The 117,500-nt window shown below is 38.8% G+C and overlaps 4 protein-coding genes across 4 annotated transcripts; 3 read left to right on the top strand and 1 right to left on the bottom strand.

Annotated features, from left to right (window-relative positions):
- Positions 1–21,291: 21,291 nt before the first annotated feature.
- Positions 21,292–61,639, top strand: LOC144650895 (nuclear pore membrane glycoprotein 210-like). The gene is made up of 41 exons (XM_078510680.1): positions 21,292–21,482; positions 21,599–21,663; positions 22,637–22,735; positions 24,255–24,386; positions 25,031–25,124; positions 25,543–25,606; positions 26,331–26,417; positions 27,537–27,669; positions 28,317–28,445; positions 29,390–29,458; positions 32,507–32,613; positions 33,159–33,293; positions 34,861–35,025; positions 35,870–36,025; positions 36,490–36,598; positions 37,577–37,672; positions 38,517–38,662; positions 39,240–39,351; positions 40,239–40,304; positions 40,570–40,628; positions 41,184–41,257; positions 42,826–42,934; positions 43,283–43,484; positions 44,209–44,315; positions 44,887–44,991; positions 45,126–45,224; positions 45,942–46,070; positions 46,546–46,673; positions 47,420–47,564; positions 48,874–48,936; positions 49,178–49,357; positions 50,756–50,836; positions 51,577–51,705; positions 52,052–52,207; positions 52,796–52,881; positions 53,458–53,656; positions 54,276–54,448; positions 55,192–55,276; positions 56,611–56,740; positions 57,400–58,088; positions 60,687–61,639. Exons 1-41 carry the CDS (start codon positions 21,307–21,309, stop codon positions 61,464–61,466), a joined length of 6,048 nt encoding a protein of 2,015 aa, XP_078366806.1. The 5' UTR covers positions 21,292–21,306; the 3' UTR covers positions 61,467–61,639.
- Positions 61,640–64,518: 2,879 nt separating this feature from the next.
- Positions 64,519–72,502, bottom strand: LOC144650873 (F-box only protein 30-like). The gene is made up of 2 exons (XM_078510637.1): positions 70,939–72,502; positions 64,519–66,725 (listed from the first exon to the last, which is right to left on the bottom strand). The coding sequence occupies exons 1-2, from the start codon at positions 72,358–72,360 to the stop codon at positions 66,378–66,380; spliced, it is 1,770 nt and encodes a 589-aa protein (XP_078366763.1). The 5' UTR covers positions 72,361–72,502; the 3' UTR covers positions 64,519–66,377.
- Positions 72,503–72,566: 64 nt separating this feature from the next.
- LOC144650872 (gamma-secretase subunit Aph-1-like) lies at positions 72,567–81,191 on the top strand. Its single transcript, XM_078510634.1, has 6 exons — positions 72,567–72,781; positions 74,333–74,476; positions 74,678–74,748; positions 75,734–75,856; positions 76,790–76,917; positions 79,236–81,191. The coding sequence occupies exons 1-6, from the start codon at positions 72,669–72,671 to the stop codon at positions 79,386–79,388; spliced, it is 732 nt and encodes a 243-aa protein (XP_078366760.1). The 5' UTR covers positions 72,567–72,668; the 3' UTR covers positions 79,389–81,191.
- Positions 81,192–82,649: 1,458 nt separating this feature from the next.
- LOC144650896 (uncharacterized) lies at positions 82,650–110,078 on the top strand. Its single transcript, XM_078510681.1, has 7 exons — positions 82,650–82,767; positions 91,913–91,985; positions 92,733–92,803; positions 93,032–93,171; positions 98,794–99,466; positions 102,047–102,544; positions 103,088–110,078. The coding sequence occupies exons 5-7, from the start codon at positions 98,848–98,850 to the stop codon at positions 107,500–107,502; spliced, it is 5,532 nt and encodes a 1,843-aa protein (XP_078366807.1). The 5' UTR covers positions 82,650–82,767; positions 91,913–91,985; positions 92,733–92,803; positions 93,032–93,171; positions 98,794–98,847; the 3' UTR covers positions 107,503–110,078.
- Positions 110,079–117,500: the final 7,422 nt, after the last annotated feature.

Raw genomic sequence — 117,500 nt, 5'->3', positions numbered from 1 at the left:
CGCGCGGTGTTCCGCCCAACGGTCGCTCATCCCATGACACAGGACACATGCAGCACGTGTTGGTGACGTTGCTTCGTACCACCATGGATATCACTCAAATAGCGATCTCTGCTGTTGCTGCTAGGTGCAGGTGCGTACCGAACGGCCATGGCGGTTTTCTCAATGGTTCGGGGCACATGTGTTCATGTGTTATTGTTTCTTACGGGTTCACGCATCAGCATTGAGGATGTGGGATTGGTCCGTGCCACATGACGCAGGAAGCGTGTTACAAACAAATGATGACCGCCAACAGCATGGCTAGCGGACGAACAACGTAGTTGCTAATTGCGCCGGTGCTGCATTTCTTCAGAAAGATTGGGAATCAAGCAATCATGATACGGAAGCGGGTGGAATAGTTTGCAGTCATCTTTTTCTGAAATATAAAAGAATATATAATTTTTAAATATACTTCTCCTTAGCTGGCAGAACCACAAACCTCCCCCCCCCCCCCCCCCCCCCCCCCCCGCTGCGTCAAGATATGCACCTGCTAGCCATCATGGATGTATCGCAAATCTCTTATTATTTTTTCACGGTTTTACAGCAAGAAGTCGAAATTTCGAATATTTGGCATTCAGAAAACTTCTGAGTTAATGTAAGAATAGGATTAATTATACAGCAATGACATTCCTTTCTATTCAGTCTCAGTAAACAGGCATGTACGAAAAAGGAGAGATTCCATTTAGCTTGTAACTTTCGGCTCAGTTTTCACCTAGAGCCTCGATTTGAAAAACGAAAAAGAAAATAACTCGGACCCGCAAATAATAATAAGAGGCACTGTGAGGAAAGTAGTTCTGGCATTTCATACTTTTTTCTCATTTGAATCATCTGTTCATTACTCTATAAACGTCAGCAGAACATCTGTAGCTTACCCACATTTCGTATAATGTGTATTCGTCACCGCAACGAGATTAACCTTAAAGAACTATCGTTTCCTTTAAGCAAGCAAGCAAGGTTTGTACGCAACTATTTTAACGGGCACGTTCTGTTGTCCATTTCATATGCCTGATTTATTCGGCTTTCAACCCATGCCATTTTTTTTTTCGGGCAACAAGGTCTCCGCCCCCCAGGTCCGAAGGTGCCCGTACAGCCATGTTGTGGTTTAAAAAAAGAGACATTCAGAAACTATGCTATACAGTAGTGCTTGAAAGGCTTTTCACTGTAATTAGAATGTCGTATGAAAACGTTATAAACTTACCTGCCAAAGAAACGTTTTTATGTTTTTAGGAGCGCGAGAAGTTTTGTGCTAAATCAGTTGATAAACAGTTTCTTGTTGGGTATACCGGGCGTTTAGACCAGACCATATGCACGAAAAGGATAATTTGATATATCTGTATATCTTTTTTTAATCCTTACTTTAATCCTTATTGACTAACGGCTTCGATTTGAAGATCTATTCGTACATAATTTTTGGATTCGTTTTTGCGTCCTTTGACGTTTATTGTCTCGAATCGTCGTTCAGCGATCAAATAAGCTTGCATCGCGAAAATGCATCCTTTAGTTTACTGACAAAACCTCGTCTGATTTATTGTTTATAATTTTAATATTGCACATCAAATGGAAGGGAATGAAAATGTGTACAACCCATATTATAGAAAGCAAAAAAAAACATAAAATGTTGGTGTAAGAAGAGACCTAATTCGTTAATGTATGACAGCTGCTAACAATGACCAACAGGCAGTTATTTTCTCACAACTGCTTTTGAAATTACCGCTTCTAGAAACGAACTGACGACACTCTTTAAGCCCCATTCTGCCTCGTTATAATTTAAAGAAATAACAAACGAAAATATCAAAAAAAAACTGTTTTTGGTTGATCAAGAGGTCCTGTTCCTGTTGTTTAATCGGTCGATCGCCTACGATATAAACTAATTGATAAGAAGTAAATGAACACGAAAGTTTCACTGACAAGTATCGCAGTGATAACATCCGTTTAGTAGGATTCATTGAGAATGCCCCGGACTATACTTGTAAAATAAAGGCAGGCGAAGACACCATACTTCTGTATGTTTACAGAAAGCAATCTGACTGTTGCTAATATTTAAATTTTCGCAGATCTACAAATCAAAATATATCAAAATTAACAAGCCTTATCAACCTTTGAAGGAACACTTAACCTCTGAATAATATTAATATTTTGTTGCGTTTGGTGGTTTTTGAGCGGCGAGCTCGTCAACTTATGCAATTTTTCGTTCTGGTCACGCCCAAACTGAGGCTTTGTGAGCTCTAAAAAATATTTTTAAACGTAATTCCAAAACCTAAAGTCATTACATTTACTTACAACCTAACATAGTTCACTGGGCAAAGTTTGAGGGAAATTTTTTTTCCGACCCGAAATGCGATGGACCGCTTTTATAGAAAGCTATTGATTGTTTTGTAAATATATTTTTAACATTTTTAACACTTACAGCACCATGAGCATTTAGGCGCTATACAAATAAAGTTATTCATATTGTTATTATTACAGACATTGCCACTTAATAGGAAGAGTTGCTTCATTTCAGATCAGAGTCTCGGTTATTATAAATTACAACTGGAAAATTTTAAAACTTTTTTCGGTATTTTCAAATACCTTACTTGTCACTAGGCTGGTGTAGTGTAAATTTTGACAAGAGATCTCAACATTTCTGATGTTGAATTATTAATTACGCACCAAACCTTGGTTAAATTCGAAATATAAACCCACCCTTATTCTTAAAAGCAGCCAGAATGAATGTATGAATTAAGGGAAGCCGGAATCAGTACTCCAGGTTGTGTAAAAAGCAAAGTTGGCTCCCAATCAAGGATAAGAAAAACCTTGACATTTTAACTAATCGCCAAATAACATTAATTTCTCTACAAGTGGTTTAAATAATAGGAAAAAAAAAACAGGAAAAATTGCTTTATTTCTCTACATTGAATATCGCAAAAAGTGTTTTTTTATTTCTTATAGTTCGTTTGGGTTTTTTTTATTTCATATATTTTTTATCCTAACACTGAAAAACAGGACAAAAATACGGACGGTCAAACGTACGGAATACGGACCCAAACTTAGTGGAAAAAAAGAGTGGAAACTGCGTTTGAAATAACCAAAGTTGCCTCCATTAAGGAGATTGATAAGAAAAAACCTTACCATTTCAGGTAAGCGCTAAATGCGATAAGTTATACTCTCAATCAGTTTTTTGTCGTTTGAATCAGCTGTTCATTACTTTTCAAACGTCGGCTGAACATTTTGTAGTTTACATTCATTTCATAACATTTGTATTTTATTGACTAAACTCTAAACGAATTCTTACTTTAACTCGTAAGGAAACAATTAGATTTGTTCTATGGTAACGGACAGCGTTACGTCGTCCCTATTCAAAATTCACCTCTGCTACATTGAATGAGGCCGAAGGTAACCAGTGAGATTAAGGACAACATGCTTGATCATTAGATTTTGTGCTTTATAGAAAGCGTCATTTCGAAACTACACAGCAGTGCTAAAAGGACTTTTTTTTCTATTAGGATTTCGTATGAAAACGTTATAAACTTACCTGCCTAAGGAACGTTTGTCTGTTTTAAGTAGTGCGAGACGTTTTGTGTTGATTTAATTGATAAATAACTTCTAGCTGGGTATGGCCGGCGTTTATTAGACCATATACACGAAATTAATAACTTGATATACGTATATATTTTCTACTAATCCTTACTTAAGTTCACTGACTGTCGACCTCGATTTGTTGATTCGAAATTAACTTTTGAATTCGTTTTTTGGTGTATTGATCTTTTATTGTGTTGAATATAATCGTCGTCCAGCGATCAGAGAAGCTTGAATATGAAAAAACATCCTAACCAAAACCTCGTTTGATTTGATGCTTGTTATTTAATATAACGCATTAAGTTGAAGAGAATAAAAACATGTTTAACACACATTATAAAAAGCATCAACAAAACAAAAAAAAGTTGGTGCAAAAAAAGAGATATCACTGTATTCATTAACGCATGACAGCCGCTAACAATTAGCTATTTCTCACCACTGCTTTTGAAATACCCGCTTTCAGAAACAAACTAACCGACACCCTTAAACCAACATTAAGCCACATTTTGCTTCGCTATAATTAACAGGAATCTCAAACAAAAATATCTAAAACTGTTGTTAGTTGATAAAAACGTCCTGAAGATTTATCAGTCGGCTCGACTTTAACAAAAACAAGAAGCTTGAGAAGCTTAAAATCGGGCGCTTAATAATTAGCTATCTGTTTTAACTGGAAAGACAGGGTACAGTACAATAAAAATCACTGTAAAAACAGTCACTTAAACCTATTCAGGCCGGGGTCGGTGGGGGGGGGGGGCGATTTTGGGGGATGTCTGGGAGGCGATAGTTTTTCTCAAAGGATTAGTAAAATTTAGACAAATAAGAAATGTTTGAGATTTAATGTGATTTTAAAATTTGAATTTAAGGTTAAACATTGGTGGACGGACACAAACAGTCTCCTGACAACCCGGAGTGCTCTTGCGAGGGGGTCAACTGTTTGAAGGTGTTTCCATTCTTTTCTTCAATCCCTTCTTTAAATCTCTTAAAGTTCCATTCAAATTCAGGTAGAACCCCACCTTAAGTTTTGTTCTTGTGAGAAAAAAAGAAGTCAAAGGTTGCGTGATATAAAAGATGATTTTAATTCTCCCTCCCTTTCCATCTCCTTAGCCTTTCACTCCCACCTGTCCCTCTCTTTCTACTCTCATTCAATTTAATTTTATCTAACATAATCTGGCGCTCAAAGAATTCCTTAATTTTTTCCCATGAAAGGGCAAAAAAAGAATTCGTTTTATATCATCAAATTTTACTAGGTCTGACCTTTGACCTCGCCCGGTCTTCTCCCTGCACTGCAGTCTCTATTTATATTTTTTTTTTTTATCTCTTTCTCCTATAAACTCAGTGTATTTTTAGCGTGTTTGTCTTAGCAGTGATGAACCTTTCCTAAATTCTCTTTGCTTTTTTTATGCCTTTTTTCCTTCATTTTCTTTAAAATTGTCTTTTTTCATAAAATCCTATTTTAAGTATTCTATTAATATTCCCTTACCCTAATCTTCTTGTTCTACTCACTATAAATTAAACCAATTTCTCTACGCGACTTTGACGCCCACTCGAAATCGAATTCCTAGGATCCTCATCTAACACGAGGGGGTTGGGAGAATTCGAGACAGTTATCAGAGAGCAGTCGAGGGTTTGCATTCGGTTCTCCAACACCCAGTGTTTAGTAGTCTTGTAAAACGAAAAAAGTCCTCTATTTTTTATAAAAATTTTTTCAAAAATAATTCGACAAATGAAGGGGATTTTGGTTTATTTACATCTTGATTGAGATAGATTTTCTAAAACGCGCATTTGACAAAATGGACAATAAAATCGTGTTAAGTTCACTAAAATTTGTGGCAAGTAGCGCCGTGTCGACGAAAGCGATTCCACGTAAATCTTGCAGAAAATACGGAAAGTTTGACAAGAACTAAAAGAAATGCTAAAAAATACGGCTCTGTAAGGAAAGAACTTCGAGATGAGGAGTTTATTTAAGCTGGAAATGAATTTCACTGTGCTTGATCGCTCTTGAAAGTGAAGTGAACTTGCCTGAATGATTTGGCAGCCCGATAACACGGTTGAAAAGTCTCGCCATGCCTTGTGAAGTTTTGCAGGATAATTGGGAATCATAACACAAGGAGCGGATCTAGCGAGGCCGGTAGCAATGGTATGCATTTGTTGTACGGTAAATTGTTAAGATAGTGATCTAAACGAGTCCGGTTTCTTCTACTGTCGTTTCCTCCGTCTTTGTAATGTTCTTCAAGCGTAGAATAAACCTCAAATTGAGAACAAATTCTGCTTTGGGTTTTCTGACAAATATCTCCATTCTTTCCTCTTCCCCAAGCCCATTTTGAATGAAAGAAGTTCACTACTATTATTGCCAATGTAACAGTAGAATTTTTACGCTAAGAAAGGCTCAGAGAAAATACATTTTAAGCGTCATTTTAAGCAGATGACGGCAAAAAGACGGCAACCGATCGGCCGTGCAAAGTTTGAATTTAAGATCAATTTGTGGCATATAGCTTCGTTTGCTTTGACCTATAATTTTTCTCTACTAAAGAATGTCTTTTAGGAAAAATTTTTGTAGTATTAAATGCAATATGTATTTGAAAAATGTTTACTGCGTATTTTGTTGCATATTTTGTCGTTCGCTTGAGCTCCCTCCACGAGCTCGTCTAGCGCTCACGATCATCGAAGCAGGCAAAGCGCTGTGGTTCTTTTTTCTTTTGCTTGTTTTCCTCGGGCTAACGTAGGAAGAGAAGCCGGAACACATACAAAATTTGGTATTGTTTTCCATTTCTTTAATATTTATACTTGACATTACTTTACAAGTCTTTTTGGCAGTTTTATGTTTTTAAATTGTGCCGGGAAACAAGAAACCGTGACGTAAACCGTGTTTACATACTCTCATCTAAACACACCTATCGACCAATGAGAGCGCGCGTAGTATCTCAATTATTTTATAAATAAAAAATAGTTTTAAAGTGGAGTCCGCCTCAAAAAAATGTACCGCAGATCACACTGCTATTTGTAGAAACCAGCAAAGCGTCTAGTTTCAAAGTTTCCCACAAAAACATTGCGTGACATGAATGACGTTACCCCTTTTATTTACAAAAATAGCTTTAACTTGTCAAATATATTTCACTGGTGATTATATTAGTAGTATTTACCCCTTAAGCTTTTTCTCTGTCCTCCGCGAAGAAAGAAGAGAAAGATTAAGATTAGCCAAAGTCGACCAGTGTTCCTAAACGATTTACTGTCAAAACTGAAATGAAACCGATTGGCCCAGGCTATCCTCGTCATTTTTTAGCCGACAGGAGACTATCGTCTAGGACGACCAAAGGGTAAACTATAAATCGGCCACGCCCGATTAACTAATTGATAAGAAGTAAATGAGCACGAAAGCTTCACAAGAATCGTCTGCTGATGTTGCGAGACAGAGCTACTAATATTTATACATCCGAGTAACCTGAGTTGAGCATTCTCAAGTATGGCACTGAGATAAAATAAGATAACCATTCAAAGTGGCTATGAGCCACTAAACTCGGAAAAGTTATTATGAAACAAGAATCAAAAACAACAAACTGACAAGGAGAGAATTGCTAAAACAAATGATGTTAAACTTTCCACAATTTAGTTCATTTCACTTAGTTTCATTGTCATCTAGCTGCTCATCGAGAGCAGGCCGAAAGGGCATGTGATAGAGTTCCCATCGGTTGCAAATTGTTTTCTTTCTTTTTATTTTTCCTTTTTGTTTTTTGAAGGTTAGGCAAAATAATAATATCATTAGAAAAACTAAATTGTGGTCTATTTCAAGAAAACTGACATTAATACAATATTTCGGCTGGTAGTTAAGCATGCATGTACTGTATTTATTCGGCTATAAGCCGAGACCCTAGACTTTTAATTTTTGGAACCAGTTAGACTCTGACAAAAAATAAACCCAAATCACTCGGCTATAAGCGGAGACCCGATTTTTCCTTCAAACTATAAAACAATCCACGTGCAGCGAATCAACATCTTCGTTAAATCACAACTATGTAATTGAAAAACAATTAATCACTGATAAAGAATGAATTCATTAATAGAACCGTACACAAGCGTGACAAAACATTCACCTGAGCTCAGAATCCCATCTCAAACAATCACGCATTCTTCCGAAAAGCAGTTATCGATCATCATGCCAAAAGCTACTGGTTTTCAAATTGAAAGTTGTTGCCGAGGTAGAGACAGTTCAGAACAACTGCAAAATGCCAGAAACGGGATGATTCCTAATGATTCAGTGAATCTCCAGTTCGTCGCAATTCGCCAAGATGCTAGCGAAAAGATCAAGCAGATCAAGCGGGTGAACTTTAAATGTCATCAAAACGAAACATGTGCTGTTACCAGTATTTGTCGAGTATCCTCAATCCAATCAAACTGTTCTGAAGTGGTTTCTTTTATCAGAGAAGTCGTGCTATTTTAAGTTCTCGCTTTTGAACAAAAATATTACATGCAGCCGATTTCTGTCAGATCGGGTGTTACAATGTTTACCAAGCGCGTGGGAACGAACGCTTCTGATTGTCCAGTTTCTGGTGTCGCGACAACAAGTCAAATAGCTCGATTCCTTCTTGACCCTTCTTCTCTTGAAAAGTCACGTTAGCAGTGATTCTGCTAGACTACGTGCAGTCCCTATTTTTTCGCAGAGTCCGTCGAGCTGCTGTTGTTGTTGTTGTTGCTGCTGTTGTTGTTGTTGTTGTTGTTGTTGTTGTTGTTGTTGCTGCTGCTGTTGTTGCTGTTGTTGTTGCTGCTGCTGCTGCTGTTGTTGTTGTTGCTGCTGCTGCTGCTGCTGTTGTTGTTGTTGCTGCTGCTGCTGCTGCTGCTGCTGCTGCTGCTGTTGTTGTTGTTGTTGCTGCTGCTGCTGTTGTTGTTGTTGCTGTTGTTGTTGTTGTTGTTGTTGTTGTTGTTGTTGTTGTTGTTGTTGTTGTTGTTGTTGTGGACCACATGCTCCTGATGCTTGCTGTACTTGGTTGGAACATCTCAATAAGACTCTAAGTGCTCTGCGCATGTCCTTGCTTCGTCCAAAATTCAACAAAGGATTCAAAACTGTATTCATCGTGAAAAGAAAACTATAAAAGGGACTATAAGGTTGAAAATTTGCAATTCCTTTTATTGTCAAAACTAAAGGCCAAAGAAGAGCTGATATGAAAGTTAATAACAGTGCCAAGAGGATCAATTTGGCAGTGGTAGCCATTCTTTTTTTCTCTTTTTATTACGCCTTGTATCTGCTGCACTTCTATAGTTGGGGGATTCTCTAAAAATGTGCCAAGATAACAACCAAAAATTGCAATAACACAAATGCCATAGTACAAAACTGATAGCATACGTGCAAAAAGCATTAATGCGCCATCAAACTTGAATGCTACATAAAGCACAAGTGTAACAAGTACACTGATGCACCATACTACACATGCCATCCTAATAGCACGTAATTTAGTCACGTGGATTCGATACCACCATGGTTTTGTCACAGCCAAGTAACGATCTCTGCTGACTGTTGCCAAGGTTCCAAGAGTTGCTAGCTCACACAGAATGCCCATGGCAGTTATCTCAAGGTTCAATCTGGCGCACATGTATTGGTGTGTTAATGTTTCTATATTCGTGAAAAGAGATAACAGTGAATACGTTAAATCAGTGATAGCTAAGCTACACAGCATCAGCATTGAAGGATATTGAAGAGATCTGGTCCGTGCTACAGTGATGCAGACAAGCGTGTTACAAACAAATGATATGACGGCCAACAGCATGTCCAGCGGTCGTACAACGTAGTTGGTGATGTCTCGCACCTGGTGTTGGGTTTCTTCAGGAAGACTGGGCACCAAACAAGCTTTATACGGAAACTGAGATGAATTGTTTGCAGTCATGTTTTTTTTTTCTGAAATATAGAATAATTAGATTTGTTTTATGATAACAAATAGCGTTAAATCAGCTTTTTAAGCATTTTGTTCCTCGATAAGTTACTCTCTCTAACGTTATATCGCAGACCATTATTTTAAAAATAAATATTTTACATATATCCTGTGAACTTTTTTTCGCGTTAATTAATATCCCAAGAAACCCAGTGAAAATATTTCGACACTAGTTTCTCGTTGATCCAAACAGTCGTCCCTGATTTAAATTCCTATTTAACACAGATCAAATGGTAGCAATAGACCAGCCAAACTAACGAAAGTTGTCACTGTCGATGCAATCGTTGTAAGGGTGTTCTTGTTTTTTTTTAAGATTTTTCAGTTTTGGTGCGAACTAGCGGTAGTTTCATGCAACGTAACACTTCCATCCGAGGTATTCGAATAAGTGAATTCAGATTGTCGGCCTTGTTAGGCATCACACAATTCTAGGTAAATTTACAATACAGAGATAGCTGGTTACTAGGCTTATTCACCAAAAATCCACGGGGGAACAACCGCTGTTGAAACAGTTACACACGACCCACGACCCACGACCCAAGACCCACAACCCACGACCCGAGACCCACTCCAATTAGACAATCTCTTTCAAAACTACACAGTAGTGCTAAAAAAAGACTTTTTAATCTAATTAGAATGTCATATGAAAACGTTATAAACTTACCTGCCTAAGAAACGTTTCTCTATTTTAAGTAGTGCGACACGTTTTGTGTTGATTCAGTTAATAAACAGCTTTCTAGCTGGGTATGGCAGGCGTTTATATTACACCATGTGCACGGAATGGATTAACTTAATTTATGTATTTATTTCTTAGTATTCCCTACTAAAGTCCATTTACTGTCGGCTTCGATTTGAAGATTCGAAATTAATTTTTGGATTCGTTTTTAGGTGTATTGACCGTATATTGTCTAGAATCGTCGTTCAGCAATCAGATAGAATAGAATTGAAATTTAATTGAACACTCCTAAAAAACAGGAGTGTTAATTTCTCACCACTGCGAACCGCTTTTAGAAACGAAGTAACCAACACCACATTCTGCCAAGCTATAATTAACACAAATTTTGAAAGAAAATATATATATAAGAAAACATTCTTCAATAGGCTTCTTTCGATATATTAAAATTCAGCTTGGTAGCGAGTCCTATTAAGTTTACTGACCAAACCCCGTTTGAGATTTGTTTTTAATTTTATATTGCATACTTTCGGAGGTAGTTTTTTTTTCTTTCTTTTTCTTTTTCGTTCAAAAATGAAAAAAAAAAGTTGGTGCGAAAAAAAGAGATATCACTGTATTCGTTAACGTATGACGGCCGCTAACTGTTAGTTTATATCGCACCAGTGCGTTTGAAATAACCGCTTACATATACAGAAACGAGCCGACCGACACTAATTAACCAATCTTAAGCCACATTCTGCCTCGCTATTATTAATAGAAATCTCAAACGAAAATATCTAAAACTGCCATTGGTTGATGAAAAAGTTCTAGAGATTTTTCAGTCGGCTTGACTTCAACAAAAACTAATTGGAAGGAAAAGAAAAACACGAAAGCTTCACTTACAAGAATCCCATGTTACGAGACATACCTGCTAATAATTATTCATCTGAGTTACCTGTGTTAAACATTTTCAAGTGTTGTAATGAGATAAAATAAGAAACTTATGATTATATCTCGATAAGGTAAACTTTTTATGGAAATCACTTTAAATTAATGGCATCGAAAATGACTTTATTGAAAGTTCTGAGGATTAAAGTCACACTTTGGCAAAAATTAAGTCAATAAAATACAATTTTTTTTTAAATGTAATTAACCTAGAAAATTTTCAGCCGATATTTGGAAAATAATGAACAGATAATCCAACGAAAACATTAATGCCAGAACCTATTATTCCACAGTGGCTTCGGATGGATGGATGTTAACTGAAACACTATAAATAGGTTATCATGGCTATATTTTGTTTAACTAGCCTCGAAGGCAAATCAAAGGAAGCGGCAAAAGTAATATGAAAAGGACAAATAAACCTCTTAGCCTTTCTGAGAGATTTTGATCGTCGAAGCCAAGAAAGTATTACTAAACATCATCTTGATTTGAAAAAAAAAAACTAAATTACATTTACTTTCTGTGTAGAAAGTAAATGTAAATTAGGTTATTTAAAGTTTTCTTTCCAAATCAAGATAACCCTTCAGCCATGAAGTACTTTTTTAACAATACTTGCGTTCAGTCCTGTATAATGTGTTAACATTCACCAAATGTAAGAAAAACGCACATTTGTGTAGTATAAGAAATGGGAATCAACGGCCCCCGCAAGACAATCATGGTGTCCTTTGAATAATGGTGTCCAATTCAGTTCGGGGGGGGGGGGGGGGCATGTAATATTTAACAATTATCCACCGAAGTGGAGGTGAATAGTGGCGGATATTTACCGAGCCGGTAAGCTCCACCACATTCACCGACATTGAGGTGAATAATTGTTTTAGTATATACCACACAAGTTGAATAACTAGCAAACCAAAACATCACTACTTTCGGTAAACAAAGCGACGCGGGAGGCAGTTTGTTTCTCTTTAGCTGCTCGGAGGTGAATAGTACTTTGCTAATCACCTCCGAGTTTACCACACAGAGCGCGCGAAAAGCACTATTCACTTGTGTGGTATATACTAAGTAAAAGTAATTGGACCGAGTAGAGTATAGACTGTCCACAGCCTCTCGATTTTTCAACGCAAAAAAAGCCGTCGAACAGATCGAAGCGAGCGCAAAGCGCGAGCGCGCGAGAGGAGGGAGCGGAACCACCCCTTGCTTCCTCCGTTTTGCGCTGGCGTCCAGTTCTCTCCCCGTTCTCACCGCGCGCTCATCGATCGAAAAAACACGAAAAATAGAGGGCTGTGAACAGTCTAAGAGGAGTACAATTCAGGGAGTATTCAGGCGAGCACGATTACTCTCTGAATTGTACGACACGAGGTCCAATTACTAATTAATCGTGTCAATAACAAAATTCGAGGTTAGGAAGTCTTTTCTTTTTGCAAGAAAAAGTGAAAGGTAAATCCAATTGGTTGTACAAAAAGTTAAACAACAGCAGAAAACCCCATTCAAATGCGCAGGATTGACGCGCGAATGGTGTAGGTGTCCAATTACAGGTATCCAAGTTGTTCAAATTGCATACCTGTAATTGGACACCCACGTGATCGCGCGCCGATTACGCGACAAGTAGGCGCGCGCAGAACCAATCAAAATCGAGAATTTTGTTATAGATACGATTACAGTTAATATCAGTTGCTTGAGATGGGATCAGAAATTATGCTTTTGTTTCATACTGACCCCCCCCCCCCCCCTCTCCCCCCAACGCCGCCATATGGATAAATAATGACAATACTAAAAGCCAAAAACTGTAATCTCGTGAATTTAAGGGTGTTCGTGACTATGACAGCTTGTAGTTGATGACCTATTGTGGTTGTATTTTTGCTACTCCTTTTGTGTAACTGAACACACACACATGATACCGTTTTAGGAATGGTTATTCCGGGAAAAGATTTAAAAATACAGAAAAGCTGTTATCTAGACCTCTTTAATTATTTCTTTATTTTGTCTAAATGCTGTAGCATTTATTGCTATTCTCGTGTTAAATATTATTTTACAGCGAAGTGTTTATCTTTAATGTCTTCCTATACATATGCTCTTAACTACGGCATCTGCAAACAACGTCGCTGTCTAATTATGGAACATTAATTCTGTATCGTAGACACGTTAATTACATCAGAAATCTAAATGTACAACTGTGTATTCTTGTGATACTTTGATTAAATTAATATTTTGTTGACAATATTTCGTATTCTGGTCTAACTTTCACTTAGAGCCAATTTTAAAACAAGACACTTACAGTACTTACATTTTTTAACATGACATTATATTATAACTTTCGTTACAATTGTTTCCAATTTTTAAAGCAATTTCATTTTACTACAACAAAAGATAAATCACACCTCAGTTAGCTGCTGTACAAAAGACTGAAACATGCGAAAAAGACTTCTTTCCTGAAGTTTTATTTGTTCGTCTACTAACATAACTAATTGTTTACATTCAATTTCTAAGTCACATACATATAATAAATTCCTCAAATGAAACGATACCTTGCACTTGAAGGTTTCGAAGTAGTTGTGTTCTTCCTCTCTTTTAGCAGAATAGAAGGTAATACTTGGCAATTATTAAGCAGAAGTTGATATCAAGTTGTTAATTAAAATTTTTTGTACAGCCATAAATTTTGGTTTTAAAGTTGAAGCCTGGTTCAGGTTATTGCTGTTGGCATTTTTGATGATGATGATTCCGCTGCTGCTGTTGTTGTTACTGCCGTTGTTGTTGCTGCTGTTCAAGTAATTGCTGTTGTTGTTGCTACTGTCGTTGTTGTCGCTGTCGCTGCTTTTTTTGCTGTTGTTCTTCTTGAAATTCTTGGTGTTGCTGCGTTGCAGTTGTTGTTGTTGCTGTTACTGTTTTTGTTGTTGTTGTTGTTGTTGTTGTAGTTAGTGATGATTTTGATGTTGATGATGCCCGGGGGGGGGGGGTACTCCCTATAACGGCCTATACGGGGAGGCTCCGCCCGAAAGGGGTACCTTTTTCAGGCTTCAGGTATATAAAAGGGTAGGGATTTCACGCGTTTAAGTATATGAAAGGGTATGGAAATATGTCATTTGGCTATTTAAAAGGGCCTTTAATTAAAATATTTCAAACAGACGAATTTATGGCTGTATTATTTTAATTTATTAAGCGCTACATAAAAAGACAAGAAAACGTCCTATTTTAAGGCCATGTTATGTCTCTTAGGTATATGAAAGGGGTACCTTATTTCAGTTAAAGGTATACGAAAGGGGTACAATTTCTGTCAAAAATGGTATATAAAAGGGTAAGGGGTTAGAACTTGGGGCGGAGCCTCCCCGTACAAAACATTTTGGAGTACCCCCCCGGGTGATGATGATGATGACGATTATGATGATCGTGATGATAAAGATAATGTTACTATTATATTATTAGTGCTGCTGCAAGTGTGGTTGTCTTTGCTGCTGCTGTTGTAGTCGTTCTTGCTGCTTTTGTTGTTGTTGTTGCTGTTCAAGTTGTTGGTGTTATTGTCGTTGTTTTCGCTGCCACTGCTTTGCTATTGCTATTAATGTTACTGTTATTCTTGGTGTTTCTGCGTTGCAGTTGTTGATGTTGTTGTTGCTGCTCCTGTTACTGCTTTTTGTAAGTGGTAAAGAATTTGATGATGATGATGATGATGATGATGATGATGATGAAGACTGCGATTGTGATTATAAAGATGATGTTGCTGTTATTATTGTTGCTGCTTCTGAAGCTTTTAGTGTTGTTAAATGCTGTTGTCGTTGTTGTTGTTGTTGATCTTGCTGTTGTCGTTGTTGTTGTTGATCTTGCTGTTGTTGTTGTTGCTCCTGCTGTTGTTGTTGTTGTGAAGCATATGCTCCTGATGCTTGCTGTACTTGGTTGGAACATCTCAATAAGACTCTAAGTGCTCTGCGCATGTCCTTGCTTCGCCCAAAATTTAACAATGGATTCAAAACTGTATTCATCGTGAAAAGAAAATCATAAAAGGGAATATAAGGTTGAAAATTTGCAATTCCTTTTATTGTCAAAACTAAAGGCCAAAGAAGAGCTGGTAGAAAAGTTAATAACAGTGCCAAGAGAATCAATTTGACAGTGGTAGCTATTCTTTTTTCTCTTTTTATTGCGGCTTGTGTCTGCTGTACTTCCATAACTGAAAGATTCTTTAAAAATATGCAAAGGTGACAACCAAAAATAGCAATAAAACAAATGCCATAGTACAAACCTAAAGGCATAAGTGCAAGAGGCATGTATGCAGCTTCAAACTTGAATGCTATATAAATAACAAGTGTAATAGCTGCACTGATGCACCATACTACAAATGCCACCTTAATAGCACGTGATTTTGTCACGTGGTCTCGATACCACCATGGTTTTGTCACAGCCAAATAACGATCTTTGCTGATTGCTGCCAAGGTTCCAAGAGTTGCTAGCTTACACAGAATGCCCAAGGCTGTTATCTCATGGTTCACACTGGCGCACATGTATTGGTGTGTTAATGTTTCTGTATTCTTGAAAAGGGATAGCAGTGAATATGTTAAATCAGTAATGGCCAAGCTGCATAGCATCAGCATTGAAGGATGTTGAAGAGATTTGGTCCGTGCTACAGTGATACAGACAAGCGTGTTACAAACAAATGATATGACGGCCAACAACATGTCCAGCGGTCGTACGACGTAGTTGGTGATGTCTCGCACCTGGTGCTGGGTTTCTTCAGGAAGACTGGGCACCAAACAAGCTTAATACGGAAAGTGAGTGGAATTGTTTCCAGTCATGTTTTTTCCTAACATAAAGAAAAATTACTTTCCCTGAGCTTGTACAATATCAAACCTCCCCCATCCCCCGCCAACCTCGAGACATGCACTTGCCAACCTTCACGATTGCATCTCGAATCTCGTAATGTCTGTGTTTTCCACTGCCTTACAACAAAGAATCGGTGTTTCGACAATTTAATATTCTTAGCTGATTGAAGAATGAGATGAATTATGGGGCCTAATATTCCTTGTATTTAGTCTCAGGAGACTGGCATTCGCAAAAGTAAGGAGCGATTGTATTTGAGTTGTCGACTTGTCTGTTTCGAATCAATTTTCACAATTTAGCTTTTGTTTTGAACAACGAAGAAAGAAAATATTCCACTGACTCCGTGAAAAAATGAATCACAGCTCGCAAATTTTAAAAATTAATCTTGTATTTTAAAATATCACAATGGTCGTTCTAAGCTAGTGTAGTAAAAACTCCGACATAACATTTCAACATTTTTAAAGAAAGAATGAGACATAAACTACGTCCATTAAGTATTTCCATTTCTCCGCATTGAATATCGCATTAAGTCAATTTTTAAAATTCTTTTACGGTATAGTTATCTTTTACCTATATGTATGCAATTCGATGTCATTTAATACATTTGCATGCAAGGATTACATTTTCCAGGAATAACAACGATTTTCTACATGTGCCCTACCTGAAAATATTCAAGTCCTAAGACACATATATATGTGACAATTTTTTTTTCATAACAATCGTTTGCAGTCTGCTTTAGGTTAATACTTGCAATGAAAATGTCGAATTCTGGGTCAATGAAGTGAACTCAACTTAACAGCCAATTGATAACAGATGGACAAAATTATAGAATAATATATTAAAACTCTATTCCTGTCGACATGCTTAGCAAAATTTCTTGTGAAACTAAAAATATGTGAAATTAAACAGACCAATCCTACGAAATGTCCGTTACATTAATACAACGATTGATTATTTGACTTCGATCTTGAAAACTGTCCCGAATGGATTGTAAAATAGACACCAAAAGTGTATATTAAACCTCAACGAAGTCGTTTGCTGCCTCCTTGATTCGCCTTCAAAGCTAGTTTGACAAAATAGCTGTGAAACTGTGGGAAAGAAAGCATTTCTTTTATTACAATTTTTGTGTTTGAATAATCTGTTCATTGTTTTTAAAAATGTCGGAAGAGCATTTTGTTGCTTACAAAAATTCATAAAATTTGTATTTTATTTAATTTAACCCGAAACAAAGTGTTACTTTAATCCTCCAACCTTTCAATAAAGTTTCGATTCCATTAATTCAAAGTAATTTCCATAAAAGCATTACCTAAACTACACATAATCATAAGCTTTTTGTTATATTTCCGGGCCAAACTCGAAAATCTTTAACATGAACACAGGTTACTCAGATAAATAAATATTAGCAGTTTGTCTCGCAACATTGCAAACGTGCTTTCGTGCTCATTCACTGCTTATCAATTAGTTTAACTTTTTGGTCGTAGTCGAGCCGACTGATAAATCTGTAGGACGTTTTCATCAACCAATAATCATTTCAGATATTTTTGTTTGAGATGTCAATTAATTATAGCGATGCAGAAGTTTTAAAAAAGAGGCTTTAGATTGGTTAAACAGTGTCAGTTAGTTCGCTTCACAAAGCGGTAATTTCAAACGTAGTAGTGTGAAAGTAACTGATGGTGCACGGCTGTCATAGGTTAATAAAGGTAGCGGTACCTTTTTTTGCACCGATTTTTTTTGTTTGATTTTTGTTTTGTTTCTGTTTTCTGATAATATGCGATGTACATGTATTCATTCTCTTCAACTTGATGAGTAATCGCTAAATTATAAACAATAATCAAGCGACATTTTGGCTAGAAACGTTTATTTAAGTGCGTTTATTTTTATTCACGTTTATCTGATCGTTGAACAACGATTCGAGACGATAATCGGTCAATATGCGTAATATGCGAATCCAAAAATTAATTGCGAGTGTTCAAATCGAAGCCGCCAGTCAATGGATTTTAGTAAGGATTATTAAAATGAAACTTATATTATCCATTTCGTGCACATGGTCTTATAAAAACGCCTGCCATACCCAGCTAGAAAGCTATTCATCAATCGAATCAGCACTAATATCTTGCGCTGCCTAAAAAGTACAAACGTTTTGTAGGCCAGGTAAGCTTACAACGTTTCTTACAACTGATCGTAAGGTCTTTCAACAGCACTTCTATGTAGTCTCAAAATTACACTTTATACAGACCACAATATCTACTAGCGATCGAGCGTGTTATTCTCGATATTGCCTGTTATCTTTGGCCTTACTGCAATGTATCAGAGGGAAGATTTTGAATGGGGATGGCACACAGAATGCTTTACCATGAGAAACTATTTACTTTGAATTTCATGTTGTCCGTTATCATGAGACATCTACCAAATCTAATTGTTTCCTTTCTGGAAGAATAATAAGAAAATTTGCGTCTATTAAGCAGAGCCAACTTCGTTACCAAATGTGAAAGTTTTGACATTATGCCATGAACAATATCATGACTATCATGCAACAACCGACACTCGAGGCCGTCACACCCAATCGCTCACCTTAAATGGCCAGCCAACGATTGAATTGCGCCTCCTTTCAATAAGACCCTATATTTATGAAATATTAACTATTGAGGCTAAAATTAACTATCTACAAAACGAAACGATACGATATACTGATTTTTTTTTCAGAAGGGTGAAGTTTGAAACAGGATAAAAGGTCTCTCTGAATTCTTAACAAAAAAATTAGTCATTGAGATCTGAAATAAATTTTCATTTCTTTGCTACTTCAGTGAAAAGATGATCTCTGGCAACAACAGCGTTTTTCCTTATCAAGCATGTCTGATCCCCAACCTTCCAGAAGACATCCAGCACCAGATGCGAGACATTACCAACTATGTTGTACGACCAGTGGGCATGTTGCTGGCCGTCGTATCATTTGTTTCTAACACGTTTGCCTGCATCACTGTGGCACGTACCAAATCGCTCCAAAAGCCTGCGTTGCTGATGCTGTGTAGCTTATCGATAACTGATGTAATTTATTCACCATATTCTCTTCTTAGGGAAATAGAGATATTAAGACTCGAACACATGTGCCCCAAACGAACAAGCCACGAAATAGTGTTGTTTTCCTCTCTTTGCCTGCTATCAACTCTTGGAAATTTGGCAATAATCAGCAGAGATCGTTACTTGGCAGTAACAAAACCATGGTGGTATCGAAATCACGTGACTAAATCACGTGCTTTTAAGCTAATATGTGCGCAATGGCTGATGAGTGCTGTACTGGCATTTGGTATTTACTTATCAAAGAAGTTAGAAAGCGGGTTCAGTCGAATTGGGCAAATTCTGCCTCTTTTCTACTATACTGTTTGTTTCATTGTTATTATTTTTTGTTATTTCGGCTTGTTTTGTAAGAAAAGTTTGCACGAGAATTTAGGGCATGACATTCGCGCCATATTGAAAAGGGAAAAGCGATTAGCTAACACTGTGGGATTAATTCTCTTGGTGTTGTTGTTAACATTCCTGCCCGCTCTTCTTTGCCCTTTAGCTTTGCTCGCGGCAGGAATTAAACGCTTTCAAGCTTTTAGGCCTTTTTATACGTTCCTTTTCCAGCTTAATGGAGTTTTGAATCCTCTGTTAAACTTTGGTCGAAGCAAGGACATGCGCAGAGCACTGAAACACGTAATAAAATGTTTTGCGCAGCAAGTACAACCATCAACATCCGGGGATGCTTTGCGTAACGATGGCAACCTGGACCAGTGTGAATCTAAAAGCATACCACTAGAAGACGTTTCCCATGCTACTTGAAACAAAGGCCCGAATCAACTGCCAATGATTAACTGAAGAAGGAAAATAAATTAATTGACACTGAGTCTGCAGCTTTAGCAACAAAATAGAGAGAATATAAGAACAGTTCAAAATGTTTTAGAGTAAACTTTGTTTAATTATCAAGTTGTAAATGTATCATCGTTTAATACTCCTTTTTGCAAGAAGTTGTGTTAATTGTTGATGCGCAGTGAGTTGTATTTATGTAATAATTTACATTAATGTAAATTTTATGCAATTGTATAAATGTAAAAATTAAAAGGTAACATAAGTAAGCGTTCCTACTTTTCAGGCCCAGCTCTGGGGAATAATTTCCCTTGATCATTGTTAAGATTTGTATGCCTTGGATCACTTCAACAATACCTCAAGAAAAGCACGCACTCCCGAATCCCTAACGCGGAATTTTATTTTTAGGATTTCCAACCGACAAAGAATTGATAACGAATTATCAGCCTGTTTAAATACGGAATGTGTGCAGTTGAAAAATCCAAGCGAGCCACGTTAAGGCTGGTTCTCATATTATCGCCCCGATCGTTTCTATCGCATCGAACGTTTGCAAATACTGAGACGATCGTAGGCGATCAAAGTGATTGGAAGCGATCAGGGGTTCTCATATGATCGCCCCGATCGTCTGGTATATGCAACGTTCCCGGTCAAAGCCTAGGTCCGAAACAACTATTTTGGCGCTAAACTCATAGTTAGTAGACTACTAACTATGCTAAACTCAACAAAATGAAACAAGTTACAAAAACCACGTGCCTGCGTCTTAGTCTAAAACTCTTTTGGAAAGTTAGGAAAACAAAGAAATGGTGTGAACAAAGCGTTGCAGTCCCAAAGGCCCTTTATAACTTAGTACTTTTTATATTATGCATAATGTATGGAGCTAAGCGGACATCCTGTCATCCGACATTTCACCACAAGAATGGCCGTCAATTTTCCTTCTTTCTCGACCATGGAAAGCACAAGCCGAATGTTTTCCTTCTCGAGTAAAATATTGGCGAACAGGCAAGATAGCGAGCGAAATGGTTTTGTGTATGGACTTCGTATTGGAACACACAAAAAAGGATTACAAGTAGACCACAGGCCGCCAATTGGGCAGAATAAGACAAAGGATATACAAAGAACTTTTCTGCCCAGTCTAAGAAGGGGTAGTATTCAGAGAGCTGTTTGGAACTGGCTTGGTAAGACTCTTTCCCCAGGGGACCTTTCAATCGCATCAAATTTTCTATGCCTAACTTTTTTCCCGCAGTTTCGCGTTTTTCCTCACCCCCACTAAGCCACTAACTGCCCCTGGGTCTCCGAGGATGCAGATGCAGATGAGTCAGTCGCGATCAGTAAACGTATATAACCCCAAACTTCAAAAATTTTAAGCATGGATGAAGTCAATGTGGAGCATTCCCAATACTATGAAATTTTTTTCTCACCATTTCTGACTAACTATTTCTTTTTGGATCTGACAGCCAGATATGACATGGAACGGCAACGTTATATGTCTCCATACACAACGTACTTATTGACCACCACACAGAAGCCGCTGACCTAAGGGGAGTGCACGTGGTTTTGATGTCCAAGATGGCGTCGGTTGGCCTCTTTCTTGTCATCTGCCTTCTGCAAGGTTTTGTACTCGGAGAGCACCAGCAAAATACGCTCAACGTTGCAAACGTGCTATTACCTTATGTTCCTAGAGGTTCTGTGCATACGAATTTCACTTTGAAAGCTCTACACGGGTGCTTTTTGTGGTATGTTTTATCAAATGATTTTCGTGCGCGAGGAGCGGACTCGCTTCCCGCCATTTTGCATATTTTTTTGCAGTGGAAAAGCGGCGGCTGGTTTAATTTTTATTAATTTTTCCCAGGACGTCACACAGACCCGAGGTTGCCTCTATTCAGCCTTTGTACACCAGCGAGGAAGAACAATCTGGTAGGAAATTTTCATGAAAAAAAAAAACTTGCGCGATCTCTTGTGCTGTTGGTGATAAACAGAGTCTAAACTATAGGCGAGCTGAATTTCAGCTTAGTTCGTAACTTGTAGATGTGGATGTCTGTTTACATCATGTAGTAATAAGCTTAAATGCAATCTATAACTTGAATGTCCACTGTAGCCCGCTCTCGAGTCTGTGCAACTCGGAAACAGCTTTCATGTTTTCTGCACAATGTACATTGTGTACATATATTTTATCATTTGTGTATGTTGAGGTTATTGATTTAATCTTATCTTTGGTTTGAAATTTTTAAAACCAGTTTATTTTTTTTTCATTGTCTTATAATCTGAAACAGAAGGAAATAAAAATCAAACTTGGTTGGAAAAATTTTAAACCAAAGATAAATTTAAACCACAACATGTACATGTACCTGATTGTGGGCTTCTCCTTCGTTTACCAGACACAGAAGACTTAAAATAATGGAAATAAAAGATAACAGACAATGCTGACCAAAATATAATGACTCGCAAAACAATGTGGTTAAAATATGTTCTCATTTGTTTTTATTTGGTACTGGAAGGAGCCCGAGTCTTGAGAGTGGTAAAGAGGGATTCTGGAATCAAGAAAATACCCTTAACCATCCTCAGTCTTGCACTTCAAGGCTCAGGGTTACTTTCATAATATATTTCTATCTAACGTTTATGCATCAGTCAATTGTCCATTTGTTTTACCTTTGTAATATTCTCAAGGGCAGAGCTGTCATTAAGTTTTTAAGCAGCCTTTTAAGGCTGCATAAAAACATTGAAGTTCTCATCCATAGAATTTTGCTTTGTACACAACTGTAACATAACACCAATCAACATCTTCACCCTTAACATTTAGTGAAATCTGTTATAACAGGTGTTGCGGGTTATGACCCTTGATGACAGCTCTGTAGGGGTATCATTAATGTAACTGTGTTTTATATTGCAGTAAAACAGCTTGGTAGAAAATGTTCAGAACAAGCCATTGTAACAGCACAGGCAAGGCTTGCAGAGAAACAGATGACAGAAATATTGGCAGAGGAAGAAGGTACATGGATTGCAAACATGTTACGTGAAACATTTTATGTCAAGCAAGAGTGATAACTTTGGTTTTGGTTTTATGACCCTCAACCAAAAAGCTTTCTAAACCTTTGACAAGTAGTTAATGCAAATAACTCGAATCACCTTAATGTTTTATAGCCGAGAAAAACTTTTCAAAAAAGCGATAATTTATTGTGTAATTTCTGTATGTTGTGCAGTTTTTTTTTTTACCAATTCTGTAATTTGTGGTTGATTATGTGAAATAGAACTAATATTGTGTAATATTAGGAGCCCTGAGTCGTGCGTCGCTGGGATGCATAGATGCAAAAAAGCTTGCGTCCTTTTAGAATTTTGTGTGTAATGTATGCAACCTGTGCGTTAATGGGAACTCTGTATTGTATATATGCCACAAGGATACAGTGTATGCTACCTACCATCAGCAGACACCTCTGGGACCATAAAAAGTGTCTGTTTAAGAGAGGTGTCTGCTAATGGGTCTGGTGAAGTTTAAAATTGTATAAGTGTCTGTATGTTACTGGGTCCATGACTGAGTGACTGCTTAATTGGCATGTAATCTACCTACAAGAGGTGTTCATTAAGGGAACACTAACTGTTTGCAGAAGTCTAAAAAAAAACATTATTAGTATTAAGAACCACTTTTTCCAGGAAATCTGGGCAGTTATGTTATTAGGCAGTCACGCAACTGCACTTTGATCAATAAACATGACAAAACAATGACAAAACAAACTCAATCCACGGGTTTGCTGTCTGCCCTTTTTGCTTTGCTCCAAGCTATAAACTTACATGTAGCTTTAGTGAACAGCAATTCACAGAATGGTACCCAGATGGTAAAATTCTGTGGTACAGGTCAGGGTAATATTATTCCTTTAAATAAATTTGTTCTTGAGAAAGACACTTTACTCTCAGTGCTTCTCAACATGCAAAAGAATAAATAGGAACTAGCTGGAGAGCTATTTAGGTGACCTGATAGTACAAAAATTAATGCTGAAGGGTGACCTGCAATCCCTAAATGAACATCCTATGACCAGTTGAGTGGGCAATTTTGGCCCAGTTCAGATTTTTAATTACTGTATTTACTCGAATAAGCGCCACGGCGCTTATTAAATTTTTAGCGCCTCGAGTGCGGCGCTTACTCGAGGGCGGTGCTTATTTAAAATGTGGACCCACAAAGAATCTAATCTTTTACAGTACAATCGTCTCTTGTTGAAGAGAGAAGTGAAGCTAGCTGTCCTGGCAAAGTTTGCGGCCTTCGCAACATCACAGAACTACGTATTGTAAGAATGTTGGATAGAAAAGATGGGCGAGCAGTAAAACATCGCTTTTGATGGAAAGAAATGTCCAAGTTTGTTTTAGAGTTGCTTTGTAGTGCTGCTTTTGGTTAAACGGAATTCCTTGAATTGCGGCGCTTATTCGAGGGCAGCGCTTATTCGGGGGCGGCGCTTATTCGATTAAATACGGTAACCATTGTCTGATTATTTTGTTGTGCATTTATCTTTGTCCTTTAGTTACTGGTGTGATATTGCGAAGTGATGTGTTTGTAGACATCATTGCCCACATTGAAATTGTTACCACCACACGAGAACTGTTGTTTGGGGAATCCCCTGAAGTTTGCCATATCCAGGCCTTTGACTCAAAAGGTAAAAACAATGTTACAAACTGCAGTTATTTGACAATTATCCTGTGAAATGTTAATCACACCTGCAAATGTAATATCACGCGATACATAACCAACAATTGTGCAGGATTAGTTGGCTACAATCAGATGATATTCTGCAAGGTTGAGCAGGATTATTGTTTTATTATTCAACAAAAAGGCCTTATGTGCCACGAGGCACAAAGAAGCTAGGTAGGTAACATTCAACAAAAAATACAAATTGGCAGTGAAAAATATCTTACAGCATAACTTACTGTGCAGTGCTTTGCAAGACTTTGTAAGACCTCGGGTGAATCTTAGCAAGCTACACACATCGCAGGATATGTACTGATGACGGATAACAGTGAAACAGTCTTACATGTACATGTTACCTTAGCTTAGAATAGTTTCTTTCATAACAGCTCAAGTTGTGCTTGTACTTTTGAAATGCCTTTACTTTCAATATATGCCAACAACTGTACAATTTTATGGCTTCTACTCAAAGGTCATTACCTTTGGGCTTGTTACTTTCAGATAGCAAAGGTCCTCTACAAGATGTCACTGATATAATTCAGTTGTTCGAACGTTCTAATCGTACATACATGTACTGTACCTTCTTGTTATACATTTTTTGTTTGTTAATTTCAGGTAACATGTTTTCCAGTTTGGAAGGTCTTGAAGTTATTTGGGAGCTCAAAACAGTGGAAGGCGTTGGATCAGTCAGTGCACAGTCAGTCTTAAAGTAAGAAAAAGTTGCTTTTTTATACAATTTTTACACTTAAGACATTCCATCAATGCAGCCCAAAGCATCTTTCAATGTTTCCTTATTCTAGAAAATAAATGACCAACCTGCTGAACATGGGTGGAGGGAGGGGGCTTCTGTCAGAAATGCACAGGAAAGAAGCAGTGGTGGAAATTGCAAATTTGTTTGGTTAATTTTTTCTCTTGATTTTCCAAATATGGACATGTAATTAACACAATTGAATATTGGGAAACTTGTTAAAATTAAATGTACAAATAACAGTATATTGGCATGTATTCCTGGCTGGCTGGTTTTTCTCCATGTTTTGAGGGATGATTCAGTTACAAAGTATAAGTAATTCCAAATGGTTATTAATAATAACTAAGCATGTTGTTTATTACTGTTTGGTATATTGTAGATTTATGCAGTTTGAGTTTTCAAGTTATGAAACTTCACCGGAGATATATTCTTTGGAAGAAAAGGTATGAAACCTTGCAATAATAATATAGTTTATTATAAGACTGTGGTAGGGAGCTGTTGATGAGCAGTGTTTTGGGTCAAACTTAGCATTAGTTCCATTTAGCCACACTGAAAATACCAAAATGATGGAGTTTATAGTTTAAAGGAACCCTGGTAGTTCCTTGTATAATGAACAACCTTATGGGGGCCCAGGGTTTTCAAAACAAGCCGGCGACTGCCGGAGATTTGCTGGCTACTTGATTATATGTCACCGGTTACTCTGATCATAGCAATCAGCTAACGATAAACAAGCTTGCTTGTCATAGCCGCCTACTCCTCCAGTTGCTGACTGCTACTTCAAAACATTTTGAAACCCGGGCTGAGTGGGGACAGGGAGGTCTGAACCTCCCGCCTCCCATACCTTTTACTCCAGCTTCACATACTTTTTACTCCCGCTTCCCGCCCCATTCTGTAGTGGTTCCCATCTCTTTGTCCCATATTTATTGCAAAATATAACACAATGTTGCAAGATTTACTCATTTTCTCCTGGATCCCGCCACCTTAGGAACCTGTCTTCCCGCCCTCTCTTCTCCTTCCTTCTTCGCATCCGTTTTCTCCCAGGCTACCGCCCCCTGTCCCCCTCCACAATATTCTTCTACCTGACAAGTTACTGACAGTAAAATAGAATCGCAGCATAATGAACACATTTTCACTGTCACTATAAATAATTGTTGTTATTTTTAACAGGGTTCACGTGGAAGCAGCATTGTTGTTGAACCAATTAACACAGGAACAGCTATTGTCAAAGCAACACTGAAGGACAAAGCTTTTGTGGTGAGTAATTAATGAGTATAATTACTGTATAAATACATGCACAGTCCATTTTTCTTCCAATTTGTAAATGTGATGGCAAAAGTTGTCACAAAATAGTGTTCATAGCATTGGTCAGTTTGCCAATCAGTCCAAAGAGGTTGTTTAAAAATCTTGATGATTTGGTAAGTGCAGAATGCAATATGGAACAATTGAAAGTATGATGTTTTATATATGTTCGTGTTTATTTGCTTTATTTTACTTTCGGAAAAACTGTTCACAGGCTACTTGTATTCTTTCCCAGGTGTTCCTTACGCTAATCTTTGCAAACGTAACACGACACTTTTGTTCGTTTGTAACAAAATACTTTTGTCTTCCTTGAAAATGCGATAACAGGAAACTTTTGTTTTTTGTTTGTTTTACGGCGGCATCGACGGCATTTGTTTAATTTAATTAAGTTACGGTTTAGACTGCACGAAAGACGATTCTCAAAAACTAAAGAAACAAATCTAATCAAAAAACATATTTTTCGACAGGTTTTTTAAAACGCAGTACAGCTAGGATATTTGTTTCCTGGTTATCAGGTGTTCACGCCGAAAACCCCGGTGCAAGTTTTTGCATACCTAATTACGAAACCGCTGTGAAAGTCTCAAAATCTAATTTAATTAATTTGAGGTTTTTACTTGGGGCCAAGAAGTCTGCAGGAAGCCTACCGCAAACACGCAATACAAGCGATGTTCATGATAGTTCCAGAAAACAACGTAGACTAATCTGCGCATGCGTTTGGTGTAAATTACGTTGAGTAGTACCACAAGGAGAGCAAAGGTTTTACTGAAATAAATATATACCTTTGAGATCCTCATATAAAAGTAACGTAGATGTGCTCCACGTTTTACTTGGGGGGTATGGTCAGGTGCTCCCACCCCAACCCCCTCCACAGGAATAATTAATTAATATTAATTGATATTAATTAATTAATTAATTGACTATTAAAGTTTACACGTTAGCGCACTAGCGGGTTAGCGGAGGACAGCCCCAACAAACCATCACAATAGTGCATTCTGCACTAAAAATGGTGTGTCCTTTTATTTAATTTCAACATGACCTACAAGTAACAAAATGATTGTTATTTTAAACCTTTAGAATGTTCCTCCGGCTGAAGTGAAGATTGTAGTACGGGATAACGTGATGTTGGTACCAGGACATGATGTGTACATTCTAGTGAACACATCAATCAAATACAGCGTCATCAGACTGCATAGAGGAAAGCCTGCAGGTTTGTTTTATTCTTAACATCATTTAATTGTTTTTTTTTTTGTTTTGTTTTTGTTTTTTTGCTTTCTTATATTCAACAGACGGGCATTATTTTTATTTTTTGAGACACCTGTCAGTGGACATCATAAAAAGAGGCCTTCTAAGGGGTTTTGGCTACAGGCCACAGTGCTCCAAAATACAGTGGAACCTCAATATAACGAAGGGCCAAGGGACTGGCAAAAAATAATGTGTTCGTTATTTCGAGGTTTTGTTATATCGAGGTTCTTTTACATATACTTTATTATTACTGGGACGAAAAAAAATTGTTCGTTATATCAAGGACTTTGTTATAATATATAGAGGCTTGTTAAATCGGGCATCAAAACTCTCTGAACATGGTGAGGTGATATGAAATGCTAAACAACCTCCATCCCATTAATTTTATTGTCCTTCAAGAGCTAAGAAAAGTAATTTATAAGGTATAAGCCCATGGACTTATGGCATTATGGGAAACTATTATTAAGGGCTTTTGTGTTTTGAGATCTGAGTGGCTTTTTTATGGGTTTGGAGGGCTGGAGTGCATAGGCTTAGTTTTGGAAGTATTGACAGTACCTTGCACACATTAAAATAACATGATCTTTGACCTGTTTGTAATAATTGTCTTTCTAGTTGTATCCATGCCATCCTCACAGTTTGAGTTTAAGCTAAGCAATACCACAGTGGCTCAGCTGGACGTGAGGAAATCAAGTGTGTTAGGTGTCAATATAGGTTACACCAGAGTCACCCTTGTTGACAAGAGTATCCTTTTGTATAAAAATCACTGTTTAGGGCAGTTTTCAATTGAGTTTCTTAAAACCAAAACCAAAGTAATTACTCTGGCCAATCACAAAGGACACAGACAATCCAGTGAACCAATCAAAACTCCAAGCAAATACATGTAGCCGGTACGAAGCGTGGGAAAAGGTGCGCGAGCGAGTCACGATTGGTTTTGGTTTTACTTCTGATTGGCTAAGAAAGTGGCGCGAGATTTTTAAGCCAATCAGTAAGCATAGTAATTCAAAACCAAAGCAAACGCAATTTACTTTCGACACTCAAGTGAAAACCGCTCTATTGTTGTAATGGAATCCTGATTTCTTTAACCTCCAGGGGAAGTAAAGCAGTTAAAAAATCGGGGATGAAATTGCATTGGTTAACATAAAAAAATAAAAAAATGTTGTTTATAGTGGTCAGACACTAATCATTAATCTCTACGAGATAGCTAGTTTATAGGCATGCCACTGAAAAAGAGGAACCAAATATTTTTAAATTAACATAACAAGGTTAAAAATCCCAACTGGCAGGGGGCAGACCAGTTGGCTATATACAAAGCGTGGTTGAGGATTTGAACTGGGGACAACCAAGAAACCAATCCAGCTAGTGGCAAGGGCAGGTCTTGAACCCAGGGACTTCTGGATTACAACACTAGTTCCCCTAACCACTCACCCACGCATGAGTGAAACAACTTTAAAAGACGTCATTTTCAAGTAATCCGGATTGCACTGCACTATCTAGAGAATGGGGGAGTAATGTACCATGTACATCTCCTGGATTGGATGCAAGTCAATGGCCAGTGAGCACTTGAAACTTTGTCAGTATTTTAACAAATTTCTGTTAAAATGTGTTACCGGTACCCTAAAGTACAATAAAGTGACCCCATCCATGTGTATAAATGTATGTGATGACAAGAACCTTGACCTGTGCAGATATGTTACATGTTCATGTTGTCCACCAACCCAATGCTGGAGTTTACGTTGTGGAAGCAGCATTCCTAGGTTTGTATTAATAATTGAGCTCCAAAAAGTGACCAAAGTTTAGTTTCTTTTTATTAATTAAAATTTCGAGCCAAGTACAGTAGTATTTGTTGTCCTGATGTAATGCCAAATTCTCAGAACTAGAAGTTAATGCAAGAAATGAGAATTTAATATTTTGATCTTGGGACTGGTCTGCCACCTTGCCCCAGGGCTCAAAATTAAAAAAATCCTTGAGTCACCATTTGGCCTCGCGACAACATGTAAGTGCTAAAAAATAGTCGCCAAATGCGTATTTTTAGTCGCCAGGTTGTAAAATCAAATAGGTAGGACCTAGTTCAAAAGTGTGTTAAATCTTTTGTAGGAATTTTTATCAAAAAAAGGACTGAATATATAAACATTTGAAAAGAAAAACAAAGCAATCTTTTAAAAAGGTTTGAAAGAAACACAATATACAAGATTTTGTGGCCCCTATAAACTCTGTAGCTGATGTAAAGACAAAGGAATCAACATGATGGGGAGCCATTGATTACAAGAGACACAATCATAGGCATATGTTGCAGTTAATTTTTGATCTCAGTTAATTTTTTATTTTAACTAGTTAGTTGTTTTTTTCTAACTAGTTTTTTTTTATTATTATTCTAGGTTAAATAAGTAGAAAAAGTAGAACACCTCCCCTCTCTTGATATCTCATACCCCCCCCCCCCCATCCTTACTAACCTTCCTCTACTATCTGCTATTATCCACCTCCCCTTAGTACTATCATAATTTCTTTTTTTTTTTTTTTTACTAACCTGCACTGGATTTGAACTCTCAACCTCTGGATTTGCTGTCCAACCCCTTACCACTTTGCCACGTAGGAAACATTGGGTGAACCACTATTTTTTTAAAAATATATGATACCCTAACCCTAACCCCATTATTTAAGGTATTAGAACTGCTATAAGGTCAAAAATAAACCATACCTAAAAACTCGCTCTTTTCAAAGATATTAATAAAGTTAACACAAATACAAGAGATGGGGGCTTCTTTTAGCTTAGAAGTGGAGAAAAAAAAGGCGAAAGTTGGTTGCTATAAGCGCCATTTTGCAATGTTAATGATTAGCGCTCTGCCATCCGAGTCGATATGACCTCGCGTTGACAGCAATATTACATGAATCGGCTTTACAACATGCGATCGTATCTACGCAGTTCGAGGGAAATTTTAGTAAAAGACGGCAAAATTCTTTCGTATTTCATCTTCAAATATAATTCGAAAGCATCCACTAAATCTGTGCCTCTTTTTAAGCCTTCTAAAGCTCACAAAGAAGCTGTCCCTCGCAGAGCCCAGAGAAGACGCAGCATGAGTTCTGTAACGCAATTGCGAAATTTGGCGTTGCTATGTGTATCATATTTGTTTACGCCGCCATGTTTTCTCCGACAGTAATCGGAAAAATCCGTATTTTTTCGTGCTTGTTCGTGTAGCAATCGTAACAATGCGGCCTTAAACACACTGAACAGCGGTCTACCTCTGAGAATTCAATATGGCGTCGAAAAAAACAGAGCGTCGAACGCACATTTCGCTGCTTACATTCGCTAATTTCGCCGCTGTAACAGACCGCCTCGAAAGGTACTTGCAATTTAAAGGTGTAGAATTGTCAGATCTCGGTGAAATTTGCACTGTTTATTTGTGTAATGTCGAGGAAACTGTGTGTGAATACCCGGAGCGGCCCAGACATTTTTCACAAAATTATGGCTGTTCAAAGTTGAGGCACACATAAAAATAACTAGAATGCTCTATCTCCAGAAGTAAATGCTGGCATACTCCGGGTATTTGTAGGTAATTAAACGTTTCTATCATAAATCGGCTCCAGTTGAAATTATCTTCGTAAATCGGCAATCTTTAATTTTATGAGCCTGCGATTTAACCGCAAATTCACACCTAAGGTGTGAAAATTGACACCTCCTATATCATTTTCCTGAATGTCCAGGTCTTGTTTAATAAGCCTATGTAACTTTTATTTTGAAAAATGATTTAATGTTTGAGTTATTAATTTTCAAATTGGACATGTTTATAGCAGTTCTACTACCTTAACTAGTTTAAAAAAATCAACTAGTTAGAAAAAACTAACTAGTTAAAATAAAAAATTAACTGAGATCAAAAATTAACTGCAACACATATATTATGTCGTTTTCAAGGTTTGCATGCATTATAGGGTGACTTCAAAATGTGCAAGTTTTCCCGATGGGAGAGAATCTTTTAGGGCAAAGCAAAAGGATGGATTGGAGCAATATGACTTTTCTTGCATGTTTTGAATGTTTTAGAGGCAAAGATCTTCCATAATGTTCTAAGGCACAATACCTAAGAAAATGGCAGTAATTTTTTTTAACACAGAGAAATGTAGTTGCCACATTAGTGACTGAACCAGATTTTTTTGTTGCCAGGGATGAAATTTTGGTTGCTTTGGGTCCAGTGAGTCGCAATTTTGAGCCCTGTGACCCCTCGCCACACAGCCTCCTCCAAAATAAAAATAAATTTAGCCTGTCTTAAACATGCTTTTACTTTGCTGTAGTTGCAATAGCAGTGGTAAATTATATACATGAAGAGGTGGTGAATTTAGTTTTTGCTTGAAAGCCTGAATTCTATCATGCTTCTTTGCAAACAAGTCACTCTCTATCAGTATTTCAAATAAACATGCAGGCCTGACCAAAAATACAGTCAGTTTATAAAGTAATGTAAAAAAAATGTAATTTATTTACCCACGTGACACAGAAGAGCTCAGGAGCTCGTTAAGACGTGAACGTGTATCCAAGATCGAATTGGAATTTGGAGTGTTGGTTTTTGTGGAGGGAGGGAAACTGGAGAACCCTGAGAAAAACCCTCGGAACAGGAACGAGAACCAACAACAAACTCAACCCACATATATATGGCACCGGGCCGGAATCGAACCAGGGCCACATTGGTGGGAGGCGAGTGCTCTCGCCACTGCGCCACCCCTGCTCCCCTAGTTACAGGTATCCATATTACGGACAATGGTTGACTGTACCTAATCTGTCATTATTTATTTAATAATAATTATTTGTTTGTTTTCAGGTTTTAGTATTGTCCCTCATCCTGACTGGGTGCTACAAGTGGGAGTTGAGTATGATGTCTCTGTGCAGATCTACAGTCAAGACAATCACAAAGTTTACATCACTGATGTAAGCATATGTATTATATCCCCAGAGAGAAGGAGGGTCCCTTAGTTTCTTACTGTAATGACCAGTATTCATGTATGCATTGCAGACCTATCTTGTTATTAGAATCAAATAATGAAAAATTCCGATGAGGGTTTTTACTGCCTCTAATAGGGGCTTTTTGGAAAGGATCAGATCACCACTGACTATTGTAAAATCCCTTTTTAGTTAGAGCTTCAGAGAGGTAATTAAGATGTTCACATAGAGGAGTTGTAGAAAATTCATGGATTAAGTGTGAAGCCAATTTCATTACCTTTAATGTATGTATGTGTATAGATCTGTGTTGTAACCGGATGTACTTCATCTTTAGACTTGAGATACAATGTACCCCTGAAGGCATACATGTATGGTAACATTAATCCATTCTTAGTACATTTGACCCTTGACAGATTTCTCTGAGGTTGATCATGTCTGTTGTGACAGAAGAACGTCTTTCCTATAATGGTAGTCAATCACATGTCTTATGCCAGAGTTGAGATTGATTTGTTTGACTTGTTCTTTTTTAATAGAATATAGAAATTGAAGCAAAGTTTGATCCGGATTACTTTAAAGTTCTGTGGTCTTCAAGGAATGGTTCATTTCATCATGTCAGAACTCTTCAGAAAGGGAAGACTCTATTAACAGCTGTCTACACAAGTATCAAGGTGGAACAAATTTTTTCTTGTTACTGTATTTGTTAAGTCTGTGTTCAAGCCTAGAGGCCCATCAGGCCGTAGCTTATCCCAGTTTCTGTAGCATGAAGTGACCAGGAGTATTTCTACTCCCCCTTGGATGGGATGCTAGTCCATCGCAGGATTATCCCCAGCATTAAATTTGCCAGTACTCATTTATACACTTGGGTTGAGAGAGGCACTATGAGAGTAAAGGGTCTCAAGGGCACAATGCAGCGCCCTGGCCAGGGCTCAAACCTAGATCACTTGACTTGGAGTCCAGCTCACTAACTATTAGGCCACGGTGGCTCCCACTGTTATGGCATTATCCATATACAGTCGAAGCTCTCATTAGCTCACCCTCGGGATGCGAAAAAAAAAGTGTTGGTAACTGGAGCTGGCCGCTTACGAGAATGGTTCTCGTAAGCAGCCACTAGAGGTGTAGGGAACAAATGGCCGCTTAAGAGAGCTTGCCCTGCTAACAATAACTGGACGGACGTGGATGATGACAAAACAAGCACTGAACTATGGTACTGTAATTACTTTAAAACCATTGTGACGAACGGCGATGTGAAGTTGATTGATTAACACAAGATGCAGAGGTTGGTAATAGGATTTTCTTCCGGATGTCTGCTTACGGAAAAAGTCTAAGTCGTAATCTTTGAAAGTGTCCGCAGCTGCTTACAGGAATGTCTGCTTACGAGAATGTAAAAATACAGAGTTTGTATGGGAGTTAAAACGGGGTTTCAAACAAGGTGGTCGTAAGTAGAGCTGTCCGCTTACGAGAGTCTGTTAAGAGAGCTTTGAGTGTAGAATTTCTGTTTGTGTTAACAATAATAATGCATTATACACAGGTGATAAGAATTAAGAAATTCGTCAGCTAGGGACATTTTTCTTGATGTACATGTAGCACCAAGTTCTCAAGTTAGCATATTAAAAATATAGGGGGATTAGAAAAGAGAATTTATTTTTTGAGACTGGAGCTTGAGGGTTAATAAAAAAATACTCAAAAATATAGTGTAGCCAAACAAAAAAACATGGTTAAAAAATAGTATAATCAATACGCATAAAATTCCAAAAATCCCCCCCCCCCCCCGCTGGATAATAAGCCCACCCCTACCCCCAAAAAACACAAGCTCACCAAATCTCAGGCACAAACATTGTGGGCCCTGTTTTGTATTTTGTTGTAATGTTATAGGGTACTATGTGTTTGTATGCTAAGAGAACTGTTAATGTTTGGTTAACAACTGAAGGACTTGTTTAATTTTGAGCTTTCATTACAGTATGTTTGCAGAGCTGTTCAGCTTTACAGTTTGCAGAGCTTTTGGGATACTTGTGTGCACCAAAAAAAATCCAGATACATTATCCCATCATCTTAATTAATTAAGACCCAAAGTTTTTGAAATGCAATTTTACATCAGAAAATCGGCTCCCCCCACCCCCCAATATGTAAGCCCTCCCAAAAAATACGCTTACCTGAACGTGTTAGGGACATTGAGCAAAGATAAGCCCAGGCCAGCTAAGTATTGTAATTTTATGATGACTTGTCTTTCTATTGCAGATTCTTGGTACAGATGTTGTTTATAAATTTGAGAATCCCATCTCAGGGCAGCAAGAAGCAGAAATTTTTGACCCGGTGGTTGTCAACCCTGAAATAATCCTTTTCCCTTGGTATCCAGTAGCACAGAATATGGCAGCTCAGAACCAGTTTCAATATTTACTGGAGGTAATTAAATTATTATGTCCTGCATGGGAATCCAGGTGCCAGTCAACTCCAGGGGAGGGGAATTCTATTTGAAAGGGGTGGGAATGCACGTTGGAAATTTTGAAAGAACCCCTAAAAGAGACCAGTCTGAGTGTAGCCAAAGCTACCAAAAAACTAAGAGTAGAATTATTTATATTTGTATATTTCTTTGTGTGCAGCGCTAAACGAGACCGCGTTTTTTTTTTTATTTAATTTTTTTTAATACTTGTAAATAGAGCCCAGTTTGTTACTTTATGGCAAAAAATTTTGACCAAAAATTCCTAAACTTACACCCCTAAGCGAGACGACGCGCATTCCCTCCCCCGGGAGTCAACTTTAGTAAGAGCTGTCTTTTGGTTTGGAAATGATTTGACTGCTTAGTAAGAAAGTGTAACGCTGATCTCAGTTGTGGTTACTGTTGTTCTGTATTGGCCACAAGTGTTGCAGCATCATACGTATTTCATGCTAATAAATATCATATTGCATGCAATTTACGTGCACTTTACACTGATGTAAAAAACTATTACACTCAAATTCATGGGGGTGAAAAAAACACATGCAAATTCTCTGGGGGTGTGTGTAAAATGTCCTGTAAGTACTGTAAACTCGTTGTGTTTCAGGATGATTAGTATCGTGCATGGCGGGCACCGGAAGGGGAGGGTGAGGGAGGAAAAGGGAGAGGGAGAAAAGGAAGGGGGGGGGGACTGGGGAGTCCCCTTCATCTTGCTTCTCCAGCCACACAGGCTTGTTGATTAGGACTTTTGTCTGTCATGAATAAGCCTAGTTTACTTGGTTGCCAATGTTTCCTGTTCTGCATTCTTTACAGCCATCTGGCGGCAGTGGCATGTACGTCTGGACATCCTCTAACACCTCTGTAGCGACAGTTAGCACCAAGGGCATTGTCATGACAAACACTGCAGTGGGACACACCCAGGTGCGTGCTGCAGACATGAGGAACTTAGCAAACTTTGGAACAGCAGAGGTAGGTATTGTCTGTTTGTTATTTGAACCTTTTGTGAGTAAATATTGCAGGTTTTCATGTACTCTGTGCTAGAGACTTAAAAACCCTGCTCTTTTTTGTCAAATTAAATCAAAATGTTGATAATATCATTATTGTGCAGTTTGTCTAGATTTATACAGGTGTGGCATGCTACACTTGCATCTTGTTAATTGGAAGAATACAATTTGATTCATAATTATAATTAACAGTTTTAATACGTAGATCTTACGCTTTTTATAGCTGTTTTTTAACATTTTTTATCTTTTTGTCTAGTTTTAATTTGTACATGACCCCACAAGCTTGTAGCTTTTATCTTTCATCGTGTATAAATAAAGATTGTATGTATGTTAATTTTATTACTATTCCATGTAAATAGACATAGTTACTTATCAAGAATTTCACTATTATTTTCACTATATATCAAAAAAAATTATTCTCTTTGTCAGGTTTATGTTCTTCAGCCAAAGAAGATGGAGTTCATTCCCTCAGTTGTTGAAGCAGAAGTTGGCGTTTCACTCTCTCTTCCACTAGCTGTGGCTTCTTGCATTTATACAGGTACAGGGCAGGTCTTAAAAACACAGAAATGAATAGAGTTATTAGTTTCTGAACAAACTGTTGTGCTGCGTCAGTGCGCAGGTGAACAAACTGTTGTGCTGCGTCAGTGCTCAGGTGAACAAACTGTTGTGCTGCGTCAGTGCTCAGGTGAACAAACTGTTGTGCTGCGTCAGTGCGCAGGTGAACAAACTGTTGTGCTGCGTCAGTGCTCAGGTGAACAAACTGTTGTGCTGCGTCAGTGCTCAGGTGAACAAACTGTTGTGCTGCGTCAGTGCGCAGGTGAACAAACTGTTGTGCTGCGTCAGTGCTCAGGTGAACAAACTGTTGTGCTGCATCAGTGCTCAGGTGAACAAACTGTTGTGCTGCGTCAGTGCGCAGGTGAACAAACTGTTGTGCTGCGTCAGTGCGCAGGTGAACAAACTGTTGTGCTGCATCAGTGCGCAGGTGAACAAACTGTTGTGCTGCGTCAGTGCGCAGGTGAACAAACTGTTGTGCTGCGTCAGTGCGCAGGTGAACAAACTGTTGTGCTGCGTCAGTGCGCAGGTGAACAAACGGTTGTGCTGCGTCAGTGTGCAGGTGAACAAACTGTTGTGCTGCGTCAGTGCGCAGGTGAACAAACTGTTGTGCTGCGTCAGTGTGCAGGTGAACAAACTGTTGTGCTGCGTCAGTGCGCAGGTGAACAAACTGTTGTCCTGCGTCAGTGCGCAGGTGAACAAACTGTTGTGCTGCGTCAATGCGCAGGTGAACAAACTGTTGTGCTGCGTCAGTGCGCAGGTGAAACACTTAATAGTTGATGAAGGTAATTTAACTGCCACTGATAATGAATTGGGAAAGACGGATGTTTCAAGTGTAAGCCTTTCTTTTGAGTTTTTTTTACGCTCGCCTTCAGTGTAACTTTTGCACAGTGGATATGTGCATGTTGTTAGCTTTTTGATGTCATAAAAAATCCAGATAATGCGTTTGACTTTTTTTCCTCAGAGTGCCAAGAGTTCCATGTGTTTACTGACTGCCGCACCCTTCCTGTGACGTACACATTTTCAGACCCGTCAATCTTCAAGCTAGTAGAAGATCATAGTAAGTCTGAAGAAGAAAATTGTTTTTAGCAATATTGACAGTCATTAGTCTTTATCAGGGTTCGCACAGTCTTCAAAAGTCCTTGAATTTTAGGGGGAGTCCATTTCCTTTTTTTTTATTTTTTTATTTTTTATTGATAGTCACACATATATAGTTATATTACAATGCAATTAATGGTTAAACTACGTAATAATAGATTACAGTGGAGAATTAAAGAGAAAGAAAAAAGACCTGAGAAGGAGTATGGATACTCCGTATACAAGTTTTAACCTAAGTTTTCTAGCATGTACTTACTTAAAATTCTACTTACAAAAGTCCTTAAATTTGTGTGCAAGTCCTTGAAAAGTCCTTGCATGTTTTTTCAACTTTGAATGTAGTGTGGTCAAAAGAGAATTGCTTTACATAGACTTTGGTCTTTTCCTGTGTAAAGCAGCTTCAAACACTGAAAAAGCTGGGTGTACTTAGAGCTACTTTTTTGTAAAACACAGGTTTAGAAACACTTTTATTATTAACCATAGTTTTAATTATAAATAGTTTGTAATATTTTATCTTGTATAATATGATTATCATTGTAAAGTAGTTCATAATTCAGCCGCTACAAGTTTACTTATAAAATCTATCTATCTATCTAACTCATGATTTCACTTGAATGGCAACCCTTTAAAATCACATCCCTGATGGTAAGATGGTGGCAGGGATTTTGGGACATTTGCTGTCAATCTTGCCCAAATCCTGATTATTTTCTAAATTGACGTCATCATGTGCAAAGGTTTGCATCTTAAGCTGCCTATTACCAGTAGACAGTGTAACTCTTTTTGAACTGTCTTGTTCCTGTTTATTTCAGGGAATTATGAAATAACTGCTGGTAGTTGCATGTCTGTGAAACTTGTAGCCCTCCGTCCTGGCTTCACTACTCTAACTGTCACATACCAATACAAGGAGATAATTCTGAGAGCTACTGTGACTGTTGGTGCCTACCATCCCTTGAAGGTCAGTCATAACTCAGAATCACTTCAAGCAAGTCATGAACCTGGATACATGTACTTTCTGAAGCTCTTTTGGGTATTCTGTGTGAATCCCTGTTTAAAATTCAAGAAGCTCCCTAAAAGGGGGAGTTTTCCTAGAATGATTCCTACAGATTCCTACCCCAGGAGGGGTACTACGTAAATGACGGGGATGATCGAATGGAGGCAAAACTCAGGACCCAAAAAAATCCTTAAGTCTTCTGACATTACCCAAAAAAGTCCCTGGACCAAAAGTAACCCCCCCCCCCCCTAAAATCCCTTGTCAAATTACCCCTAAATTGCCAGGAGGGGTAATAATATAACACAACGAAAACCATAAAAAATTGAACGCTCGTGTTTGTTTATTCATCATACCATAAATACGCCAAGGCCGCGCCAAGGCACTTAAGTTTGTTTTTAATACCCAAAAAAATCCCCTATTTAAATCAAGTCACCCAAAAAAATACTTGCCAAATTTTCCAACCCAAAAAATCCAGGAATCGGGTACAACTGATGTATAAATTGTTTTTAATTATTTCAAATAATTGTTATCAAAATTTTAGGTTCTTGATCCTGTGGACATTGGTGTGGTTTCTTTGTGTGCTACAAAGAATGTCATGCTGGAGGGTGGGCCTCTTCCATGGATTGTTGATACATCTGGGCACTATAAAGAACGTAAGATATACTGTAGGCTGTTTTTGTTATCATTTTTTGGAATTCTCTGAAATTGGAGATGAAATCTAGCAAAATTTCAGTAGGTTGTACTTGTATTTTTAATCCTAGCTACTCATCACTGATCCGGAAGAGTATTAATTTTATTCTGGTTTCTATACACTGAATAAAATTATTAACTACTGGAACAATTTATGATGTTATGATACAGAGCAACCAAAGATGCTTTATGACAGCCTAGAAGTCCAGTGGAGTAACTTACTTTGCTAGGTTAATCAGAGGCTGCTTAACAGCAAGCATCCCTATTTGATTTTTTTCAAAAAAAAGTAGCACATTCAAGAGAACTAACAGCAGATAAATTTTGGGCTAATTTCCCAGAGCTCCAGGCTGGTGGACTAACATAACAGCTTTCTTAAAAGGCACCCTGAATTTTTTCATTTTTATGTCATCCTGATATGAGGAGTGTTGACATTTCAGAGGTGGAAAGAGTTGAGTATCTTGTATTCCAAGAACTGAACCCAAAAGCAAGAGCCAGTTTCATGGTTCCTTTTGTGATTACACCTCCACAGACCAACACAAAAGTGCTTTCTCCAATTTTTCTCTCTGTTTGCCAGTTTGCAACCCTCCAAGTTAAAACCATTTTAGTCGCCATGGCAACTAAAAGTTTGGAGCTGACGACTTTATTGGAACCGCAATGTTGCCAGCCTTGCGACTAAAATTGAGATAAAGGATTGAAAGCGTGAGCTTAATTTAGCGACTACATTTTTCACGGGCAACCAAACTTGAGCAGTTGGTGGCCAAATGGCCACTAAGGAAAAAAAAAAATGAACTTGGAGGGTTGGTATGTCAGTTAGATTAACTGTCAAAATTTAATGTCTTTCTTTAAACAGTTATTCCAGATCCACTGAAAGCTGAATATGTCTCCATTGGTGATTATCCTACAGCAGATTATCTTGGTAAGTAAAAAAAAAAAAGATTATGTAATTAATAAGAATTTTGTTACATGTTGTTCTTTGGATTTCGTTCTGGTTGTATGTACATTATGACTAGCACTTTCATAAAAATGAATGGTTTGTGTGGTTAGCAAGTCAAGTTATGGAGTAACAATTTTAAACTAACCTTAATAATGAAGATCATACTTACCTTACTAACTTGAATAAGCACTGTGGCGTTTATTCAGCATTGTTGCTCCTTATTCAATTATTGCCTGATTTCTTGCAGTGGACCATAGTGGATCATATCACTATTTCAATATCATTTGTCGAAAGCAAGGTGAACAGGTAAGAGCATTAGTCTTGTGTTCATGCACGCTAGGGTTCCATCACAAGGCATGTGATGATAATCCATTCAAAGTCAAACAATGGCCTACTTTATTTTGAATGCTGTACAGGAACTGTACATGAATCTGATTTTAAACAATTATATCCAATATAATTTGCCTTTTAAAGTATTTCAACCAAATCAATCAATAAATCAAACTTAAAGTTATTTATTTGTAGAGGAACGTATCTGTTATGAGAAGCTTGCAGTCAAGTTTAAATCAGTTTAGTAGATTTGTCTGCAACACCCTTATAATTATGTTTAATTTTACAGAAAATGTTGCAACAGATTTATCAGCATCCTCACATTTGTGTATACATTTAATAATATACTGATATCTTAGTTTTTCTATAGTTTTGAATCATTTTTAAGGTTTGTCTACAAAGGTGTACCCAAGCTCTGTTAAGATTAAAAGTATGTGGATAAGATAAATTTATTATTTTGGTGAGTGGTCATGTAAACAAAACCATGACTTTTTTTCAAATGTCAATAAAAAATTGACTTCTTTTGTTAAGATCTTGACTGTTAAAGTTGGAAACAAGCCATCACCCAAGAATCCATATCCAGCAAGCTCTTCTGTTCCAATCAGGTAAGCTAAATAATTAGAGTAGGACAATAACTCGAATTCGGGTTCTTGCAACTCACCACGGTTGCCTATTGATTAGTGCAACGAACAGATTACCTACTTGACAGCCAATTTTCCACTTTTATCATAACGATGTATGGTTGTGTTAGAGTTTCTGGCAAGATACCGTAAAAACCCGCAGATAAGCCGCACCTTTTTTTCAAAAATTTTCGCTCGAAAGCGGGGGTGCGGCTTATCTGCGGGAACATTCGGAAAAGGTGCCGTAAATTTTCGTTAACTGATGCTAATTTATGGAAAATTATGTAAATTAAAAAAACATAAAACTACAAGAGAGTACCGGTCATTGCTTTTGCAAGTTTGACAGCTCCTATACTGTTTGCAGTGTCGACAATGGCCTATAACTTTAACAGTAATGTTGATACTTTTACGAGCGAGAAAATACCACGAGTATTCACGAGTAAGATGGCCAATTGTTTCTTTCTCATTTTGCACTTTGATGAAAAATTTGTCGAATTGATTACGAAAATCTCTTTATCCAACAAGTTTATCTCCAATAGATGGCTTCCAAATCTCTTTAATTTGTCAATATGATAGCCACGAAACCCGAACGCCTCCATCGCCATCTTGTTTTGCTTTACATTCTCGCCCTAGTCCCATATTTCGCGTCCGATCAAATGCCTGGTTACTAAGCTACGAACGTTCTGCAAACGCAAGTTCTTGTTGTTGTCACACAAAAATCTATGGAAAAACTGCGTTGAATGAAGAAATACCTGTCAACAAATGCCAGAAAAAGATCACCCATAGTATGTCAAAGTTGGTTTTCATTATATTAAAGAGCTCAAATTGTGGGTAAGACTGAAGTATTTTCTGTTTCAATGTTCATTGAGTTTACGTTCGATGAAGAAGACTTCCTAAAGACTCAACTTTGGATTTTTGACTCGACTTTGGATTTTCTTTGATTTACTTTCGAAAAACTTTTTTTCCAACATTTGAGTTGTTAAACTCAGGGTGCGGCTTATCTGCGGGTGCGGCTTATACGCGGGTGTTTACGGTAAGTTCAATTTGCACTGTACTGTATACAGAAGTGCTAAAAAATCAGTAAACTGTCAATTATTAACTCAGCAAATTAAATATTTCATCGACTCCGATAACTCAAAACCCCGCTAACTAGAACTGTTTTTCATTTCCCTTCAGAGTTCAAGTTACCGGGGTTCTACTGTATTAACCATTATTTTGACTGCTTCTCCATACACTAGATACACATAGTTTGTACAGTTAATCAACAACGGACATGTCATCCATCCTTATCGCACCATGGAACACATTAGGCCTCAACACTAGCCATGTGGGGTATATGTTATAGCTGATCTGCATCATCTGGAATATGTTGTAGTGGATTTTTATTCTCCTTGCTATTTTCCATACAAATCTTTTAATGTTTGTTTTGAGAATTTGATGGTTTGTCAACACAATAATTATTTCCCCTTGTCAATGACATTTTTTATTCTTATTACTCTGTTTACTTTTGCTTGTGCGCTTTGTGCCAACCTGGGTGAATTTTGTTTGTTTAGATTTGCATGTGCGGATCCAGCATCACTGACTATCGTGCCTGACATTAAGCTTCCAACTGTGGATGGGCGTCAACTTTCTCCTGAAAATTGTGTCAGCTCCAACAAAGAGGTACAAAATATACATTAACAAAGTAACATTGCCTCTAAATGGAATTGAAATAATGGATGCACAAATTATGATTGTGGGACTTTGTAATCAATTTCAAAAGCCATGTTTTGGAGAAAGTGAGTTTTATTCTGCATTGTTTGCTTGAGTGTAGTCACCTTATTGATGTAGCTGCTTTGCACTGCAGCGTATACACTGAAGTCTTTCAGGGCTTGAATCTGGACTGCTCAATTCAGAATTCCGTGCACTGAGACAAGGTTCACATACGCAGAATTTACCGCAACATTTCACAGCTCCAATTTAAGAATCATTCATTGAAACGTTTTTGGGGGGTTTGTTTTTTGTTTTTAGATCCATGTTCGAAACAATCAGAAGTTGAATCTTGTGGTCCACCTGCGTGACTCGCTTGGACGATCATTTGACAACTTTACATCACTGACGGTCGTGTGGTCAACCAGTGATCCCATGCTGGCAGAATTTGTGGACATGACGAGCTCTGTCAAGATGATGTTTGTCAAATACAAGGAAGACGAAAGCCTTAGAAGAGCGATATGTATGTATTTTGCTTCATTTCTCGATAAATTTTACACATTATGCAGTTTATCTTATGTAGCAAGCAGGAAAAATACTATTGCAATTTCAAGGTTGAAATCATCATTCCCCTTCTAAGCCTCTACAGTGTTCAAGGTGAGCTCTAGATCTATGGGTCTCAAGTGAAAAACGCGACATGGTTTGCTCCCTGGTCCAGCAAGTTATTTTCCCCCTTCTCCCCGCTTCCCCCGTTGTCAAAAGGTGGACAGGGCTGTCGTTAAGGGCCGTAACCCTGTTACGGCTGAGTTCACCCAATGTTACCAGTGAAGATGTCAATTGGTGCTATGTTGCACCTCATGTGAAATGCTATGAGTAATAAGTTCAATGCAACAGTTGCTTAAACACTTATAATGACAGCTCTGGTAGATAATGCTTACTTTTCACCAGATAAATTGCTATCCAGTTGATAATTAATGTCAACAAAAAACTATGCTATCCACTTGATAGTGATTTATCCAGTCGATAGCATTATTTGCCCTTTCAACAAATGGGAACCAGGGATTTTTGAGGCTCATATCAATTGACCTACTGAAATTCCTTATTGACACCTTGCGTTGAAAACCTATCTGGCACCCTTCTCTGTGAGTCATTTTTCATTCTCAGAAGTTAATGCATGTTCCATTTCTTATATGCATCTTAAAATGCAGCTACTGTATTTGACTGTTTCTTAAATTTTGTTTGCATAGCTTATCAGACTGTGAGTTTGAGTGACAGGATGGGTGGGGTTATCATCCAGGCAACAATTGAAGGATATGAGTGTGATATCCTCAGGTGGTGTGGACAGGAATTAAAGGTTTGACAATATTGTTGTTAGCTATTGTTGTCATTGCTGCCTACTTTGTTACTATCTAATACAACTGGACTATTATCAAGATGAACTTGGCAGATAGTTCGTCTGGATGGAAAAACTTCTTTTTTCCTGTATTTATACACAGATGGATTAGCAGATGAACTGAAAAATGTTTAACTTATTGCAAGTTGGTCCAAACGGACCATCCGTCTCTAGAATAAATCTAGCCATTGTTATATCATTAGCATTAACGTTCGTTATTACCATAAGTTGCTGTGATCGCAATCAGAAACTCATGAGGGGTTGAAACGTGAAACGCCAGTTCACAGCGTTTGAATATTCCGCTGAATTGGACAAAACTTTACAAATGCACAATTTATTTCTATGCTGTTAATTATTTGTATGACTACTGTAAAAACAAAATCCTTTTTCATACGTTTGTTTTCTGACATGTCTATAACAAAGCTGTTAATTGTAAAGCTACAATATTATAAATCTGTAATAAATGAAGCTGTTCTTTTGGGGATGTTTACTAAGGCCAACATTTATTCATCATTGTCGTTATTATTCTAAGGAGCCCAAAAAGTTCAATCTCCGAGGACATCTGAAGTTGTTGTTAGTGCCTGAGAGAAAACTTGTTCCACCAGGAGCCTCCATACTGAATCATCCAGACAATCAGGTACAGATTTTTATAACTTTGGAAAATTAACAGCTGATTCTTTCAATTCAATACTTAAGAAACTTCTCTCAAGCTGCTTGTCACCTAGTGTGTAGGAGACCAGAAGATAACTCTGCTTTTCAATATTCCTGTAGGTTGTTTTTCACATTGAAGGTGGCTCAGGTCACTTTGCTGTAAAAGGTAGCAGCAATGTGATTGCAAAAGTCAATTACCAAGGAAAGACTGATCTTGTGGTGAGTATGCAACACCAACTGACATTTTCTAATAATTATTTTGCCTAATCTCCATGTATCTTCTTTATCCACTTACCTTGACGGTACCCCTTCATACTCCAGCCTATATCCCATGTCTATATCCCTCCATACCCCTGCTTGTACTTCCCCATACCCCTGTCTATTTCTCCATGCTTCTTACTGTACCCTCTCTAACCCCTCCCTATGCCCCTATTTGTACCCTCTTTTACCCACTGCATGTAAACAAATCCCTTCACAACCTGAATTGCCCATTCTTGAACGTCCTACATTTATATACACTATCCCCTCTGTACCCCTGCGCCTTTTATTCACTCAAAATGCAGCCTGTATTTCCTCCATACCCCTGCCTGATCTACCTGTGCCCCTTCCTGTCCCTCCTCTAAACCACTGTTTGTGTACTTGTGATCCCCATGTTCTTGTATTCTCTCTTTTTACCCTTCCCTTGTATTTCCTCTATACCCTATGCCTTTATGTTTCAATTACCCTTCCTGTAGCCCCTATTACCCTTGCCTGTTTCCTCTCATTTTTTTATGCTTATCTGAAACCCCTAGATTTGTACCCTACCAAAGTCTTCTTCATACCTAGCCAGTATCTGAATCATGCTCCAATCTTCTCCAATCACCTTTGAATTTCAGAGTCAGACGTCTGTTTTTCAGTACCATTGAACTACAGTGTATTCTATATTATTTGTTTCAGGTGATACCAAGATCTGAGGGGCTTCTCACTGTTACAGTACATGATGTCTGCCTGGATTCTACTGGCCCAGCAGTTCTAAATGTACAAGTGTCAGATGTCTACGGAGTGGATGTTGCTGTTGCAAACAAGGTGTGTGACGTGTAAAGCATGGCTGGTATGGGTCATGAAAAACCTGGAAAGTCATGGAATTTTAGAATTTCATTTTTCAGGCCCGTAAAGTCGTGGGATTAAAGTGAGCCATGAAAAGTTATGGAATATGGCATTGATTGTACATAATAAATTAGGTAGAGAAAAGGGTAAAACGTGTTACTGAAATCAAGATAGTTTTTGGCAATTTCTTGCTTTTGAGTGTTAGATAGAATTTGTACAAGTGTCCTGTAGCTTTTTGAAGGATTTTTTTTTCTCTTTGACATCTTGATTTCAAAATTGCTGAATGCACCCAAGGTGCTTAAATACTGTGCAAATTTCCTAGGAACTCTTTGGAATTTGGTAAAGTAGGAGCATTAATTTTGTACTCTTCTCTAAAAAGAGCAATGTGTCAATAAACATGTTAGAGTTCTAATGATTGCTTGCCATTGTTTTAACACTTTGTTTTGCTTGTTAGATCGAGATCCACTCATCAGAGACTCTAAGACTACAGCTGCTGGACATGTTTGGCTCTCCACTGTTATTTAGAAGCCTTAAATTCCTCACATTAACACCACACTTCACTCCAGACATTCTGAACATCAGGTAAGTAACAAAAATAATGCATGGTAACTTAACATTTGAAATTTAAAAAACAGGAACATGTTGTAGTGCTTGTCTCAAAAATCATTTTCAAAATTTTAAAACATTGTTACAGTCAAGGAAAATAGATATTTAAGGCTTACATAAGCTTGATAACTGCTGGATTTGCTTATTGAGTCTATTATTTGAATAAACGTCACATCATGATGCGGCGTTTATTTGAGGGCGGGATTTATTAATATTTTTGCTCTAGAATGCGGCGTTTGATTAATGCATGTTGAATTTCGTAAAGGGAAACGAAACTTGTGTTTGATATTGTTGAAGCTGGAAAACAATTCTATTAATGTTACAATATTGAGAGAAGGGGGCTTACCGGTATATCCAAGGGAGGGGGAGGGCTTATAACTGGGATTTTAGAGTATAAGGTAATTGTGATGAACATTGGTGATCCCCAGAGTAGGCTGCAAAGCAGGCGTATTTAGTGAGCATATTCGAACACATTTTGATCGGGTGCCATCTTGGATTCTTACTCGGGAGAGGATTGGGGATAGGAGAAACGTGTCCTAGGGTAGTAGAAGTGAGGCTGAAAAGACAATCCTCTCTCTGCCCTCATCCAACATGGCAGCCAATCTATCCGATCTACGCATATTACGTGCGCCCACGGAGACCGCGGCTCTCTCTGAACTCTGTGCTCTCTACATAGTACAAGTATAAAAGTTTATCTGTTTAAATTTTGTTATTATGTTTAGACCAGACATTGAATATGAAGACAAGATCAACCAGGACACAGCTTACTTTAATGTCAAGGGCCTATCTCTTGGTACAGCAAGCCTCACATTCACAGCATCCACTGCAGGAAAGGGGCGTGCCACTAGTGAACCTAAGGATATTCAGGTACAACATCACGTTAACAACTGTGTAATATACCACAAGATGACTATCCACCAAAGCAGTTGTCTCCATTATTGCGGTTTTCAGTGATATGCAAACTCTGAAATTCAATCCTCAACCAATGGTAAATGCTTTTTGCTGCCATCAATCATATTAGCAGATATCTTGGGAAACAGAAGCTCACTTCAACCAGGTCAAAAGGTCATGTCTGTCAGTTGTGATTGGTAGATTTCGATCCATTTTGTTTGTTTCTGTTTTTCAAGGTTTGTAGCCTGTTGCCATACATAATTATGATTGACGGAGTTGGATTTTGAATTTCAGAGTTTGCATATCACTGAAAACCACAATAGAAGGCTCATCTGTGATAATTCCTAATGTTTTAATGTTAAGTAACACTTCCTGGTAATTGATCCTGTGGTGTCAATAACATAAGTGAAAGAGCAAGAGGCCAGTCACTGATTGCCGACCAGACTGCTCTTGTCTTTCTCTTTCAGGTGATCACTGTTGGTGTATAAAAAATGGCAGTCTTTCCCCAAACCAATGTTAAGACATAAAGGAACCACAGCCTTCAATGACCCACCCTCTGTACTTGCAAATGAATGTGGTCAGTTCTTGTGCTATTTCCCAAAAAATGCTGGAGGAACTTATCAAAAATGGCAGCTCCCATTATTGGGCTTAGCAGCACAGAAAAAACTGGTTGCCATTTTTCCTGCTGACATTTCATACAGTACAGTTCGACATTGCTGATCCTAGCAGTATGCAGGACGCGTGTCACACTTATCAACCTAGTAAAATGGCCCAGCTCACAACGAATCTCGTAGCTCAGTTGGTTAGAGCGCCCAACCGGTATCTGGGAGGCCATGGGTTCGATTCCCGTCGGGGACTCAGAATTTTTCTTTGTCCCTGATGATCGTGTCATGTTGAATACGTCATCTTCATTATTTATTACCGAGCTTAAAATTTACTATCTTTATTATTTACTACCAACTTGATGAATTCGACATTGCTGATCCTAGCAGTATGCAGGACGCATGTCACTTATCAACCTAGTAAAATGGCCCAGCTCACAACGAGTCTCTCGTAGCTCAGTTGGTTAGAGCGCCCAACCGGTATCTGGGAGGCCATGGGTTCGATTCCCGTCGGGGACTCAGAATTTTTCTTTGTCCCATGCTCGTGCCATGTTGAATACGTCATCTTCATTTCATACAGTAGTTAGAAACTGAGTCCTTTAGTCTTTTAAATAAAAAGCATCTCACTCTACTTAGTTTTCTTTCACTAAAATTGTTGTTATATGTTGCTTTTTCTGTGACAGGTTTTTGCACCCTTGCGGTTAGATCCAAGAGTGGTTGTGTTGATTCGTGGGGCTTCATTTCAGGTACTAAAAATTATTGTTTTCTGTTTGTATCATAATCCTTCTACTCATTAAGAAGAAGATAGATGATATTGGTCTTTTAACTTTAAATTCACCACAGATATAACTTGTAGCTTAGGAACCTATTCTTAGAAGGCTTGGATAGCCAGGCAGAACCCCTTGGCATAGCAAGGAGGTATCCATGGCGACTCATCCAACCATCAGACACTGAAAATGTTAAAATTGATTATGTTGCTTTTTACAGGTTCGAAGTACAGGTGGACCCAGTCCTCAGGCTGCAACAATCTTCACTATCGCCAACCACACTGTAGCCACTGTCAGTAATGTGGGGCTGGTCGAGGCACAGCAACTCGGCACAACAAACCTTACTGGACTGGTACAGGCTTCTGATCCAGTCAAGGGTCAAACAGTAATGCACTCCAAGGTACAGTGTAACCCCACCCTCCCCCTGCTAAAATTTTCATCCAAGAATTTCCTGAGTCATTATGACTCCCTCTGTTACAGAAATCAAGTCATTTGAAATAATTTGATGTTAAATACGCCAAATTGGAAGTATTTGCAAACCCTGCCAGACAAAAAAAAAAAAGGAAAATCCGGAGGGTAGGGGGAGGGGGTTAATAATTATGGAATTCGGAGGGCATGGGGGATAACATCTTTTGGAAATTCTGAAAAATAATGAATAAAATCCCTTGCTAAACAAAATAAACATCAGGCTTGAATTATTTCAAGGAGTCAAATTTATACCTAGCCTGTGTACAGCTGCCCAATCTTTGACTTTTTTCAGTAGAGCAACTGGCTGTACATACCATGCCAAGGTGTTAAACACCTTTTTTATTTAACCTTTTTAGTGCAGAATGCACTTTTGTGATGGTTTGGTGAGCAGTCGTGTGATAAACCCCTAAACCCCTAAAGTGCTACAGTGTAAACTTTTAATCACCAATTAATTAATTAATATCAATTAATTAATTATTCCTTGTGGAGGGGGTGGGGGTGGGGAGCACCTGACCGTACCCCTAGGTAAAACCTGGAGCACATCTACGTTACTTTCATATGCAGATCCCAAACGTATATATTTGTTTCAGAAAACCCTTTGCTTTCCTTGTGGTACTACTCAACGTAATTTACACCAAACGCATGCGCAGATTAGTCTACGTTGTTTTCTGGAACTATCATGAACATCGCTTGTATTGCGTGTTTGCGGTAGGCTTCCTGCAGACTTCTTGGCGCCAAGTAAAAACCGCAAATTAATTAAATTAGATTTTGAGACTTTCACAGCGCTTTCTTAATTAGGTATGCAAAAACTTGCACCGGGATTTTCGGCGTGAACACCTGATAACCAGGAAACAAATATCCTAGCTGTACTGCGTTTTAAAAAACCTGTCGAAAAATATGTTTTTTGATTAGATTTGTTTCTTTAGTTTTTGAGAATCGTCTTTCGTGCAGTCTAAACCGTAACTTAATTAAATTAAACAAATGTCATCGATGCCGCCGTAAAACAAACAAAAAACAAAAGTTTCATGCTATCGCATTTTCAAGGAAGACAAAAGTATTTTGTTACATACGAACAAAAGTGTCGTGTTAAGTTTGCAAAGATTAGCGTAAGGAACACCTGGGAAAGAATACAAGTAGCCTGTGAACAGTTTTTCCGAAAGTAAAATAAAGCAAATAAACACGAACATATATAAAACATCATACTTTCAATTGTTCCATATTGCATTCTGCACAAATCATCGAGATTTTTTAGTCTTACCGGTAATTGTTTTTTTTCGTATTTCACTGCAGTTCTTCTTTGTGATCAACATTTTTTTGTTATTGTACATAGGATGTAATCATTATACATGTTGTACAACTGAAAGGAATCAAGATCAATGTTGCTTCTACTAATCTTGTCACTGGAACAAAGGTACATAAAATTATGTACGACTCAACTACATATGTTTTAAAATGATAGTTATTAATCTTATTGAATGTACTTTGTTCTGGTAATAGAGCAGTTTTCAATTGAGTGTCGTAAAACCAAAACCAAAGTTATTACTCTGGCCAATCACAAAACACACATACAATCCAGTGAACCAATCAAAACTCGAAGTAAATACATGTAGCTGGCACGAAGCGCGGGAAAACGTGCGCAAGCAAGTCACGATTGGTTTTGGTTTTACTCCTGATTGGCTGAGAAAGTGGCGCGAGATTTTTAAGCCAATCACTAAGCGTAGTAATGCAAAACCAAAGCAAACGCAATTTACTTTCGACACTTAAGTGAAAACCGCTCTAAGTCAGATCAGAACTTGATTAACTTGGAAGAAAATTGTGTTTGCTTGGTCTGACCAGTTTCTTTGGTTACCATGAGAGTAAACAAACATACATAAAGTGCCTGGTTTCTTTGGTAGCGTTTAATTGCCACCATCAACCAATGTAAACATTTCTGGTCAATGTTAAAGGAAAATATTCTTAAGCCCATGGGCATCCAAAAATCAACAATACGTCATTAGCACTCTTGTTCCTTGGCCATTTCAATTTCAATAGAAATCAGATACAAACAGCGGTAACAAACAACACATGGACTACGCATGGCTTGAAAAAGAAGTTAAAACTTGATTATTTGTCACTTTTAACTGTCTTACCTCTTGTTGATTTTTCCAACAGATAAGCATGTATGCAATTGGCTTGAACGATGAAACACCGTTCACCTTTGCCAACGCTATACCAGGTTTGAAGTTCTTTTGGAGCTCCACCAACCCTGATGTGTGTCAAGTCAAGTCTGTATATGCTCTGGTGAGTTTACAATATTAATGCAAAAGCTGGCATTGCAGCCTGTCTGTGTGAAACAGCTAGGAGATTTGCGTGTTTTTCATACCACCACATTCGAAAACATCTGCTTAAAGTCTTAGTTTCTGTGTTAGTTAAAAATCATTACAGCTCAAACGTTTTAACTAAATAAATAAATAAATAAATAAATAAATAAACACATAAATCACTTTATTTAAATTGTAAGTGTCAATCTCTTTAGCACTGCTGTGCCAATTGGGGACACTATAAACATACAATCAAACAAATAATGATTTTAAATAGAACAGAAACTCAAGTAATGAACTAATTGATCTGTATGTTGTGCTTGTAGAGTGGAGTGGCTGTAGAAAGTGAAAATGATTTCCGTGTTGACCTGCATTGTGTGAATCCAGGACAGACTACTGTGCGACTCAGTGTGGAGATAACTGACCACAGGTATCAGCAGGCTCACTTGGATGCCTTGTTACAAGATGATGTCACTTTTGAGGTACGAAAACAAATGGTGTAGTGTCACAGCTGGTGATGGCTTAATGGCTACTGCTTTGGTCTGTGGATTGAGTGGTCAAGGCTCAAGCACTGCCAGGGTCACGGCACTGTGTTACTGAGCAAGGCATGTGACTCTCATTGTGCCTCTGAGTCTCTCCATCCAGGTGTATAATTATAAAATGGGTACTGGCAAATTGTTTGGGAAACCTGACAAAATGAACATCATCATCAATTGGGGAGTACCAATACTCCTAGCCGCTTAGTTCTACAGAAACCAGAGTTAACAACAACAACAAACTTTTTTTCACACAATCGTATTATATACAATGTCTTTCACCTCCCGCAATTGGCGTAGCTATTTGAGGTGGGAGGTAAAGAAGAAAATGAAGAAGAAAAAAATTACTTTAGAAGAAAAAAGCTTTACTTTTTTACATTGTTGCTGGTATTAAGTTGCTTTTTTGAAAGCCATTCTCCCTGTGGTGGATTTTTGTGTTTTGCTGTTGAATTTTTGACATATTTAGAGAAAACACTAGGTAATCTTTGTGGCTGGAGATCTAATGCTGTTCTTGTATGTTGTGTTTGCCGTTAGGTGTATGAAAGGCTTGAGTTAATCTTCCCTGCTAGTGGTTTTCTGCTTCTGCCCCACAATGTGAACACAAAAATTAAAACAAACAGGTATGCAAAACTTAAAGCTTTCAACTAAGATTGAGTACCGAGTACTTCTATCTGTTCACTGTACTCTTTAACAGTATATCGTATAGTGCCAGAGATTACGACCCCTGTTATTTTCCAAATTAAGTAGCGTTTTTCTTTCAGCTCCTATTTGGGGGGAGGGGGTAGAGGATCGCTGCATCCTGGAAACTAAAACTTGTAACGAAATTTTAGCAAAAATCCTCCGAAATCGCATGAAATATTGCCAGACAATTAGCCAACTAGGCTGGGTTGGCTTAATTCAGACATTCAGATATGCCGCAAGATTAAGCAGGATAGCTTTTATTATTCAACAAACTGTCAGTAAAGTATGTTTTACAGCTTAAAAAAAGTGGCCATGCAGTTTCTATCTTTTTTCAGTCTTATCTGTACAACTGATAGTTGTATTCTCTTCGAGTTGCTATATATTGTAGATGATACTATAAACCATTGGAGTGGGATTTTGGATGTGACACATGTTACATTTTAATTCGCTTCTTCAGTTCTGGACTTTACGCTATTGATTCTTTGACGTACTAAAAGAGGAAACATATTTTACAGGGATGGTTCAGCAAGGATAACATACGAGCTTATAACTGACTGTTCTCAGAGCAATATGGCTGCTTCCAGCAGTGCTTCTGTTGTGAGTGTTAATAGAGTCGGTCAGGTGTCCACCTCATCTCTGTCTGGGACAGCTGTTGTACTTGTGACTGTCCATGAGGAGTTCGGCATCAATCAAACTGCCGTGGTACACGTAGAGGTAAGGGCAAGGCGAAACTTTTACCATTTCTATTTTATCAACATAAAACTGCACACGAAAACCTTTTGGAACATTGTTTAGCACATTTTGCACCGATGCTGAAAAGGGTACAGGGTAACCCTCTTACCAGAGACAACTTTTTTTCTATATAGACAGGCCCTAAGTAGTTCCTTCCTAATCATGTTGAAAACAGACTGATCAAACTGCCAGGAATTGTCTTAATAAGGATATGTTACGCGACGCCATTTTTCCTGCAACTTGCAATACAACAAACGTTGCGTTTGCAAGTTGCCAAAAAGTTATATGTGTAACACCCAATTTTTGCAACCTGCAATGCAGTATGTTTCGTTGCAAGTCGCAGACAAGTTAGTTGCGGCGTGTAACATATCAAGCACAAACTGCAACGCAATTATGTTAGAATCAGTCAACTAGAGATTGTAACGATTCAACTGGCGCGTTGCAATGCAAGTTACGAACAAAAAGTTGCGTGCGTGTGACACCTCCTCTGCAACTTGCAATGTTTTTTAGTCTTCATCGTTGCGTTGCAAGTTGCAGAAAAAAGTGCTTTGTGTAACATGGCCTTTAGTTTGATCACACGTGTATTGGTCATTATTTTCAGGTCAAAGCAGTTTCCTCACTGGCCATCACTTGTCAGTCCCCTGTGAGAGCAAATTCAGACAAGCTTCAGACTTTCCCTCTGGGAATGAATGTACTGTTCGCTGTGACATTACATGACAATATAGGAAGGACATTTGCTGTGGCCAGTATTCCACTCAAATACAGACTCAACAGGTAAGTGGAAAGTATTCTAATCAGTTTCTGATCAACATAATGTGCTGAGTAAAACTGTGATCGGAGGAAGGTTTCCGTGGAAAGGGTTGGGGAAACATTTAGGTGGGATTTCCTGTCTGAAGTAAGAATTCTGTGTGGTAGTAATAGAAGAAATATAGCGATAGGAGATGGGTAATAATCAGCGTCTAAGTCGTCAAAGTCAAGTCAAAAGTCTAACCACACAGTAAACATTGTCAAACTTAAAACAAGGGCTTTCAGCTGAGGCTAATAATCGGTAGCCTGCGAAAGCAGCCTCTAAGAGCGATGAGCCACACATGGACTACACATCGTACACAGACTGTACGATTGGATACGTTCTATCTTACTTTGCTCTGGAAATTATCAAAATGTCGAAAAGGCATATGTCTGGTTTTGCATCTAAGATTCGACAGGGGGAAGGATGCGATTATTTTAATAAGTTTGTACGACATTTATCCCATTTCTGATCAAGCAATGTACGAAGGGAAAGTAAGATGTTCAGGAATGCCTTTTTGAAACCTTTCTAGCCTACAAATGATTGCTTTTTTAATTCTCTTTAAATTTAAACTGGAATCAAGGCATTCTTCTCATGACAATAAAGGAATTCGTCACTAGTGTAAAATAGCCTTGATCTATGATCAATTTCTCCCCACTAGTGTTTCAAAAAATGTATGAAGGCCAGTAATGCGAATTTGTGTGTTAACTTGGATTTATTCTTTTAATAGATTTGACGCAGTTCATGTTGTCCCTGGACCTGAAAATGGAACATTTTATGCAAGAGCAATGAATCTAGGGGAAGCTATACTCAAGGTTTGAGATTGGATCATCTTTTCTCACCGCGCCATGAGACGCATAAGGACTCATGTTATTTCTTTCCTCGCTTTTAAATGTTATCGACTGCCTATACTAATTAGGCCTTGTCTCTCGCATTTAAATAACTGTTTCACTTTCTATACATTCTATTAGCAATAGCAAGCAACACAATGATTGATAATATGATCAGATCCGGCAAAAAGAGTGGTTGTGTAGAATTCTGTTTTCTGCGAGACTGAGTAATAAATCTATTGCAGTACATCTAGGATTTTTATTGTTCTCTTCTAAAGGTGGATTTCCAGTGAAGCGTAATTTTTTATGTGCGTGAAAAAAATTAGGGACAATTTATGAACGACTTGCGTAAACGTTTACGCAAGTCGTTTATACAAATTAATTTAACATAGTAAATAAAGACCACATACACAATGTTTGGCAGTAAATGGGACTAAAGGTTGTTGGGTGCAGCCTGGGGTAAAATGAGGGTGGCAGCAACACACCCCATAAAGTGCATGCAATAAGGCTGACAGCAACACACCCTAGCAATGAGCAATGCAGTAAGGGTGGCAGCGACACACCCTGCAAGGTAATGGAGTGAGTAGAAGCTAAGATGGGGCGAGGGCCCCACCCAGCCTGCTACGTGCTGGTAAAAGTAGCAGGTGTGCACCCAAGCCAGTAGTCCAGTTTTATTAATAGGGGGAAGGGGGGGGGGGGGGGGAAAATAGAGAACTATGCGAAGTAAAACTACAGTTGAGCTCTATATGTGAAACAAAATAGCACGCGACACACCTGAATAGATACAAGCATAACTTGGTTTCAATTACGGTTGCTCACAATGAAGAGTTGTTTATCCGGATGCTAGCCATCTGAAGGTCAGTTATTGTTGTAAGCTAAGATAAATAAAGCAGCTCTTACACAGAGCAGAGTCACGCAATGTCCCTTGTGCGAACTAAGTACTCGGAGTGTTTGTAAACAAACTAACTGTGAACGAAGACAAATAAAGGCTGCAATAAGCTCCATTAGTTAACTCTATTTTACAAGTAAAATATACATTGGAAATCCACCTTAAGACGTCTGGTTATCAAGCGACGTCTTTCAACAAGAGCTATTTCGACTGAGAAAAGCAAAATTTGGCTCGGAGCTAGCCAGGTCTTACATAAATGACTCGCTACCCTTCAAGCGAACAAAGAACAAACAACAAGAGCGGTGCCCCCCCCACACAAAAGCAACTGCTACACTTGAGGACCACTAGAATTACCAGCTTACTAGATTCGCTGCACTATTGCAAACGTTTGTACAGTTCTCTTACCTTGTCCTTGTTTGCTTTTGTTCAGGTGTGGGATCCGAGTGCTGTGAACATAGCAGACTATATACGCATAAGGATCGGACATGGTTTGACTCCAACTAAAGCGACGCTGTTACTTGGGATGGTACAGCAGTTTAGCACAAGTGTTATATCTGAAGGTATTTATACAAAACATACTACAAATCCTTGTCATAAAGGGTACTCAAACAAATGCAAAGTCCACGAGAGTTCAAAGTCTTTGCTGAGGTTTGAACGCTAACTCCTGTGCGCTATTGGCCACTTTTGTAGGCTGTCGTGGAATTTTACCCTGCTCATTTTTTCATGATAGTCGAGAGAGTTTTTTCGTTTGACTGGTAAACAGTGTCAAATCTTGCGTTTTTTCAGGTCATTTGACTGCACACTGATGGTTGTTGAAAATGTATAAAGAAAACCGCCCGTCTCTCTATTTCTTGCAGACACATACTTAAATCGGTCGTTAAAAGTGTATCCCAAGATTTTCAATTTGGCTGCTTTTCCCTTGAGTAGATACCTTGACTGCTTGGAAGGTCGGCAAGAAACTGAGATATTTGGCTGGAGGTCATTACGTACGGACTGAACATAACGAACTCTGCAAGATGACCGTAACCGAAATATTTTCTCGTCCTGCCCGGCTTGATTTAGCCTGCAAATACAGCTGCCTCTCATCGCTCCCGCTACTTCGCACGTAGTAAAGGGAGCGATGAGTGGCAGCTGTATTCGCAGGCTAGACTAAACACAATCTAAATATTTATCATACTACTTTATCGGGCTTAATTTTTCCCTCTTCTATTTACTCAAGGTGTTGGTGGTATTTGGTCTTCTTCCAATGACAGAGTGGTCAGCATCAACTCAACAACTGGCATTTCTATGGCAACAGCTGCGGGCACAGCCACTATCTACTACAAGATTCCCGAGCTGTACTCTGCACAGACTGAAGTTAAAGTTGAGAGCTTGAGTAATATTCATGTCGCTAGAGATAGTTCTTTGGTCATTACCAACATTCCTCGACAAGATGGCCGAGGCTATGTTATTCCTGTTACCTTTGGACACGATTACTTGTCTCAAGAACAGACATCCAAAAACTCCGGGCTTGGCGATGGAATATTACTGTTTGAAAGGCTGGGAGTTAAACGTTCCGTACCTTTTCAGTGCTTTCTAAGCTTTGGCTATGATTTCTTTGGGGATGTAAACTCAGACGACTTGTTTGAAGTGAAGGCTGGTTTTATCAACGGAAAACCAATGTGTTACGTCACTCCTAAAAGTGCCACAGCAGATGTTGTGCAGTCTGCTAGTTCCAGTGCTGCGCAAATGAGTCTTGTTGTCAGAGTTTTTGACGAGATTCAAGGAAGCAGTATTTCTTCAGAGACGATTGCTCTGCCGTTTGTTCCTGCATTTGTGCTGAGTGAAACCGAACTAGAGCTTTCTGCTGACAGACGAAAGGCACAGATTATCGTCATGGGCAATGCTAGGCAGTTGGATAGCCTAGAGGTAAGAGTTTATTGCGTTTCTGCGATTTACACCGGCTTTCAGTGTTACGTGCATAGTGGCTTTCTATCGACATCCATCTTTTGACGTGCTAAACAAACAAGACAGATCGAAATCCGCCAATCAGAGCTTACTAGCACGACCTTTTGTGGGCTCTTTGCATGAAACCAACAACATTATGCATCGGTTTTGATTGGCTCATTTTAAACAGCACGTCGGAAGACGATAATAAAAGACGATGTCGAAGGGTGGATGTAGAAAGATAGCTATGCATGTAACACTGACAGTGGGTGTAAACTTACCTTGCAAATGAGAGACATAACTTGGTACAGATAACTGTTCCGTAATGTTAGCTGAAAGAATTTGGAAGTGTATAATGATAATCAATTTAATGATAATCAATTTATATAGCGCATTTTTCATATGTAATGTTCAAATGCACTGTACACATACTGTAATTTACTACTCAAAGGCCAGACCACAACACCGGGAACTTCGTGCCCTACTCTTGGCGAATAGTGTGTGGGTTCTTTAACGTCCCCTGTTATAAGACTGAAGATACAGGAGACGGGGCCTACGGTTTATCGTCCTTTTCCGAGAAGACTAGAATGTCTAACCATTTGCAGATGCAATTACAAAGGGAGCACATTCTCCTCAGTTATTTTAAGACCCTGAGTGTTGGTCCGGTCTGGGGTTCGACCTCCCGCACAGCAGTCCCGCGCTCTACCAACTGAGCTAACCAGGCGGCGTGTATATACGAGGTATATACAGCGTGTGTATACGAGAATCACAGGGTTTATACACAGTCTGGTAATCTGCACATAGTAAAAAGATTTTCTGGCTAATTTACGAGCCAGGTCTGGAAAAAAGAAGGGAACTTAACGCGAACGTCTTGAAAAAGCTCTGAAATTAGTCTAGCTGCAGTCTGTGGTGTTTGATTGAATGTAGCACGAGTCTTTGCAACTCGGTGGTAGTGTTCAACCGGTGTGCGGAAGGTCGTAGGCTCGACTCCTATTGGGAGAACTATGGAACTTTCTCTCGAGTAGTTTTGTGTCACTAGCTCAGTGGCTTATAGCTTTATCGACTGAAGTACTGTTATAACAAATTTAAAAACGTTTTTTGAGTCTAATGCTTGCGTGCGCTTTGCGCATGCGCATTAGACTCTTTGTTATATGAAAAAAGCTGTTAGCAATCCCAAGGGAATGGTTCGGGATCGATAATCGTTCGCTGTAATGTAGAAAACAATGATCAGCTGCAAGAACGGACTCCGTACGGACACGCACGATTAGTTTCAATTAAAAACAGCCAATCAGCGACACGTGTTCCCACGCATAATTAAAAGTTCTTTCTCAAGTCACGATTATTCAACACTTGAACAGGACGTAATAATTTTCCAGTTAAGACATTTGTAAGCTTTTTGTGAAAATAAATCTTCGTTTTCAGTTCAGTTAAGCACTTGTGTTTTCGTCTTGCTTAAAAAGCAAGACGTCTTTGAGAAAAATTATATCGACGGCGACTCGCGTTTATTTACACAATGCGACCAAATATTTATTTTGTTTTAAAAAATAGAAAACTTTACCTCGTATTTTGTATTTAAGTCATTCGAATTTTGACCAATTTTTTCTTTACAGTGCAAACAAAAACCTTCAAAAATAAAAGATGTACATGGATAAATGTAAATCAAGTTACGCGACTAAATCAAAATGCGTTTGTTGGCCGCTTTGCAGTATTACACTGTCCCGGCCTTTGCCATACACTGAAATCTAATTTCATGCTTTTACGACTCTCAGAGATCTTAAGTTCTTCTTACAGCTAGAAAAATCATAAAATGGTACATTGATATGGAAGTGATGATTCGCGAAATTTGTACATCATGATAAACAGTCTTCGCTCCTGTGTATGGTAGCTCGATAATAATGCCTAGTTTCCAGCGTTCAAAAGGTCATCATTATATTGACGTGAGCATTTACACCCGTTTTTAGGAAAATCTGTCACTAAGTGCTTAAGTACAATGGAGTAACAGTCACTATTTCAAGTGCTTTTATTGCAAAATCTTTTCAAGAGTCATCATAAAATGGTGAAAAATCTGAAGAAAACGATGTGAAGTTCTTAACCCTTGTTGTAATGAACATGCTTTTTGTAAATCGTCACGCAATCTTGTCCAAATGTTTAATCGTTTCTCTTTTACGGAATACGGAGAAGTAAATATCTTTCAATAATTTGTAGCTAACATTATGACTTTTCGTTTCACCATAACACGCCCCACTTGCTATAAAAAAAACTCCCAAAAACCTCTAAAATAACGCTACGACGCGCTCTCTCATCGGCTAGACTCATAACTATTTTTTCAAAAAAGAAAAAAATATAGAGTTAAAATTTTTGGCTTCGATTGCCTGTCTGCAATTCGGCGATCAAAATATAATTTATTTTAAAAATCTTTAACCAGAGAATAAATGGGATTTTGCAGTGACACATCCACAGGGTGACTCTTTATCCTTTGTTTTCAGATCAAAGTGACATTTGGAATCCGGTTTCCCAAAATAAAATATGTATTTTTATTTTCACTTTTTGAACATTGTTTTTTCATTTCTTTGTTCTTAGGTAAGATCCCAGGACTCGTCGTTAGTAGAAGTTACAGCGTTGTCAAGCTCAGATGACAAGCAAGCTGAATACGAGGTAGAAGTGGTAGACACCAATTCCAAATCTTTCAAGAAAGTATGGGTGGAATTCAAAAGTCAAACAACAGGCCAAAGAGCTCTGGTGTACGTGTCTTACACAGCTCCATTTGGAGGCGCTGTTCCGGTACTGCTACCAGGAGCTATTCCAACCAGTGAACAGTGTCCAAAGGTTGTAGTAGGACCAGCAGGGAGCAGCTTTCAAGCGTTCCTGCTGGCGCTGCTTGGACAAACAAGTGCCTGGATAATTGGACTTTCGTTTTTTATTGGGTTCATTATTTTAGCGCTGATCCTGTGTTGTAGCCCACGGTACAGGAGTGCTGGTCCTTACGGTGCAGTCCCAACGCCTGGATCAAGGGCCCAAAGCCCCTACGGAGTGACCCCGGTCCATGGGAGCCCGTACGTGCAGGGTACATATCATGGATCATCTGCAGGCACCTACTCCGCTGGAAGAAGCACTTATCTATCTTCTACAACGGGTGCATATTCTCCAGGGGCTGGGGCGTATGGAGGCGGTGACACGTCAGTTCGGTCCTTCCCTGAGGAACATGATGAGACTCGCCGAGAAATGCGCACGACGTACAGGCATACCAAGACTGCAAGCCGAACATATCTCTCTGAGGACACTTCTCAAGCCCCCGGTGCACTGTCTATTGGCCGCGTCTCTCCAAACAAGTCTCCTGGTCTCTTTAGTGTCCATCAATGACGTGTTATTAACTCTTTACCTTCTTATAGTAGTCATGTTCAAATTTGACAATTTTCCTAAACTGCTCCTTGAAAAAAAAAAAACAGACTGACGAACAGCATCACTGGGAAGTGCTTGACGAAAGGTTTCGTTTAAGTGGTCACATGCGAGGGTTTTTTCCACAGAGTTCACAACTACTGATTTGCGTGTTAACACTAGACTGTTCTGTACTGCTCTGCAATTCACTATGTTTTGGTGAAGGCCCTTTGCAGAGAAGGGTTTGCGAGACTTATTCACAGATTGTCAAGACTAAAACTGGATTCCAAGACTTATCCTCTTCGTTGGTGTCCGCGCATAGGGGCGATGGATTCTAAGAGACTCGGTAACATACGGAGACTAAAAACACAAAAGTGAAAGACTACCGAGACTTGCAACGAAATGTTTTTCTTGATCTTAAAATGATCTCTGACACCTATATTATTTGGTCTCTTTTTAAAACTGAAGCGAAAGTCGAGGGTGCGTATCACGGTAAACTGGCACAAACAGCTTTTTTCACAACTGTGGTTTTCTATGCGTGTAAAATGTATATTTAATAACGAATTCACTAAAAATTTATGAAGTGTTTGCATTGGGCTATGTCGTCAAGAGGCGGTCATTTGTTGTATTATTTCTAAAACAAAGCCAACAAAATGCAGCGATACGTCACAAAACAATGTCTTCATAGCCTCGTGCAAAACGACAAGACAGCCAATCACAGCTCGCCCATCTACGATAAAAAATTTACAAGCGTGATCCAAGCAATTAAGTGAGTGGAAAAATTTGATAGTTTTGTATAAAATGTCAATACTGCCAAACTCTCGAAAACTCACTCAAGTGTTGTATCAGTTTTGTAACAATATTTTTGTATAAAATTATTTCATCGTCATAACCTAACTACTAATCAGCGTGCATTGTATAATCCTAATATATAAAATCAGTAACAACAAGTATTTAATTAGCTAAAGGTATTGACTTTTGAAATAATTGATAATTTTAAAGTCAGTTTGGTCTTTGTGAGTGTAGCATGTTTTGTAGTATTGATGAACACTTTAGATTACAATTTTTTGGCGAGTTGTTTCTTTGTAATTATTTTGTGTTCTCCCTTGTTTGACTCTTACTTCCGTATTCACTGAATACTTGCAGTATAGTTTATCCCTGGGGGAGCGGGGAACACCCCCTTTAAAAACTGATAGGAGGAGCTGGTTTGAGTATTAAAACCACCGCGAGGGGTTGGGGGCGGGGGTCGTGGCTACAGTTTATCTTACGGTCTCCTCACATGAGTCTGGTCACAGGCTGGCTCGGTTCCTGGGAAAAAAATTTCTTCTGTTCATCTAAGTGGCGCCACAAAAAGTTGTATCGTCCGTGACTATCGAACGTGGCAAGATAATTTTTTTGGGATTTTATAACATGTTTTACAAAAAGTACAAGATAAGTAGCAAAATCATGCCATTTTGACTGCCCTGTTGCGAAAGCGAGCTGTTTTCTCGAAAAGGTTTCATCAGGGTTACCTGGGGTGGAGTGTTCATAGGGGAATTTTTTTTATCCTAGTTGCCGAGATCTCGCTATCCGGGCTTAACCGCCTTCTATAAATACGTCGACATCTTTACAAAGTGTGGCGGGATCGGCGGGGTTCATATGAAAAAGGGCGACGCCCTTGAACTCGGAAAATGGCAAAGCCATTTCTGAGTTGTAGATATCACAGGCCAATTTCACTCCTGTCTTCGCCCCTTCAAGCTTTTCCTATTCTATGTAGTTATCAAGGGCGAGGATCTGTGTTGCATTTTATTGTTTATTATATACGCCTTTCTTGAATTGGAAATAAAAGTGCTCGACCGGATTATAACGAAACTAGTGGCAGATCAACAAATTTGGTCAAAAAATAGCACGAATCGGCAGATTTGCGTACCCCTATTTCCACTCCCTCCCCCCATCGATCTAGAGTTGCCTTCGGCTATCGCCTCAAGGGGCTCCTTTCATGCACAAACAACTCGATGGTTGCATGCTGCAATTTATTACGTTTGCATCTTGAATACGTATGAGCAGGCTCATCTTTTCCACGGGAAGGGCCAGCGAGGAGCGTTACCTGCAAGCAGAGAAGTCGTTTTCTGCTCGCGGGTGTGACCCAAAGGTGAGCCTGGGGGTGGGGGGAATTCAACCCTTCTGGGCAAAAATTACGAAAGCGACATCAAGGTAGATAGACGGGACAAAGACCAAGCCGTTCGATATATTTTTACATTGATTCAGACAAGCGACATGGGACCCCCCTCACGGCAGGGCCTCACCAAACACATAACACGCTAGCTAGTAGCATTTTCTGTTGCTTTAGAGAACAGGAGCACATAACATGAGGCAGCCTCCCAAGTAAGTCTATGTTGCGGGAGTCGCACAGACTGGACGAGTTTAAGAATAGCACAAGTAGTAAATCATTAAATATGTTAACTGAAAAAGCTGCGACCAAAAAAAATTCTGGGCTCCGGGATAGAAACAGAATGGGGAGGGGCTTCCTCAAACTTCCAAGTAAGAAAGTAATGAACATATATTTGTCAGGGCCTCAAAGCCAGTAATATAATGTGAGGGCCTTTGGGACTTTGGCCAATTACGAGCCTTTGTAAGTAACGGAGATCACGAGGTAAATTTTTTGGTAATCGAATAAATACAACAAATAGTGCTGGAACGTGAGTCTGAGGGCAGGTTGGTGGCAGGTGATTACTTTCAGGATTATTTACAAAAGAATTTTGGAAACATTCCTGTAAGACCTACAGTAAAGTGAAGTCAGTGGGCCACAATATGCGTTGTAACATATAAACGTGTTTGCCACAGGTCAGACTCGCAAACATTTTAAAAGTGGGGTTCCTGTGACTTTATCAAAATGGATCAGATTATGCATTAGTGAAAGGTAATTAAAACACCTGATAAATCTCAAACTTTTATCTTGTTTGTACTATTGTTATAAAATAAACGTTCAACTTTCATGCTGATTCTAACTGGTTACATCAGTGGGAAAGACAATGTTATACAGTCAAACATCTCGTGGTAAAATTAGCTAATTTTTTTTATTTGCAGCATGCATGTAAACAAGCGTCTGTCTAAAAATAAGCATGTTTGTTGCAGCTTTCATCAAGCTCGAGTTTAATAATCTGACATGTTGATTTTTTAAATGTGATTTTAAATGAATATATTTGCACTTATTTTAAATAAAACAAACCTGGCTAATTAATTGTGGTTTTTCATTGATATGCGAACTCTGAATTTCAAAATCCAACCAACGATTGTGTTTTCGCTGCCGTCAAACCATAATTATGGTGACGTGACGGGGCGTGACCCGGTTGAAGTGCACTTCTGTTTCCCGAGAGGTCCACTAAGATGATTGACGGCACCGAAAAGCATGAACCGTTGGTTAAGGATTGAATCTCAGAGTTCGATATTACTTAAATTTGCAATAATAGGTAGTGTCATTGTGTTGTTTCAGAAAATATAACCATACCCTTCCCACAAGGCTTTTGGCTTAAAGTGTCCACTACCGTATCCTCCTTAAAACACTGCCATTTTAAACAAACCCCCTCTGTCATTTTCCTCAGAATTTCCAACGATCTTCCTTTTGGTGGGTATGGACATTTTCTGAAACCCACAGTTTTTCACTAGACAGACATTTGCATTATTCACATGCATACAAGAATGTAGTTAACTGCTGAAAATGATTTGGGATTCCCAGTTATTGCACAGGTAGCCCAAGCTCCTAAAGGAGCTGTCAACACATCATACTGCATAATAACATTATTATAAGAGTTTATGTGGAAAGATAACTATCATAAAAAAATGAATTATTCTTTTTTACGATCGTTATATTCCCATACAAACTCTTATAATAATGTTATTTTGCAATGTCATATGTTGCCGGCTCCTTAAGGAGCTTGGGCTACGTGGGGTTATTGCCGTAATCTGACATAACTATTTTGGGCCTTGATCATAAACTAAAAAGCTAAAAGGTTTGATTTAAAACAAAATATGATAAATAAAGACTAACTCTACACCATTTTCCAATCAAAATACATATAACAGATATTCTCTTTGTGAAATCTCTTAAATATCAAATATATCTTGAAACAGTAAAAATAATAAAGTTCTCTTAGGATATGACTTTTTTATACATATTTTCCTTTGTAAACACAATGACTCTATGCTAATAAATATATTAAACCTATTGTCCCTTGTGATATTCTAACTTTGCTGACTGCATGTGATTGAATTTATAGCTGTCTTCGATAGTTAAGCTATCACACTATGAGCACAAATTGGAAGGATAGAAATGTCGTTTTGTGAGACATCAACTAATTAGTCATTTAAACCTTTGTCAATCCTTTGCTGGGTATACATGAACATGCAATTTCCAGCCTCAGAACTTACATGTATTATTAAACATTTCAAATTAATACCTGCGGGTACATTATAACATGTAATCTGCTCGGTAAAAAAATTGTGAAAACCTTGTAATTCTTGTCAGTGACTACCTAACACCCCCCCCCCAAGAAATCAATATATTAACCTACTCTCTCATCCCTAGAAGGGTCTTCTTGTGTCTATTACACAACTACAACAGTAACAACAATAAATTATTTAAAAAAACATCGTAATTTTCTATGATTTACACCAAAAGTACCACATGATTACAATAAGATTAAAATTATTAAAAACTTACTAGGAATTTAAATTTCCAAGAATGTAAAGTCTAAGTAATATTTTCCTTTGATAGCACAAAAATGATCCTTGGTTCTAACAAATATCACTGGGAAATTGCAAACACAAACTCATTGTGCCTGCTGATGCTATGTTGCATGGCAATGTTTCCTGTAATACAGATCTATAAAAAAAAAAAACAATTTCAGACATGTACCATTAAAAGTGATAATCTTGTAAGTCTGAGTCAGAATCCGATGCTGATGTTTCCGTGTCTGTGTCTGTTGAAGGCTCGTCACTCATCTTGCATTCCAGCACTATCTCATCAACTTCACTACCCTCCTGGCCTGGGTCATACTCGAGACCTATCTCACTGTTTCCGCCATTACTGCTACTGCTGCTGCTGCTGGCTGGATCATCCTGTTGCACAATGAAACAGTAACTGAACTGTGTTGACGGCACGCAGTGATCAAAGTATTTACACTCTTCCAGGTGTGCTGCCATAAATGGTGAGTTGGAATGTACCCACTTCTCAACGGGTGAAAACGATGTGGAAAAATACCATCTCTGTAAGGAAATAAAAAGCAACAATTGCCTTCATTAGTGACTGTTCACTCAGAGATCAAGAGCATTGATTTTGGTGAAAGAGTGAGATGACCCAAGGCTTAAAATAATTTTCTGACAGTTGCCGGTCATGTTGACCTGCCAAAAAGATTTAAGCTTGGTCACATCATAGTTATTAGACTGAGGGAAATGGTAAGGAAGCCCGGCAAAGTTCTTTGTTGTGTGCTTTTGTTTGCTATTTTGGGGGATAACCCTTCACAAAACCTGCAAAAATACAATAGCTGGTTACATGTGTTCATGTAGACTTGCCCAGTCGCTCGTTTTTCTTTGCATCTATAGTTACTTAAATAAAATCGCTTTTCAGCGGCACTGAGTAAATACCTTTTATCACGCGGATTCTGTGACCGCGCGCTCCGGGTGGCTCGCGGCGCGTGTCACTTGCGGTTGATTCTGGCTGCGTTGCCGCGTGCTCCTTTGCACTATTGGTCTTTTCGTTGCGTCGTTTCGTCCCGTGGGCGCGCGCCTGTGGCGTGTGTTAAAATGCGTTTTCTTCCTTTTTGTGGGTCATCTTGGGCCCTGTGGCTCTCTCTTTCTGTAGATTGGACATGGACATGTGTTGTTTGTTCTCTGGTAACTGCCGTGTGGGGAAACAAGTCTCTAATAGCTAAGTTACGCTTGTCTCGCAGCAGTGCGCGCTGGGGGGCGCGCGCTCAGTGTTCGCGCGCAATACATTGATTGCATATCTTGATATCATCACCGGTGGAAATCCACCGGTGCGCCACATTTCATTGGCGGCTGCAGGTGAGCCAGTCGCCTCCCGTCCTCCGTCATTTTGTTTCTCCCTGCGCGTGCCCTCCGTTTCCTCCGTCTCGGCGACTTGAAACAATCTAGTGTTCATGCAACTAACCAATAGAAACATTGCAATGATGTAACTCATGCATAGTGTATGAGCACAAAACAACAGATGTGCAGGGTCGTGGACCTTTAAAAATAAATATTGGCCTCTTAGTTTGCTCTTTTGAAGTTTGCAAGACTAAAAGAGAATGCATGAAGAAAACATCAGGAATGTGGGGGGGGGGGGGTTGTTACAATATTTGAACTGTAAGGAGGGTTTATAAAGTATTGCTACTGAGAGAGCCATGGAGATACCCATGTAGCATGTCATTTCTATTAGACTTATGATTTGCATGATAAAAAAGTCAAGCCTAGTGGCCCATACAGGCCGGAGCTTAGCCCGGTTTCTGTAGCATGAAGTGAGTAGAAGTATATCTATTCCTCCCTGGATGGGATGCTAGTTCATCGCAGGATTAATTAGTTTGCAGTACCCATTTATACATCTGGGTGGAGAGAGGCACTATGAGAGTCAAGTGTCTTGCCCAAAGAACACAACACAATGACCCTGTCCAGTCTCAATCCCGGACCATTCGATCCGGAGTCCAGCACACTAACCACGTCCGCACTGGACAAGGGCTTTTTTCGGCCCACTCAGGGTTGGAAACTAAAATTTCGGAGCACTCGCCATCCGGGCGAGTGACCTTCAAATTACACTCGCCCAGATCAATTTTCACTCGCCCAGTCTTCTTCTATTAAAAAAGAAAAATTTAGGCCCCCTCCCCTAAAATAATAAAATACAATTATTTGTAGTCACTCTCACTGTGCACTTTGGTGGTCGATCGCAAAACAACTCATCTATTTCTTCACTGAAAAATTCCAAATATAACCTTACTCCACAATAAAAACACGCGTACACTTACTTCAAAATTGAAACGCAGTTTTATTTGATACGTATTTCCAAATTCTTGTTGTTTGCAAGCGAAATTGTACAGGAAAAGAGGCGAGAAATGGCCATCTTGCTGCGTTTCGTGGCTAGGTGGATGAGTCAGTGAATTTTTGACCAGAGGTATCACTTTGTACAAGTACGTCCATCATGTAACATGCCCCAAACGGAAGCCATCTTTGTCTGTTTACGAACGCGAACACAGCTTTGTTTGAGATTTCAAAATGTTGGTAAGCTATCGGCGTGTGGACAGGGTAGATTATTTTAAAGTGGGAGTAAAAGTTTCGCTTACCTTATTATAGGAAATTAACGCTTCATGAAATTAACGCGAATTTCAAATTCGCTTAATTTAAGTCGCGTTAATTTTTGTTAACGTTAATTTCCGCGCCGTTAATTAAGTGGAGCGTTAATTTCCGCGACCTTAATTTCCATTATTTTGGCCCCATTTCTCGATACAGTCTAGATGTTCTTATCTCATAGGAAAAAGCATTATTTCATCAGAGTGGACGCTCGAAGCGCTCATCCTCGCTTAACTCATACGTTTGGGTTTAGTATCACGAACATTGTTTCCTTCTCAGATTATACGCCTAGTGTTGAAATAAGCTTGTTCCTGTTGTTTGGACAAGTGTTTTTCTTTGTGTCTCGCGTTAATTTCCTTCATTTTGAAATTTACCGTTTTTTCGCGTTATTTCCTTTATTGGGAGAAATTTTTCCTTCGATTTCGTTTTTATCGTTACCTTATTTACACAGCGTTATTTCCTATAATAAGGTATTTTCAGGGTCGCCAGGGTTTTTGGGTATACGGTATACAAGCGCTTTTTAAATCGGGTATACGGTATCTTCAATAATTTGGGTATTCGGTATACCACATTTTGGATTTCTGCCACGTTTTCCAGATCACAAATAACTTCTTAACGTGTCCATTCAACTACTTCCTACTCCGAAGGCTTCCTACTTCTGCAGCCCTCGATGAAAGATGTTCTCTCCATTTTCAGTTACGAAACTCCAACCCGAAAGGTTGCTTAGCATCAAACAGATAGCTGAGCTTCGACTGGGCATCAGTCCATGGAAAAGTGTCCGTCAAAACACAACAAAAATTTCTCTACCAAGGGCACGCCTGAAACACTACTGTTGAATGTTTACGCCTCGCCTCCAACAGTAGACTTCTCTCTCTACAAAAGAGAGGAAGCTACCCAGGAACATTCATCACCCTCAGGGGAATATGTGTGTATCCCAGAGCTGTAACAACTCCTTCATCTCTTCTTCTCGCCTGCAGTTTTCTGTTTCGTGGTCACAGACCTTGTCGACCCCTTACAACACCGAAGAAACATTTTTCCAAGAACAGTAACTATACACTTTCGAGTTAGAATGACTTTAACTACGTCTCCTCTTTGCGAGCTGTGGGGAATCGAACCATGCAGGGTGCAAGGCAGTGACTTTCTGTTATAGGGTGGCAACTCGCACTGGCCTATTTTTTATAAAAATACTACTTCTGTGTATCTAAAGGTGAATTCTAGAAATTTTCTGCATTGTTCTGTCAGTCCTGGTGGGAAATTGTGATCGGGTTAAAGAGGGTCTATCTGAACAAATAGACTTCGTCACCTCCGCCGTTATGACGCCCCGAACGGTTATTGTCCTCTTTGGGAGAAGCTAGATTATTGATGAACTTTGAAAAAAAGATTTCTTGACATTTTCACCTTCTTTCTTCTCTAGGATACAGTGAATCCCACTATGAGGATTAAAACTCAGAACCATAGTCAACCGTCTTTCTATTTTCTGTACCATTCCTTCTGACCCGTGTGATCTTGTATCCTGAGAAAGTAATTATGAAGTCGGTCCGTCGACTGACTGAGAGCTTTCATAATGGATATGTGATACATGGCTGTTGTTGGAGTGCTAATAGGTCAGACTTAAAAATAAGTGCTTGCTTTCTACTACTATTTTGGGTATACAGTATACAGTATAAACGTGTTGATAAATTTTGGGTATACTGAGAGGAATTTTGGGTATTTTTGGGTATTTTGAGTACTTTTTTTCGGGTATACTGGTATACCACTACCCCCCTGGCCGACCCTGTATTTTGAATAATATATTCTGGATATGACAATCGTACTCGCCAAACCGGGCGAGTGATCCGTGATTTGTACTCGCCCGACAGTTTTCACACTCGCCTGGGCGAGCGGGCGGCGCTAATTTCCAACCCTGCCACTTCACTGACCGTTGGTTTTAGTCTGCGGTTCAAAAATTCTGGTCACGTGATAGCAACCAAAATGGCATTACAGGATCAGTGTTTTGCAAACCGCAGAGGCACAAAAACATTATCACGTGACCAGAAGTTTGAAACCGCAGACTAAAACCAACGGTCCCTGAAGCGGGCCGAAAAAAAGGCCCTTGTCCATGAACATCTGAGATGAATAGTAATCATTGATAATAAAATACCTTTTGTCTTATTCTCCAGGACCAGCTTCCATTGTCATAGATCCTCTTTTCCCATTCAAACAGCACCATCCCCTTTGTTTCTAACACATTCCGAGAGACCTCTCTCAGTAACTTACAAGTGCGAGAAAAGTTACACAAACTAAAGCCGTCCAACTGGCCGGCAATCTTTTCTAAGATCTCCAAAGGCAAAGTCGTGAGGAGATCCAAGCTAGCTTTGGTAGGCATCTGTGTCGAGGAACAAGCACCTTCTGTCGAGGCTGCAATGCTAGTTGAATGACTGCAAGGTTTAATACCAAAGCTCCCAAGCTCTTGACTAAAAACTACAGCCCCATTTTGACTATGAGGCAGAAGTCTGTAGCGAACAAAGGTACAGCCATATTGAGCCAATGGACAACGATGTTCTATCCAGCCATTCAGACCTCCCTGAATATCACTGTGAACATTCTTGAAGTGGCCGCTGTACTCGTCGCGGCGGAATACCTGGTTGCATGGTATAGAATACATAGGAAACTGCTTCTGGAACTTGGGTAGGGTTTCAACCACTACATTCAGACCTAGGGGCTGGTCAAGGTAGATTGGCAGATGGGTGGGAGGGGGTGGGATACTGTTGTCATGGGGACTGAAAGGTATCACATTTTCTTCATCACCTTCAACGTTTTCATCTTTGTCCATTTGCAACCTGTGAAGTTCTGTTTCCACTGTGACACGAGCGCCATTTGTAAGATCCTCACTTTGGCTTTCAAGTCCATCGCTGACCGAAATCAAATTAGAAAGATCTTTCTCTTCCTCGCCATTTTCGGTCTCGTGTAAACTTTCACTTTCGAGCTCTTCACCGGAATATTCGCCGTCATCAAGTTTTTTGCGTAGCTTATTTTCTAACGAAGACAATGCTAGAGCCATCGCCATTGAATCCGACTTCACAGCCGGTGGTTGGAGTCCATTGCCATGCTGTTTCGGTGTGTTCGCTTGCACGGAGGTTCTTAACAAATCCACTTTGGCCTTTCCTTTCCTACAGCGTCGTCGAAAAACTTCCCGAAGCATTCTTTGATCCCTGAAAGCCAACTCCACATCCAAATGGCCTTTAACTAGAATTGGGTTCGGTTGAAAAAACGGGACCCAGCTCAAACGAGATTTCGAATAAACCGGGTAGCGATTCCACTCCATTGTGCAAAAAATCACACTAGCCGGGCATCGTTGTAAATGAGTTCTTAGGTTATCCCTTGTCATTACAGCAGGGCATCCATAGCCAGAGTTTATACAAGGAATTCGATATTTTTGGCACACATTCTTATGGTCTTTCATTTTACAGCTGTGAAGCTGAACTTCGCATCCGAACTCACAAAATGACATTTTACAGCCATTTTGGGCGTTACAATAGAGCTTTATACAGTTCTCACAGTGTTCGTGGCTTTCAAACTCCATAATCTGTCCAGTGAAGCTTCATAAAAATACATAAGAACTGTCCACGTACCGGCAAAACTGATCTTTTGTCCTCTTCTTCATGGAGATTTATTTACATCCAGGAGGATCGCCGCTGTTTTCTTTATATTACGGCTCTCTCCGACTGTTTCCGACTCGGCGAAGAGGTATCGATTGGCTACGACGTCATATGACGTCAGTGCCTGTCCAACATGGCGGAAACAGTTCAATAGTTTTGTCATTTACATTGTCAGTTTCAGATTTTTTTCTTCGAGAAAACAGCGCGTTTTTGTTCACTTTGATTCATCAAGATGACTCTCATGGTTTTCTTTGGCTGCGCTTTCATAGCGTTTGGGCCGGCTTTTGCGTTGTTTTCTCTCACTGTAGCGAAAGATGCTCAGCAAGTGATCGTTTTGATTGCAAGGTGGGTCGGCTGTTCCCTGTGCTGTTTGCAGTTGTCTGTATACATACTCTGTTGATTTTTTAGGAAATTTGTTTTAGGGCTATCGCCCTATCGGTGGTAAGACATTTGAGTTTGTGGTACCGCTGTATATGTTTTACGAGGCTAGATCTTACAGTTAATTTTGGCAAGCCCGAAGGCATTGAAGTCAAAAGGGCGAGAAATGTACAGCCGATACTGCACACTAAAATGTTTTTAAATCGCTCTTTTTTTTGTGTTGTACTGCAGATAACGCGCTGTCCTTGTTTTGGTTGTTCTTGTTCTGGGATAGGGGGTCAGATGAGGGGACGGGGTGGCAATTCCTACAAGTCCTGTGAAAGGGTTGATTTCATGTCAGAAAATTTCAATTAGACACCAAATTACAGTGTAATGGAGACAAATGTCTGCATGGCTCGAGCTTGATTTCATACCCTGGTCAGAAAGAAAGGTGAAAGATTTCGTGACTGATCAGTCAGACCACTAGCAGAGTATGACAGCACTTTTTGTTTCTTCAAATGAAACCTTCGTGATACCTTGATGACTAAATTAAATTTGAAATAGTGGTAAATCTAACTTTTTTGTCACACTCGCGACCCATAGGTGAGCGAAGTCGCTCCACAATGCAGTGCAATCAAAAGTAGATTTTGTCCTGTACCAACCTGCCGAAGGAAATTTATCAGTTATCGATCAATGTTGAGGTCCTGAAGATCTCATTTCCTCGATTTTCTTGTCTCCTTTTGTTCTGAGGACGCGTAACATTTTGGGAGAAGAAATACATAATGGCTGCCATTTTATCGTCATCTTTGCAAATGCTTTTTTTTTGCTCAAACTCGGGTGACTGTTGGCTTCACGACTTAAATTACAAAGGGTTGTTGAAGTTAACTAACGACCGATAGTACAGCAATTCCTATTGGCCCAATGTGTTTCCTGTGACTTAAGGCATGTTTACACGACAGAGGAGTTTAGCTACGGACTCGTCAGAAAATTGGTCCTGACCTGACCACTTTTGTAGAGAAACAGTCAAATCAAAACAGGGCCAGAGGCGCCTATGGCCCCGTTTTGGTTTGACTGTTTCTCTACAAAAGTGGTCTGGTCCGTGCCAATTTTCTGACGAGTCCGTAGCTAAACTCCTCTGTCGTGTAAACGCGCCTTTAGTGACCAATCAAATTGCTCATTACAATAATGGGTCGATTAAATTGGCCTCTGCACATCTAGGTGTTAAATGCCGGGCCGATCTAATCGGCCCATGGCGCGTCTAGGGTTAAAGTGCCAGTAATACAGGCAATTTTATTCTTTTAACTTGTCTCTCAACATTGTTAATTACAAGTTGTTAAGTTTTGTTGTTGTACGTATTACCTCCCATGTTACAAGTTGCGGCAACATGTTGAGCAAGTTGAAATCATGTCTATGCTGCGTGACATGTTGCCGCAACTTGCAACACTGGAGGCAGTAGGCACAACAACACATTACACCTAGCAATACAGCCAATGGAGTTTGTATTTTATTGAAAATTACAGTAAACCTCCTTTTTTGCAGCGCATTTTTCTGGTTATTGTCGCTGTTGCTATCCTCGATCTGGTGGACTGTGGTGTCACCTCTTAAGAAGCACCTGGCATTTGGCATCGCATTCTCTGTCATTTTTCAGGAACTTTTTAGACTGGCTTTCTACAAATTGATGAGGTAAGATAAACGGGGTTTTTTTAATACATGTAGTGGATTCCTGGATGCTTCTGTTAACATTGTTTTGTTTTATTGTTTAAAATGTATCGGCACTGCCTTCAGTCAGAAAATAAAAAAAAAGTTTTGCATGGCAATAGCATTTTCCTTTTCACTGATACAGTATTGCAACTAAATGTTATGTGGACTTTCTCTTTTATTCAGGAAAGCAGATGAAGGTCTTCTTTCAATGATAAATAACCAGACACCTCTTAGAAAACACAGGATTGCATATGGTTAGAATATCTCAACTTAAGAAACATTTATTTTAACTCACTGTCTTGTTCTTTTCAGTTTCTAGTCATTAGGTTATATTATTTAAAATTCTGCAAATCTGATTGATGAACTCTTGTTGTTTGGTTACAAAATGTATTGACTATGAATTCATGTGCACATTTATCTGAAAGTCAATTTTTCTCTTTTTTTGGCTTCACTAATAGGCCTTTTAATCATAGTTTGAACATTGCTCTTGAAAGAGAAATTTTATCTCAATTTTTGGCTTCAAGATAAACCAAAAATTATTACCGTAATGATTCGATTTAGCGCCTGGGGCGCTTATTTACTTTTGGCACCTTAAGGGAGGGCCCTTATTCGAGACAGGGCGCTTATTCGGGACAGGGTGCTTATTTAAGTTTTTGCGAATCAACCAAATGTTCAAAACAAAACTTTAATATAAAAAATAACAGTAACTGTATAAACAGTAACAAACTGTTGAAAGTTGAGTTACTTTTACAAGAATTGTTCATTTTAGCAGTAAATATAAACATGTACATGTACGGTACGGTGAATGTTCATGAGTTTATCTTTTTGACGTCGACGACTTCAGTTGGGTCAGTTAGCCACAATAGGAGCGCTTTTTAGAATAGGGGCGCGTATAAGAATAGGGGCGCTTATTAGAATGGGGGCGCTTATTGGAATAGGGGCGCTTATTAACAAAAACACATTCGAAGGGGGGCGCTTATTCGGAAGGGGGCGCTTATTGAAAGGAGGGCGCTAAATCAAATCATTACGGTATATACTAAAAACAATGATGGCACTTTGCTGACTACAGTATTACAAGTGCATAGAAAATTTAGATTTGTAGCTTAATGGGAAATACGTTACAGTCATGTACATGTAAACACATGTTTTTTCGTTGTGACTGGTCATGAAAATTAGAGGAGTGCTTTTGTTGCTTCAGTTTTCAGTCACTAAGTCATGATGTCTTGTTTGTTCTTTCAGTTTCCGGATTAGGATATGGTATAATAAGTGGACTCTTTGCCATGGTAAATGTGCTAGCAGATATTACAGGCCCAGGGTCTTTAGGTCTCCATGGCGACCCCCAAAATTTCCTTATTGTGTCTGGTAAGTTGCTTTTAAATTTGGCACCTCTCATAGTTTCGTCCTTAACACCACCCCTGTGCAAAAGACATTTAAACTCATCAACAATAGATGAGCTTGGGGAAGGTGCCTGGAAAGATAGTGGAGCCTCGAGCGACAAGAGCCGAGCATGTAGGGTAACCATGACAACCCCGTGAGTGGCAACCACCAGGCACCGTCACGCTGCATACACAGTGGAACCATGATACTTTATACCTCATATTTACCAGAGAGGGAGGGAGGGCAGGGAGAAGTACCAAACACAGTCGAACGGCAAAAGTGCATGTGAAAGTGAGCTGGCCTCAGAAGCCGAGCTGTAAAACCACACGACCCCCAGCATACCCCCCCCACTGGATTGTTTCGCATTCTTAGCCTAATTTACATATTTTAGAACCACATTTAAATTTGACCCACGGCACCTCCTATAAATGATATATCTTAATATACAGGTAGTGTCTCGGATCCACTGTTGCTTGGTTTGTAATATTAATTTTATACACAAATGACAACCACTTTAGGATACTACGTGTACATGGATATCTGCAGGGATACATTTTGTGTGTTATCACCACATGTAATCTTGTGTGCGACAGCGGTTGTGATCTATTGTATTAAAAAATGCATTTTCTGTGCTTGCTGATCAAAAGTGAAAGGTCGCTGGTTAATGACAATATTTAAAAAAAAGCTATAACATTAAGCAATGCAGTCACATAAACAGAACCTACTCCTTGTACAATCAAGAACTGACAGATCTGATTTATCAGGCTGAATGATACTAAATTTTTTGCTATCAAATTTACATAATATACTAAGAACTTATCCAACATCTTTGTAAAAACATGTACTAATAAAATTAATGTATTTTTTAAGAGATCATAAGCATAATGATTTTGATTTAGTTCTTGTGCTTTTTCTCAGCTTTCTTGACATCATGCTTTGTGCTTTTAAACACATTCTGGGGAGTTATATGGTTCAATGCTTGGGATGACAAGAAATGGTTCAATATCTTTCTGGTTGTAGCTAGTCATCTCTTAGTCTCACTGTTGGTATGTACAAATTAAGTGGAGTTTAAATCTATCTTGTATTTTCAGCAGGGTCAAGGAAACATTAAGTTAAAGGGGGAAAAGAAGGAATTCTATTTTGTTCCGGGAAATATTTGACATTAAATTAAAGAAATGTCAGGGGAAATTAAAATTATAACACTGCTAATTCAAGACGATTCAAAGCTGAAAGAAACATTTTAGGTCAACATGATCTCAGTGATGATTTTTTTTCTCTGGAAGCGGAGGCTGGAGACCGCAACATAATAATATGATGGTTTAATGATGATTTTACGAGGTGGTTCTTACATCACCATAATACAACGTACTACCTACATGTGTAATAACATGAGTTATGCTTGTTTATCTTATTGTTACTTAATTTTGCTGGAACTTAATTTGGCAAATGGAATGGGCATATTTTGCGGGACTTAAGGACGGTGCCTCCTATTGTTACTGCGCACTTGTTCTGCGCACACGCAATGCATCGAACACACTGGATGCGCGCGCTTTTGATTAATTTGCTCGCGCAAAATGACGAGTTCAACTACGCGACCAAGCGCGCGACTAAAAATCAAGAAGGATTTCTGGTGCGACAAAATCCAGTTTATGGGCATATACTAAGCCAGGTACAGCGGAAAAGCAACATTTTAGTTACCATTGACCTCTAAAAATGGCTCACATTAATAGTTTAAAACAAATCGCTAAGCGCTTAAACGTAACTCGCAAACTGCTAACTACATATGGCGCGCGCGCGAGAGATGCAAATATTTAACTCGCTAGGGAGGGGAAAGGAAAAATGTAACAGACCCCAAAAACGATTCGATAGAGCTTGAAAAGAACTCGTATAACTTTTAAAAACGCCCGGTGACCCCTACTTTTTATTTTATAAAATGGAAGTGGTAAGTCTATAGAGCACATGTTTAGTTTGTCATTAAGTAAAAAAAAAAAATTAGGCCGATTTTCTGGCTGTGCACGAGAGAGCTGTTAGAGTCAAAAACTGCTCAAACACAATTATTTTGTTAATAAAATCGTAGATCACGCAGTTTCAAAGACATTATTTGTTAGTTATTTTAAAGATTGTTATATATAATGTTGATTTTGTTCATGAAAAACCAATTTCAAATGGAATTTGCAAGGAATTTTCTTTTCTTTTACGTTTTCTTTAAAATGCCACGTCAGCACTTTTTTCCAGTTTTCAAACCTAATTATCTCAAAAATTTGCGTGGCTACCCCCAATTTTCTTTTTGGATTTTAATAGCCCTTGGTAACATCTACAGTCTTGCACAGTCTTCGGCCAGGCAAAATTACTTCGTTATTAGTAGGCACCGTCCTTAAATTTCTTGATTTGGCCAAAAATATGTAATAAACATAAAAATACAATAAAAAACGTTAAAAACAACCCTCCAAGTTAAGACCATTTTGGAGCTGGCAACTACTGGTAAATTGAAACCAAAGTCATCAGCCTGGTGACTAAATTTGAGAAAAAGGATTGAAAGTGTAAGCTAAATTAAGTCCCTAAAATTTTTCACTGGTGACCAAACTTGAGCAGTCAGTGGCCAAGGGCCACTAAGGAAAAAAATAAACTTGGAGGGTTGAAAAATAAATTTTTGCTGGTCTTTAATTTTGCAAAAAATCTTGAAAATTAAGTCCCGCAAAAATAAGTAACAATAAGGTAGTAAAAAAAACTATAAGAACAATGAAAAGAAAAACGAAAAAGAAATTGAAATTTACAAATCTACAGAAAAAATGTATTAAAGCCGATTTTTTGTATTTATTTGGTCAGGGAAATTTTATTTTTATCAGGGAAAAGTCAGGAAACTTAAGAAACTGATGTCTGTGGCAACCATGTTATCATGTTCTTTTTAAATCTCTGTCTTCCAAACCAACTGCTTGATTGCAATTTTTTCATTATTAACCATCAAAAATTGGAGGGTTCAGTGCAAAAAGGGCATTAGTGATTTTGGCAAAGAATGAACGTTGCAAAGGAAACTCCAAATTTCGCGATGGGGTTTGTTGACATGTGTTAATCATGTGACTATATTTATTTTCGCTGGCTTCTGTTTCGTTTCTGGGAAATAATGTTTGCAAATAACTTGGTTTTTTCCAGTTGGCGTCTTAAGGAATTGCTTTGTTGAATTGTAACAAAGGAACTCCAAAAGAGGCAGACTGGCCATACGGTTTTTTGCAAATGTTATTAATCGAAAACTAAGCAAAACCCAGCGAAAATAAAAACAGGACAATGTTTTGTGGATGTAAACAAACCTATGTGTGAACTTTTTATTTGATCTCTTACTTATTTGCTATTGCTTATTCCTCAACAGACCCTTTTGAATGCTAAACACTATTATGTGGTATCACTGGTGTGTGCGTACATCGTCATGGTGATTATGGGAGCATTGGCATTCAAAACTGCAGGAGGCAGTCTATTTAACATTTATAGACTTACTTCACGGCAAACACACCGGGACTACTAACGTGAAGCCAAAACTGGACCAGCTGAAAACTGTTCATAATTTTGCAAATTTCAAGTGACCATCATTATTTTTGTACATTACTTTATCTGTAGTTGGTTTTCAAAGGGTCAAGTATACAGTACTCTGGCAGTTAAAGCCAATTTTAAGCAGTAGCGGATCTAGGGGAGGGGCCCACCTTATTGTTAAAACAATCAGAGCCCAAAGGGCCAAGAAAATTATTTTAGAGAGCGGGCCTCCTCCTCCCCCTTATTCAAGGGTCTGGACCCCCCCCTCCCCCCTTTTATCTAGAGGTCTGAAACTGCCACTGTTAAGTATCAGTTTGCTGGTAAATTTGTATTTATCTGGCCATTTGCAGTCAAGAAATTATTGTGATTTCCGTCTTTAGGAGAAAACAAAAACAATTTGTGGTCTAGGAAGAACAGAATATGGCAGTTTGCGAATTAAATGACCCTCTATAATAGACCCTCTTTTCAAGCTTGTTACATGTAAACTTTTTAGATCCCAACAATAATCCCACCCTCTGCACTATACCAACAATTGTAACACATTATCTAGAAAACAGCTGATGGAAAAAAAGAAAATTATCCATTTGTAAAATGTACTGCCAAATTTCATTAAGAGAAATGGCCTTAATAGAATTTATATTTCAAGGCAAGCTTGGGATGGAAGGGTTCAATAATTTTAACAAAATGGCAAAATGGCAGGGCTTTGTCACAGATTCTACCAGATGTTTGAACAGCCAAATTTGATTTTGTGCCACAGGAAACCTTAAATTAATAGTCCATTTTTATTACAAAATTGCTATATTAGAGCACTGAAACTGTAAACAAGTGTCTTTGGCTGTGGATGGCTCAGATGGAAATGGATTGCACCATGAAAAATTGAGGCTTAATGTTTCAGGTTGTTCTTCAAAAAATCGATGTTTATAGCCAAAATTTGAGTTCTATCCACAAATTAGGCTATATATTTTTTAAGATGTTCAAAGATTAAGTTAAATTTTTCATGGGTCAAGTTGCCTACCACTAATTTCATAACAATTTTGAACAAAAATCTGTGAAGCCCCTGTGATGTAGCTCCTTTAAATGCAGGGCTTAATTATTTTATACCTTACATTGTAACGGTTATTTGCCAGGTTTTCAATAAGTAATGCAAGTCTCCTACACAGTCAGGGCTGAAGTGCAAGAAGATAAAACATTACCTGTAGTTCTCTGCATTCAAATATTTGTAAATAGGAAAATAGAGTTCTATCACAGTGAAAGAACCATGTGTTTATACCCTGTCTCAGACAGCCTGTTTCAAGCTTCACTGCCGAAGAGGGAAAAACAGAATGAAACTTAATGTCAGTTGCATTTTTAGGTATAACTGAAATACTTTTTTTACAGTATTTCTTTCTAAGTTTGACTCACTCAGGGGAACAAGAACCAGTTCAGGGCCAGAAAAATAGTTTATCGTCTTGTACCAAAGTAGCCTGCGAACACAGACGTATTTCCGGCTGTCATTTCTCTTTGCTGTACCAAAGGAGCTTAATATGCTTCAGAGACTGATGAATACCTGTGCTATTTTAGGTTGAATACACAACTACATCAATGAATCCAAAATTATGAAGATTTTATGTAAACAGTTCTTGTTCTCCTTACTGGGCATACTTGTTTTTTTCGGATCATTTTTGTTAGTGTCATCATGATTGACACAATCACGTGACAGGGTCATGCAAAGGGCTTACTAAAGGATCTGTCACAATTATTTAAAGTAACTGCTAGCAATGTACAGAGTAATCTTCCAATAAAAGAAAATTTTAAAATATTCTGTATCTAGTTACTTGGAGTGCAAAGATTTAATTTTTTACTGACACACATACATGTGAAATGCTTTGGATAAAATACATATTTTTGTTGTTGATGTTGTTTTTTGCCATAGCAAAAGGTGCAAAATGTCAAGGGGGCATGGCAAGGGGTAGGTACTTCATTTGTCACTGATAGGAATTTTTGTCATACTATTTAGGCGTTAAAAATCATGATTTATAGTACCACTTAGGATGTTCAGTTTTAATTTTCAGTGTTGTTTCAAGTTATGGCCCCCATTAGGGTACGTTTCTGAATTAAGCCACACTTAATTGTCAAGAATTCAAATATTGCCCTTTTTTGTTACCTTTTTTAATAATATATTTTTTGATTCCGAGACATGGCTTTTGGCCAGCCAGTGTCACATAACTTATCAATAAAAGTGTCTACATTGGTATCTTAGCAACCTTGTTCCCAGAACCTTCCCCTTTGTAATTATTAGTAAACACTTTAATGTCTTTCAAAATGCCTATTCTCATGGTTTTTTTTTTATTTTTCTAAAAGTTTCTGGAGACTCTCCCTACCATGCCCTTTTCAGTTCAGGGACTGGAACCACGGCCGGCGGGGACGAGAATTTACACAGCTACTTTCATGCAGGAGTCTCTCAATCCTTTCCTCTGTGGGCGAGAAATAAGTGCGGAAAAAACTAAATGCTGTGAAGTTTAAAAATTGTTGGCTGCACAGTTGTGTTTCATATAAAAGTTTCTCAGCGCTTTTTTCCAACTATTTTTTTTAGCCCTTTAATATTGTCACTCGTTTAAAAAGGTTATTGATTGATTGATCACAGAACCTAATGTATAGACCTCTATCCGTTCATCTACTTCCGAGCTTTGGGCAGCTAGTCACAAGCGATCAAGCCGGGGTTCTAGTGGTCTACATAAGAGCCGCCCAGCTTTTGAATTGATGGAAGGAGAGCATTCAGCAAGTCCGTGCAAATAAAGCGACTCTCCCACCATTTACTTTTCCTTTCATGACTGGAAACTCGTGAGCACTTTATTCTATCTTGCATATGTAAATTTCTGCAGAAAACCATCAAATGATAGCTCAAACTGCAGGAAATGTAAACAAATGGACAGAGATTGAGCCAGCAGGTTATTTTTTGTGAATAATTTGTCAACTTTTTCTTCTTCTTCCTTTTTCAAAGTATAATCACTGTTTTTGTTCACTGTTTTTGTGTTCTCACTGCAATACTCACAAGTGATGTAGTGGTCTACATAAGAGCCACTTTTGCCTTTTTAGGAATTTGATGGGAGGAGAGCAAGTCCTTGCAAATTACCCCCCTCACCCCACTTATTGTTCTCTCACCGGAATCTGACCACTGAAGACTGGAACGAGACAACCTGTTGCTCGCCTGAGTGCGGTCAAAATATGTGGGAGTGCCACACAAATATGTGCTGATGCATTCTCGTGCCCATAGTAGAGCGAAGACCCCCGAGCGAAGATGTACAGGGCTTGCAGTTTTTGAAAGAATTGCAACTTTAGTTGGACAAAATATTCACTTCAGCCTGTCGTTAGATGATTAGTTCTAAAGCCGCAAGGTATGTATATGTAAAGTATAAACTACATCTGTAAGCTTTTTGTGCTTTTTACTGGCGTCGCGAAGAAGACAAATCACTTCCGCTTGAAGTTAATAAACTTTCGATTTCAGAATTTTCTTGGCCTCGTAACGATCATTTGCGCTTGGAATTATGTGATGGATGTGTTTTGATAAAAGTATCCAGTTGTCTCTCTCGCTAGATTACAGAATTCAACAGTTTGTTGTTCCAATTCGATCCTAATCTTTGCAGCTTTCTTTCATGTCCTGGGATAAACTTAAGCTTAACAATGCAGCTACAATTACAAAATGTAAGCTTAAATCTCTTCATCGGCAAATTGTTTCTGTTTTTGTTCAAGAAGAACATTAGATTGAGAGACTCTGTTAATTGTTGGGTAGTTGATTATAAAGACGAGAAGAATAACCCAAAGTGTGAAACTTGTAGAAAATTTAATTGCAATTAACCCAATTTAACATGTTTATGTTTATGAAATAAGCTTAATCAGAGACGTTTGTATGGATTTTGAACCATGTTTCAAAGTCCATAACTTCGTCCCTGTTCATCCAAATAACATCAAACATAGTCAAATGACCAATCTCATCGTGCAGGGTGGTAAAGGGGGGGGGGGGGGGGGGATCCCAATCACGAACTTATTTTCCCTCAAATCACAAATCACGCAATTTTTTAGACCATTTCACAAATTGAATAACATTACCGAAGAAAGTGAGCTTGAATGTATGTTTATTTGCCTGGAATTTACCTATCTAGCAGCAAAACTTGATCTCTCAGGCAAATTCTCCAGAGACAGATATGTCCAGGATTGAATGCTAATGAGATGCACGTTCCTCATGCAGGGACAGCGGAGGCTGGGGGGCTCTAGCCCCCCCCCCCACTTTTTCGGAAAAAATAAAGACTTACTAAGAGATGAGTCTCTAAGCCCCGGCCCCCACTTCAAGTCACTAGTCAGCCCCCCCCCCCCCCCCACCTGGAAAAATGTTCCGCTGTCCCTGTCATGACATGCATCACAAAGTGTCTCCATTGGAGCCCATTAGTAAAAATTCACCAAATCACACCAAATCACACCAAATTCTGCCAAACATGAAGTAATATGGATTTTGTCAATGATTTCAAATTTTATTTGAAGATGAAATATGTAAGAATTTTGCTGTCTCTGACTAAAATTTAGCTCAAATAAATTTGTGTAGATACAGTGTATGATCACATGTTGGAAAGCCAATTCATGTAACATAATTTGCTGTCAAATGTGTGGTTCCAGAAAATATCCATACCCCCACCACGGAGGGTATTTCACGTAAGACCCCCCACCTCTCTGGAATTTCCGTTTTTGTTAAGAAAAATAAACCCCCCCACCCCTCCGGAATTTCCAAAAGTATATTGCGTACCCCCCAGCCCCTCTGGAAAAAAAGATAAATTGTACAATGCTCTAAATTTTAGGCCATCTCTCTTGTAAACAGTTACAGTGTATAACTGATCGATCGGAAGATATGTTAGAACGATACATACATGTACTGCTGAAGACAAAATAAGAAATTTCCTCAAAAGTAAACAAACAAAATATCTGGTAGTCACTTGTCAAATTACCTTGTTGTATAACCATCCATCCCTTTTCATTCCAATCGCTTTAGAAAACCGCTATTAAAATGTATCAGAACACGTATTTGAAGTGTTGATATAAACCATAAACATTCACCGTAAACGTGATCGCAAAATCGCTAATGCTCGCTGAGAAAGCAAAATTTAACAGGAAAATTACAAACAAATAGCCAGAAATAACAAAACCATGTTAATCTCGAGTTTCTGACATCATTACACTATTTTCATCGCTAATAAACATGAAACTTTTCACAAACAAGGACGATTTTCCTTCGATCGAACGTGAAACAAGCAACCCTTGACACCAGTGCCTTTCGGTCAAACCACGTGACAAGTTTCGGGGGACTGGTAACAAGTAATGGCGGACGAACGAACATGGAGGATTTCAGTGAAATTATTTGCTTTCAGCATGAGGGGACGCAGGCGGTGTCAACTGTAAGTACTTCAGAGGAATGCTAGGATATTATCCTAGCATTCCTAACATACCTCACACCAGGTTCCTTCGCTTGAGCCGCGAAAGGTGTCATAATCTGTTTCGCTGTCAAAAACATTATTTAATCTAATGAAGACCAGAAAAAGATCATCATAATACCGTCGACTAATAATGTTGTGATGTTGTGATAACAGCGCGCTGTGATTTCGAGTTTTTAAAATGTTGTCGATGTACCTCGGCAAAATCGGAGAAACAAGGAACAAGTTTTAAAGATGATTATTGAAGAAAGCGTGAAAAAAAAAAAATTTAAACTAACAACGAAAATGCACAGCACATTTTATTGCCAACGAGACAGCCGAGCCAAGAGGTGAGGCTGTCGAGGCGGCAGAATCATAGAGCCGTGTGCGTATGAGTGTATAGGCAGAGAAAATCTTACGTTCTGCGTAAGGGACTTTTTTTTGACCATATTTGGGTGTAAGTAAACCCCATATTTGGGTTGTATTGTTCTTCCCAACTGGTTCCCAGTCTCTCACTCCTTGCTAGAGAGCAAATGACCAAAATGGCGTCCACGCAGCTCGCTGTTAAAATTTTCAATGTGGTCATTCATCCCTTTACCGATAAATACACCTTTAGGGAACTATAAATCGAAAGAGAATACCCTACAGAATATTCGACCGCCGAAAAAATAAACATCAAGGTCTTCAAAGCGATGAAATAATCTTTCGACTTTGGAGTCCTTTAACTAGTTTACGATCGAAGAGAGAGACATGAAAATCAAAACGGACTGTTGACTTCAAATAGAGTTTTCTTGACTTATGAGAATGCTGAAGTCGGGTAAATGCTTCCTTTTAGTGTTGATTGTGTTTATAGTAATTTTTGACCGAGTGATTTATTCCAAATAAAATACCGCTTATATTTTATTTGGCACGCATTTTCGCTCCGCGTATGAATAACATCAATTCAAAGCGGCTCTCACTAAAATTACTGCATGTCATACACACAAGAAAATAAAGTTGTTTGCTTCTAACGGCAAATGTAATGTTAACTTGAATAAAAATTTTGTCTCCAAATAATCCTTGACCGTTCAAGTTAGCGTAGCAGACATCTGTGTACGTTTTTTAGTGTGTTAAAGAGTGCGCGATCGCGAGAATACGCGCGCTGGAAACTACGGCGCCTGCTACGCAGGCTATCAAGCCTTTGTCATTTATGAACACCAGAGAAATAGCCCTTTTATTGCATATTTACCTAAAAATTATACAATTTACCATAACAGTGGTCATTTCAAATATAGTTCTATCAAAAACCATTCAATATCTGTTCTTATGAACAAACATGAGTATTTCGCTCGTTGGCACTTACTGATAGGTATAACTAGTAATACCGGGGAGTCTGTTAATAAAATACAGCCGGACTGCTGTATCAGTACATGTTATTCGATTTTCCTGTTTGAGCCTATCAAAAAACTACAGAATTTTCGAACTGACGAGCGCATATTATAGCCGCAAGTAACTTACCAAACTGAATTAGCTGCATAATGAGCGGTCGACAATAATAGAAAGGAATTTTCCTATGTTTTTTTTAAAGGCCAAAGCAGTTTAATTCTTGAACTGCGAGAGTAGCGGCCTTTTGCGTACCTGACTCGTACAGGTAACAGGCCCGTAAAATTACGAAACTGAATCTTAAAGCTGTATCGAAGCAAAGCCTTCAGAAGAAAAACGCATCCAATGGAAAACAATGCTAAATAACGCCGCACTGTTTCCATTTTCAGCATTTTGTACAATGTACAAGTGTTGCGGCAAGCATATGTGTGCAGCTGTCTTCAATAGAAAACATGCACATAAAATTATTTTTTGCAGTTGTTCCATGACATGGCTGCACCACCTAACAGACAAAAAAAAAGGTTGCCAGCTAATGATTAGTTACTCTTGATTATGTATTCCGATGGGAGAACAGACTTAAAAGTATATATTGTGGCTTGATGATAAGTATCTCCGTGTTGCGGTCTAAACTATATGACCCACCAGTTGAAGGAAAGAACATTAAAACAATTTTAAAGCGTAGAAGTATTAGAATTGCAGGTTACATCGGACTGTATGAGGCGCGCCGCCCGCCAGCTCCGATGGAGAAAATAGAATTGAGCAGAATTAGAATTGCAGGTTACATCGGACTGTATGAGGCGCGCCGCCCGCCAGCTCCGATGGAGAAAATATAATTGAGCAGAATTAGAATTGCAGGTTACATCGGACTGTATGAGGCGCGCCGCCCGCCAGCTCCGATGGAGAAAATAGAATTGAGCAGAATTAGAATTGCAGGTTACATCGGACTGTTTGAGGCGCACCGCCCGTCAGCTCTGATGGAGAAAATAGAATTGAGCAGAATTAGAATTGCAGGTTACATCGGACTGTATGAGGCACGCCGCCTGCCAGCTCCGATGGAGAAAATAAAATTGAGCAGAATTAGAATTGCAGGTTACATCGGACTGTATGAGGCGCGCCGCCCGCCAGCTCCGATGGAGAAAATAGAATTGAGCAGAATTAGAATTGCAGGTTACATCGGACTGTATGAGGCGCGCCGCCTGCCAGCTCCGATGGAGAAAATAAAATTGAGCAGAATTAGAATTGCAGGTTACATCGGACTGTATGAGGCGCGCCGCCCGCCAGCTCCGATGGAGAAAATAGAATTGAGCAGAATTAGAATTGCAGGTTACATCGGACTGTATGAGGCGCGCCGCCCGTCAGCTCCGATGGAGAAAATAGAATTGAGCAGAATTAGAATTGCAGGTTACATTGCTAATACTCTTGTACTGGTCAGTTTTAAAATTAATCTTTACTTCGACGATACGGCTGTATATTTTAGAGAACGAATAGAAAATGAATGTAGCGAAACATAATGCATCGCAAATAAAATGAGCCCGTTTTTGTAACAAGAGTCTGACCAAATGTTACAACAAGATGGAATCTTCAATTTACTGACCATGACCTAAGAATAGTAATGTTTAATGGATTGACTTACCTGGCGACCTCCTTATTAATGATCCATGACGTGATATCCCGGGCCATGATTATATTTAAAGCGTTTCTTGTGTATGACTGAAAAACTGAACTACGTGCAACCGAACCATTTGCAATATGTCCTAAGATATTTAGGATTTTGAACGACTTTCTGCGTGGAAGGCGCCAGCGTCACCGCAACTCGCGGCTGCAAACTCACCGTAATTTTCACTTTGTAAATCCACATGAATGATCGATCGACAGAACATAGAAATGATCATCTTGCATAAGGCGAAAACAACTTAAATCTTAAAAGGTCGAAACGTTTACGCGACATCAAAGTATCTAGAAATCATTCTTGCTAGATGAGCTTCTTCTGTCTTTCCCCAATGCCGCCAAAGCAGAATTCGCCGCGAACATTATAATTTATTCTGCCGCCAGAATGGAAATTGATCCATGTAATATAACACAACTGATGAGAAGATAACTCAAATGCTGCTGACAGATTATAACACTTTCGGTAACCGCGAACTAATCCTCTTAAGAAATCAGGAACTTACAGTTGACGCCACTTGCGTCCCCTCATGGTGCTTTCAGGAGAAAGAAAACCCGTTTTAAATGTAAAGCGATTGTGAATCAAGAACCCAGAGTACTATTTTTGCTATGTAAAACACTTGTAGAGTAGGTAAGAAACGATTTTTGAAACTAGTTTGCACTGCATCAAACTTGACCGTCTGGAAACATAATTCTACTGGCAACCCCCCCACCTCTTCGGAATTTCCTGGGCCCTTGACCCCCCCACCCCCCTGGAATTTCCAATTTCCTCCGTGGTGGGGGTATGGATATTTTCTGGAACCACACATTTGGAATTAATTTGCACTTGTGAGTTTTTCAAAAAGCTGAAATTACACTTGCCGAAGCGGCTTGAGCAATTTCAAACAGGTGTCAGAAAAAATCCGGACTGTCAAAATAATTCCGGACACCAAATTAATAAACGTATGGTACGGTATGTAACGTATATTATACGTTAAAATCGTGAAATGTCAGCTTATTTTTCGTATTATCCAGTGTCTCCAGTGTATTTTTCTGAAGAGCGCGCAACTTACGGATAATAAACGTTGAATTGTAAGGATAATATACGTACGTGACTATGTTTCCAGGATAACAAGCGTAAAGCTAGGTAACAAAGTTTATTGAAATAAATTTTCTATATTCAGCCGCCATTACGCTAGAAAATGTCAAGGGCTAAAACGTCTAAATTAATTATGTTTTCGGGCCAAAAAGCAGTTTTGTTAATTGATTAAACCAGAAACCATCATTTCAGCGAGTCCGCGACTTATCTTTTCATTAAACGACCGATATTTTTAAACAGTTCGACACGAACTCGAGATCGATGCGAAGCCATTCGACGGCACTTCACCTACAAGACGTGAGCGTTTCGTTGATGTGTTATTTTATTTCAAAAGAGCTTTTCCCACAGCGAAAAATACTTTACAGTCTTCGGAAAAATAAAACTGGAAAAAGAACGATTTATTCTTCGGATTTTACGTTGCTAAAATTCGCAACGAAACTAGAATGAAGCGAAATCGACTTCACGGTGACAAACGGCGCGAATTTGTCATTCACGATTCTGGCCACTGCCGTGTCACCCGCGTTCGTCGAAAATAGAACAGATTAATTGGCATTCTTCGATTCGGAGTTTATGTTTAAAAGACTTCTTTTCATTTTAAATACACAAGGAAAATATTTAATTGCTTTCCACAACTACTAGTGAACTTGCCGGCCGGTGGTTTGGGTTTGTTTTTCACGGATTTCAGATGGAGACGAAACCTAATTGAAATGAAATCAACAACTTCGATAATCGCAGCAAAGTCTGATTTACTCAAAACATTCGCGATCAAAATTCATAATTTTCAGTCGAAAAATGGAAAAAGAAAAGTATGGCGTATTAACTGAAGTTATTTCCTTAGAAATAAACAGGCAACTCATTGACAACGAACGTTTTCTTTTATTAGATGACAAGATGATAAACACGGCGCGTTGTCAACAAAACTAGTATGCAAATTTAAGTCGAGAAGTCCGAGAAAGAACTGCGTGAATGGGATTCAGTATAGTAGCAACAGGCCTTATTCAGTTAAAAATCTAGTTTACGTAAATTGATAAAATTTACGTAAACCATACACAAATATAATTTGTTTGCTATAATTTCTATTTTAACCAGTTAGTTTCTTTCTAACTTGTTTTTTTTATATACTAGGACACACACACATCAAAGAATAACAATTTTAATTACCTTTTTTAGATTTGAAAGTTTGAGAAGAAATTATTTCAACTATATGAACATATTCTTTCTGTTTTTGGAAGTTTAACGCGGCCAATTCACACGTCAAGTTTATTTTAGAACTTATATTAGAAATTCGAAACTCTGGCCATCTTCTCCCTTGGATCGAAAACTTTCTTTGGGTGCGATAAACGTGGTACATGTATACGTTTGATTTCCTTAAAATATAGCCACGTACGGATATTATCCGTACAATTCAACGTTTATTATCCGTAAGTCTCACACTTTTAATTTTAGCCGTAAATATAGTCAGGGACTGAAATCACAGTAAACAACCCGCATTCAGTCTGCATTAAGTTCTTGACTTCTATTTGCGAAAGAGTTTCCGGATCCATGTAAAGTGTTATCCCAATACATAAAGAGAATTAATTTTATCAATTTACGTAAACTAGATTTTTAACCGAATAAAGCCTGTTGCTATTATACTGAATCCCATTCACGCAGTTCTTTCTCGGACTTCTCAACTTAAATTTGCATACTAGTTTTGTTGACAACGCGCCGTGTTTATCATCTTGTCATCTAATAAAAGAAAACGTTCGTTGTCAATGAGTTGCCTGTTTATTTCTAAGGAAATAACTTCAGTTAATACGCCATACTTTTCTTTTTCCATTTTCCGACTGAAAATTATGAATTTTGATCGCGAATGTTTTGAGTAAATCATCAGACTTTGCTGCGATTATCGAAGTTGTTGATTTCATTTCAATTAGGTTTCGTCTCCATCTGAAATCCGTGAAAAACAAACCCAAACCACCGGCCGGCAAGTTCACTAGTAGTTGTGGAAAGCAATTAAATATTTTCCTTGTGTATTTAAAATGAAAAGAAGTCTTTTAAACATAAACTCCGAATCGAAGAATGCCAATTAATCTGTTCTATTTTCGACAAACGCGGGTGTCACGGCAGTGGCCAGAATCGTGAATGACAAATTCGTGCCGTTTGTCACCGTGAAGTACGTCGATTTCGCTTCATTCTAGTTTCGTTGCGAATTTTAGCAACGTAAAATCCGAAGAATAAATCGTTCTTTTTCCAGTTTTATTTTTCCGAAGACTGTAAAGTATTTTTCGCTGTGGGAAAAGCTCTTTTGAAATAAAATAACACATCAACGAAACGCTCACGTCTTGTAGGTGAAGTGCCGTCGAATGGCTTCGCATCGATCTCGAGTTCGTGTCGAACTGTTTAAAAATATCGGTCGTTTAATGAAAAGATAAGTCGCGGACTCGCTGAAATGATGGTTTCTGGTTTAATCAATTAACAAAACTGCTTTTTGGCCCGAAAACATAATTAATTTAGACGTTTTAGCCCTTGACATTTTCTAGCGTAATGGCGGCTGAATATAGAAAATTTATTTCAATAAACTTTGTTACCTTTACGCTTGTTATCCTGGAAACATAGCCACGTACGTATATTATCCTTACAATTCAACGTTTATTATCCGTAAGTTGCGCGCTCTTCAGAAAAATACACTGGAGACACTGGATATTACGAAAAATAAGCTGACATTTCACGATTTTTACGTATAATATACGTTACATGCCATACCATACGTTTATTAATTTGGTGTCCGGAATTATTTTGACAGTCCGGATTTTTTCTGACACCTGTTTTCAGCTTTTTGAAAAACTCACTCATGCAAATTAATAATTTCCAAATTAAACTTGAAACCATATGATTGTAACCGATACTAATATGTTTTATAACATTTTCTTAACTGTTTTTAGATTAGATACAAATCGTTTTATTAGTACCATATTATTGTATCTTCTGACCATATAGTTTATGATGAGCTTCAAGTCTTTGCCATCAGTCTCCAGTTGGTTGAACAGTACAGCACTTTAATTTGTTAAAGGTCAGTGCAGAGCTACATTTCAGAAATCCTGCTGAATGTTGATACATAATTGTATAATTATGACTATAATAATTATTTTTATATAAAATTGTTCTTTTCAGTATTAGTTTATGACCTGCAAGTTAATTCCTTGCTGTTTTAATACAGTCACCATGCAGTAGACCTCTTAACACAACTCAATTTCATTGAGGTTAATTCAGAACTGCATTCATGTCCTGCAGAGTACTGTTTGTTGCTATAAAAAATTTGAAGCTGATTACAGGCGCGGATCCAGACCAGTTTCCACCGTTTTATAGAAATGAGTCAAATTTTTTATTACAAATAAATATTTTTAGTGTTTATTATGTTAAAGAATATTTCCAAGTCTTAATATCCAAAAAACAAATAATTTGTTATCATCCTGTCCGAAAATACCTGGAAATGGCACTTAGTCAAAATCTATTTTTTTCGGGGAGCATTTTCCCAGACCATTTGCTGTTATCGGGAAACGGTCATCATTTTTTCTGGATCCGCGCCTGGATTATAATTATTTTAATATAAATTAAATTTGTTATGTCTTTGCAGTATTATTATGACCTGCAAGTGAACTTTTTGCTGTGTGAATACATGTACAGTCAGCAGTTGTTAAGCACAGCACTATTTCTTTGGGGTTAGTTCAATCCTGAGAAATGTTTTAATTGTCATACATATAATTTGTGTGTGATTATAAAATAAAAATATTTAACATTTTTATCTTTACACTTTTAGATTTTGACCAGCCAATAGACTGTTACCATCAGTCAGTTGATTAATGCATGCTGCACTTTCATTTCGTAAAGGTTGGTTTTAAAGTACATTTCAAATCTTGCAAAATGTTTGCTATAATAATTTTTTATGTGACTCAAATTTTTATATAATTTTTTATGTTCAGTTGCAGTTCATTTTTTATCTCAGTTAATTTCTATTTTAACCAGTTAGTTTCTTTCTAACTTGTTTTTTTTTTATATACTAGGACACACACACACCAAAGAATAACAATTTTAATTACCTTTTTTTTTCTCTTTGAGGGTGTGCCTGTCGCTAAAAGCGAGCAAGATTATTTTTCCTTCCGAAGAAACGCTCGTTTGCTGAACGTCAACAGTTTGCTGAATCCCTGCCGGTTCTCTAGCACCGTTCTTCTCAGTTAGACAAACAATTCAAAAGCCTGGTAAATTTTCTGTTGATAGATCACCTAAGTAGAGTCCATCCTGAATTCCCAGGTGGTGTGCGGCCTACGACCGCAGTGCATGCTGGTATTTGTGTCGTTTAGAGCTCATTTACTCGTGACCGCCATTGCGTGAAGATGTCTTGCGAAGATTGAAAAGACCACAATTTGTTCAAAATATCGCTGCTTCTGCGAGTCTCTCGATTGAAACATGCTTCCGACATGTTACTGATCTGAGGAATTAACGTTTTTATCGGAACTGACCGCTTGGAATAGAAAACCATTGGTTTTGGACGTCTGAATGTGGTATCTACGACTGCTGCTCATCGACCATTTTGCAAGCCAAGGTAAGCAAAAATTATAATGTACCCAACGCTATTACACTGTAGCTTTCCTGACCACTGGAAACAAAAAGAATCAAACGTCTTTTTCTTATCCGTAAAATCATCAGTGATAAAGTAAAACTGGTCGATGTGCTGCATATTGTCATGGTTTTTATACACACAGTTCACTGTGCATCTAATAGTGTGTGCTCTTAAAAATTAGTTTCAGCGTTGCTTGGAGTTTTGCCACTAAGATGAAGATGGAAACTAAAGAGAATAAAAAACCAACAGAAAGATTGTTTGCTTGGCAGAGATATAAATCAGTGGAAGCTCTATATATATAGTTTCATAGCCAGAAAATTCATCAGCAGACTCATGCATCATGTTATGTAGCATTTAGTGTACAAACTAGACCAAGGAAAATGATTCTGTGGCGATAATGTATATGGCCATCAGTTATTGACAAGGCCTTTCTCGTTTCATTAAATTTATTGGGAGACTATTTGACCAAGGAAAATTATAAGGAAAATTTTAACAGTAGACAAGTAGCTGTCTACATGCTAAGATGGCTGAAGGTCTTTGTTCACTGTCTTATTACAGCTAATTATTAGATCTTTCACCTTATTTGTTGAACAGCTGGCCCTGGTTGTTCAAAGGATGTATAATCTCAGCACTTTTTGGATAGTGATTTATCTGGTGGATAGCATTATCCACCCTTTGAACCGGTGTCTGACATTTGCAGAATGCAGAATGCAGTCTAAGAGAATATATTGTGTTGCCTTTACTATTATTGAAAGCTAACCGTAAATAGGCTAACCGAAGTGCTATTAAGGCTAACTGGAGTGAATAGTAGGCTAACCGGAGTGTGTAGTTAACCCGAGTGAAAAGTTCACTCCGGTTAGCCTACTACACACTCCGGTTAGCCTACTATACACTCCGGTTAACCTGTTTACGGTTAGTTTTCAATAATAGTAAAGGTAACACAATATATTCTCTTAGTCTGCAGTCTGCATTCTGCAAATGTCAGACACTGCCTTTGAACAACAGGGCCCTTGTTGTTTAATGTTAGCTCAAGCAAACTGTTGTGAAAGGCCCTCACCTTATAAATTGATGTTACCATGAGAGTATCTTTGCTCTTAAATTGTGAGATTGTGTGCAAATCGATGTGTTGTGTTAGGGGCCTTTACGTATGTAAGTTTGCTTTCCTTTAATTATAATCACTACTGCACTGATTACATAACTGCTATAATTTTGTACTGAATAAAGTTATCCACTATTCTATTTTCAGAAATATAAAAAAGAAATGTCAAATGATGAGGCTTGCAGAAGATAACTTGGAAGGCAGTAGTTCCTCTTTAAGTTTGAGGACAAGGATGTGACCAGTAGAGATGGACTGACCAGTAAAACAGTTATAGTGGCACACTGTGTGGCAAGCAGCCACAAATAATCAAACACTGTAAAAGGGTTTTTGAAAATAAAATATGCAAAGAAACATGCAACTTTGTGTCATTAATTCAATTCTTGCAGACCAGATCCTAGATCTGTTGCTCAAAGCTTGATAGAATAACTTGATTAGATAATTTTGGAAAGCCAGTTTATCAGTGATGAAATAAAACCCATTTTGATCCTCATTAATTCAGAACAATTTATTGAGTGGGGTCTGAAGGGCTGAAGTGGGATTTAGGCAAATTTTCACTGGGAAAAACTGATTTGGGTCACTGGGACTGGGAGTCAAAAAAACAATCAATAGAACTGGGATTTGAAAAATAAGAGAACAATACCCTGAGAAATGGGATTTTATACCCCCCTCCTTTTCAGAAGCCTCTATTAAACTTCCCATTCTTTTTATGAACCACAATTGAAATCCTAGTGAAAACAAACATAGAATACCACAATTTAATATACGGTACCTTCAGTGTACAATCAAAACACTGAGTTTTTTAAGTAGATGACATCAGTAAAACCTTTTCAATATCTCAAGAGGTATTATTTGACAGAAATAAAACCAAGCTGACTGACATAAATGTAAGACAAGAAAGCAGTTTCTTAGAATGGTTTTATTTAGCCCGCTAACATTTAGTTTTCATGACAGCCAAAACTTAACAAAAGTCAACAATATGTCTAGTCTATCAATAACAGGAAAAATCTGAACAAGAAACCTAGCGATTATTTATTTATAAGCAAATTTATATGGCAATATATAAACACAGGACAGTCTTAAACGAGACCTGAAATTGATTATAACACATTTAAATCAAAGCAGGCTTTGTTTTTTCGGTACGGTGAAGTGACATCACTGTCTTTTGAACTTCCCTTCCTTTTAAACAAAAGCTGTACACCTCCTCTCAAAGCAAAAATATTGTCAACTTCAAATGCAGTTTGCGTTAAAAGTAGAGGGGTGCGCTGGGGTGCGATCCACTCAGTTAGTCGGTATACTCTTGAGGAATATCTTGGTAATCGTTTTGAAAATGTGGGCGCCAGGAATAGTTGAAGAGAGCTATCAGAGTGGAGTGTACTTCGCAGACGTTTGGTCAAACGAAATTACGTGCTATTACTCTTATAACAAGATACGAACCCACAAACGATGTTTACAATCATTGGCGTCTTCTGGAGATGTAGGAAGGATTTTACTTTCCACTGAATTCCTTTTTGGCACTATAAGCTTTGTAACAGCGAAAAAAAATGAGTTCAATTTAGCCCTTCGAACGTCGCCTCACGATGTGAAAGACCGCCATCTTGAAAATGTGTAACAACAATGCACCGCGGTCATAGGCCGCACACCACCTGTTCTTACCCTTGATATAAGGCAAAGATGTAAGTAATTATCCATGATATTACTTGGGGGTGGGCCTCCGAAAACCACTACTTGAAAAAAAAAAAACATGTAAACTTCCCCCCTCCCCCCTCCCCCCCTCCCCCAGTACTTTATGACCAGTCCCTAAATTGAAGATTAAGGTGAAACATAGGCACGCTAATCGTGCAGGAGTTATTTTTTCAATTTATGGGGTGGCTTGGGGTGAAACTGGGTGATTGTCCTGTTAGGATGGTTTATGCCATGGGTTGAGCTATTTGTGTATGGCGGCCCACGAAGTCACTTTTTGCACAAAATTTGCTTGCAAACAAAATAACTTTTACGTGCATTTTGATACATCAGAACTGTTTTATTCAAAATGTAAATTTTCATCATTTAATTGAAAAACAAAAACTAATTCAATTATCAAAATGTCACAAAATGGCACGTTCTTATCCTGTTTAAGCGGTTATTTTGTTGCTAGCTTTGTTGCAACCGTAACGTGTTACTTTTGTTTGTTACGGAATACTTTTGGCTTTTTGCCAAACACTGAAACATGATATTGTTGTTTTTCTCTCCTCTGTTTTTTAAAAACGAACGTAACACGATACGCTTGTTTTTCTCGAAAAAGCCACGATTCCATATAGACATTGAACGAAAAGTACTATAATAAACGAAGTAATAAACGCATCAAATCAAAAACCACTTTCTTCGGGAAAGTTCTTTAAAGCGCAGTACACCTGGAGTATTTGTTTTCTGTCAGAACTGTTCGACAAAGATTTTCGTTCATTCACAACCTAAATTCTATTCAACAAACAAGAACTAATTGAGTTATCGAATTGTCACGGAATGGCACGCTCTTATTCTGTTTTTGCTCTCGATCGTAATACTTGTACCGGTTCATTAAATGTTTGAACGAGATGTTTTACAGTTGATTTCAGTTTACTTTGGCCGCCCGCTTTGCGAAGTTTGTTGGGAAATTGGAAACTTTGTTATGAAGTACGTTGCCAATTACGTTGCGAGTTTGCGAATCAAATTGCGAACTTCGATAAGTTCCCAACTTCGGCCCGACTGAACTTTCGAAGTTTTGGTAGTTGAGGAGAAACAAGACATGTTGCTCGAAAGTCATGGCGATTTCTGAACTCGAAGATTTTAGAGCTTGTCAAGGAAAGTTGAAGTAGTATACCATTCTCACTCATTAATTATGCCGCTCATTGTCCGGCGTGGATAAGGTATGGGGAAAGATTGTGGCCGAGGCAATGAGTGACTGGGTGAGAAAGCACTATAGTTGTGTATTACGTCGCCGAAGGGGAGGTGGGAGGGTCGAAAATTCGCTCGGACTTCCCGGCTTGCGTATCTCTTTCGAAATGCCCCGAAACTAAGCAAAGGGATCTTTAAATACGGCGATTGTGCACGTGGTGATTAAGCATTACCTAACACAAATATCTATAAACAAATGGGGTTATGTAATCCACGCACTTCTGAATTCCGCGTCATAATTATGAATGAGAATAGCTTGAAGTGCAAGACAACGTTTCGCATCAGCGATCACGCAAGTGATTTGGCGATAAATAAATTTTATGCAGGTAGAAATTTGGTCAAACTTTTTTGTATGAAAACACATATTTAACGATTTCTGTGAGGCATAATCTTCACTGTCTTCAATTTCAAGTCTTCTGCGTTTGTAAACCGGATGAAACTGGATGGTTTATTGATTTTAATCGAAGCCGACGCGACGCGACAGACTAATTTGTTCGAGACAACGTGTTTACGGCTCGCTGAACATAAAAGTTTTTTATTTATATGACATTTGTTTCCAACAGTTTAGCGTAGCAAAGCCCTTTTTGATAACATAATTATAGAAGGTTTTATTAATTTCGGGCCGAAGTTGGGAACTTTGTATCGAAGCTCACAATTTGATTCACAAACTCGCAACCTATTTGGCAACTTCATAACAAACTTTCCAATTTCCCAACGAACTTCGCAAAGCGGATGGCAAAAGTAATGAGCACATTATTCTTCAAATCTGCTTTGTGCAAATGGAAAGCTAGCCTCTCCAAACGTACGCTCGAATAAGACGAATAACAAGTTAGTGCTGGGCCTTTTGCTCACGGCGTGTGCGTTGTAAGCAGGCGGGCGTTACGAAAAACGTTTTTAATCCAGGGTTAAATCACAACTCACCGATTCCGCCTCCTTCTAATCTAAAAACTTCGAACGAAATTGCTGACTACGTCAGATTGCTTCCCCTTTATAAACTGCAATTTGATTGGTTCCGATAGTACCTGAAATCTGATTGGTGTGACAAACACACATACTTCACTGACCCACTGACTGATTACAAGGACACGACGACTAAAGAGCTATTTTTGAAAAAATAACTCAAAAAAGGAAAGATTTCCAAAAACGGCAATGGAAAAAAGTCTACAGGTACCCATAGAGGGGCACAAAAATTATTATAAGTTACATTACTTCGCTTAAAATTCTCTTTTCCCATTTTTTTTCTTTTTTCAGCCCTCAAGACGTAAGTTTACCATATAACCTGTGACAATAATTTCTAAACTAAAGATGATGGTGTCTGATGAGGAGAAGAGATGGCTTGTTGTGGGAATTGCCATGAACAAAGTCGCAGCTTCAGTATTGAGAGATTTTGTCAAACAACAAATGGACACTCATTATGCAAATAACACCTACTGCCATGGTCTGACTGCACCGTGTCCCCTGAACACACTGACTTATCATCATGTCAATGCTGATCCCGACCTTAAAAGATTAAAATTTCAGAATATTAACAACAATCTTCACAACCATGGCAATCGTAAAAATCTCTACAACTACAACATCAACAGTTCAGTAGACTTGGCCAAGATATTTCTACCAGATTATCTTGCTGAGTTTTCAGCCTTTGATGAGTCACTGGACGTGAGTGCCATCCTTCGCCTGTTGGGATTTAACAATCCTCTGCCTATTTTCCCATCTCCAAATCCATTGGTTTCTATTCAGACTTCAGCTGATAATGTCAGGGAGAATGTTAGGAACAAGTGGGGCCATTGTAATGTCACTGACTGGACTGAAGTCCTCTTCAATGATTGTTTCTCCAAGCTGGAGACCTTGGTGAGAAGTCTGGGGCTGACTGGTGGTATGGAGAAGAGCACTTTAGATCAACTTTCCGATTGGAAAACAAAAGGTAACCTTTTTAATCGGGCGGGGCCTGGGCCCGATTCATAATCTGTGTCAGATTTTGTTGTTTTTTTGTCGGTAAATCGTTCCAGACGCACGCGGCCCAGCCGACTCCTTGGTCACGGTCACGCAAGTTTTGATGTTTCGGTTAGCGATCGCTCGTATTATGAACACTCTGCTCTCTGTTCAGTGTGGAGTGTATGTTTGTGTCATTCGTCCGTTTGATTCAGCGGGCACTGAATGTTTACAATGCAAAGCCGAGAAGTGTTTTGACATGTCCAAGCTAATAAAAAATGAAACGATTACCCAAGGGCCCAGGCGACTCCTTGGTCACGCACGTTTTGATGTTTATTGGCGATCGCTTGCCTGTAGTTATAAATAATCATACATCTATTTTGAAAATATTTACAAATTCTCTGTGCTCTGTTTTTTGTGAAATATTTATTTTTTAATTCAAGTGTATGGCTCGGAGCAAGCACTGAGTATTCACGTTGCGATTTGACATGTCCAAACTATTTATAAATGAAAAATGAATTATTTTTCGTGTGTTATGCAAGTGTTTTGAGTTTATTTTTGGAATTGAAAGGAAATTGCAAACCCAGCAAAAATTTGTCAGGGCACGCCGGACAAGGGGAAATTACCTGCTGAATCACGTAGTCAGGTATTCTCTATTTGCGTGCTTTCAATCACGTGACTTCGCAAATGCCACTGAAAGCTGTGTTTTTCTAGCAAAATAGCAGTTAAACTTCAAGAACTTGATTTTTAAACTTCTTTTATTTTAACCAAAATCAATTTATGCCATTCAAGTGGTTTGAGCGTATTTTATGTAAGATTGTTTCTGCATGTGGATCAAAAAAGAAATGACGTAATCAGGGAAATTTCGATTCAATTCTCTCGAACTTCTTGACTCGTGCAAAACTCGGACTTGAGTCGTCGGACGACGCTAAACGGAGAAATACAACGGGATGGCCTCAATCTACTTTTTATTTTGGTGTGAAATGGACTCCCTTTTATTGTCATTCAACTGGTTTGGGTTTATTTTATTCAACATTTGGAACAAAAAAATAGACAAGGCATGTAGCATAAGGCAAGAGATGATGCGATAAGGGAAATTCACATCCACCCCAACTGCAATATTCTTCAAATTCTCTAACTGCTCCTTTAACATCCCTTCCCCTACCACATTGCATCACTTAGTAACCCTACCATGCCCCATACCCTACAACCTCTATTTTCTACCACACCCTATTCCCATCCACCCCTACTGCAATACTCTTCAAATTCTGTAACTGCTCCTTTACTACCCCTTCCCCTACCATACTGCATCAATTAGTAACCCTACCACACCTCATACCCTACAACCTCTACCACACCCTACTTCCCCTATAACACTCCTTCCCTTGCTACACTGCATCACTAAGCAGCCATCCCACACCCCATTCTCCACATCCCCTACCACACCCTATTGGCCCTACATCTTGTATCAATATTATTTCCTCCAAACTCCTTCCTTCCACATCCTATCCCTTACAACCCATACCAAAACTTATCTGCTACATTTATGAACCTCACCACGTTTCATTCCTGACCCCAAAAGAGGAATGCCAAGCTTCAAGAGCTCAATAGAAAACCACATTCTCACATACTGTGATATCTTGCTATGTTACACTTAATTTATTCTATTCCCTGCCTCGACCGCAGTCAAACGACAGAAGTATGCAAAAAATAAGAAAAGTACTTCAAAGATAAGGTTTTAATTTTCACAGTTCAAAGTTCCATACATTACCGGTATCCTGAAGATTTACTAAGTTTTTTTGGAGCTTTACTAAAAGAGTTTTACGTGTTTGAAAATAGCGATATGCGTACTTGATGGCGCCATTTGTCAAAGCACTTTGGCTCGGATGCAGAACATTTTAAAAGGTAAAAACACTTGTTAACCTGAAGAAATTGGAATATGTTAGCAACTATTTTATCTATCCATGCTTATACTAACACTTCAATATGAACGAAATTCGCCGAAATAGAAAGAAAAGTTGCCTGAGACGTTTGACCGCGGTGAATTCCCTGCCAGACCTTTCACACCTCAACCTCTACCCACCCTACCAGAATTCATCCCCTTCTGTAACTACCAGACCCATTCCCCTGCCACAGCTACCAGGCCTCATCCCCTGCTACATGACATCCCAGACAACCACTACCACACATTCCAACTATTGATAGACTCCATTGCCTATGACATCTCTCTTCACCCCACTACACTGAATCACCTAGCATATCCCGAACCTTACCATACTTTATCCCCTACAATCTCCGACAGACATCCTCTCCCCACCTGCCACATTTATCACACCCCATATCCTACCACACATTCCCTACTGGCTGTTCAGGTACCATCCTCATCAAGAGTCCCTTTCAAACAACTCTTCTCTGGCTACCCCTATAACATCCTATTCTTAAGCATGCCCAACAACGCCCATTTTGCAATCAGCCAAATCACGTCCAACAATCCCTGACAGAAATTATCTTCCTTTGTGTCAAGCCTTTGTGTCAAATTGTGTCAAGCCATTGATGTTTTGTTCGATTGTAGGTTGCCAGCTGTGTATGGGGCATGCTGTGGATCAAAATCTTCTTTCTCTGGTGCAACAAGATGTCACAGAGCTCATAAAGAACTACAGGAAACCTGAAGGAATTTTGGTTCAACAGAGAACAGAGCAAATAGAAATGAAAAATACTGTTTCCTGCCTTCAAGATCAACAATCTTTAACAAGAGATCAACTGGAGGAACATGATGAGCAGTTGGTAGCAGTGCTAGAATGGAAAGAACAACAAATGAAAGAGAATGAAAAAGTTTTGGAAAAACTCTTATTGGTCGAGAAAACTCTTTCTGAAGAATTATTGATCCGAGTCCAAGGAGTGGAAGATGATATCAGTGGAGTGAAAGATGATCTCATCGGAGTAAAAGATGGTATCAGTGGAGTGAAAGATGATGTCCGTGGAGTGAAGGCACACATTTCACAGACAGATGAGAGAGTAAAACAGTTGGAAGAAAATGTCAGAGATCGAACTATGAAAGATGATAGGCCAGGTTAGTTTTAAATTCCCATAAATCTAATTCATTTGATAATTAGTGTTAATTTTTTTTAATTCATATCCCAGCCATACATTTTTAAACCCACTTTACTTTTAAGTAAAAATCAGTATCTGAGCGAAGTAGAAGCGAAGAACATCCTTGTTTTCCTAGAATTAATAAACAATAAATATTTTAATACAGTTCAACAAATTATTTTTCGTGTAATCAAACGTTTTACCTTGATTTCTAGAATTTTTTCAGATTCTGGAAAAAAGTAATGACAAACTCAAGGGAATGCAAACATGTGTAAACAAAAATGTGCTTCTAAAATTGCCAAAAACCAACGCTCCAAATTCCAATTCGATCTCCGATGCACGTACACGTCTTTACGAGCTCCTGAGCTCTTCCGTGTCACGTGGGTAAATAAATTACATTTACATTTGTCAAGCTGCAAAGTGTGCCCCTTATACTTCGACCCGTCTCAAACAGTTTTTCAATACCAATGCGTCAAATCATTAGTGATGGCATAATTCCTTATTCTTCTTCCCTTCTGAACAGAGAATTCTGCAGCAGAACCTTTCGACGTGAAAACCTGTCGAAGTAAACTTGTAGAACATTACAAAAGAACCGCCACAGTGCCCACCTCTGTGTGGTCAAAAGCATCTCCTGTGGACATTCACCAGATCTACACTCGACTGTCCTGGGTGAAAGAGGAACAAACCCCAGCTGGGACATCACAGTCTGAACTGAAGCATTACACAGATGTGTTCACTGCAAACAAGAACGGTGTTGTACCAAAGAGGATACTCGTGCAAGGACAGACGGGGATTGGAAAGAGCACATTCGTCAAGAAACTGGCTGTGGACTGGGCTGAACTTGAAGACGAGAAGACGGGAGACAAACAGAAAGATGCACTGCAGTGGTTCGAAAATGAAGATGACATGGTTGATGATAAGGAAGAAACAATTGCAGATGATAAAGACACGTCAAGTGAAGATGACGAGGACACATCAAGTGATGAGTATGAAGACACAACAAGTGATGACGAGTATGAGAACCAAAAAGCTGCCTTGAAGAATTTCGAGCTTGTTCTTGTTATTAACCTCAAAGAAGTATCCAAATGCCCCAGCCTCAGAGATGTTATAAGTCGCTGTAATATTTTTCCCGAAGAAGAGACAGCCCTGGTGGAAGGCCTGTTAAACTACATCACCAAAAACCAAGAGAAAGTTCTGCTGGTGTTTGATGGCTACGATGAGTATCGCTGCGGCAGAAAATCTGACATCTATGAGATATTCAGGGGAAAGAAACTAAGAAACTGTCGTGTTCTGATAACGACTCGAATTTCCAAAGCCGACGAGCTACGAGAATTCAAAGACCTGCATGCTGAGATCACTGGGTTTAGTGAAAAGGACAGAAAGGCCTTTATGAGGAGAATGCTTGGTGGCGAGGCAGAAGTAAAAACACTTAGCCAACATCTTTCACGGAAAAACCTCACAGACCTAACGAGAGTTCCTTTGCTTCTTCTCTTCTTTTGCACGCTGTGGAAAAAAGGAAAGTTAGAGAGCATTCCTAAAAGAAAAACGAAATTGTATTTGGCGATCGTCCAGTACGTTTTGGATTACAGTCAAGGGAAGCATTCTCCTAGTCGCTTTGGTAAAGTAGAAGACTTCAACGAGATCCTTAGTGAAATCGGGAAGGTGGCTTTAGAATGTCTTCTAAAGGACGATCATGTGTTCGAGTATGATCAACTGTCCACTGCCATTCTTGGTGACGAAAGTCTCATTATTGGCTTACTTCAAGTTACTGAGTACGCAGAAAATCTACGACCAGCAGGAATGGTATCATTTATACACAAGAGTATTCAAGAGTTTTTAGCAGCCTGGTACACCACCTACAGATGTGTCCCAGAAGGAAATCTCGGGGGAATTGAACAACACGCCCGCACCTTGAAGGATTGTCTGGCCTTGGAGAATGTTTTTCCGTTCATTTGTGGTTTGTCTGACGATGGTGCAGTGAAGGTTTTTCAACACTTGACATCAGTCAGAATCTCTGACCCAACACTGGATTTATCAAAGATAATACCAGATGTAGAAAACGAGACAGACGTGCCACTGTTCGACTTCAGTGATAAGCATGGGAGGTTCAGTAACTTGGTTTACGATTCCTTTCAAGAGGTTTACTCCAAAGCTGAACTCTTGACTCACTTTTTAGATTGCACTGGTAGAATCATCCTTGTTACCAGATCTAGACCACTTTCTGAACTCATTCCGAAAGTGAACATCTTGACTGAACCAGCACAAAATTGTGTATTTCTTTTTCACAGCATTCCCTTTGATGAGGACGCTGGAATGTATAAGTCACTGAAGTTTCTTAATTGTTTACAGATGCCACTAACATTACCAGAGAGTTTTAAAGTTCTTACATTTGGAGACTTGGTAAGAGAAGTGCCGAAATCACATACTGGATACTCACGCTGCTCTTTCAGTTCAATCCTTTGTTTCCGTCATGGTCAGTTTCAGTTTTACATAACAGAGTTGTCCCTGGAGTGTGATGACCATGCTAGACTGTTTACGGAATCTACTACGGATTCTGTTCCATCTTCCGCTGAATGTTTGAATTCAAAACAGTCATGTCTGAAATTCTTAAGTTCTCTACATTGTAATGAGCTAAGCGGCCAAACAGTGAAAGCTCTTGGTGCATTCATTCGAAATTGTAAACATTTGACTAGGATTCAAGTTCAAAAGAGCGATGACTCTGTATGTGATCTTTTGGAGCAAGTACCAAACCCCAGCAAGTGTATTTTGACGATTGGCTATGACAAATGTTATTCATTTCCCGATGTTCACCTTACATCAGCTGGAGCAGTACAGCTTGCTAGGTTGTTACCACGATTTAACAACATTATCACTCTTGTGCTTGAATTGATTAATTGCTGTTCTCAAGCCGTGGACACACTGGTTACTAGCATCACACACAAAACTCTCAAGAGACTGGTGCTGAATGAAATAAGCCTGACTCCAGCAGCGGCAATACTTGGTAGGTCACTTCCTGAAATGTCGTCATTGAAAGTGCTCAGGTTAACTGGGGTGGATGGAAGCATTTTTGAATCTAAGGAAATGGAGGCGCTGTTTAGAGGATTTAACAAAACACTGCCTAAGTTGTACAGTCTTACTTTCAGTGGTTTCGGAATGAGAGGTTGTCTGGCTCCACTCACCAAAAGCTTCTGCTTTTTCCCCAATCTGAGAGAGTTCACAATTGAAGGGATTCGTCAAGAGGTCAATATGGATGAACAGAACGTGTGTCTTCTGCTAGAGAGCTTAAGATTCATTCCTAATCTCAAGACACTGTCCATAAAAGGCAAACCAGTGAGTCAAGCACATTACTGCACGGCTGAAGAAAACCAAATAGCGAGTGTTACACACAAGACTCTTGAGAAACTGCACCTAGATGGAATAAGCCTGACTCCAGCAGTAGCCGCAGCGCTTGGTGGTTCCCTTCCTGAAATGACATCCCTAAAAGAACTCCAGTTAACTGGGGTTGATGGAAGCATTTTGGAAGCTAAGGAAATAGAGGCGCTGTTTGGAGGATTTAACAAAACACTGCCTTTAAAGGAGCTTACTTTCAGCGGTTTCAATGTGAGAGGTTGTCTGGCTCCACTCACAAAAAGCTTCCGCTTTTTCCCCCATTTGACCGAGCTAAATCTTGGAGGGTTTAATGGAGAGTTCAATATGGATGAACAGAACTTGTGTCTTCTGCTGGAGAGCTTAAGATTCATTCCCAATCTCAAGACACTGGGCGTAAGGGGAAAATCACTGAGTCAAGCACATTGCTGCACGGCAGAAATAAGCCCAATAGTGAGTGTTACACACAAGACTCTTGAACAACTACACCTGGATGGAAGAATCCTGAGTACAGCAGTAGCCGCAGCGCTCGGTCGGTCACTTCCTGAAATGTCATCCCTAGAAGAACTCGAGTTAACTGGGGTCGATGGAAGCATTTTGGAAGCTAAGGAAATGGAGGCGCTGTTTGGAGGCTTTAACAAAACACTGCCTTTGAGCGAGCTTACTTTCAGTGGTTTCAGCCTGAGAGGCTGTCTGGCTCGACTTACCAAAAGTGTCCACTTTTTCCCCAATTTGAGAGAGTTGAAACTTGGAGGGTTAAAAGGAGAGTTCAATATGGATGAACAGAACTTGTGTCTTCTGCTGGAGTGCTCAAGATTCATTCCTAATCTCAAGACACTGAGTGTAAAGGGCAAATTACTGAGGCAAGCACATTGCTGCACAGCGGAAGTAAACCCAATAGCGAGTGTTACACACAAGACTCTTGAACAACTGAGCCTGGATGGAATAAGCCTGACTCCAGCAGTAGCCGCAGTGCTTGGTCGGTTGCTTCCTGAAATGCCATCCTTGCGAGTACTCGAGTTAACTGGTGTGGACGGAAGCATCTTGGAGGCAAAGGAAATGGAGGCGCTGTTTGGAGGATTTAACGAAACACTGCCTAAGTTGTACAATCTTACTTTCAGTGGTTTCGGAGTGAGAGGGTGTCTTGCTTCACTTACCAAAAGCTTTTGCTTCTTCCCCAGTTTAAGGAAATTGGATCTAGGACGGTTGGATATGAATGAACATGATGTATGTAGTCTGCTTGAGAGCTTAAGATTTATTCCTAAACTGGAGGCACTAAGAGTACGGGCTGAACATCTGATACAAGAACATTGCTACACAACAGAATCATGCACATACGGTAGTTTTTCACACCGGGTTCACGACAAACCAATCGTGGATGGAATAAGCCTGACCCCAGCAGCAGCCAAGGCGCTCGGTCAGTCACTTTCTGAAGTGTCGTTCTTGCAAGAACTCGAGTTAACTGGAGTGCGTGGAAGTATTTTGCAGGCTGAGAAAACTTGGAAGCTGTTTAAGGAATTTAGCAAAACAATGCCTTTGAGGAGGCTTACTTTCAGTGATTTTAGCGTTTGATGCTGTCTTGCTCCGCTCACTAAAAGCTTTCGCTTCTTCCTCGATTTGAGAGAGTTAAAGCTTGAAAAGTTAGACATGGATGAACAAGACCAGTGTGGTCTGCTGGAGAGCCTTAGGTTCATTCGTAATCCGACGACACTGAGCATACGGGGGAAATATCTGGATTCCTTCAGTTTCAATTACTGCACGAGAGAATAAGACACATTCAGCAGCCTCACATGCGGCCGTGTTGACAAGAGCCTGGATCTGGATGAAATAAGCCTCACACTAACAGTAGCCGCAGTTCTCGGTCGTTTACTTCCTGAAATGTCGTCCTTTGAAACACTCGATTTAACTGGAGTGGACAGAAGTATTTTGCAAGCTGAGGAAATGAATACGTGCCTTTGTACAAGCTTACTTTAAGTGGTTTCAGCGTGAGAGGTTGTCTGGCTCCATTCATGAAAACCCTTCATTTCTTCCCTAACTTAAGAATGTTAAATCTTGAAAAGTTAAACATGGATGAAAATGACTTATGTGGCCTGTTGACCGCACTTTGCTCTACAGCGGAAGTAAACACAATGGCTAGTTTCACACTGAAGTCTCTCGAGATACTGAACCTGGATGGAATAAGCCTGACTCCAGCAGCAGCTGCGGCGCTTGGTCGGTCACTTCCTGAAATGGTTTCCCTTTAAGTACTCGAGCTAACTGGGTTGGATGAGAGCATTTTGAAAGCTGAGGAAATGGAGCTGTTGTTTGGAGGATTTAGCAAAACACTGCCTTTGAGCAAGCTTGCTTTCAGTGATTTCGGCGTGAGAGGTTGTCTGGCTCCACTCACTAAGAGCCTCCAGTTCTTCCCAGTTTGACATATTTAAATCTGAGAAAGTTAAGTATGGATGAACATGGCTTGTTTAATCTACTGGAGAGCTTTCAATTCATTCCTGATCTGTTGTGGCTGAACTTGTCAGGCAATCCCCTGGGTCACGCAGTGAGATCTATCGTGCCACACGTCAGCAACTTGCTGAAGCTTGAGTATCTTTGGATTGAACAAACAGGTCATTCTGAGGAAGATTTCAATTATGTTCGAGACAACGTCCAGCAAACATTACCTAAACTCAAAATTTATGGATTGATTCTTCTGAGTGTCATTTGATGTGATTTTACTACTCTTTCATCTGTTATCTCTGACAATCCCTCTCGGGTACTGACTTTTTAAGTGACTTTTCGAACTGTTTACCAAGAGGCTAAGGCGAAAAAAAAAATAGTTAAAATGTATTTAAAATATTCATTGCCGCTTTGAATGAATTTGTTTCTAGAAAGTTGAGAACTAGTCTTTGGGACTCAAACTGACAGCAAAGCAAGAGGTCTTGATGAATTAAATTTCATTCCGGTCTTAAAAGAAGCTCGTTTGAAGTCGTGAATAGAAAACATGAGAACTGACTGGTCCCACTCCAAGAGCAGGGCCAGTTTAGCCAGGAAGAGACGGCACTAGTACCAAGGACTGATGCATGCCATGTAGAACCTTTGGATTTTGAACAGAATTGCGTTTGTCCCTCAATCAACGCTTTGCTTCAATTTGAATTAAAAAAATACAATTGCGGAGCAGCTTGTTGATAGCCTTCATTTAACGGCGCTTTTTTTCGGATAAAATACCGACGTTTCGGCATTACTTTCTTAATTTGTAGGCAGTTGAAGGCGCTACTCTGTACATATTTCGCTTGTACATACTTCGCTTTTGTTTTTCATTATTTTCTTTTTATCACGCCTTTCTTGTATATATTTTATCCATTTTGTATTCAATTTTTTATCCGTCGAAGGCTGTAGAGCGACAGCCGAAAGCTCATTGGTTTTTAAGAGGAAATCCGCCAGGACTTCGAGTAGTTATTGGACAAAATTATGTACCAAAACTATTTACACCTGATTGCAAGCTTTTTTGTTACTGCTTCAAATATCTTATCGAAAGAAATCTTTTCTAACAACACCAAACATCGAAAACAAATTTCGAAGTTCCACTGAATTCCCATGAATCGCTTAAAAGATGTGAGCTTTTGCCCATAGCTTGTGAACTTTGAATATCATTTTCTCAGACTCTGATAAGAAATTGTTGTACCAGAATTATTTCCACCTTATTGCAAACTTTTTTGTCACTGCTTCAAATATCTTATCAAAAGAAATCTTTTCTAACAACACCAAACATCGAAAACAAGTTTCGAAGTTCCGCTGAATTCCACTGAATCGCTTAAAGACGAATTTACAAAATGGCTACACGTGAGATTTTGCCTATACCTTGTGAACTTTGAAATTCATTTTCTCAGACTCTGATAAGAAATTGCTGTTGGTGTTATCACGGATAATTACTTACATCTTTACCTTTTATTAAGGGTGGGAAATAACGCAATAGGATTTAAATTATCCTGGTACTTGATTTCTGTCCAACTTTAATAAATATTACTCGACTTCCTAGTGGATTCCGTCTTAATATTTTTAGCCAGTGAACGTTTGTTTTTATTATATTTTTTATCAATATGCAGTCAAATAGAGTGTACTAACTATAACCCGGCAGTGAGAAGGTACCTAGAAATTATACTGATTAAACTGCATGTTGTTTTTTTAATCTTATTCGTTTTCAGCTTGTGTAACTGGTAGTCTTTACCGCTCGTTCTCTTCCCTTGACAAGATTTCTAACAGCTCAACTGAAGATTTATTTGTTGATCCCAAACGCGAAGGAGTTGAATGGCGAAAGTTGACAGAAGACGAGTCACATTCGAGCGATTTAAAAGAATGTCTGTTTCCCCTCATGTCTTCGGCGAGGTTAACCGAAGTAGATGGCCAACGGCCTCTTTTTACTTATCGCTGAAAGACGAAACGCTTGGAGATATTTGTAAGCAGAAATAGACCATATTCACGATAGCCGCCATGATATTTGTTTTTGCAAAAAAATAATCAACCACTCCATCGCGAATCACGTCCTGCAGTCCTGCCTCGTTCCTAGGTGTTCTCCTCCTCGGTCGTGCGCGGTGCGCTATGCGTTGTGGGATTGATAAAGCGCGGTTTGCTTGGCACTGTAGGACTGATGCAGGCGAGAAGCAGCTCGCTTTCCCAACCATTTACCTCCGCGCTCCCTGTTTTACCACCTTAACCGGCCGGCCGATTGGTGCTTGGGGGCGAGGCAGCAACATCTCTGTAACCATTATCAGTTGAGTAAGAAAATGCCCGTGTTGATAACTGCTGCAAAACTCAAGACGCGCCCGAAAGCAATTATGATGGGCTCTTGTCAAGGTGATGACACTTTTGTCTCCTTTCAACCAATGAGAGTTTTGCGTTTTTGGAGAAACGGGAATTTACTTTTTTCCAAAAGATGTCTACATCTCCTCTATTATTTCCCCCCCCCTCTCCGCCTCTCTCGCGCCTCCCGTTTTGCGACAGTTCTCTCGAGGTTCTTTTCTCGTGTTCAACGATGGAAGAAACATACGAGGAAATAAGAGGGCTGTGAACAGAACACGAAATCCCGGACGCCAAACATTTTTGCCCTAGAGCCTCGGGCCACTTCATTTTTTAAGTCGGAGGCCTGGAGACCTTAAACCTGTGGGACCCAGTTTTTTGCCTACTCTGTATACCTACCCAACTAATAAACCTGACTTTTTCTTGCATATTAAGAAAATATATTTAAAGTTTTTTTCTTAAACTATTTTTTGCTCAAAAAGTCTATCCTTATCCGAAATAATGTTCCATATCCACAAGTGGAGAAGAAGGGGATTTAAAGTTAAACTTCCCTAATACAGATTCGTAGATGATAGAATGGGTTAAACAAGTATAAACTAAACTTGTTTCTTGCAACAGTGTAGCAAAAAGCTAAAAGTTATTGCATTCTGCTGTCGTAGACGTTCATCACGCGATAGCATTGTATCTTGAGGTTAAGTGTAAATACCTTTTTTTCAAATGCAGCTCCCATCCTCCTCTCTTCAACCCTAGTAAGTGCCTCTCCTTGAATAAGGATCGCACTCTTCCTTCCACTACAGAAATTATAAAACTATGCGTCTTACACCTGATAACGTACACGAATACCGTTTGAAAAATTTAAAATAAACTCTTCAGGGGCGTAGCAAGCCTATAGACCCGCAGGCCCAGGCCTACCATTTTTTAGCCTACTCGCACTTTATTTTAAAATGTACAATAGAAAGAATTCAAGCTGATGCACTTTCAAGATAATATAGAAAGCAAATTTAACATGTCTTAGCATTATATATCTTGCAAGTCCCCTATTCCTGTTGAGATCAAAGCTCATCTAGCTAGTGCAAACTGTGGGAGCCTTCTAGGTTACTAAGTGACATGCAAACGCACAATCAATCAATCAATCAATCAAATCAAAACCTTTATTTATACACGATGGGATAAAAAAGCTACATAGCTTGTGGGGTCGTGTGTAAATAAAACATTAAAACTAGTAAATAAAAACACTAAACTATATTAAGGTTAAAAAAATGAGCTGTTAACGAAAAGCGCGTTTAGTTACGAGCGAGCGAAAATTGGCGCAATTCCGTTTTGTGAAATGTTGGTACACTCAACTCTCTCTTAACGGACACCTGTATAAGATGGACACCTCTTTAAGAAGGACACCTAGTGTTGGTCCCCTCTCTGGCCTTTTTCAGTCATTTCACTGTAACTTAACTCCCTATAAGAACTGTTATAAGACGGACACCTCTCTACGACGGACAGTTGGAGCCGGTCCCGACGGTGTCCGTTATAGAAAGAGTTGACTGTATTTAAAAGCTGTCTTGATCTCAAAACCTCCACAATTCTTACAATTCCTTTTTTTCTGTTAGTTAATCTATGTATATACTTTATTTTCCATCTTATTTTCGCCAATTATTTAAAGTCAACTTAGTTTTTATCTGCGTGTTTGTGTGTTGTTGCCGTGTGTTATTTAGGTCCTAAATACCTGACCCCTATAAAATTATTGTTGTTAACACTAAGGATGGCTGCCCAATCTCATTAGCCAGTGGTGGTTATTTCGGGCAGCCATGTACTTCATTTTATTTCATTCTTCTTTGTCTTGTTTACGGGTACAAATAAAGTTGTTGTTGTTGTTGTTGTAAAGATAATTATTCTGGAACACCACCAGACAGAACCCCACGCAAGAGCACCCCCGGTTGTCAGGGGACCGTTTGGTGTCCATCTACTAATTTTCAACTTTAAATTCTAATTTTAAAACTACATTAACATCTTCAATTTTTTTTTATCTCTGTCAATTTTACTAATTCTTTGAGAACAACTAATTCCTCCCAAATTTACCAAAAAAACAAACAAAAATTTGTAAATCATCTCAAAACATTGACTCATGTAATGAGTGAAGGGTTTTTGGATTGCTTGAATCGCGAACGAGATAATTCCGTTAAACCCATATTAAGCGGCGGAAAAATAGCCTTCGTAGCAGAATTCTCTCAATACTCCTACTACCCCTCTCCCGTTTTTACGCCTGCTACGCAGGTTAGCGGAAAAACAGCATCCAAACTGAATATTTACAGTTTAAAATATCAAACTTGTAAGTACACTAACAAGCCCGATCTGGCAAAGAAGGGTTTTCAGATGGCAGAAACAGTGGCCCAGAACAGAACCAGATGATCATTTTGAAGATCTTGTCGCAAAAAATTTAGCCACTTTGAGCTTCAAAGCTTTCAGTTTCCTTTATGGAAGGAACTCTAGTTGAGACACTGCTTGAGATACGTAACGTAACGTAATACGTTTGTAATAAGATTAATTTAGATTAATTAATTAGTTTAATATTTTTAGAAATTGTAATTTATTTATTTTTTTAAAATAGAGGGCCACAGTTTTATCAGAAATGTTTCTGTTACGTGCTACCCTCTTTAAATAAAGTTGTCTTGTCTTGTCTTGTCTAAAACGACTTGATAGTGTTTGTGCTATTTTCCCGTCGGTGTATCTGTGATACCTTGCTGGGGGCGTAAAACTATCATTTTTACAGATGTTGGCTCAGGCTAATTCGTGTTTTGTAGGCGTAAATATTTAATTTAGCTATGTTTCAGCAAAGTGAGATAAAAACGAGAAATAAAATAAAACGTTCGAAATAAAACGTCCGATTTTTGCAAGTAATGTATAGTTCTGAAAATTGAAATCAATCCCAAGGATGAAGAACGCCCACCTGCTTCGTTTTTTTTTTTTTTTATGAAATTCGCACTATTATAAATGTTATGGCGCAATTAACAACCGTAATTTCAGACTTTCTTCAGTAGAGTTCCATTTTTTCATGTAAACGGTAACTCCATACGTAGGATTATAAACGAGGCTGTGTTATCTCAACAATCGGAACTCTACCTTTTTCCTAGCCTACGTGGCCGGCGCCTCGCGCTTCGCGCTCGAACTCCACTTCTCCTTCCCCTTTGAAGATTTGAACGCCGGCTACGCAGGCTACAACACAGGCAGCCCAAGCTCACTATATGAAATATTTATGAAACGTACGCGAACGAGACTCTTGCCTGCGAGCGGTGTTGTGTTACAAAGATGCGATTTTAATAAAAGGGTTTGCATGGGAACTCAACGATTTTGTTTCAAAAGGAATAAGCTTTAATGTTCTGCGAATAAAATCGACTTATCTTGTCACCTTGTTGTATTCTTTGTTGTTTGTCCGCGTCTCAGGCCGTTTTGAAGCGTTTTCGGCGAGTTAGCACTTGCTTCGTTAATAGTGGAACCACAGGTATCCCAAGATCGAAATGTGAGCGTCGGCACCGTTGCGTAACCTTCGAAATATAAAGGGTTTGTATGGAGAAAATAACGATCGTTTCTATAACCCATGAAAAATTGAGTGATTTGAATAAAAATCGGCTTACCTTACTTTAGTTGAACTTTTTCTCTCTCTTATGTGGCCCTCAGGCCCATTTTGTGGCCTTATTGTTAGTTTTAGTGAAACCGGTTTGCTCTCTCTCAAGAGAGCAACCGTTAGAACTAAAACTGCACTAAATCGCTCCAAATCGGTTAAAAAACCACACAGCACACAAAGAAAGCAACGCAAGAGTTCAGGTGAGCAGTTGATATTGTTATTCAACAGTTAATTTTTCGTTCCCTTCCCATACAAATCAAACTATAAAACATTGCGATAAAATACTAGAAAATTTTGAAACCATCTTGGTTTAAAAAGTTTTAAAAAAGTTTAAAAAGCGACGACGTTTCTACGTTCGCTAAACGTCATTATCAAGTCAAAATGAAAATGAATAAAATTAGGTAATAATAGGTGCGACAATAAATGTATAAGAAATTCCTAAGGGACCGATATAAAAAGTAAAAAGTAAAAAATGTCACAAATCCTTATAAATATGCTAATCGCTCGAATTACGAACAATGCAAAGGTCATGATAAGAGCTACTCGTATATCGAGCTTGGGCTGCCTGTGGTGAAACACCACCGGCAAGTGCTAACTCGCCGAAAACGCTTCAAAACGGTTCAAAAACGGCCTTGGATGTGGGCTAGGCATAAATAGATTGTGCTCGGCAACTTTTGGGCAACTTTTAGCGTTTTGAGCAACTTTTTGTAGTACCAGCAACCTAGGGCAACTTTTGCCTTCCTTGGCAACTTTTGAGCAACAAATCGATATAAAACCGATGGATTAGTGGAAAACACGGGGCCGGGGTCCCGGGGTCCCGGGGTGTGGAAAACGCGGGGTCCCGGGGTGTGGAAAACGCGGGGTCCGGGGGTGTGGAAAACACGGGGTGTGGAAAACGCGGGGTCCCGGGGTCTGTGGAAAACACGGGGTCCCACGTATTTTTTATTCCAAAGTTGAATTTGTTTTTTGTTTTGAAAACAGTTACTAGCGGCTTGTAAAATGTTTTAGGGTTCTTTTTAAAAATCGCTATGCTCTCAGACTCTTTCAGTGATATAAAAGGTAGGTCGTTCCAAAGTTTAGGGGCGTAAAAAGAAAAGGATCTTTGACCGTATGTACATGTTTTCACGTCAGGAATTTGTAAGAGTAATTGGCCAGATGATCGAAGGGAACGAGCTGGTTTATAGGCGTTAAAAAGACAAGTTAAGTAGGTTGGTGAATGACAATTAAGGGCTTTGTAGGTTAAAAGTAGGATCTTAAAAATGATGTGTGATTTGACAGGAAGCCAGTGCATGTCCTTGAGGGTGGGAGTTATGTGTTCTTTCCGCTTAGTTCCAGTAATCAGTCGCGCTGCAAAGTTCTTTATTCGGCTGCAGTTTATCATGCTCAAGCTTAGGGAGGCCGTAGAGTATACTGTTGCAGTAATCCAGGCGTGAAGTGACAAAAGCGTTCACATTTGAGATTGTCATGACAGATATTCCTCATCCTAAATACTCGGTACTGCCAAAACCACGGCACCGCACGCCGATTCATGAATGAAACTAGGTGAATGAAGTCAGCGCAGTGCCAGTCACGGACGATGTTGGCGCGTAGTTAATTGGGCGTGGCCGATTTATAGTTTACCCTTTGGTCGTCCTAGACGATAGTCTCCTGTCGGCTAAAAATGACGGGGATAGCCTGGGCCAATCGGTTTCATTTCAGTTTTGACAGTAAATCGTTGTAGGAACACTGGGTCGACTTTTGGGCTAATCTGCAATCTGGTTCTCTTCTTTGCTTCGGCGGGAGGACAGAGAAAAAAGCTTAAGGGGTAAAGTACTAATAATCACCATTGTGAAACTGTAGTTGCTTTGACAAGTTGAAGCTATTTTTGTAAATAAAAGGGGTAACGTCATTCATGTCACGCAATGTTTTTGTGGGAAACTTTGAAACTAGACGCTTTGCTGGTTTTTACAAATAGCAGTGTGATCTGGCGGTACATTTTTTTGAGGCGGACTCCACTTTAAAACTATTTTTTATATCTTTAGCAAGAAGTATGTCGATTTTCATTTCCGCACAGTTGGGCGTCAAAGTCGCCTGTCACAAAGGGTAGAATGTTTGCACAACATATTTTGGATATATTTTAGATTTGACTAGTGACGTTAGTAAGACACTTCTCAAGACGTCAGCAAAATATTGGCAATGTACAGTATTTGTGTGAACTTGAATGGAATTTTTTACGAGATCAGTAAAGCTATCGAATGAAAAGATGACTTGAAAATGAAAACTTCGAATAATTATAATTAAATACCAATTGAATTTTAGATGAGAAATTCCGGAAGTGACATCTGTGTTCAAAATAGGAATTTTTGTACAACTTAAAGTTCCGAAAAAAAGACCACATGTTTTGTAAAAATCACAGACAAACATGATCAGGAAAACAAAACAGGCCAATGGGTTTTATTCACGAAAATACAACTTTCTTAAGAAAGAGTTTGTAAACAAGACAATGGAATCGAATCACATTTCACACGAAATTTGCATACATTTGAACTTGCAAAAAAGAAGTATCTCTGCAGAGACATTATAGCGAGACCTTGCATTAATAATTATTGTATTCTGATCTGATTGTTATTTTTTATGCATTAACTATTTGAAAGTGGTTCTCATCGATGAAAACAAAACGGTTTTTCATTCACTGCTTGAAGTATTTATAGACGTGAAAACATTCGCTTAATCAAATTACATTCTGCACGAAATATTTTGTATCCATTTGTCCCGAAACTTTGGGGAAATTGAAATCTTTGTTGGACAGTACTGCATAAAAGCAGTTCATAGAATTGAATAAAAAGATAAGAAACATATTGATAAAGGAAATTTTAAAACTTTATTTTGGCTCATTTTGACGAAATTCAGGATTTTCAAAGACTGCCAGTAAACGGCTGTATCTTGTCTGTCTCGAACGATTTTGCTACGGTTTCGAACGAGCTAATTTTTCAACATGATATCATGGTAGCGGGCAGAAGTCGGTTCGTTCTGAATTTTTCAATACGGTATACAAGTTACAGGTCAATATACAGACCCTCTGTACAGTAAAAAACGTTTTGGGAACAAACCATTGTGAACTTATTTTCTATGTTGATCAGTAAAATCCTTAGTACGACATGGGGTTTGTTATCAAGTTCGTTAGTACGTTAATACTGCAAGGTGTATA

This window comes from Oculina patagonica, chromosome 4 (genome assembly GCF_052425735.1).
Source record: "Oculina patagonica isolate OP01 chromosome 4, crgOcupat, whole genome shotgun sequence".
Taxonomy (NCBI): Eukaryota; Metazoa; Cnidaria; class Anthozoa; order Scleractinia; family Oculinidae; genus Oculina; species Oculina patagonica.
Note: the sequence above shows the minus strand (reverse complement) of the source record. Positions and strands in the feature narration are given on the sequence as shown.

Coding starts and splice junctions, on each gene's coding strand:
- LOC144650872 (XM_078510634.1), top strand. CDS start 72,669: ATGACTCTCATGGTTTTCTTTGGCTGCGCTTTCATAGCGTTTGGGCCG. Junction 74,749..75,733: donor AAAACACAGGATTGCATATG/GTTAGAATATCT, acceptor TTGTTCTTTCAG/TTTCCGGATTAGGATATGGT. Junction 76,918..79,235: donor ATCTCTTAGTCTCACTGTTG/GTATGTACAAAT, acceptor ATTCCTCAACAG/ACCCTTTTGAATGCTAAACA.
- LOC144650895 (XM_078510680.1), top strand. CDS start 21,307: ATGTCCAAGATGGCGTCGGTTGGCCTCTTTCTTGTCATCTGCCTTCTG. Junction 35,026..35,869: donor AGTTTCAATATTTACTGGAG/GTAATTAAATTA, acceptor CATTCTTTACAG/CCATCTGGCGGCAGTGGCAT. Junction 49,358..50,755: donor AAACAGTAATGCACTCCAAG/GTACAGTGTAAC, acceptor TATTGTACATAG/GATGTAATCATTATACATGT.
- LOC144650873 (XM_078510637.1), bottom strand. CDS start 72,360: ATGGAGTTTGAAAGCCACGAACACTGTGAGAACTGTATAAAGCTCTAT. Junction 66,726..70,938: donor CCTGGAGAATAAGACAAAAG/GTATTTTATTAT, acceptor ATTTCCTTACAG/AGATGGTATTTTTCCACATC.
- LOC144650896 (XM_078510681.1), top strand. CDS start 98,848: ATGATGGTGTCTGATGAGGAGAAGAGATGGCTTGTTGTGGGAATTGCC. Junction 99,467..102,046: donor TTCCGATTGGAAAACAAAAG/GTAACCTTTTTA, acceptor GTTCGATTGTAG/GTTGCCAGCTGTGTATGGGG. Junction 102,545..103,087: donor TATGAAAGATGATAGGCCAG/GTTAGTTTTAAA, acceptor CCTTCTGAACAG/AGAATTCTGCAGCAGAACCT.